Source organism: Myiozetetes cayanensis, unplaced genomic scaffold, assembly GCF_022539395.1.
Source record: "Myiozetetes cayanensis isolate MyiCay16 unplaced genomic scaffold, myiCay2020 scf14, whole genome shotgun sequence".
Lineage (NCBI taxonomy): Eukaryota > Metazoa > Chordata > Aves > Passeriformes > Tyrannidae > Myiozetetes > Myiozetetes cayanensis.
The window spans coordinates 15,437,973-15,582,151 of NW_026087048.1; positions in this window are offsets into that span (position 1 = coordinate 15,437,973).

Here is a 144,179-nt window from a genome sequence, read left to right on the forward strand (position 1 = left end):
TTGCAGATCAAACCAGGAGTAATTTCAGCTCACAGGATGTTACTAGTACTGCCTGTCTTCTAGATCTACTCTATGATCTGCAAAGTGCATTTATTGTAGGACTGGTCTTTTTTAAGGACTTATATTTTTGCTTCACTTTATCCTGAGCCAAACAGGAGCTCCTGAGCTCTTGCACAAAGCAATGAAAACTCTAACTCTTGCTCACTTTTGAATACTAAATGAAACACCTGAGTTTGGAGACCTGGCTGTAGGACAGAGGGACAGTGCCAGGCAGAAAACCACCTCTGAAGATCATTGTGGGAATTTAATTTATTTTCTGGATGTGTTGCTCTTTCTCTATTAGCCCAGAGGACCCAGGGCTAGCAGATTCCCATCCACTTCAGCCCACTGCCTCAGGTTGCATTAAATGAATCCAGACCTCAGATGAGCTGTCGCAAGAATGGGAAAAAAAAAAAATTAAAATCAAAACCATACACTAATATGTCAGTAAAGAAGCAAAGAATTAAAGGCAGAAAAAAGGGATATTTGCCTCAGTACCTGTAGGATAAGAAGTGCAGCTCATTGACTATTTCCATCCTCCAACTGCTCCCTCTGCTGCCTGCAAGACAGTTAGAGGGCAGTGGGAAAGAGACGTGGCCTCCGTGCGGCTGCCCAGGTGGGCTCTGCATCCTTCTTCCTCTCTCTGCTCTCAGCATTAGAGATTCCGACAGTTACTAGATAAAGTTAAAGACTCATGTAGTGATCTTCACACTAATTGGACTGTAATGTATAGCCTCGGTCAAGCAAATCTCTCCCAGCACTCCTCTCCACAGACGGCAATCAAGCCATTTACAGAAGATGCATCGGCTGCTGGGACCCTGGAGTAACCTTAAACTGCACTGGCCTTTTAGCAGAAAACACAATTAATTTTGATACTGAAGGGCAATTAGGACTGGGGTTAAAATAAAAAATCTTCTGAACAGAGAATGTCAAAGACTGGGAAGGAAACTCTTTCCCTGTACGCGGTGTGTGGAAGGTCTGTAAGCACAGCAACTGTCAGCTCACAGTAATTCAGATCACTTTATAAACCCCCTTTTTGCACAGAATAAATGCAAATTCAGATTCACAGGCACAGTGCTCAAACCCCACTAAGAATGATTGCCATTTTCTTCAAGCCTTTGCTACCAGAATGAGCACAGCTTCTTCTCATTCTTGCTCTGTAAACTTCTTTTTAGAGGCACAGAAGATGTTCCCAGTAATGAACGTCTACATGCACCAACACTCCCTGACATATATGCAAGGCAGCCAGAATTTTGGCCTCACCTGTGCAAAAGGCTTGGGTTCACGTCACTCACCATAACTTTACACTGAGGACTGAGGATGATGAGGCACTGGCACAGGCTGCCCAGAGGAGCTGTGGATGCCTCAACCCTGACAGTGTTTGAGGCCAGGATAGATGGGGCATTGAGCAACCTGGTCTAGTGGGAGCTGTCCCTGCCCGTGGCAGGGTTTGGAACTAGATGATCTTTAAAATCCCTTTCAACCCGATCCGTTCTATGAATCTATTCTATGAACTCAAGCAAATGCACTAGGTTTGTTGGTTTTTTCCCTCCCCAGGGCAATGAACTGAGCACTCAGCTGAAGTCACTGAGTGTCATTGGCACAACTCAAGCACCAGAAAAGCCAGGCTAGCACAGAAAGTGTGGCAACGTTCAGTGTGAAAATTTTAATTTCTTATTTTCTTTAAGCGCAATGAATGCTCAAGAGTCATATGTGAAATCCTGATCCAGGAACATCTAATGGGCAAAGATTTTAGTGACATCAGTCAAAAATTGTTGGTGAAGATATTTTGTGGGGTAAATATTGAATGAGACTGGACATTTTTTCAAACTGTACATGAATATTTGATAGTGACAGCCCAAGGAAATGTGGACAGCTTCAACTCAAATAATCTATTAAAAAGTAAAACCAAGCTTCCCACAAATGAGGAAGTAATGAGAGATATTTTAAGAGGCATTTTACCCCAAGATGGTATCCAGGAAAAAAGGTCAGCATAAATCGTGGACTTAACTACTCAGAGTTCATTCCACCATGGCCACTGATGACTGATGTTTGCTGGTCTTTGGTCCTTTTTCTGAATGTATACCTAGGCCAGCCTATCTCAATAAATGGGACTTAGCTACCTCTTCAGGAAAGAAATGTAAAAAGAAATGGTCAGGATAGCAGGGGGGAAGCTGTAAAGATGCTACAGTCTTTCCCACAGATGAATTTACTGACAGCTGGGGCTAGGTCAGCTGCTTTTCTCTGCCCTACACTTCCAGGTGACACAATTTCACTTAAAATGAGAGAAAAAAGATGTTAACTGGGGGCTTATCTTCAAATATCTCTTCCTGATTTGCTCCCTTGCATGAGCTCTACAGGTTTGGTGAAAGATCTTTTTCTCCATGACCTCTAGAGAACTAATACAAATCTGAGACAAGGGAACTCACTGTCATAGTCTTGGTGGGGTTTATTACATTTTGGTTCAATTCATGGTGCTGTCAGTGGGTAATCGTCAGAGTCTGTTTATATGTGAATTTAGCTTTTTAAGAGTTTTTCAGAGAGACCAAAGCTCATGTCTTGTGTTTCTATGCAGCTTGAACAAATCTCAGTCTTTAATAGCAAGAAAATATCTCCAGGTATACCTGTACAGAGTGTTTGGAAATAAGCAGGAGAGAATGAGAAGGAGTCTTCATGTAATTAGAAAAAATCAAGATGCTATTTCCCTTGATCTATCAAAAAGACTTATTTTTCTTTGTGTTTCCAGGTTTTCTTTTCCTTTTACAGGTTCCTGCATTCTGCAGTGAGCTGATTTCACATCTGAGACTCGGTCAGCCATCCCACAAGCTGTAGCTGAGAAACCACTAACTGTTGTTGGATTTACATGGTGGATAGGTTTTGCTTTTGTTAAAAGCAGCATCCTAGGGGAGTCTTTCAGTGGCAAAACTGGCATGAGAAACACTAGCGGCCAATAGAGCAATGGAGTTCACAGGGTTAAATCTGTTGTTTTCAGGGACTGATTCAATCTCTGCTTTGTTGACCAGTTTGAGTTCCAGGGCCCCATTCCCACTAGCAAGGAAGTGTAAGGAGCCCAGAGCAAACTCATTTGGGCCTTTTAAGTACAACATGATTCATATTTGTGTGCAGCCTCTGTCATGGGTTGTGCACAGCCCACTGCCAGAATCCATGTCACCCTCTCAATCTTGCGCCGAAGGGGGCAGGTGGACAAGATAACTTAATAGCTCTTATTCATTTGGAATTTCTCTGGTTATGGGGTAGGTCACCTTGTTCAGCGAGAGAGGGAAAGCATTTAAATCTTCAGCCCAAACTCAAGCTTCAGTGTAAGCAAGTTTCACAGGAGCTGCACTTAACATTTCTTCTCTTGTTATCTTGCAATTTCTTGAGGCATCCCTTCATGAGAGTGATGTGAGTGCTCCAGTGGGGACAAAAATAACAATAATCCACCATGTTCATACAACTGACATGAAACTGAAAATTCTCACCAAGTGACTTGCATGAAGGACGGGAGCAGGTTTAGTGTCTGGAAATATATGACTGTACGATGGAACCAGACTTAACAGGGGTTCCCATGTCCACACAGATGAGAGGTAGGAAGGCAGAGAGCACTGATCTGCATCAAATCATGCAATCAAACTACGTGACTGCTGATTCAGTTCCAGTTGTAGTGAAGTCTGAAAACTGAAAAGGGTAAGATACATGGGGTTTATTATTATTATTATTATTGTTATTGTTATTATCATTATTTATTATTATTTATTATTATTGTCTTCCTGGGTATATTATAATTTCCTTTTCTAGAATTCTGTAAAGCTCTAACCATGGAATTAGAAATGGGAATCTAAATGAAAGAGAAAACAAACCTCTACATTTGAAAGTGGTTAGCATTAAATCTTACAAAGGTATCAAGAAATTCTGAGGCTGTGACATCCTCCTGCCCTGTATTTTTATATCCTGAAGAATGTGAGCATTCAAAGTAATATTTAAATGTTGTGGGATTTTATATGTTTTATTTTTTTCACAGCCCTTCCCATAGTGATCCCTCTCTGTTCTACTTGCTTGCACAGACATCATCATGTAATTCCATGTCAAAATGGAGCAAAAAAAACCCAAAACACTTTCAGATTTTTGAAGCTAAAACTGAATCAAAATAGCTTGGAAAAAAATTATAATAATTTAAAAAATTGCCACGTTGGCATTTTTCAAACAGACAAAAATCACTACATATTTCTTTGCTGCAAAAATTCAGAATTGTGATTTTTGCACAAACTTCATTAATAAACAATACATCTGTCATGATTTTCATCCAAAGAAGTGAAATCACCTAAAAACTCTATTTAATTAACCTTTACAGCCCCCTTGTGAGCTTGGCATTATTATCTCCATTTCACAAATGGGCACATTGAGACACAATGAGCTTAAGTGGCTTCCTTACAAGTAAAACTACACAGCAGGTCAATGGAAGAGCTTGGAATAGATCCCAAATCTCTTGGGCCCTGGTCCCATGTTTTAAGCGCTAAAAACCTTCCTTTCTTAAAACAGGTGAAGTTTCAGATCATTATTTTTTGTTTTATTGAGCCTAAGGTGCTCACATCTGGGATAAAACTCTGGAAAGCATCTAAAAGGTACTGTGCAATTTGAGCACCTAAAAGAGTGTCTGAGAAAGAGAAACAAGCTCTTTCATTTTGTTTAAGGGCTGTACACAAACGTCTCTGGTGGAAAATAAGGAGTCTTTAAGAATGATGTGTGACTTCTAGTGATGGAGCCTGGGTTAGCAAGGGTATTTATTTTTCCCTTCATTAAGAAACAACTTATCATTCCAGTAAAGGAGCTGTTAATGAGTTTGTTCACACTCGCTGAGAAATGACTGCAGGATACTCCTCAGAGAACTTACTCTGAGCGCATACAAAAACCAGCCAGAGCCCCAGGTACAACCAACAACCTGCGGAGGGAAAGGAAGTGCTTTTTGGATTTTTGCTTCTTTGTTTACTTTTCCTCCCCCTCCAGTGCTGTTCAACAGATCTGGGAGGAAACCAGGAGGCTTGGAGCATGCAGGTTGGGATGCACATTCCTGAACTGCCACCAGATTTGCGTAAGGGGCACAGCGTCGGTGGGACATTGCCAGTCGGGCAATGTCTGACAGGGAGGAAGGGAAGAGGATGTACTCTGACTCCAGATCACCCGTGAAGCCAAGATCAGCTGCCCGAATCATCAGGAGACAGAGATGTGCACGTGTCCCATGGCACCCTGTGCTGTGCCCCTTCATCCATGGCCTGGGATGGCTGCCCTCAACAGCGCTCAAGAGCACCCTGCTGCATCCATGAGAAGGCCACTCAGGCCACGTCCTTCCAGCAGTGTGGGGGCACATCTGCTCTCTGACAGAGGAGGAGGTGGGGGGCAGAGATGCTTTCTTCTGTGTGTGCTTTCAGTGTGATCTCAGGCTGCTGGCTTGGAGCCACTGCTGACCTGTGCTGGGCAAAGTTTGGGATTCTCCAGTACTGGAAAACATTTTCCTGGCACCATTTCAGAGACTTACCCTTTGGTGTTACAGGTTTTGAATGTGGGTTAACACATAATTAGCCTGTGCAAGCTGTAAGAGAACTACTGAGCAAACAGGGCAGTTCAGAGATGATCCTCAGATTGCTCCTCATGTCTCCAGACTGTTTCCAACAAAACTGGATGTCTGTGTCTGGGCTATATATGTGAGTGTATATATATAATCTCTCCTCACCATCCACCTATTGTCCTCCTGTTCTTTTTTGTCAGCTGTTTTGAGAAGTATTTCCGACTCAGCAGCATGAATAATTGTTGGGGTTCCTTGTTTGTTTGAAAGAATACGGATAACAAATGGCAGCATTTGCTCTTCAAACTCCAGTCCTACCCCGAGAAGACCCACCCTGACCTCCAAAACGAAATCAGTAACTTCACTCCTCTTCATTTCCTCATCCTGTGTCTAAACCCAGGGGAAGTGGGTTGAGACCTTTTGCACATAATCTGACACACGGCACGCAGGGCCGGAAGGCAGAAAATCATTTCAACAAAAGGCCAGAGCTCTGGATTAGGTAAATTCAGGAAGGAGAGAGATAGGAAATGGCAGTAATGTCGCCAATAGACTAAGAGGATCCTGGCACCAGCCAGAGTGTGAAATATGAGGTTGTGTCTAACAAGGGCTGAATAAAAGAAAGTTGAGCTCTATTTGAAACATATGATACTAAAGACGTTTACAAAGACAGCTTTTGAGAGGAGATGGGAAGACATTTTTTCCTTCAGGGAAGCTGGCCTCCAGGAAAAGAATCTTGTTTGATATCCAAAGGTAGGACAGCAGGTAGGACGGCCAGAGGACTCACCCAGCCACATGGCATGATCCCAAGATGAGTTTTCCTATGTGTATCTTACCCTTTAAACCAGCTAAAGGCCTTCTGGTCACCTTGCAGAGCACCAGATATATCTGTATCTCCCAGCCCTATGTGCAGTGAGGTTTCACCAGATTGCTTCATGCTGTCCTGATATCTCTGTAACCACTGTTACCTGTTACTGGAAGACCTCTGTTAATAGATCTACACATTTTTTTGAGTACTTCCAGGAATGGTGAGTCCACCTCTTCCCTGGACAGCCTGTTCCAATGCTTGACCACCCTTTCAGTGAACAAATTGTTCCTAATATTCAGTCTGAACCTCTCCTGGTGCAGTTTGAGGCTGTTTCCTTTTGTCCTGTCGCTTGTTACCTGAGAGAAAAAACTGACCCCCACCTGTCTACAACTTCCTGAGCTGGAAATAGCTCAACAATATCCTTTGCTAACTACTTTGGCAGCTCCTTGACTGAATCAGGAAGTTCAGAGGTAGACTGAAAGAAAAGGGAAGAAAAAGCAAGCAAAATAACTCACAACAAAACTGGGCTCCAGATATCTTGGTTTTTTTTTTTTTTTCCTGAGACTTTAAAAATTGATATGAGCCTGATACGAGCTTGATTTGTTTTGTCAGTAGAGGGTTAAAGTTTGCACTTTCAAAGAAGTAGGTGGATGTTCTATTAAAAGCAATGACTGTTTTGTTATTAGCACCAATGAAAACAGGATCCAGCTCTTCATCACTCATCTACCTTCCAATAAGCCCACATATCCTGAGAGAACATAGGTTCCTTTTGACTGTTACATGTTTTGCTACACTGTCCTTGGACCCCATCTGCGTCCTCTACCTGAATTAAAATGAACCCTCCTTTCTTTATCCTCCCCCTGACTTCATTCCCACTGACCCTCTATTCAGCTGATCTCATTTAAGACCGAGTGTATTTTATTTCTTTTACGACTTTGTCTTCTGCAAGAAACTCCCAGTCCTTCCAACCTCATGCCACGTGTGACATTCTGTCCCCATCAAAAATCAGATCATTCCTTCAAAATAGGAACTGGCACCAGGTCAAAGTCCTGAAGATGAAAGGAAGGGTTAAGTTTACTTTCAATATTGGAGGAGGGTTCGGAAATAAATGTCGAGGTTAAAAAGTCCAGATGGTAATTCAACTGTATCCCTGCTATAAACATGATTTGATTTATGGGAACCACTAATGGTATCTCAGTTTAGATCTGGAGGCTTTGCTTTCTCTCATCTGTAGCTTGAAATTCATCAGATTTTTTTTCACTCCCACCATGAATCTTTCACTACAAAGAGATACTCCCATCAAGAATTTGGGAGTTCTTTAAAACCCAGCAATTGATAAACGTTAACAATCCTAATCCATGCAAATTACCGTCTGAAACCTTTATTTATAACACCGAGCGGATGTGCTTATTCAAAGCAGTCTAAAAGAGCTGTGACAAGTTCAGTCTCACAGAACTGTATCTCCTATTGCTGTTTTCCCTCTCCTGTCCTTTGGGGATCAAACTGAATCAGTTTTCACTTTTTTTCTGACGTTGCGATTATTAGGTTTCTCAGTTTTGTCAGAAAAATCCATCAGAAATGTTTATCTCATGGGGCAAATAGCAATGGAACAGCATGTTTATCACTTCGAGGGCCATAATCTACAGGCAGCAATGGCCCCAATCTGGTTTGTTTTAAAACACAGAGGCTGAAAAAGAAAAATGCCCATGTCTGAAATGTGTGATGGAGATGTGCAGAACTGCATTAGCCCTGACACCCATTTCTTTATGTCTCTATATTTCGGCTGTCAGTCATTACATATATGTTGCCTGAAGTCCTTACAGTTTACTACTTCCAGCCTTGAAAAAGCGAAACAGTTGGCCTCAACCATTAACACCTAAGAAAGGTAGATTTTCATGGTGGACTTGGCAGAAATCTGTGTTCCCAAAGTAGTTACTCTCAATTGCAGGCTCCTGTGGGAGGTAAAAGTCCAATTTAGAGGAAACGGACATCACAGATGTCTCTGTATGACCACATTCATGTTTTGTCTGGGTACCCAGTCTGTGTTTAAGACACCTAAGCTATAGATAAATGTCCATTTTTACGGCTATCCAAACAAGCAGAATAATAAGTAGATCAATGTTTATATGATACATTTTTTTTCCTTTATGCATGCCATGGAGAAATAACACAGAGCGCAGCACAGAGTGAAAAATGAAGAGTGTCTTAGGAATACCCCAGCCTCATTTGTTGGGTCAAAGCATAATGAAAGAGCAACCAGGTATTCAGGATCTGGGTTTTACAAGGATTTATAGATGCATTGATTGGCTTTGAATTGCTTGTGTCTCCAAAGACCTGCAACACACTTCCACCAAACCATCAGCATTTCTTCTAAACTCCTCAGGTTTGAGGGAATGGGGGAGGAAAAGAGAACAAATAAACCCCAAGGGATAGAAAGCAACTAATTCCCCTTGTGTCATTTACTGGTACTGAAGTGATGTGGTCACTACAAGGAAAAAGGGGAAGGGGGAGGGGAAGGGGAAAGGGAATGGGAAGGGGAAGGGAAGGGGAGGGGAAGGGGAAGGCAAAGGGAAGGGAAGGGGAAGGGAACTACATGATCTTCAGGATCCTTTCCAACCCAAGACATTCTATGATTCTGTGAAAAGAAAAACAATAGATCAGGGACAGGCATAGACATTTCAGCCAAGTTATTCTCAAAGAAACCTCTCCTTAACAGATTGGAAAGAAACCAACACATAAACTGGAGTTTTCAGGCAATCCAAACCTGCTGGTTTTCAAGACTTGTAGTCAAATTTCAGTGGTGGTTCTCTGTAGAAGTCTGCTCTTATCTCCAGCTGTGGCACTGATTTGCTGTGTGGTATTGAGTAAATCATCCAGTTTCATTATAGAGTTGGTCTGCACACAACCTCCCACCAAAATAATAAAAGGTGAGAAGTCAAAATCAATTTCATTAAGCTGGCACAAGTCAATATTTGGATTCTTTATACTGGGAATGGGAGTGGTTCAAAGTCAGCACCTGAAGTGTAGTTTTAAATGGACAAAATAAAAGTCATCAAAATAGGAAAATTGATTTTGGGAAGTTAAATCAATTTGTGTGCCTGTTACAATTTGCACACCTGGCTAAAATGGTTTAAGATATATGCTTACAATCACTAAGTATTGCTATTATGACATGAATGCTTCAAAAAACACTGACTTTCAGCTGAAGGTAAGTGCTGAGGTGTCTGGTCTGAGATTAACTGACACAAGGGCCTTCTCTGCACCCAAAAATATCCTGCTTTCATTTATGTGATGCACAGCTCCATATATCTCTGTGTAGCATTCTTGTTTTACTGTAGCTGAAAACTGTTCTTCACTGACTTATTCTGAACTGGAATGAGCCTGCTTTAACATGCCTTAGGACATCCATTGTGCTTTTGTACTGGTAGATCTAAACTGGTATCAAATTAACACTTTTATTTAAATCAGTGAATTCAGTGTGTGGTCACCAGCAGAACCATTTCAGTGTGTATTGTCTTTAAACGAGCATTTCAAATCTCTTTGGCTGCAATCTGAAGTGTCTACAGGAGCCATCAGGATCAGCTCTGTCCATACGTATCAGCTATATTTTCCATGATACGTGCAGAGTATTTGCAGAAATAAATGGGAAGATGTTTTTCCCATATGTGCATGAACTCTGAACTCCAAGAGTTCAAGTGGGTTCAGTTGTTCTCCTCAAACTGTCATTCTAGTCCTAATTAGTACATGGTGCCGTGAGCAATTTAAATGGAATATATTAATAGAGGAGAATTCAGAGGGGGAAAAAAGGCGCCCTCCCCCATACCCCTGCCTGCAAAAACTTAAATAAACAGGGGATTTCTTAAGGGTGCCTCACACCCTTCCCACCTCCCCCTTTCCCTTAACAATAAAGATTGAGGGTGGGAGACAGAGAAGGTCCGGATGCTGTCGGCCAGGGAGGGTTTCCCACAGGAGGAGATAGCTGTAGACTCCCACTGCTTCCAAGGAGTCATGGGGGATGGGGGGGGATGCTGAAACTGAGCCATGATGGTTCAGGGAAGTGCTGTTTTATTTAAACTCTCAAATGGCTTGACATGCCCCTGGTACTTTCACTGCCTAATTATAAATGAAAGGAAAACGGCAAGAGAATCCCCTCCTGTTGACCATCTCCCACTTAACAAGGCAGCACATGTCGCAGTCTCTACCTTTTTAGCTCTGTCCTTGCTTTTATCCTTCTGCAATTTAATCCTAACTCAATTATATTATTACAGCGTGTCACTTTGAGTCACTTTCCCCCTTATTGGCATATGGCTCTTTTCAGTTTCACTGCTAATTCTTTTCCAGTGGACTTGTTTAAAACGTACTCATTTTCTGTTTAGACTCTGTGTTATTCACGCATCACATTTCTGCAATGCCTGGCTAACTTCCTCGGGAGGAGAACGGGAGCCGGGGATCTTCGCTCTCTGCATACATTTGCTGGAGTTTTCATACCAAATTGTCAAAACACAAACTAGATGGCAGGAAAGGTGAGCAGCCTGCCCCGTCTGTCAGAAATGTGGATAGGAGGCTGCCCTCCGCTGGGTCTGTTCCAAAGCCCTGGGCTGGAGTGATGAGGAGAGCTGGTGAATACTGAAAACTGTTTTCTGTCTCTATTGTTTTTTCCCTTTTCCTTTTTTTTTTTTCTTTTCCCTTTTAATTTTCAAATGCATTCCCTGACTCCTTGTGCTTCCTTTGACTTTCCTCCATGTGTCATCCACAGCACAGGCCCTTCCTAGGAAGATGGTCCTGCAGGTTCTGGTTTCCTGGGGAGTATTTCAATTGCTCATCCATTCCAGTTGTCTTCAAATTTGGATGTGGGCTGCTTGACTGATGGCTAATTAACAAATGGATCAAAGAAGGCACTACTGAAGGTATTTACACGTAAAGAAAAAGAAAGATAACTCTGTGACACTTCACAAACAGAGAAAGAGGGCAGTTTTGAAAATACATGAAGTTTTCCCCTCTCTCGGCTACTAAGAGGAGATGGTAACAGCTGAGACAACCACAGTGCTTCCAAATCCCAAACAACACTTTCCAAAAAGATAAAAAATCTCTTTTAGGTTTTTATATGCTTTGGTTTGGAAGGGACCTTAAAGATCATCTAGTTTGAACCTCCTGACCAGGGCAGGGATACCTTCCACTAGACAAGGCACTGTTTTGCTTCACCTTGTTTACACTTGAAATTGTATTGCAATAGTGATGCTAGAGAATTTAGCTTCTTTTGGTGTAAAATACCCATGTTTCCATTTGCATGCACACTCTTATTCTGGATTGCCTTTTACTGACTGGGTTTGTAGGTGGAATAAGCTAACTAAGGGAAAAGCTTGTTGGTAAACATCCAAATAGATGAGCCCAGAGAGGAATTTCCTGTTTTAGAAAAAGCAAAACCAAACACACAGAACCCTCTGAAGAAACAAACAAACTAAACTAAATAAATAAATAAATTAAGTATAAGTGTCTGGTCTCATTTTTCCAAAATCTCACTTACATGCAGGCAGAGAAACACAAGTAAACCAACCAGGATAAAATTCTGCAAAATCTCTTCACTGCAGAGGCAAAGACAAAATTAAAAGTCAGTTTGTTCAGAGACAGATCCTCTCAGATAAGAAGAGCAAAACCTTCTGTCTCAAGGTGACCTACGGTTTGCCCAACATCTTTCTTGAGTTAAGTAACTTGGTTGAAGGAAGGAGCTACATCCCTGATTTTTTCCACTTCTCTACGTGTAGCTCTGGAAATGAGTGACTTGAATTCAAAGGTCAGGATCTGTTTTCACAGGCAAAATACGTATCTCTGTACTGACTTCTGCAGTTAGATAACTTGCACACTTCAATGCTGAGATAAGGACCAGGTAGGCTGTTTACAAATTCAGGTTGTTGTAAGTTGATAGTGGAGTGCCTGGTACACGACATGGAAAGAGGTATAGAAAATTACACACGATGCTGTCATAAGAACAGCCATACAAGCAAAGCAAGGACATCAATGGGGTTGCTTTTATGTTTCCTTTCTGAGCCAAATCAAATGTAATAGTTATAGAAATTCTGTGAGTTATTAGTTTTCATTTCAAGATGAAATCATGTGAAAAGATGCTCATGATTTCTGATAACAGGTTCCTCAGCCCCAGGTAGTCAAGCACAAGGCATATGAGGACATGATTGCTCTCTTTGTCCTCTAAGTTTTCCTTTCCTTCTGTTTAAACTTGGTAACTACATTGCTAAGCACTGTAATGACTCTGACGTTATAGTTAGCTGTTTAAGATGGTGTTATTATATCAAAAAATAATATGTCCACTTCATAGCTGTTCTGAGTGTCCTGTGTTTTCTGAGTTCATCTGGGATAAGAGACAGCTAATTCTACATCCCCTTTCAGGCCATTGGGTCAGGTTGGCCCTTACTATATCAATTTCCATAAATCCCTCAGTCAACTTGTCTGTCAGAGATAAAATTTGGAGTCTGTTTATTCTAACTCCTCCAGCTCAGCTTCATGTAGAATAACTTCCCTCCACAGTACATTGTAGTCCATGCACCATAAAACTTCCTTGGAGGTTTAATTGACTGATTAGTTTCTAGAAGCATCTTGGGGAAAGAAAGAATCTTTCTAGATTTGGGAAGAAAATGTAAAGACACTTGTTTTTGGAAGAAGCATAAATTATTTTTTGTTCTGGTTTTTAGGGTTTTTGTCCTCTTTTTGCTTTGGTTTTGTTTTTTTTTTTTAATAGAGGTTAAAATAATTAATTGATTTCTTACACCAGACTATCTGTTGTATTGTTCAACACATTTTGTGAGAAACCGTCTTTGAATCAGGTAGTTCTTAATGATGGTTGGGCAAATAAATAGGAAAAAACAACAGCCCTGGAAAGCAATTTATGGAAAGAAAGCATGAAGAGGAGGTGAAACCTAAAAAAAGTTACATCTGAAATGAGTTTTGAAGGAACATATGCTCTCATGCAGCAGATTTTTCAACCTCATAGGAAATATGGTGCTGAAATGAGAATAGGTTGATGAAAGGATGGATTTGTTTTCAGTGCAATTTCCTGTACATTTACATGTGAGTATTTCCCCCCTTTCCCCTGTGAAAGGCTTTGACTTAATGCTTGTAGAGGTGTAGGAGCCAGGACACCTACATTCCCTTCCCATTTTGGAAAGGATTCACATTTATACTGATGACTCCGTTTATCTTCTCGTGCCTCTGATGTTTGTGATAGGTACAATAATGACCATCTTTGCCTTAACAAGGCTCTGCTATGGCTCATCAGATGAGGATATTGTGATAAAATCCCTGAATTAATGCTAAGAGTGGTTATTATTTTGCAAGATGGATAGCCCACAAAATGCCACTTTGCTATTTCTAGTGACTGGCACTTGTTTAGCAACACAGAGCACAATTTAGAGGAGGCTTTCCAATTCCTACTGGATGGGATCAATTTGACAGAAGCATCAGTATCAGGAGATCCTCTGCTAGGAAAAGAACTATCGCTCTCCACTGTCTTTGCCATTTACAGGAAGGATTGGTGCCAGCAATTTGACTTTCATCAGCAATAAAACAGAGAAGGAAAAAAAAAATTAAAAAAAGAGTTGCAAATGATTCTATAATGTCCTTGAAATTAAATTAAAAATAGCCATCACTGCCAAAACTCAGAAAAGGACTCACAGCTTTTTTACAGTACCTACTACAATGTGGATTTATGATTGCCGGAATACTGCTTACTGTATAACAAGTGTAGTATTAAGTGCCATATTGGACTACCATATGGCTACTAACCTCAGAGGTTGGTAGCAACTATCAGTGTAGAAATTAGTGTGCAGAATGAGCCTGAGGATAAAACCAGTTATCACTCAAGCATGCTATATAATTGGCTGTAGCAAGAAACTAAAAAATGTCTCGGAAACCAGATGGATTTGAAATGTTCCATTATTCATAAACACTTCTTCTTTTTTTTTTTTTTTCTTTTTTTTTCTGCAGCAATACTTGTTCCTTTCCCAAATATTCTGTTGTTAAAAAGAATAATTACCATGCAGAAGCGAAAAGTAAGGAGGATAAAAGTCCTTGCTGCTGGGAGGGGGTGGCGTGTGCCTGTGTTTTGGCCTGGGCAGCCCCCCCTGTGCCCACAGTGCCCGGGCTGAGGGCAGATGCTTTGTGCCAGTTTCTGCAGGGACTTTGCTGCTCTCCTCCTGTGGAGAGAGACACTGGTGAGGGTGGTGTGGGTATGTGTGGTGATGTTATTAGCAGCCCTCCACAGCTGTGGAAACTCATCCTTTGCGCAGTGTTTCCCTCCTTTTTGATCACACAAATGACAACCATTGTAATCTCCCTGACAGGAACTGCCTCCCCGGAGGACACCACGTCCCCCCACGCACACACACTCCCTTCCTCTCCCTCCATTTCATCCCACTCCTCCCACCCCTTGCCTTTTCCCACTCCTTCCCCAGCTGGACCCACAGCTGAAGCAGGAAAAGAAAAGAAAAGAAAGAAAATAATAATGAAAAAGACGCCTTTTTCAATATGTGTGTGGAGAGGAAAGGGCGATCACGTCTACATGTAATATCAAGGGGGAACAGAAAACAGAACTTCAATATGCAGGGGATGGACACAGCAAAATCCACCTAAACTCAGATCAGGGCTGGAGAATCTCTGTGTGGGGTGAAGAGCAATCCCTCCCTCTCTTGTCCCACAACAGCCTCTTGCAAATAACTTTTCCTCTCCAGAATAATAAAAGAGACAGTCAAGCTCTTATTTATATGAAATAGAGGACACAGGGACCTCTTCCCATCCTCCAGTTAGCATTCTTTGGATTTAATTCTAATAATCCAGCTATGCTTGGAAGGCCAGTTCCAGCTGAAGAAGTAAGCCAACAAATAGCTTCATCTAACAAAGCAGGCTCAGTGTAGTAGAAAAAAAAATCTCTTGGTTTGGCCTTTCTCTGGGCTGTATGCTAAGATCAAAGACTGAAGATAGGGATACTTTTAGGATTTGATTTATGGCACACATAGATTTTTGGTAAGGAGGAAAATAAAAATTTTTAAAGAATCTCAATAAAACTTAAAAGTTGAATGTTTTCCATGTTTGGGCTTTGGTTGTTTGTCTGGGATTTTGTTACTGTTGTATGGGAAAGCACATCCTGCTTCAAGTGAAAACTATTGAGAAAATGAAAATATTTTATTACTTTTTCAGATTTGAAAATTGTACAATCAAAGTTATGATATAAAGTGTAAGAAAAAAGCAAAATCAATGATACTAAAAAGAAACCACTAACTTGCAAATATTTCATTCTGAAGAGAGAGTATTACAACACTGTTAGACTTCTAACCCAAATCAGGGCCATTTCCTCTTCAAAAAGTATTCAATTCCAATAAAACTGAAATTACCCAAGTATCTTTTTTCACCTATCCAGGAAAGAAGGAGAGAAAACCTCACCATGTAGTGGTTTATATTTCCTGGTCAAAGGACTAGTGGAGCACTGATTTAACTGCTGAGTACAAAGCAGTTATAAAGGATTGACTCAATTGACTATGTTGACCCACTGTAGGTTGTGTTATTGCATAAATACTGATATACATTTTGGGCTGATAATGTATTGAATGCTTCCCATGAAACAAATTGTAAGGATAAATTTGTGACTGTGTATAATAGAGTATCTGCAAGGGCTGCTCAGACTTGGGAAGGATGGAAACCTGCTCTAGGAAGGGGATGATAGGAGATATGGCAGCTGAGATACCTGCAGGCTGTGCGTGCATCCTATCTTCAGGTATGTATATTGACCAAGAACAGTGAGTGGAAAAAGTTTTTTCATAAAATTCATCTCTGGAGGTGCAATACCTCCATTAAAGGCAAAATTACACTCAGAATTAAAGCATGGATATCCCCTTTAGCTCTATACTGGTTTTATTCCTTAGTAAATAATTTATTTTTTCTTCCTCCCTGAACAACAGTTTGGTAAAACTCACCTGAAATGAACAGAATTGCCTTTTGTATTGCACTTGTCCATTGCCAAGGACCCATTGCCTTTTTCTGCTTAAACTTGGTTATGATTTAGACTCATTGTTCATTATAAGATCCAGGATAAAATGTTGATAGATGAAGATCAAGATACTGAGACAAAAGTTAATTAATGAGGGATTTGGGAGATGAATGAATGGATGATAAACAGATACAAAAATCAGGGGTGTCGTGGGGCTGTGGAAGTTTGCTGCATGTGTATCTGTGTAGATCTTTTGTCTTTTCACTGTTATTAAATATGTTTTATTATTGTTTAGCCCAATAATATATTAAATAAACCCTAAGAAACAGCTTACAGAGGTAGGCCCTGTACAGCCAAAGCAATATCTATCCATCTATTAAATCTGTAGATAGTGTTTTAGACTTAAGTTATGGTGTTGCACATAGAGGACGTTTATTTTATGCATTGGCAGCAGTACCGCTGTAGCGTAAAACACTTATTTTATGGTGTACTGGGTTTGGTGGAAAGTTGCATGAATCTACTAATTCCAGGTCAGCAAGAGAATTTAAAAGCTTCCATGATCAGTCTGTGTCTGACCTGAAATATGCTTTTGTCAAGACAAGCTATCTAGAAAATTTAAAAGAGAAAGAAATGTGTCAAGGAAGCATCAAAAATTGGTGGGCAAAAAGGTGGGTTGGAATGAAACACCTCTTACAGACACAGTCCTGCTAGTTTCAGACATTACATACAGTGGTTTTCAAGCATAAAGGCTTTGGTATGGAAGGAACAATCTTACTTTCAAAGTTTCCACTAAGAAAAGTAATTTCATATTAAACTGTTTATTTCTGTATTTCCTTCATCATTCACCTCTTTTAATGATTTTGTTTCTTGAAACCACTGTGGGAGACTATTAGGAGAAATTTCCAAGAGAAGCAGCAGAGCTGAGGGCAGCACACTCTGGTCAGTCCATTGTTTATAGGATGTTAACTACCCCATCCATGGAAAAAGCTGATGTGTTAATTGACTTACGAAACAGAAGAGTAATTTTCCTGTTTAATTCTGAATGCTGGGAACTTTAATCTGAAATTTAAACTAATTAAAGAATGTGAATAAAGGAAGAGGAAAATATCAGTAGGCAGGGACCTTCGTCTCTGGATGTGGAGTGCCAATAACTATAACAAATGTCTGAATCTGGCATCCCGAAGCGTGAGGGTGTTCAAGGGAGAAAGAGTCAAGCCAACCTCTGTGGTGCGTGAAGGTGAAGGAGATGCCCAGGAGGTGAGGGTGAACAGATGGGAGCGAGAGTGCTTAGAGTTTAGGCAATAACTCTGTTGTTTAGATCTACTCCTTTCCTGGCTCTCCTGGAGCCCTCGCTCACACGGTGGCACCGGCTGGCCCGTCACCTGAAATGTCGTGGCTGCTGGCAAAGCCTGCCCACTCTTCCGTGGATGTGCAAGGGGGGACAAAAGCACACAAAAAGTGCTGGAAGGTGAAGAGCTCTCCAAGTCCACACAGTGTGTGCACAGCCCATGACCTGGCTAACCCTTCTGCACCTTCATGGAGCAAGGAGTGGTAGTCTGTGAGCTCCTTCCTGAGGTTATGTCCCCTCTTCCTTCCTTCATGCCCCCTCTTCCAAAATAAGTAAGCTAAGAAACTCAAATTCCTGGTTTATGCCTTCATGGAGTGAGCCGGTTAGAAAGGCCAACCTGAGATTTTTTGGCACTGGAAAAATGTGTTGATATTAATTTGTTTTCAAGATAAGGATTGGTGGTGGGTTTTGTTTTTTTCTTCTCAACAGACACTCTAGAGCTGTGGGATAAAATATCTCATAATTTTGAAAATCATGCATCAAAACAAGGATATTGAAATGTTTTCTATAAGACATCACAGATATAAGTGTCTCAAAATTAGTCTTACATTCTTGATCTCAAGGAAGAGACAAATTAAGTCCATTTGCTCTGTGGAGATCAAAGAATCACTGGATTAAAACACAGATCCCAAGGGCACATCTCAAGCCTGCCTCATGGCATGATGATTTTCAGGTGTACATGAGTCCTGGTGGATATTTGTGCAATCTGCATTTAAAAACCTGATGTCTGATCTCTTATACTGGTCCATATGCACAAACGTTATTCCCCTCTCCCCTCATCCGGGAGTTCACAATCTGTCATGATAGAAGGTTTCTTGTACCTTTGGATGCATGGCCAGACTGTCTCTTTAATATAATATTCATCAGCTTATAGATTGCTGTGGAAAAAAAGGAAGAAAAAAAAAAAAAGTGGATTTGTGGTATAAAAGGGAGAAAAAAATGAAGGGAAAAAGAAAGAAAGAAAAAAAAAAAAGAAAGAATGGCATTCGGAAAAAAAGGACAACCCTGTCAAAACATGACAGCTGATCCACTGCCTGTTTTATGCTATTCATAGAAAATGCCAAATTCTGCAAATAGTAACCACATGTACATCGGCTTCGCAGACTCAATGTTCTGCTGCAAAATGAGACGTTCTGTATTTTAGTGTGTCATCAAAGGCAGTGAAAATATCACTCCAGCCTCCTAGGCTTAACCCTCTGGTCTCTCAACTGTTAAAAGTTTAATTCGATGGCGGTGGGAGAGAACAGCAACACATCCAGCTTTGTGAGCGGTGTTAACGGAGCTGCCTAATGTATGCCAGTTGCACATAAAGTCAATTAACAAATCTGTTACCGCGCCATTTTTATTCATAGCCATGAGACCATTAAAGCGACAAGACTGCATCTGACGTTTATGATCTTGTTCGCATTGCCAGGGGAAGGAGGGGTGGGGGTGGAAACAACTTTGTGGCTCTGTAGCATGAGACAAATAGCACCATTCACAGACATAAGGGCTCTTGAGCAAATGCTGGAGCTTCTGAAGTCTTTTTCTCATCTCAGTCCCGTCCCTCGTCTGTGTCCCCCTCCTTTTTCCTGGTCCCTCCTCCCCTTACCCTACCGCTTGTGCCTTTTCAGGTTTCATTTCAATGCAGAAAGATTGGCTTTTTAGTTCAAAACTATAACGTAATTGTCCTTTTTTGTGGCTGGCTGATATTCCCTTTCACTAACATTTAAAAGAGTACTTATGCTGAATTGAATATGGGATGGGAACAGCTCCTGGCGCTTTTGTGTGCAGTGGGGATGGCTTTGCAAGGCAAGGCTTGAGCTTCAGTTGGCTGTGTCCTTCTCCATGAATGCTTCCAAGATCTTCTGAGTGACCACTAGCTCTGAATAGGGTGTCCTGTTTAATCTTCTCCTCCTCAACAAACAGACTGTGCAACAGCTACAGTAAATTGCTTTCAGCCTGGAGGAGCCAAATCTTGGGAATTATACCATTTCTACCTTGGATTTTCCAAAATTTTCCAAACTCTGCTGGCCTGTGTGCTCTTCTTACATTTTTTTTCTGAATGCCAGGAGTGTGAAGATGAGGAACTGTCAGTAGAGCACTCTGACACATCAGTGTCCACACTTAGCTCAACTGTCAGAACACCTCCAATTTAATCTATATTCCCTGCTAACAAAACTAATTTCTACATATGCCTCCTGTGCTTCACTTTGGTCCTTTTTAAACAGTGGTAAAGGAAAGAAGATTTAGAGATGCTAGGGACAAATTATTTGGTGAAAAATACTTAAGTCATGAAGTGTTCTTCCTTTAAACTCAACCTCACATTGGTAAGAATACAACTGACTGGAATAAGAAAGTTAATGGCCATTTTAGTGGTTTAGCAGGTAGGTAAATAGTTAAGTAAGGAGACCAACAGGTTTTATGGCTGAGTGAACTGATTATGATAGAGAACTGATAAACTGAAATTATTTCTAGTGTGCAGACAGGAAGGTTGGAGGCCAGCTGTCTTGAGAATCTCAGATCACAATATTTGTCTGCTGCAGAGTGCCAAAATTCAGAGGCTGACATCCTGGCTCCATTAAAGTTGCTGGGTAAAACTCCAGCAGATGTTTTACCATTAACTTTAGTTGGATCTGTTTCACCAAGTAACTGCAGGGGCTGTGTGAGATGGCAGGATTCTCTCCAAGATTATAGCAGTGGGAGACATCCTTGAGAATGTTTCACAGTGCTGGACCTCCGGAGGAATTTCTCTCTTGGGGATGCATGTTTGGGAAGAGGCAGGAAAGAGTGTTATCAGGGAGGAATATTGCATTTTGGTTTCTGCAAAATGACAAGGAATAAAAAAAAAAGTGTGAGGAAAAATCAGTTTCATGCTCAGCTAAGACAAGGGAGCTGGGATGGCCAAGGTGGCAAGGCTCATACATTACAAGAAATAACTCTCATGCACCAGCAACACCTTCCAGTTAGATCAGAGTTGTGTTTGGCTTGAACATCACTTTTTTTTTTTCCAAAGAGCAACACAATCTGAAACCATCAATAAAATTCCTCTAAGTCCACAGGCAAAGCAGTAGAGGCAGCAGGAGCATTTATAACAGCTCAATATTAATTTCTTTAGGCATCTGTATTACAATAGATGTGAAGATACTTGTGCTAAAGACAGAAGCTGCCACTCATCTCACCCACAGAGCTTTCACTTGACCCTTTTGAATCACTGCATCAATAGTGCTCCCATTTAACAAGAGTTGAACAAAGAAACATAAAATATTCACACCTATACTCATATATATATATTTTTTATTGTCTGAAGAAAAACATAGTGAAAAAAAAGCACTGCTCCAATGCTTACTCTGAAGTGATATCTGATTCCAAAGGAGTCCCATTGAAGCCACTGGTCACTGGTATGGCTAAAAACTGCTTGCAAAAAGTATTATCTTACTTTGTGAGGGTGGTAAAGTGGATCCTAAGTGTCAGATCTAGCACTTCTTTTGTTGATGGAAGCTTTTCCACTTGATGCTGTGTGTCAAGATCTTTTCCCAGAGGATAAACCCGTTATCCTGCAGTGCTAATGGAAGAACCCAGCCTTCAGCTGTCCACTCCTACCAGGTAGTTACTGGGCTGCTTCTCTCACCCAGAGAGAGATAAGGTTGACCTTACCCATAAGATTTTAGAAACTTAAACAAAGTTCTTATGGTTTAGGTACCTAAATCCCTCTGGAAAGTACTTCTAAGGACGTAGGCCTTAACATTTGTCAACATCATACGAATGACTGATGAAAGATAATAACAAAATTTCAGGGAAAGCCAAGAGAGGCAAAGAAAGGAGCTGCAATTAAGCTTGTTTAACCATTAGAAGTGGAAATAGCTGCAGAGAACTTGCCAAGAGCATCATCCCCATCTTACAGGAGCCATGCACCCCTCTGCAGGACTCAGTGGCACAGCGTCATGTCGTGGGGGGAATGGGTGCTCTGGAAATCAGCCTCAAGCATCTGGGAGAGAATAAATCATGGCCCAGCGAGAGCAGGGAGCCTATGCCAACATTCCTGCACAGAGAAATGGGCAGCAGGCGAGATCCTGCAGCTGGTGTACGCTGAGTACAGAACACCAAGGCCTTGAACTTTTTCCCCCTCCCGAGTCTCTTCCTGCACTCCCCCTCCCTTCTTGCCATCTTTCCCTTGAGCGCCTGGGAGAGGAAGCAAAATTTATACCTCTGTGCCCTTAAAATGCTGACTTTCCATGTTTACAGGGATTGTTTACACAGAAAATTAATCAGTTACGGTTTTAAATTTTAATTAAAGAATGCTTTCCACTGTTATTGCAAAACAGACAAAAGCCCATAAAATGTATATTTGACTGCCGCGCTGTGTTGTCTTTGGATCGGCGAGGCAGCCTTGAGATCAATCATGCGTGGTATTTTTTGAACTTTTTTTTTTCCTAAACACAACACTCTTCACACAAGTTGCACTATTTTTTTTTTTTTTTTAAGAAAATGCCCTTCAAAATAAAAGCCAGACTGAACAACAATATAGAATTCTCCTTCATGCCTTTCTTTTTAAGACCAAAAATGAAATCCTTACTCTCAAGCTGACCGTGGGATATTTTGGCCATTAAAAAACCACAAACAGAATCACAGCTTCCATAGTAAAGGCCTCAGACTCGCTTACTTCAAAGTCAATAGCAAAACTCCCACAAACTTTGATTCAAGTGTTTATTACACGCTGTTTGTTCCCACAGCTGCAGTTCCTAGTTTGAAAATAAAGCGGGGCCATTTCTTTCTCCAGATCTCATGGCCATTAGTAGAGGTTCAAGATCACTTTGGGGTTAGTCAAACCCCCCTTTTCTAAAGGGTTTATCCATGGTGTACAGATGTCTCCTGAAGGCCTATGGAAGAGCATGACTCTAAGAAATGGGATCTAGCCCCAAAATTTTATAGTCATGATAAAAAGCCACAATTAGGTCTGCTATGCTTGTGCCCTCTTAGCAGTATAGCTGAGCACTTTCTGTTCTCTTGAGCAGATATAAATGCAGGTGGATAGATCAGCAAGTGTGAGTGCTTCTGACTTAAGTAAAACAGACTCTTGTTTCTTTAGCAATATTTTATTGGTAGAAGTTAAAGAAATTTTTTTTCTGACCCTTCTTCCCATTTATCCAAATATCCATGAAAATCTAAGAAAACCCTAGCAAAATGAAGTTTAACTGCATCACCATAAATGCTTGATAATCCGAGTCTCAACAGAGTCAAATAGGCAGATGGATATCACCAAGCTTTAAAAGCCACTGTGCTACCCACTGGTCATGGTGGGGACAAATTTGTGTCACACAAGAGACTCCCTGTTACACAGACCTTTCCTGCCCACTATGACACAATGAGGAGAGACTTTCCTAACTCCATGTGGAAGATGACGTACGTATTAGCATGGTATCTAATTTATTTCCAAAGATAAGAACACCCACAGGTCGAGCAGTGACATGAGCATCTGGACCACCAAATGTCAAGCAAAAGCTGCAGGTTGACTGTTGCACCCTGACAGCAAGCACAGGAGAAAAAGGAGCGAAAAAGCCCTTAATAGACAATCTAAGGGAAACAAGAAAGCATGTTAAAAATAATCAGTTAAGGTAAATGATCAGTGAGAAACCTCTCTTTACACTGATGTCTGAGGCAGAAATTACTTTGGGTTTCTAGATTCCATGCAGTTCTGAGGAAACAGGGGAAATAAGAAATTTTGCCCACATGTTTTATCTGTTGCAACAACAGAGGTCACAAATCATCAAGAAGTTCGACTGTGTTCTAGTACTGACAACCAGGCAAACATCTATGAATATTTTATCTGACCTATATCCAAATTATTTTAGCAGCTTTGGTCCATGAAACTTCTCTGGAAGCATTGCCAGAAAGATAACAAGTCGTGGTATGAAGGTCACAGCAAGAACAGAACTTTGAAGGAAGGTGTTTGGACAAGAATAGAAACATCTGTTAGTAGAGATGCCCTAGAACGGTCACTGCAATGTATGGGGTATCAGCTTTCAGCTTGCAGCCTCTGAATGACAGATTCATGGAAGTTAAAAGCAAAAAGACCATTGCAGTTCTCTCTTCTGCTACCTGTGTACCAGAGGTCACAAAATTTCCTTGAATTCTTGTTTTTGCTTCGAGTCCCATGGCTGAGGCTAACCCAGCGTTAACATAGAAGGGAAAGGGAGAGAGATTATTTTAATCTGAAAACTTCATTTAGTAGCAGGCAATGAAAGCTATAACTGGAGTAAAAGTGATTATTCCACTTTAAAATTTAACTTGATTGCGAAGTCTATAGACATATATACTCTCATACCATGTACGTGTGTGTATATATATACACACATATATGTATCGTGTTTCTGGTCTAAATTTGTCTATCTTCACTCTCCAGCCAAAGTAGCAGTATTCAGTACTTGACAAAGTACTTACACCCACTCACTTTTGACTGAGATCAAGTCAATGCTTTATCTTGTCTCCAGCAGCTCCTTCAGAGGCTCTGTCTCAGAAATGTTTTTCAATCTTTTCTTTATTTGTGGGTTGTTCTCTAAACCACCATCACTTCCCCCTTCCCCCCCCCCCCAATTTTTTCATCACCTTCAGGGTGTATTTATGCTACTGGTTTTGTTCAGATCAGGAGGATATTTTCAAAGGAAATCTCATGGTTGTCCTCACTTAGGCTGCTTTAGTTCACACTGTCAGCTATCTCAGGTGGAATTTTCTTTTGGATAAAACTAAGTGAAAAACAGTGCTCTGACCCCAGTGAGCCCCAAATGCTAAGGGGAAACGGGGTGCTCTGCATTCTTTTTGCACTGTGCAGATTCTGCACAGATCCTCTCTGATTGCTGTGAACTAGTTTTTAATGTAGACACAACCTCAGCCGTGGATGCCAAAATCTGGATGTGATATTTCAGGAGTGGCAGCACAAGTGCCAAAGAGAGAGCTATTATAAACACGCTTCTACTCTCTACTCCTTAATCTAGAGGTACACGAGCCTTTACAGTCATAACCAATGAAGGAGGCAATGCCACATGGGAAGAAAATATGTATATAAACAGCTCCCTGCTACTGCAAATTATATGGAGTACTGAGTTTGTATGAACAGAGACCTTCTGTTAGGCAGTTTCAAGTGGGAAGAGAGTTCCCAAAATGGGAAAATACTGTATCATCCCCAATGATTATTTTTTTTCTTTTCAAAATGTTATGCTATTAGGCAGAACTAAGTTTGTTGAAAAGGTTTTTGCTCTTCAGTTGTGTTTTTATAAGCTCCTGCTACCGAAAAGTTGACAATGAATTATTTGACTTCATGTGTAACGAAGTCACCTTTGGGATTCCAGAAGACCTAGGTTAACTTTCCTTGGAAATGTTTATTACTGGGCACTTACAGATATGTCTGATCCTCAATTAATACATGAAATATTGTCTGTTTCTTTTCTTAAATATCTTCTAAGGCATTTCATGGACACATAAAATCTTTGGCTATTATTTTGAGGAGTACCCGAGATAGCAATTGAACTCACTCACTAAGTGCATTTTTGTGCTAATTAAATATTCCAAACTTCTATCAAGATTATTGTCACCTATTTAATGGTTCATTGAGTTTATGGGCCATGCAAGTCTCTCTTTTATATTTGCACCAGGATAGTTATAGCAACTATTCTAGTAATGACAAATTAGGGAACATGCAGAGGAGATGAAAGAACCTCAGTGCAGTAGGCCCAGTTTTTTCCTAACTTATGCCAATTTTATGATGTTGTAATGGCATTGACATTGATGGAATTATTCTTCATTTTCCCTCATGTCAGTGAGTAATAACTAGACCTGCTTAGTTGATATTGAAATATGGTAAACATGGCACTCCATATATTTGACCATTTTGACCTTTTGACCCCTCTCCAAGAGCCTGTAGTAAAGGAACCATCTTTGGACAGATATTTGAATCAGGGATGGGAAGACTGGAATAGTATTGTCCTTCTTTTTATCAATAAGAGTTTTCATCCTTTGGACTATTTACCTGTGGGTCAGTGGGACAAGGCATCCTGCCAAGTTGCAGTCAGAGATGAGAGTAAGTGTAATTCTGTAGGTACAACCATGTAGTGGAATACTTAGGATGAGGTGTAAAAGTGACTTTACTGGAGAAAAACAGGGAATGGCTGATTGGAAAGACTTTTAGAGAAGTCTTGGCTTCACTAGGCATCTTTGAACCAAGCTGAAAATAAAGCACAAGTCAAGGACTTCCTATAAATTAATTATTTTAGTTCAGTACCAATAGGGCTCTGTTCAGATATCAGGAAAGTATAGTGGTGAAATGTTCTACAACAAAGCCCTTCTTTTTGCTTTCTAGTTTTAACTTCCTGAGAGCAAATGCACTATTACTGCTAATAGCAATGCAGTTTGATATAATGAATAATAAGTAAAACATTGTGCTGATATTGTACCTCTCACCTCCAGGTGCAGGATACAGAATTTTCAGAAGAGCCTACATGATTTAAGGTCAGAAATCTGATTGACTGACAAGCCCCTGCCTCACTTAGGGGCTAATGAATGTTGTATTGTGACTGTTTTTCTTAAAAAGTAACATCAAACTACTTTCTATTCATAATAAATTAACACATTTTAGAGACTTCTTAATATTTGCCTCCACAAAGCCATGATTTTTATCTGAACAGACCTGCAAGCACCTGTTGTAGCCAGTTTTAAAAATGAGGTCTTATAGCTTCCAGTTAATACCTCATAGAAATAGCAATGTGATTTCAGTGGCACTGATCTGATTTCTTCTAGTGCAAGACATTCACGTTTTCCCCAAATATCCCATGCATAATTTATATGGGGGCTCTTATTTGATTATTTATAGACCTTCCTATGACACCCCCTCAGTGAATATTTGCACATCTCCGAGATAGCAGGGTGAAACTTTCTCCTGAAGAAAACTTCCAGCTAAAGTCTTAACATGTTAGTACTCTGCACAGGAGAGTATTTCCACCCTTAGCTCCCTCATTCCTGAAGCAGAAGAGCCAGTCCCCACATCACGTGTGTGGAGAAGGTGAGTTGGCTTCTCATAAGTTGTGAGGACAGTTAGTAAGAGTCAAGAAGAGAATCCACGTCTCCCAATTCTCCATGCTCTTCATGACAGGACCTTTCTTTCATCCACAATCAGAAATATAAAATCTTTCTGCCTAGTTAAGTGGATTCTCCACAGTAGGAGCATAGAAAGGAGAACTGAAAAGACACTCAGAGGATGTGTAACCCTTTTCCAGCCAGGGCTAATTATGCCTATATCCTTCAAAACCATGTTTATGCAGATGTTTCTCAAATGCTTGGAAACTGCACAACAATTTGTTCTAGTGTTTGAAATATCTTAATGATGATAAACTTCTACCAACCTACATCTCCTACACAAAAATTCAAACCTGTTATTTCTTTTCCTACTCACAGTGAAAACAGAGAAGTCTTTTATTGTTTGGCTCCCTCCAACAATCCTTATATATTGGAAGACCATATTCAGGACATACTTAAGTCACTTCTTCTCCAGAGTAAACCATCCCAGTCCCTTAAATCCATTCTTGCTCTAAGATCCACCCAAAGTTAACCATCTACTCAAAGAAAAGAGCTGTTCCCCGTCAGGTGGGATAAAGAGCACAGGCTTATGGATAGTTGAGTGTTCCTTGGAGCTTTCTTTCCTAGACACTGCTTTTGCGTTTCCCTCCTCTTACGATCACAGAAGGGAGCAGCAGAAGTCTGTCTGTCTTGCAGCTTCATACAGGATCCATATGTCTGGTGCTCAGCATGCAGTTCTCTGTCTCTCCATTGAACGCCAGCTCTTCCCTGAGCTCCCTGCCCTAAATGTCTCTTGCGTTCCTGTCTTCCCGTGCTCCTTTTCCCTCCTGTGAGATTTTGACGAAAGAGTTTAGAAGACAATATATACGATGAATGTATATGTGTGCGGGTTTTTTTTTTAAAGAGAAAGTCATAGTTACTGATAGAAATGCTCTCAAAAGCCACAATGGAGAGAGTGATGGTGTGAGCCTGAGTTTTGTTCTCGTTCACAGGGATTTTATTCGCATATTTTACTGTCAGTTTCTTGACATTTTTGTCAGATTGGATCCGGAGGCCATAGTTGCCGCCAGCAGGTCCTACCACATTTTTATTCTCCATTGTATTTGCAGGGAATAAATAAAAACAGAACAAGAGTGAAAGCAAGAGAGAGACATGGCGAGAAGGAGTCAGAGGTTACTGGAAGAACTGCTTTATGCATTTTTTTCCCTGCTAAAGAACATCCATCCAACAAAAAACAGCCAAACGACCACAGAGCATTTTGCACTGAGAAATTTCTTTCCTCAGTTACGCAATGCAGACTTCAGGCAACGTGGTTAATATGTTTGCATAAGAAATCTCTCATTCCCTCTCACTCTTTGTCTGTCTTTTCCCTTCTTCTTGTGTTTTTTTCTTATTTTCTTTTTTTTCTTTTTTTTTTTTTTTCTTTTAATTTTCTTTTCTTTCCTATGTGTTTCCGGGCTACTGTGAGATTTTCCTCACAATACATCTATTGTTTCCCAGTCACATCACTGCTGGTTGTAATCAACTCTGATTTCTTTCTTTCTTTTTATTTCTTGCTGTAACCATGAGATTTACACATGCAACAAATAAACATAATCTACCGTAAGGTTATAAACAAGTTGACTATAGAAATGTTTATTCCTCAAGGCTTTAGATGTTGTGAACAAGAAGGAAAAACAAAGACCTTATTTTCACTTATGAACTTATAAATTAAAGTTTGATTCCCTGTGCTTGGTTTCTGTCTCATTAAATCTCTGAACTACAGTGTCTAGAATTGACACTGTTTGTGCATTTCCTGCATATCAGTCATAAGAAGAGACAATAGTAATGCCTCAGGTGTGTCCAAGGTTTAATGCAATCTCAGATAAATGAAAATTTGAGTTTCTTTGGATAGCCCAGCATCCAGACTGATTTGATACTCTTCTTTGCTGATGTTTGATATAGATTTGAGTCAGTGTCTTCACCATCAGCCTTTGTATGGCTAATACAAACTTGTCTCCAGCCTGCTCAGTCTTCTGTGCCACCTTTTTACCCCTGTGCACTACGTCTGGTATGGAGGGGAAATATAAATTTAAAAAAGAACTGGTCATAAAGATAAGATACTCTTCTATCTCTGTGTTCTTCCAGGATCCAATACAGAGCCATTAGTTATGAGAATGAATATCCCACTTTGTGTTGACTTTGGATAAGACTCCATCGTCTCAGCCTCACATTTCAGACTTCCTAATAGCTGTGTCAGCTATTGCAGTGGTTCCTGACATCCACTCAGCCACTAACAATTGCATCACCACCATCAATTTCTTTTCACATATGCAACTTAGCAGCAGCCACAATGGTGTTCAGTCTCTTACGAAGTCGATCAGATCTAAAAATGGTGGCAGGGAGGTTGAAAGGCTCTTTAGTCATCATGCTACTCAAGCAGGTGTTTTCTGAAGTAGAAAGAAAAAGTCAAGTATTAAAAGTCAGTTACTGGGTAAGTGCTGCATCTCTTACTTCAGACAAAGGGAGTTTTGTAGAGTCCCATCATCTACACAAGTGAATTGGGAATTGGATATTAAAGACGAAAAACAAAGAGATATCTGTCCTGTAGCTTGGGGCACCGATCAAAACACAGCGTGGGAGGGCAGCTGAGAGGTTAACCCTTCCTGTAGCCTTCAAACTGCACAAAAAATGGCCTTTGTATGACAGAGAATAAGCTTTACAAACCCCAAACTCATGGGTCATTGTGGTAGGAAAAGATGCCCATTGAAATGGGAAATGGATCATGTTTTTGTTTCTTGCATATAAAATTGTTTTCTGAGACTTTCAAATGACCTTCACATGGGTACTGAACTTTCCATCATTTACCAACATTGAAATGTACAAATGGTTGCCCAAAGGGACAGCCACACATGGCAAAATAGTTTTCATCTATTAATCCCCTTCTCATTGAAACATTGAAAAAGGAGCCAGAAAATGTGGGTGAACATCAGATGCGTTTGAAATATTGTGAAGATCTGAAAAACATATGAATTATGGCTTAAATATCACTCCCTCTTGCCATTTTCACTTCTTGAATAAAATAGGGAACATGGAACAAACCTTGTTGCCACTGATGTCTAAGTGAACTCTTCCTTATTCCACTGGAAATTTTTAACAAGGGCAAGTAGTGACAGAGCAAGGGAGAAGGGCTTTAAACTGAAATGGGGTAGATTTAGATTAGGTGTAAGGAAGAAATGCTTTATTGTGAGGGTGGTGAGGCACTGGCACAGGCTGCCCAGAGAAACCATGGATGCCCCATCCCTTGAAGTGTTCAAGGCCAGATTGGACGTGTCTTGGAACAACCTGGTGTAGTGGAAGGTGTCCCTGTCCATGGCAGAGGGTTGGAACAAGATGGTCTTTAAGGTCCTTTCCAACCCAAACCATTTTATGATTCCATGATTTAGCCCTTCAGTATGTTGACATGAAAATAGAAACCAAGTACTTAATTTGATGGAATTCAGATATCTCATTTAGTCTAATAACCAGTTACAGATTCATAATAGAACAGTAATTAGAACAGACCCTACAAAACAGCTTCAGGATAGAACTGGGAGAGGACCCTGTACAGTTGCTGTGGTTAAATTTAACTCCAGTTCCTGGGTCCAGATTCCATTCAGGTTTCATCTGAATGCCACACAATGCACAGTATCAGGCCTTGGAGTTGGATGGCTGAGGTGGAGGAAGAATGACATGTCAATGGGCTAAGATGGGTTGAAAAGTCAAGTTAAATCTTTCGGAACCAGGACAGGTCAATTTTCGTTTTTTTATTTTTCATTTGTGATTCTTCCTATGCATATTTTTTCTTCAGTTCTTTATTGCTGTCTTTCCTACACAGGCCACAGAAGACTGTCTTCAAGGTAATTTCTAGGTCTTACTTTTAAGCAATGCCCTTGGCTTGGAATCTGGTCTTCTATGAAGGCATCGCTGGCTTGCAAGTACCAGAAAATAAGAAAATGAGCTCAATATTTCCTTTACCCATTATTAAATACAGGTCCAAATCTCTGGACTAGGCACTGAGAGACCAATTACACTGTGGTGGTGCTCCCAGTGCCCGCACTTTGCCTCAAGGTCCTTGAGAACATAAGTGTAGAGGTAAGGCCAGGTATGCAGGGCTCTGACAGCCCACTGGAAGCACCAATGCACCACCTGTGCACCTTGGCACTCCTGTGTGTTTGGAGTCACAAAACGCTCAGGGCTCTCCCTCAGTCTATGGTCAGCTGGCAGCTTTGGTGCAGATGGGGACAAGAGGGTACACTGTGCAGCTGGGCAATCTCTCCAGTATTTCACATCAGTGCTGAACAATGCAATAAAAGTTTGCAGATGAAAATACTACGCTGGCTGCAAGGCAATAATTCATGTTGGGTTTTATGACACTGGTCATTTAAGAGCTGTGGGAGTGTTCTAAGCAGTAACACAGTCAGTTTTCTAGTCGGGGTCTAGCTCCAACTCTACGAGAGCAATGTTTTCTACACACAAGAAGATTTTTGCCCAAGCCTGATAACTTGCCATTGCTGTCTTGGAGGGCTGTGTCTATCTTTGGAAGCTAATGATGGGCAAAGGAAGGTGCCTGGAGGAGTAATGTAACTCCATTATATTGTGTGTGATTTCTGCCTACTGCAAAAACTAGTAGGAGGAAAAGAACACACATACATATACATAAAGTATCCAGTGTATGAAAGGGTGAATTCATAAGGAGTTGCATCTGGGATAGAGTAAGATCTATTCTCCACTCAGTTAGTAATAACAAGACCCAGAAGTCACAAGTGGGGAGGTCATAAAGGGCTTTATAAAAACATTTCATATGCAAGTAAAATGAGGCACAACCCATTATGTAATATTATTTATATACATTTGGTTTAATTTCTTTACCATATCTTTTGATTTAAATGATTCCCCTCTAAGGTGGAAGCTGTTTACATGTGTAGTTCTTAGGGAAACATGACGATAGCCAAGTGTTTGTCTGGCTTTGCTGGTTTGTGATGGGATGGGCGTTTTATGCTTAACATGTGTTCCAGTTCTGCAGAGAAAAACAGTGACACAGAATCTCTCTGATGTGTTTTTCTCAAGCAGGGTTTGGTGAATCAATGTGGAGCTCACCTTGGAGCCATAAAACCATTTTGTTGAATATGCTGGTAGGGCCATGGAGTATTATGGGCTGCTGAGTAACACTGTTCTTATGTTTCTGCCTGCTCCAACACTGGGGACCATGTCATTGAAAAGAGGCCAGGTCTGTTACAGGGTAAAAATTCAACCCAAACATGTCCACACTCTGTTCATGAAACCCTAGTAAAAATGACCTTGAAGGAAGTGGATATTACATGTGAAAGAGTTTGGTGACTGGCATATTTGAGTCCGCCCTCTGAAAAGCTTGCTTGGGATTTAGAAACCAATTCATTACCTATTGATAAAAGCTCAAAAGCAATTTTTTTGTGACTGTTTGCTTCCTTACAGCTCCAAACACATGTGCATTTATATAATTGCAGCATATAAGGCACTGTATTCAGAGATAGGAATCACATGTGGATGAGCACGTAAGGGATATGTAGGTGCACAGGCACACACATGCTAAAATGTAGGAGTGTGGTTTGTTGTTGGGATTGCAAGAATTCTGTAGTGAAATACAAGCAAAACTAATAATTGAAATAATAAAGGGAAAAAAGGCTCTTTCCCACAAAAATCAGACACATGCCAGTGGTACTTTCCCAACCTAACTGAGAGGAAAAGCCCTCTTGGCTAATTCATTGCAAAGCTAATGAAAACCAGACAAGGGATTGAAACCAAAAAAGCTTTATGTTACAGGGAAAACAAAGCTTTCCAATGGAAATTATTCATTAAAAAGAACTGGTTCACTGAAATTAACAAAAAAATATGTGAGAGAAACACCATACTGAATGTGTTTTTGGTGATAACAATCTTACATTTATATATAGCACATTTCAGCCAGATGGACTCCAAAGTGCCTCACAAGCTCTGGTACTTGTACAAACGAAATGTAAAGAATCACTTTTATTCCCCTTCATTGAAATGTATCTTTGCTGGATGAATCACTTCAGTTGCATACAAATGCATTGTGTCACACAATAGTTTATTATATATGTAGGCAGACAAGTTGACAGAACTTAACTATCCAGATTTTTCCTTAGCCAGGGCTGGTCAAAAGGGTTAACACCTCTTGGGGAAAAAAATGTAACGTATTATTAATGCCTAAAGTAGCCAGAGCTCATTTTCTTAAGATGGTGTTATCCTAAGCAAACATGGAGCGATTGTCTCATTAACTGCCCAGTGGGAAGAACACCTTTTCCAGTCATCAATCACAACACAGCACTTCAGGTTTTCATTAGGAATCTCCAAAGTCTCATTGTGTGTAACATACAGGCCCGGATGTGTGCACCCATTAAAGGCATCCTGGCTGTGGTTGCTGTATGTTTAGGAAAAGCCACTCTGCTCTTGTCAAACTCCTTTGACAGCCCTGACACCTGAAGCACGGGGCGGTGCGGGCAGAAGCTTTCACACGGTGACCGGGAGCTCCATCTTGCAGATTTGCTTCCCCTCCCGTTCCTTTATGAAAATGGATTGTCAGAGCAGCTGGTGAGACAGAAGTGTCTGCCTGTATCTCAGTGTGGCTGGTACTGTGATCCACCACCAGTACATGCTGAACCAGGCTCCAAACAGGGAGGGGGAAGGGGGCAGTTTCACTTGCTGCCAAATCCCTTAAGCAGTTGCTTGTTTTGTCTCTCTGTCTGAGCAGATTTTTCTTTGCTTTTCTTCTTACTCCACCTGCAACATTTCCCCCCACTCTGTTTTCTCATAAAGGGGAGGGAGACAAGCAGACACTTATAGAGTGGTTTTATTTTTATTTATTTATTATTTTGGGTGCAGAAGATGCCTGCCAAGAGGAAGCCTGCAGTTACTGAGCTGCGCAGGAGGGCGGAGAGGTTGGCTGCTCTCGGAGGTTCTTGGCGCTCGGAGGCTGATTGGAAACACCATGCGTGACAGTGCACAAAAAAGACACTCAACAGATCGCCAAATTTCACAGTCCCACCTCGGCACCTCCAGAAGAGCTCAGAGCACGTCCTGCCGAGGAGCTTCTTGCTCATTAGTCTGCTATACTATTAGCAGATGTTTTCTAGCCTATATACATATGTGCTGAGCTGTATGTATGATCTGCCCCAAGAGAAGGTCAGGCAGTGCTTGACCACAGGAGCCACTGAGCCTTTTCCCACTAATGGAGCATCCCTAGACAAGCAGTGCCAGGATTGCCTTCAACTCCTCACCCCAAAGAGGTGCAAGGGAACAGCCTAAGACAAGTTCCCCCCATGCTCTGCAAGCTCAATATTAACAAGAGCCATGAGGATAATTATCCTTCATTTGCATTCACAAAACAGGACTGGGGCATCACCGTGTGAATCCAAACAGAGCCATCTGAGCACACGTGGCCAGGAGCAAGCACTCCATGACTTCTGCTGACAAGGTTTATGGCACAGGCAACCCCTTCCTCGGTGTGCTGTTAGAGGCTAATAGTCTGGCCCTATGTCAAATGGAAAAGTTAATAACTGTGGTAATAAAAGAGTAATGCAGGAGAGCAGTGAAAACACATGAAGGATTTTTCTCTCATTGACATGTAAACAAATTCATTGTTGTTAGTGTTTTCAGTGAAAAGAATGGGTTTCTATTGGGAAACAAACTCAGAAAGATTGAAAACTGCCAAAGCAGAGGAGTTTTCAGCCAGATCTATTATTTTTATATACTCACACACCTGTAGGCATGCACAGAACACAATACATTTTAAAAGAGAATTCCACATGGAGAAGTTATTATTAAATCATTTCCCAGTCAATCATCTTCGTTCCAAACTTGGAGACGCAGTTTATCTGATGTTCTGACTAGCAGATGAAAGCTTTGGGTCTTCCAGTGTTTCCAATGCATCATCCCTAGCACTCCTGAAAGAAATCAATAGTGGTAAAAAAAAAAGACTTGAAAAATAGAGAATTTTCCTGGTATGGAGAGAATTAATAAATTCACTTTGTGAGATAAATGGGATGAAAAGGATAATACAGTGTTTCCAATCCATAACGGTCTTGTACCAATTTAAATCATACAAGGTAGGATGCACTGCCACAAAGAATGCTGATTTTAATGCTTTAATGGACTTTTGTAGGAGTTTTGTTCATTTGCTGAGATTACAGCTGTGGGAGGTACACCTGGTTGGTCTGGTCTGAGTTTGAAGAAGGGTACATGTGGCCATGAAGATACACTTACCTCTGTACACTCTAAATGTGTGTTGTATGGATGACCATTTTAATTTGAGGGAAAATCTCACAAGGCAGCTGGGCAATAAACTGACTTTATGTCTTGGATCTCCATGACTTGAGCATCTTTCTGGTTAAGTATGTTTTGTTGATTGTGTTGGTGAGAAAATGTGGCTATAAATCTACAGTACCAAATTCAATCTGTTTAAAATTAACTTTTGAAATGGACTTTTACCTGAGCAACCAGGTATCTGGAGGGTAACTGCTCAATTACATATTAGCTGTCTCCACAGAACCCTGCCTAAGCTCCTAAATATGTTTTCTGGTATCCATGGCCTGCATGAATTTTACACATCTCCTTCTCTGGGACTTTATAAGTCAGCCATAAAAGTTTGTGGTGGGGTGGAACATAGTGATGTCCACAATCCCAGTCTGGAAAAATGGTTTATATAAAGTGTCATTAAAATGGATTTGGCAATTTTTTATTTTTATTTTTTCAGCAACAAGCAAAAAAGAAAAGGGGGAAGGGGGGAAGCATTCAACACTGGCTACATTTTTTTTTACTTCTATGATCAGTAAGAGAAAAGGGAAAGCTTTGATTTCTTTAAGTGTGCAAGACTCTAGAAGTTAAGGGGGGGCTTAGGCCCTTTAGATAGAGCTGAACTGCTCGTGTATTCATATTATTAATGGCTTTTGGTAATGATTTTACTGCACAAATTGTTATGAGACTGTTACAATGCAAACGGGATACCAGTGAGATTTTCTGTCTGAAGACCCCAACCACAGACCACGGATATGGCTGGAAATTCTCCTATTTAATAGATTTTGGATCACTCTCTATGCTCATAACAATGCAGACTACTTATTACTTAGTGGCATTCATTTTGTACCAGGATTAGAGTAGATACTGATGTTGAAAAAGCCTTTTTTTCCCCCCCTTGTAACACTGTCTCCTCAAGAATTGCTGCCGAATGTCCTTGAAGACATAATAGCTTCATAAACCCAGGTATGATTTTTCACAGGTAGTTCACAGGGCTGTCAGTTCCTGTGCTTTTTAATTCATAGTTTGAGGAGTCTGCCTAAAAGCCCATGCACTGGGATGCATGTGATGACAGGAACCCCCCATAAAAGTCTCCAGACATTTCAGGCGAGGACAAAAGCTTGCAGGGATGACCTGGGGACATGCTGAAGGCTGGGGAAAAAAGAGAAAGGAAAAGCTGCAGGCAAACAAAAAGAATATATTGCATATATTGTGGGGTTTTGCTGGAGAAAGGAGTACGTATGAGTAAGCCAAACTCCAAATCATGGAGAATTTAGGGAAGCCAAATGCTTAGATTAGATGCACTTTAGGCCAGGTTTAGAGTATCCTTGCCATCCTGCAAGGGATATCTGGGAGTTTCCTCAGCACCACTTGCACTATGCATGTAATAATCCAGCACTGCAGTCACTGCACTGGGTGAAGGCATTAACACTGAATTTCCTCTTGAGGCACATCTGAGGCAGTGCTTGAAAGTCTCCAGAGCCTGACCTGCTGCAGAAACCTGGAGCAGCTCACCCATCCCAGAGTCAATCCCTGTAAAATTCCTGAGATTTAGCAACAGCTTTGAGAAAGCGGAGGAAGGAAGCAAGTAGCTCTGCAGGTCACAAACTCTCTCAGCCCTGTTTTCTTCCAGATACAATAAACTTGCTCACACAAATGAAAGGTGTAGTTTGTATATGCTCCCATCTATGGTTATCCCTGCATGCTGCAGGTTTGCAGAGGCACGGGATGCGTTGGCAGCAAGTTTCACAACACGGGGCAGTCACTCCAATGCTTGTGCCTGAAGAGAGCTTGAAAGAGTTAAAGGCAATAATTTGCTCAGGAATGGCTTGTTTGCAGCATGGGCTGATATTTTTTTTTTGTCAGCTTTGTGACCTGCAGGCACACACCTGGTCCCAGGGTCAAGTTACAACCAGGATCCCTGGCCCAGGGTCAGGACCTGGCTGATGATAAGAGAGGGAGGCCCTCCTTTGGCAAAAACCATCACTTAAAGAAACAGGAGAATATTAAGGAATATTAGATGTCACTCTGTCTTCCTTTAGGGTTCATTTCCCTTCCTTTAATTATCACAAAAGGTAAACACTAAATATTCCAGGGAGTCATGGTCAGGGGAAACTCCATGAACTGCACATTCATTATGGCTGGTTGTGGATGCACTGGGAAAAAAAAAGAAGAGTTCGTGGGCTGCCCTTATTAAACTTCACTTAGCTACTGTTAATTATGGACCTAGATTGAGACTGAACAGCTCTAGATTGAACATTTCAGCTCTCTGCTACTGCAGCATCATTTAAAAACTGTAAGAAAATGTCAGTGAGAAGAGACCATCTGTTTTCTGAGTGGAAGCCCACAGAAGGAAGAAAGAAAGGAAAAAAGAAGAAACAATGCATGCATAAACCTTCAGCTAATGCTTATCTTTTGGATAGCTGGCTTGTAGGGAGTTGGAGTGAATTTAGGGATATTTATACAAATCATAAATGATAGCTATAGACTATATATATTTTTAGCAATATTGTTTTACTTATTTCACAGGCAGGTAAATGAAAACACACAAAAATTTAAATACTTTATTTGCAGCCATCAAATAACCAGATATTGAATCCTGATGCTCTTTCTTATGTTCTAACCACTAAACAAAACTGCCAGAGATGTCCCAGAGTGCTTAATAAATTGTGCCCAGGGGGTTATTTTACTATGACTGAAATGCAGCTGGACTGAAAGGCTGCTGTCACTCTGCACAGACTTAGCTCTGTAAAATGGGGTGTTGCCAAAGGAACTCATAGGGGAAATTTTCGGTACAGTTGGCAAGGTGTGATTACAGGCCCTGGATTAGTGCCAGGATCTAATGCAGACCTAACACCCTCCTTCCTGGAAAAAGTGTGGGCTCTTTAATAGCCCTTAGTTTTATGTTTCACCTGCACGTAAATGAGTGGCACCAACGGGAGATGGAGGCAGCTACAGCGCTGTGAGCACCATTAAATCTTCCTCAGAGCTGAAGCATTTCATAGTGATCAGTATTAGCCATTGACCTGATTTGTCAGCCTATCAAAAGGGAGTCACGTTCCTGGAATAACCCTTCTTCTCTCTTCATTCCCCAAAAATGGTTCATGGCCAGGATTAGTCTGTAACACACTGGTGCTCGAGTACCCTGGTGCAAATGGAGAAACCTCCACTGGGCATTGCACTTTGTCTTTATATTTAATTTGTGTGGGATTTTACTTCTTCACTTCTTTTTTTTTTTTTGGTCATTGGGTCTGTCTTGGATATCTGAGTTCAGAAAGTTCAACTTCTTAGAAGGCATGAGATGTGTTACTCTCTAGTTAAAACTGTCCACTTTGGAAAGACAGTGTGACTTTAAATCTCTCTTGGCCCTTTGTAATAAATGTTATAGTTTAAGCAAGCAATGTCTTTCCATTAAAACTATAAACTTGACTAGAATAATTAAGACTGATTTAAAGTAAAATTAAGTTTGACATGTGGCAGGTGAAGTGGTGCTATTAATTTCGACTGCATATTTGGTGACAATAGATGAGGGAAAATGGGGGGCATGGGTAAAAAGGGCAGAGCTGTAAGTCCTTTGAGGCTGTTGGTCAAGTTGAGGATGGAGAATGAAGCATATTTCAACTCTCTGTGGGTTATCATTTGCTTTGGAAGTAGGAGATGAGGTTGTGTCAGTTCTTGGCTATTATCTGCAATGGATCGCAGGGAAAGGGGGGAAAAGGTGAAATGAATATTTAGAAAGATGGCCCTCCTTTGGACTTTTCATTTTTACTCTTTATTTATAGCTTCTATATATTTTTCTTACTATTTTTATAATTTCTAAGCTGCCCACCATTGGAATTCCTGTGGAATGAACTTATCTGCTACTCACCAGTTATTTGAGGGGAGGCATTTTTCTGACTGTGATTTTGGATGCAGGCAAAGATGAAAGAACCTCTTCAAAACTGTCTGTGGTAATGAAATTGCATCCTAAGGACCATTCCAGGATCCAATCCATTCTCAGGCTGATTTCTCATTTCATATAAAATCCAGCTGAAACCTAAACCTGAGTAAGACCAGCTTGATCTAGTGCCCAGATCTAGTAGAGACTAGTTTGGGTGTGAGCCTACATTGCATCCTCCACTGAGATTATCAAAAAGGTCTCGTTATTATAGTCATCAACCATCTCATTTCCTGCCAAAGATTATTGGCGTGAACTCTCTCCAGAGTCCATCAGTGCCCTTGATCCTGAGAAATTACTGTTGAGAAATAGAAATAACTATGTTCTCCTCCTCCAACCCAGATGTGGTATCCACATCTTGACAGCTTTTCCTGTCCGACGTCAGCCAAGGGAGTGAAACACTAGTACCCAGGGAAGGATTTCCTTTTTTGAAATCAATAAATTCTAATTGCCAGTCATGCAAATAAATATGCCTTGCTGGAGCAATGTTATAGTCCACCAGGACCGAACCACATTAACTCATTGAGGAAACCTGATTGCAGATTGAAGTGAGTGAAAATGTCTTTTAGGGGACCCTGCCACCCTGGTTCTGATGATTGGATTCTAATTACATACATATTACTTTTACTGTGCTTATTAATGACAAACATATCAACCTTTCTACCGGAAAGTGAACTAAAAATCCAATTTGAATAAAGAATTGCAAATGCCTCATGTAAAAGGCTGCACACAAAACAAACCAGATGTTTCAAGCTGCATTGAGAGAGCTTTACAGAGCAGCTGGGAGAATTTTTTTTTTTTTCCCATCAGCCATTGGTAAAAGATATACATTGCCAGCACGCAAACTGCTTCCATTTTTAATACTCATATAATTGGTTTACTCCTGTAACCAATGCAATATTAAGTGAAAAGGGGTGGGGGCAGGGTGAAAGAAAACAATGATACTGGTCAAAGTTTAGAAAGGTCATGGGGTTTGTGGATGGAGAGGAGAGTGGAGGAGGATAGAGGTTATTTTTCCCCATAAAGCTTTCTTATTTACTGCAAGGTTGTGAAATTTGGAAAAAAATACTAATAAAATTTATTGCCAGGGGTTGTAAGAAGATCATACCTTGGTTCTATTTTCAGCTCCAAACAGATTATAGGACAATGGAGCATAAATGGAAATTAAAACAGATTTAGAACAGACGTTAGGAAGCACTTTTTCACATCGAGGATAATAAATGTGTGGAATGGCCTATCAGGCAAGGTTGTAAAGGCAAAGACACTGGGATCATTCACGCAACAACTTGGGAAATAGCGCACTAAAATGGAATGAGTCTGGATGGTGAGATGGCCTCTGTTTAGATTTCTGGGATGCTCTCAAGTCTGCATGTTCCCTTTCTTTCCTTTCATTTTCCAATGATAATTTAATCTATGATTTGTTGATGTTTCAGGCAGGTTTGTCAATCACTTTTCCTGTGAGGTGGAAGACCACTCTTTATTCCCATGTCACCTGCCTTGATTTCTTAGGACAAGGGAGTGTAGGAGAGGAGAACTTGCTCTAGGAAGCCAGTCCTGCCTCTTACAAGATCCTAAACACTAAGAGGAGACATCTTTTCCCATTTGACAGTGGATAGATCTGCCACCACTTCACATTCTTGGAGGAGCCTTTTTCCCATCAGATCTACCCTTCCCCATGAGGGTGACTCTCATGGCAATCCCAGTAGCATAGCTCATCCCTGCTCATGCTGTGTGCTCTTAGTATAATTTCAAGATACTCCAGGAATCCTTTCATCTAATGGAGAACTTCTGGGAAAGATACATAATCCCCAAGCACTTACATTGTTTTCAGCACAGCCTTTCTAACATGCACAGGTCTATCCTACACTCATCTATACCTAAACCACATAATTTTAGGCTAAAAGGACAGAGTGGCTTTGCATGAGTGCCTCATTTCAAAGCATCTCCCTGCTTTACCTCACTATTCGTGCTCTCCACAATGGTCTCAGAGTACAAGTGTGGATGTGGTGGGAAGGAGAAGAGAGATATTGAATCACAGACCAATCACTTAGTGTGCACCTTCCTGTTTTTCACTCCTAGGGCCATCCTGTTTTTTACTCCTAGGGCCATCTGCATCTGCACCTGGCACACTTTCCAATCACACAAGGTACAGTAGCCAACACCAAACTTCACAGTGTTCACCTGCTTAGGTGACACCAAGCAAACCCTCCTGCACTCAAAGACAGGAGGAGCTCTGTTCCACCAAGATGTCTTGAATGTTCCTAAAGCTGAGACTCTCTCTCTGCCTTTCTCAGAGAGACCTGAGATTTGACCAAGAGCCAACAAAGTTCAAAAGCTTTGAGGGATTCATCTAAGACAATGATGGTGAAGTCCTTTGAGGTCTGTGTATATGCAGAGAGGTGAATTCTGGAGCTTAAAATTTGACCAATATCTACCAAAATGACCTACAATCTTGCCATTTTCCAGACATAAGTGGACACGTCACCTGGCATGTTCTGCAATGCTCTCAATCTGGGCAATAAATGGAACTCCTGGTATAAAATTACAGCTCATAAACACAAACCTTCTAGGCCACCCTTCCTGCACAAACAGATTGAGACTTTGGGGCAACTTACCTTGAGTGAAGATGTGGGAACCCAAAGCAAGGGAGCACTGAAAACTCCTGAAAGTTCACCAAACCCCACCACGAAGAAGTCAGAGAACAGCTGCAGGTTTCAGTTTTAAAAGCCTCACCTTGAACACCATGATAAGTCAGTGTAGATGCAGTCTCTCTGTGAATACCAGTGTTCTCCAGAAGCAACACAACAACAGATTGTTGCAGTTTCCTTGGGCCAGATTATTAGCCATATTTAAGATATTTCTTCAGGGATAAACTCAGACATTGTAGCCTCACAGGACAGCACAAGGAACTCACCAAATATAAAGTTATGAACTGTTGTCTGGGACACTCATGTCCTTTATTGTGTGTATGTACTCTAATAGTATATTCTAGCCAAGGATTTCAACGTGCTTTAAAACATAAATTATCTTGACAAAGCTTCTCTGAAGGAGATAAGACTTACACGAGAAGAAGGTCAGAGCCAGAGAGACTGAGGGATTTGCTCAGGGTCACAGCACTGGTGAGTCAGTCAGTTGTGGAGCAATTATAGGAATCCTCCTCTGCAGCCTGTGCACTAAACACCGTCATCACAAATAAGGTAGGAAAAAAATGCATTCCTTCCCACTGCATGCACTGCAATGTAATCATATGTGTGATATTATTTTATTTCTTTAGGATAGGGTAGAGCATGAATCCAACTGAAGAAGACATACTTCTGCAGAAGAACTTGAAAAAATACATATTGGTAGCTTCTCTATTCAAATAAGCAAGGATACCACTAGAAATACAGAAAAGAATGAGCTTTCAGTAGTGATGGTAATCAAAGTGGAAAGTGTCTCTCCCCATGGTAGGGGGGTTGTAATTAGATGATCTTTAAGGTCCCTTCCAACTCAAATCAAACTATGATTCTATGATTCTATGAAAGGCCTATAAGAAAAAAATTGGGACAAATTGGTCTAATGACAACTCAGCTGTCCCAGAAGTATGACACCACCAAACTTTATTCAAAGGCACAGAGTGTGTTTATAGGAGATTTATGACAACATTGGAATCAGAAACAATTTTATTGATCACACCAGAACCAGAGAAATTGTATTGTTGTATTGATGACAGGTTTAAGAGAAATAGGCTGACTTATCTAATGCCTGTATCTTGCTGGGAAAAGCTCTCTCTGATAAATCAAATCTTAGTATACACATCTTTTGCTGGCTTGATCAATAGAGTATTTACATGCATCAGTAAAGCTCAAGGATTTTAGTCTCAAAATCATAACTTGTTTTACGTGCAGGACTGGGATTCCGGAAAGTGGCAGATCGTAGTATCCTGTGTCACTATTATATTTCAAGAGGTTGCTGGAAGGGTAATCCCAGCAAGCACTTCCCTCATAAGTTGCTTATCTCAGGTAACAAGCAGAACTGTAACCAGCCAACATCCACCCAGCTCCAACAGCCATCCTGCAACAGCCACAGGACTCGAGGGGCTCACTAGCATGTGAGGGTTGCCCATGCCAAGCTCTTTTTGATCTGAGGTGCCAGGAGCAGAATTCAAACCACCCAGCTACTGAACAGAGACTGTGCCTGATCAAAATGCACAGTCGGTTGCCAGGGATGATGATGTCCCTTGTGTTGAGGGGACATTTGGCCTGAGTGAGCAAAACAAAGTGGGATGCTCAGAGCTGGTTACAAACCTGCCTCCTCATGCCATGATGGCAACAGGGCAAAATGTTCTTTTTTTTTTTTTTTCCCCTCAAGAAATCAGGCCTAAAATAATCCCACATGTGTTTCTTGTTTTCAACCCCCACCCCTTAAAGCCAGATTTATTTATTTTTTCAATAAAGCCATCCCCTGGGTTTAATAGTAGCTATTCTAGAGTCTGAAGTTAGATTAATCACATCCCACTAGCAGCGTTTTAGCTGAATGCAAGGGAGGCCTTTTTGCAGAGCATCTCCTGTGCTGAGCCCAACTCCCCCTGTATCATTAGAGTCGGGGCTGGTGCCCCGTGTTTACGGCAGAGGAATGCCGATGAGGGGCTGGAAGTCCTCATTGTCAGCCTGCCACTGACTCTCTGTGTGACTTTGGAATTAAACACAATTTCCCCATGGCTCGCTGTGTCCCTTTTTGTCAAAGCTGAGCCACACTGACAGAGGGTGATGTGTGGGGGAGGTTTACACTACCACTGCAATTTCATGTGCTATCCGTATCCTGTGGACAAATAAATACATTCACTTCTAAGGACAGTCAGTCCGTGCCATCCATCATCACTATAGACACATAGAGGGGAAAAATGATTGTGAAATATGCCCAGAATTTGAACTGGTTTTGATACCAGTGGATGAGATGCCATTTCTTGGTGCAAAAGAGCTGAATGAAAGGCTCAAAACTGTGTGTAATAATTATAAGAGTAACAAACAGGGTTTCTCTTTCAAGACCATTTACACATTTACTATGTTATCATTTCTAATTCATATTAATCAGAGGGTTCATGAACTTGTAACTGAGAGCCATTTGTAGCATAAATAACTTTATCTGGCCTCTAAAAATACACATATTAAATATGAGACAATAGGGTTAAATATAAGCAATATGTTTAGGTAATTAACCTGCTGTTTCCACAGATTAATTTAGTCTATACAGGTGGTAAAAGAGCACCCATCACTGTGGCATGAAAGCACCATTCAGAATTTAGGAGGCCAAAGAAGAAAATGAAGCTCTATAAATCGTGTTTCTTTCCCTGCCTGGTAGGTAGTTATTAAAAAGGAATAACCTCTGGATAATTGCGCTGCAATAGCATGGTAACTACAGCATATTTACAGTCAATCTCTACTAACAGATAACCCACATAGTTTTTCTCCCAGTGATTTGCCAAGTGGAAGCAAACTCAATTTGAATCCTGCTTTTGCAGCTCGGTGCAGTCTCTTTGCCCCATTATTACTCTGCCGCTAACAGCGGCCTCGGACTGTCAATATCTTCCCTGCCACGGTTTACACTGGTAGTTGTTATTATATCAGACCATGAAAATTGATGGTGATAACACTCTCTCTAGGAAGGCTCTATACATGTCAGTTATTCAAAATATGTCTCGTTAAATAAATATTTACAAGACTTTTGTTATTTAGCTTATAAACTGTTTGGACTGAGGCAGCTTTTGAGCGGTTGAAGAGCGTTCCAAAGAGTTACTGCAGATTAATCCATGTAAACCACACCAGTGTGCTAAAAATTGCTATGGTGGTTCCTAACTGCCAAGTCTATATCCTTCCAGTCTAAGAAATACAGGACATATTTTCCTTTGTAATAAAATCTCTCGATAAAAGCAATAAAAAAATACTAGTCCAGAACATGTGATTATCCTGGGGGGTGTGAAGGGGAATCATACCCATGGGATGACAGGGAAGTTGGCTCATTCTTGCAGCTGGGAGAATGGATAAGGGTTCGGATTATCTGAGCTACAGAAATAGGGGAAACCTTAAAACAGAAAGAGGGAAGAAGAAAGCTGTTCAGTTAACAGTTTAGTAATAATAACTATTCTGTTAATAGCATAGTAATAATTACAGAATAATCAGTGATCCCCAAAGCAGGCTTAATTTTGTCCTGGACAAAGCCAAAGGACACTAACAATGAAGCAAAAGTAGGCAGGAAAAAAAAAAAAAAAAAAAAAGGAGTCTGTCCTGTTTCTTAGCTTCAGATGTCTCTGCCTTTTCAAGACCCCCAGATCTGTGCTGTACAAGGATTTCAAAATAGCCAAACTAATGAGGCTACACCAGGCAATAATGATGAGGCTCTGGGAGGGCAGACGCTTTTCACTCCTAAAGATTTCTGCTCAGCAAGCCAAGTTTCCTGGCGTATAACCCAGAGAGCAGGGATGTTTTCCGTGCTTGCAGGGTCAGGCTTGTGAGTGTGTGTGTGTGAGTGTCTCTAGGTTTCACACTGTGCCTCAAGCAGAGTCATCCAAGAAACGGCAATGCTTTCCGCTGCGCTGGATGGCTTTGGGATGCTGGTTTTCCACGAGAGGGAGCAACTCACCAGCACAAAAACCCCCTTTTCCCAGACCAACCACCAAATTCACTTGGAGCTCTCAATTTACACAGCTGACAGCAACCTTGATTTTTATCAGTTCTACTAGATTTGAGAATCATATACCCATTACTGATTCTTCATGCCTAAAGTCACACTGGCTGTGTGTGTATTTATGCATATCAGGGGAGAGTTAAAATGGACATCACTCATTTAGAGAAGTGATCCCTTCAATAAAAAGGAAACATTCATGTTTCCAGATTTGCAACAGCTGCTGGGCTAATTATTAGGATGCAAAAATGATGGATTTACCAAAGCAATCAACTGAAGGCTTATTCTCCTGGTGCTGAGTGAGGGGGCCTCAGCCCGTTGGGGAATTGAAGCCAAGAGAGAGGTAATTCTAGATTTGCCTGAAGTGTGCTACCCGTGGAAGGTACTGGCTGCTATTCAAGCTTCCTTTCCCTGCAGCCACCCCTTTTCCTCCCTAACAGGAGAGACGGGAAGCAAAAACAGCTGTCAAAAAGAGTTCAATGTTATTGATAAGCCCTTTGTGTCAACTGAAGCCCCTCCACTGGCAAGTCCAAACAAAACAGCTCAAAATCTGCGTGTCGGTGGAAAAACATGTTGGGCTGCATGTGGAATAAAGCAACAAGAAGAAAGTGTGAGTGTAACAGTCACAGTCGATTTTTACAAATGACTGTGCAATCCACGGAGGAAATCCCTGGAGGGACTCAAAGTTGTAGTCCTGATCCCTTCCCCTCCCCACGCCCCCTCCTCCCTCTTCCAGCAGCCACTGCAGCTCCTCTCCTGTTTACAGCTCAGCTCTGCCACGGCTGGCTTTTCCAGCGTTTCCCCTGTTTTTTTTTGTCCTTGCATCAGGAAAGATGTTTCTCTGACTTCTTTCTGACTGTTGCACTTTGAACATGTATATTGAACTGCAGGAGAAAGGGAAGCAGTTCCTTCCCCACTGCCCGTTTCCCATTTACAGGGCACTGGGCACAGCTGAAGTAAGGTGTGGTCCCAAGTGTTGATTCCTGTGAAGAGTTTCATTCCCCTTCCTGGCCTGATGCGCTCAGGTTTGGGAGTCACAGCTAAGCCCTGTGCTGGATTCCAGAAACCTGGCTTGCATTTGCACCTCTGCTGTTTATTTTTTATCAGAGAGATGATTACCTTGTTCCTCCTGTGGCTTTCTGTTGTCTTACCTCCAAGGTAGGAGAGGGCTGAAGTGACACAGAGCCAAACAAAAGCAGATTTCTTTGTTATAGGGAAAAATGGGCCAGTTAATAGTACCAGTGTGCTTGGGACTTTATGCACAGGACATATCCAGCACAAATGGATTTGATACAGGCTTCTACAAATCCAGTCTTTCTCCACAAAATGAATGGAAGCTGCACTGAGTTGGAAAAGGTAACTTTCCCCTGCAAGTAATATGAATTTTTATATAATCTCACCCTGACCCAACCTGTAGTCAATGCAAATGTCAAAATACATAAGAAAGTGTATTAGAACATTTACTTAAAGAAGAATAGCTCTGTTGTCTTCCAAGAAACACTGGAATTGGGAAACTCTGGGTCTTGTTTTGCATATGATATTTGCTCAAACTGTTGCTTTCGGGGAAGCAGAGTTGTGATGTTTAAACCAATACCCAAACTATGTGTTAATTTGAAATTTATTTTACATCCTTTGGACTTAATAGCTACCTTTCACCATTCATAATTCCAGCCTGGAAAGTCCTAACAGGCATCTGGGGACAAGCCCAGCCCTGTGTGCGTGTCTGTGCATTAGGGGTCACAAGGCATGTCCAATACATTAAGACCGTGACTGTTACAGCCCAGCTATGTAGGTGTGACTCCAGTTCAAACAACAACAACAGCAGTTCTGGAAGTCTGGAGTTTAATCACTGGTGTGTCAGCTAGGATGGCAGATGTCACCTTGCCAGCAGTGGAAATCATGTGTCCCTTTTATTCTGTCGCTTATTTTTACCCTTCTTTCAGCATTGCAGTATTTGGCAGCACAGTACATTTGCAGTGCAAATTCTGGTCTGTGGTGAGCAGACTGATGCAATCCAAATGCATTTGACACCTTTTATCCTGCACAGTGTCAAATCCCAATGAGATTTGTCACACACAAAGCCATTTATGAATCTTCCTTTTTAATTTATATATCAAGAACCATTCATAAGAATTATACTACGCTATGAGCTTCACTGGGTTCCACCCAGCATGGATCAGGATCTAAAATAAGTGATGGAAATGTGTGGCTTTTGGCTTGTGTTGAAATGAAATGGCTCATCAATTTTTTTAGTAGTAGCAATTCCCCTTCCAAAACAGAGACCCCCAAAGAAGGGCCAGAAGAAGAGAATTTATGAATAGAAATACTGGACTCTTTAATGTAGAAAATTTAATTTGAGAGGTTGTACATTTGATCAAGGAACTGTGACAGGAGCTCCACCGAGGTTCTTCTAAGACCTAAAGAACCTAAGTACTGTAGGAGTAGTCCATAAGCTAGAGTAGTTGAAACTACTCTTGTTGCCTGATTCACCATCATTCACACCAAGGACTGCTACAAGAACCATAATAGGAAACTATGTTTGGCTCCCATGTCATTGAAGTCATCCTGGTGGTTTTAGGGAGAAAAGAGTGGAAAGCTGAGGGGACTGTATCTGAAAAAATGTTCAGTGTCAAAAAAACACCAATACATTCTGTAAGTATAAGAAGTCAACTTCTGAAATATTTGCAACAACCACAGCTCCAGTTTCCTCAGGAGGGTGATGTACCCCCCACTGTCAGCAACAAAACAACTTTCAGGGCAAGCTCTATAATCTTCAAGACCTCACCACTTGCCCTTGGAGATCAGCAAGCACAGTTTGCCCCTTTCACAGACAGCACTAGCGTGTGACTTGTTCACAGCCACAGAGGACATCAATACAAAGATGAGACTCTGGCTTATGGACTCCTCCTACAGTACTTAGAAGAACCTCGGTGGAGCTCCTGTCACAGTTCCTTGATCAAGTGTCCAACCTCTCAAATTAAATTTTCTACATTAAAGGGCCCAGCACTTCTATTCATCATAGGTGAAGCTGATTCTGTTGTCTCTTCAAAAGCAGCCGCAGCATCTGTTCCAGCAAGAAGAAAAAATTCACTCTTTATCTTATGAAATATGAAGGTCATCTGAGAAAACTCTGAATTTACCCTCAGGAAGAAGCCACCACCACAAATCTGGCCAGACATTGTGAGATGCTTGAGAGAAGAAAAGGATTTATTTTGCTTTGTCTCACTCCACAGTTCCTACCTGCTCCAAGCCCCAGGAGTGCCCTGCTCCCAGCCCAAGCCTACAGCCAATAGAAACTAATACTAAAACAGCTGCACAGGTCAGGCTGATGATCCGTATCAGGAAAAGGCACAGCTTTAAGACATCCCTGAAAGAAACTAATGACATGATAACCTATTTTCACATGTGGACTTGCCCCATTTTTGTAGTATTTCCAACGATCACTGTCAGACACAAGGTACTGGACACATGGTCTTACTGGTAGAGCTCTTCTTAGACTATGAGGAATTGTATAGAGAAGAAGTGGCCTTATTTATGCTCCAAACTAATTTTTAAAATTTTTGAAAATTCATCTAGAAAAAACCCCAAACCAATAGGAGATATTTGTATTGCCAATAGGCAATTTGTAGTGCCAAGCAAAAAAAAAAAAAAAAACTTCCTTTTTAATTTTTTTTCCTCCCCTTTCTCACTTTCTCTCCACTGAAAAGTTGAATATGCTTTAGCTCTATACTGTGCACTGGGTGTAAGCGTTATATCAGAGCTTTTTGGATTTGGAAATAAATGTGCTGAAATCAATAATGATAATAATAACTCAAATGCAGTGTTACTCAATAATGTTATCTAGCTCAGAGAGAATAAGGCCATTCATTCCCTGGTAAGCACAAAGGAATAGCTGGTTGTAGGCATATACCTGTGGGTGCCTGGCACATTATCCCAGAAATGTAATAAGAACAAGCTCATTCAGGAGTTATATTCTGAGTTAAGTTTGCACATTTGTAATGTGTGATGTTTATGTACACGTGCCTAATCTGGAAAAGCTGATCCATATCACCCAGTTTAGAAAAAAAATAAAAGCAAAATATGACCTTGAGTACAAGGAAATCACTCATTTTTAATGTTTGGGGATGTTCCTACTTAAGGAAGAGGAAAAAAAAGAGACTAACAGAATGTGCTAACAGCTGACATTACCTAAAGGTTGAAATTATTAAACTGACAAAGGAATGGGTAGTTATCGCAAAGGTCGGAATAATGTATTTAACGTAATTAATCTCCCCATGTCTTGATAGAGCCAGGGCAGGGGCCCTAAATCAATGTTATGTTTGAGGTGTGATGTAACACAAAGGTACAAAAAGTTAAGGATGGAATGTCAGCCTTAACTTTAAACATCCTTTTATTTGTTGGACTGTATAACATAACATGAACCTTACTAAAACATTGTATTTGGTGCGTTACATAAAACCGTGGTGTGTAAAAGGAGGTAACTGAGTAACATTCAATCAAGCCACACAAACAAAGACGACTTTCTTGCAGTCTTTGAAAGGGCTTTTGGACATGGCTTTGTTAAATGCCAGTAGCAAGGATTCAAGATTGGTCTACCTGTATTAATTAGTTCCCCGTGCCCAGACCCTTCCACTGCCAGCCTGATTACATTTCGGATAAGCAACTGCTTTCCTCATTTGTGGCTCAAAAACCTTACAGATTTCTCAGCCTGCAAAAGCTGCTTGTAGCAATAAGGTTTAATAGAGTTCCCTTTTCACACAGTCTAGGAAGAAGGAAAGGACAGGTCCCAGCAGCCCTTTTCTCAGGCTCATTTGCATGTTGGGTTAGGCTACTTAATAGTCTCATTAGCACCATCTGTTGGGAACCCGCTAATAATGCACTTCAGCAGGTAACTGGAGATGTGAGAAATCACAAGGATAGTCCAGTAACATGTTTGTTTCCAGACCAGTAATGGTCCAGACAGCACTGGTTTGACTGTACAGTGGCCTTCCGAGCTCCATGGCCAGTTACAATTCACAGCGCTTTGCTGGTTCTGTTCTCACCAAGGTACACGAGCCTGCCACAGGACTTTGATTCACCGAACCCATGGCAAGACAGAAAACTGCTCCATTCCTTACAGGAGCTGCCCAGCACCTCATGACATGGGTTTTGGAAGAATAGTCCTAGACCGGGAATATGTTAAAAGAAACCTCATGATGTGGAGCAGCTTCCCAAACCCGGTGGCTCCTCACAGCACGTGTGTGGGTCTCTTCTGGAGCAGCTACCTCACACACACAGCACCAGTGTCGGCACATGGTTTAGCAAACTGGAAGGGCAGAAGTGCTGAGGAACCTTTCAGTGAGTAAAACTAAGCATCTCTTACAGTAACGGCAAATACATAAGCTGGGAGACCTCTGAAAAGGTTGACTTTGCCAAATTACTGTTGGAGCCCAAATCAAAATGCCACTGCTTGGTTTGTTTTTACAGTTGGCCAACCTCAGGATTGAGATATAAATGCCAAAGGTAAGGCTGGCTCCTCAGCCTGATGTAAACTGGACTTTACCCACCGACAGCTGAGGCAGTGGGGAGTGCCCCCACCAGAGCATACATTGTGCTGGTGGAGGTCACTGGGATGGTCTTCCTATTCACCCTTCCCCTTCCAGCTCTCTTTGAGCCCTATATCCTACCCAGTTCCATATCCTACAGTATTAAGTTACATAGGACAATTGCTGAAAATATTTCGCATTCATTCTTTCAATACAGGTGGTTATACTATTAAATGGAAATTAATTCAAATTAATATGAAGCAGATGATTTCCTTCCTTTCATTCTGGATTCTTTCCTTTCTAGACCTCTTCTGTCCCCGAATGCCACATATATTTCTGTTATTTTTAGATATTGTGCTTGTAGGTAAATTTGGAATCCAAAACCTACCCCTGGGGTATTTACTTTTCTGGATCAGTTTCATTTTCTGCTAAATAATATACCAGCTCCATTTCTGCTTGCACAACCAGCCTGAGCTAAGGTGTGTCAGGAGTGAGAGCTGAACTTCTGCTTCCAGTGCTGGATTTAAAACACACATATTATTGCCTAATAAAAAATGTGGGGGTTTTTTTCCACTTTTTTTTTTTTTTTTTTTTTTTTTTTTTTTTTTGGCAAAATGTTTAGTGGTTTCTAAATTAATCTGAGCATGATGTTCAGTTCCAGGGCCCATTGTTGACTTCTTTCCCAGCCTCTCTTTTTCTGGAATTCTCCTTTTTAGGCGAGAACAGCTGTGCTCTTATATCTCTGCAATGTGGCCGTGTTACAAAGGTGAATACTTGTGCATTTGTTCCATCACTTTCTGTTTAATTCAAAACTAATTGCTGATACATTTTTTTTTGTAGGGCTTCTGGGGCTTAGAAATTATGGGATGAGGTTAGCACAGTAGTTCTGTTTTGTTCATAAAAGAATGTAGAATGTATTTGTTTAAAAAGTTATCTGAATTACTCACAGAAGGTTCAGTACAGGCTATTTAAGGCCTCCATCCTTTAATAGGATTCATTTGCATTATGGCAAGGACTAAACAGTTCTAATCTAGACTGATGCCCCTCTCTTCATATACATGTGCAAAGACATAAAAAGATACTCCCTGCCACGCAACTTTTTCGGTCTAAATATATGACAGAAGTAGAAGAAACTGAGACACAGAGGGGTGAAATGGCTGGTGCAGCAAGTTAATGGAAGTTGTGCTGCTTGCTGGTTCCTGGTGTTGTCCTGGATTAGCTTGGATCAGAGGAGAATGTTATGTGCACAGTGGTACCTTTGTGATGCTTCCTGGGAGCAGGAAACAAGAAGGAAACCGTAATCCTTCACATGCCCTGCAAGTGATGTGGCCCTTCTTGGAGAAAACTGTCTTGGTTGTCCAAAGGGAGCAAGCAAATCCAAAGATTCCCAGTGCTACGGCCAAAGTTCCATGGCCCACAGTTGTTATTTCTTCGTATTCAAAGAAATGTGAAGCAAAATAGACTTCCATGAGGACTATATATGCATGTGAGTGAATTACAGGTCCTTTCACTGAGTGGAAAACCTGAAAACGCAGGGCAAATTCCATTTTTGGTCAAAACAACAGGAAAATGTTATTCAGAAAATCTGAATCAGTGATCAAAAGCACTTTCAGAAGGGAATGGTGAAAGGAGGATAGATGGAAAAGGACTTAAATAAACGTTCTCAACTTTTTTTCTCCATCTCTCTCCCCATACATACATATGCTTGACTTTTTCCCATAAGCATGGGAAAATGGACAGATAGTCAAATATTTTATCTCTAGATATATAAAAGCGCTTCAACATTTTAATTCTGCCTTTCCATTTTTTTATTTTCTCAGCCAAAGTCATTTATGAAATACGCCCTAAACTTGTTTTTAGCATTAGTGTCCCTGGAACTTAATAATCCACTGAAAACTCCTTGCCCCACTTGATGTCCATTGGCAAATTCCCAGCCAATTTCCACAGAGGAGGAAGGATTCTGAAATAAATTTTTGTTCTCTTCTTGGAAATAAACCTTTTTTTTTTTTTAAATTTAATGTGCCTTACTGCTTAATAACATATTTATAAGAGCTCCCCTACCTGTCTCTTTCTGGTATTATAAAACACACCTACCCACCTGCAGTCTGCCATACCGGTATTTACAAGCTTATATAGGGATTGCAATATTTTCCCTACAAGTTTGTTCTGTATTTTTCATTTCCAGCTGATAATAGCTCATAGAAAGTAGAAGATCTGGAGCTAAAGGTGTGACTTAATCACCTGCTATAAAACACTGAAAGTCCCCACTGTACTTTAATGTAAAGGAAATTCACTTTTCCCCAGGCACTTTTGTTTATTATATCTGCATATGCTCTAGAGCTCTGGTGACTCTGTTTAGGTGACAAAACAGAGTTAGTGACACTGTTAGAAACTGTTGGAATCAAATGCTGCACGTTTACTTATCATTGTAACACAACCTTGAATGTCTTTGAACAATTTGTTTTCTGTCCTTTTCTTTTTCCTTAGTTTTCAGAAGTGTCCGTTTAAACTAATTATTTAATATTAAATGAGCAAAGAGAAAGTACTTGACTGAATAAAAAGATAGTGGAGGGTGAAGAACAGGCAGATCTTTCCCCAGAAATGAAAGTTGATAGGATGGATTTCCCCACTGGAAATTTGTAAAATTTTACTCAGCTCTGAAATGGATAACTCATTAGCAGAATACAGCATAGGGATTTATCTATTCCATTAATATGAGACAGACTAGCAGTTTTACTTCATATTTCTAGCATACTCAAGTTGATGAAGTTCAGTAGAGAAATTTCATTGGATTTTTTGTCAAAATTTTTTTAAAAATTCAAAAATTTCTCATGATGCTTTGTCAGAGGAAGCTCTTAAGCACACTGGATTTGTCCTACATGATGTAGCAGCCATTCCTTTCCCTGTGAGAGTTGTTAGTCAGGAAGCCAGGACAGGCTCTGTCACATCCCAGGTCTGACTGGTAGCTCTGATCGCTGTTCTTGTCCTGGTGAGTCCATCCATGAGAGCCTCCAACAATCTCCATTTCACTCCAGCATGGAATATGAACTTCTTTTTTAATCACAAATGTAATTGCCTGAAAGCAAGATTGTCTTCATTACTGTTCTGTTTGGGAAATATTACCCTGAATAAAATGAGTAGAAGTTAGTCCAGTATAATGAAAGAGAGCCTGCCTGAACTCTGTAATTTAAGGATATAAAATTTTCAGGAGAACCATTGCTAGACATTTAGGCAAAACATTTAAGCACTTCAACTTAAGCATATTCTTCATATTCTTAGAATGAATATGTTCCTTGAACATCAGAGAAATCTCATTAAAAGAAATTTCTCATTAAAGAAAAAAAAATCTTCCTAATTCCCATGAGGCATTTAGGCATCTATGTGTGTTTTAAATGAGGATGTATATATATATATATATATATAGTTAAGTATAAGGACAAATACCAGCTGATAAAACAGCAACTTCAAGATAGAATGAACCTGTTCTGCTGCATATTAAAAAGAAAAAAGAAGGTTACTCTCATTTCTGCAGGTGTATATCTTGGGGAGCTCAGCCGGCTTCCAGGAGAGCAGAGCTTCCAATTCTCTTGGTATTTTATGTGTTCTAGTTTCACTGGTCCTTCATAATTCGTATTAGAGCAGGTCATTATCACCCCCTTCTAATGCTTCAATGTTTTGATGTGTTTCACATGATTTACAGTGTCGGGGTTTTTTTTTCCTTTCTTATGTATCAATAGTTTCTAGTTTAGTAGGTGGTATTTTTGTGCCCTTTTAAGATGATCACGTTTCCACATTAATTTCCAATAAATCTTCCAGTTTTCTTGATCATATTTTCAACCTTTATTTCTCATGTTAGGGGAGAGGATGTAGTAGACTTCACAGATTTTTTTTTCTTTGGGCATGTATAATATAATATTTATATATTATTTAGTCCATCTGACTCTCAAACAGAATTGCTTTTAAAGGAAGTCATGGATTTTTTTCTAGGTCATGGCAACATGCAACCATCAATGATGGTTTAAATTTTTTTTCAGATCCTTGATGTTCTATAGCAGCTATAGTAATGCTGTTTCCTCTCATCACAGTTTTTCCTATTTTCTTTTCCTTTTAATACTGAATCTTCTTAAAAGTTGGATTGGACCTGTACTAAGTTTTTCTTTGGATATGCTTTTGTACATTAAAATCAATGCATTGCACCTTTTTTTCATCCACTTAAAAAGTCCAGTGCTTGCTGATAGCCTCAGGTCTATAAAAATGGAATGTCCTTTCTGATAAGGTTAATTAACAGCTCTGCTTGAGTGGCTTAATTGAGTATAAATTTCCTATTATTCTTACACAGCTCCAAAGGATTCAATTTCTTATTCTTTTCTTCTGGGGGGAGAGTTGTCTTACATTTTTGTCTTTTTTTTTTTTTTTCCTCTTTCCTTTTCATTTTGTCCTTCCCAATTTGTTTGAAATCTGACTTAAAGAATAGGGCAACAGCATGGGTCTTACAGAATGGTTGCCTATTGATACCATACAGGATAAATCTACATTTTTGGTTTGAACTCCAAAATATCAAACACTATTGTGCTTGATAAAAAAATATATAATTTGGTTCATTGGTACCACATTTAGACCAACACTAGACCTACAGACTTTACTCCTACTGTGACCATCATGGTCATAATGACATTTATGTGAAGAGAGCAAGATATATCTAGTAGGTTCAAATATCAGTTCAACTCCTTCATATTCTCAGAAACTCAGTTTTGCTTCTGATGGTGTTGCTCAAACCACTGGTTGATGACATAAGAGTGGGATTCTGTTTCCTTTTTTTTTTCTTTTACCATCATCTATAAGCATCTTCTTTCTAGTTATTTACAACTCTTCTGGGGTTTGCCTAGCAAAATGTGACTTCTTGTCTCATGTGGAAATGTGTTAATATTTTGTGTTCATTTTGCATTCTCAGCACTTAAAATCAGTTACTATGGTCTGGGATGGGACTGCTGTATGGACATCATTCAACCAAGTTAGAAGAATTGGATGACTTCTTGGAAATTGAAGCTAGTCTCTTTGAGGGGGGACGATTCCTGTCCCCAAAGTCTGTCACCAAGTTGTGTAAAACAAACATGCATAAGAATGTGGTCCCTAACTCACTGAAATCCTTAGTTACCTTTCCAACAAGTTGATGGTATTCTGATTTTCTTCCCTTTCTTTCTCTTTCCATCTTTTCAGCTGTTTCATAGAATCATAGAATGGTTTGGGTTTGAAGGGACCTTAAAGATCATCTAGCTCCAAACCCCCAGCCATGGGCAGGAGCAACTTCCACCAGCGCGGGAAAAATCTAAACGTTATTGATAATAAAGATAAATGGACAGTAGGAACTATTTTTGCCTCCTTTCCCTTCTAAAATCAAACTTAGAGACTGCAGAAGTAGAAAAACAGGTAACTAAAGGGCTCACTCCGGCTTGCTTCACATCCAAATGCAAACCTGTCACAAGCTGAGCCAAAACTGATCTTGTGGATGACTACCACCATTTCAGATGAACATGATCTGAGACAGAAGGATGGCTGCTTCTGAAACAAATTTCACCATCCATTGTTCAGAGACAGAAATGTAATAATCCATGCAGTCTTGGAATAACCCTCAAAATACCTCTTCATGTAGCCAAGGATTTTAAACCCATGTGCTTGATTGTAGCTATCTCAACTTCCAATGATCCCTTTGAGCTTAGATGGCCTAAGCAGGTTTACAAGGAAGCAAATGGCAGCTTAGAGAATTAACTTTCAGGTTAACAATTTTAATTCTGAGCCATCCTTTTGCTTTATCCTTTGCTTTATCCTTTCCTCACAATGTGCAGAACCAAGCTCTAGTCTCCCCTAAAGCTGTTTTCTCCATGCATGTACCAGACTAAAGAAAAATGCACCCAACTGGTACAGAAGCAGCATTTTTCTTCAGGGTTTCTTGGTGCAAGTATCAGGTACAAGAATGAAGCTGAAACAGTTTTCACATGTCACCCGACTCAGAGATGAAAGCGCATCCTTATCAATATGCACAGTTTGGGTGTATTTTATTTTTCATGATGTGGCAGTGTAAACAAAAAGCCCACAAACATGCACCAGTAATGTCAATTGGAACATTTGTATTCACTGATTTTCATAACTGACTTGCTTTCAGGAGGCATTTGTATTAATATATGTTTGATGTTTAGCAAATCTTCCTCTCTGTTCTTCTGATGAAATATTAAATCTTGGTTCTTTTGAAGACATTTTAGCTGCAGTCTAGTATCTGGCATTCTTTGCAAGCATTTGCAGCCCAAAGCATAATGCATAGATAACATCAGTTCTAGTGTTGCTCCAGGAAAAAGGGTAGCAAAGCTCCCTTCTATTCCATGGGAGCAGGACCTGGATCTTACAGGGAAATGTATTCAGCATATACACTCTTCTGCTTCTCTCAGCTCTTTGCAAAAGATGTGAGTTATGTTCTGCAAATTCATAGAGGCATTTAACTCATGAGGGAATAGTTCCACTGCAAAACACTGGAATTATTGGCCTGGGTAGCATGTATAACCCAAATAATTTTATTAAAATTTTCAACTGATCCTGAAGATACACCAGTTTACAGGAGGAAGAGATCTGATATAGTTTTGTTTAATTCAACTTTATCCTGTGCAAAGAACCAGTATATAAAGTTGGAAGGAGTTCTGTCACTGCCATAGACTGAGGGAGCTATGAGAAAAGGAAAAAAAAAAAAAAAGATACTGAAAAAAATTGAGTTGGTCCAGAAAATCAGCTCAGAAGACCTGGCATCAACCCTGACCTGGAGTAAAATCCACTGAGCACAATGGCCTAAAATCAGCCCAGAAACAATAATCATGACCTGAGCCAGTAGTAGATTTCATCGGGCATGACATTCTAGCAAAGGGGTAAGTGGATTTAGATCATGTCTCTGACCCAAACTTTCCGAATTAGTAACCATGGGGATTTAGTTTATTTCCTTGCTGTTTTGCATTGCTGAGAATTTGCACTTCATTTTCCAAACAAATCTATAGTTTAACCAGAGCCCCATCTTTAGCTTATTATAGAAGGAGGGTTGTGTTCTCAAAAGAGAAAATGAAGTTGAAAAGACAGACCAGAGAGGCTGCCCTGCACACATGAACATTTTCCACTCCTGAACAGCAGCTCTCAATCCTGGTGGCCTGGCTTCATCTAAGTTAAATATTAAACTACACTTGTTAGTTTAATGACTGGAGATTTGTCTCCTTAGCATCTTTCTCTCCTTTTTTTATTTTTTTTAATTGTTGTTACTCTGCTTTGCCTGAAAGCTGCAGCATCTCACTGTTTATTATTCCCACTTCAGTCAAACCCTGTCCAAAATTAACACGTTGCGTTCTGCAGCTGCTTTCCAGATCCAGTTATGCCAAAATGCAAGGAAATGTAAAATAAACACATGGAAGCTCTTTCAATTAGCACAGAATCTGATCCTGCAAAAGAAATTAAGCAGATAGGCAGTTTTACCCTGATGAGTAAGCCCAACTGAACATTTATGAAGTTAATCATCTGTTTAAAGTGAGTGCAGGATCAGGTCCGAGGCAAAAATGGGAAAGCTCCAGTAACAAGTGTATTTATGTTCTGTATTCCTTCTGGACTTTTATTAAGATCAAAGAGCTCTCTGAAAAGCAGAAAAGCAAATAGGTTGCAGATGAATGAACAAAAAAAGTTTCTAAGCAATTACTGATTTAAAGCATCATTTTTCTTTAAAACTGCTAGTTCATGGCTGGCACAAACAAATAACAGCATAAAACTCAACTCTCCCTCCTAATTCCTCAAAATTCGTAATAAAAATGAATCAGTAATTGAAAGTCAATGGGAGTTAGGCACCTTTTGTGCCTCTGAAAATCTCCCCCAAAGCCTTTTCATCTATGCCTTGCTGTTCTCTGCCTGTTTTTTATGAGGGTTTATTAAGAAGTAGCCATTTGAGACTCCAAACACAAAGCAAAAAAAAGAAAAAAAAAGAAAAGAAAAGGCAAAAGTCAATAAAACCAGAAAACTAGTTGGTCTGATCAGTGTCAAGTTACATTGTTTTCAACTTGAATTAACTGTAGCCATCAATAAAACTATAGAAATGGGGAAGTTGCTGTTATAAATTAATGATTATTTGCCGTGAGCTTTAACAGGGCTGTGTGCGCCACATTTTATTGTGATGGTTTATTCTTATTTGGTACAACAGTAATTGGGTCTTAAACATGATAAAGCATCCTAAAGGCCGCATTGGTAGCAGAGCTGTCTGCAGCAGGTTTTTAACTCTAGTTAAAGAAGGTTAATCAAAGCTAATGAATCTGTTTTATCCATTGCCACAAGTATATCAAAAAAATGTACCACCAGGTGAAGGAGCTAAAATATGAATTGTTCGACTGTGAACATAGATTTTCAGCATGGTAATTCTGCCAGCCCCTCGTTATATATTGGATATCTTAATAGTTTGCTGCTCTTCTACATTTGCCACTGGCAGAGGAGGGAAGAGGGCTGGCACTTGCAGAGAGATAGGGAGAGCTGTCTTGCAGCCTTCACTGTTAGAACTGCAGTGAAACTGTTGATTTCCCATGCTCAGAGCAGCCTGGTGGTTTATATGACAGTTATAAGGAGGCCTCAAATAGGCCCAGCTCATTTGACAACACTCTCCTTACAAAACCCGTGGTCCCCAGCCACACACAGCAAGTGATGGAAGGTGCCTCTGCTACCACTGCAGTGTGAAAACCCTGTTCAACTTCTCCTTTCACCCATTCCTCCTTTCCGTCTTCCCAAGCACGTCGTAGCATTTCTTCTGTAGTTTTGCAGATCTGGGGAAGGAGTCAAGAGGAAAAGGACCAGGACAGCAGATTTGTGTATCAGTGTGTTTGCATGTGTGGAGAAAGGAAAAATTTCTGTACTAACCACAGTACAAGACTAGAGAAAATTAATTAGAGCAAGATTGCTAGTATCCCACCCTTTCAAGATATCCTTCCACTCTTAGTAGCCCCATCGATTTCGTGTGTAAGTAAGGCAGCAAAGTCTGGCCCTTAGTGATGCTGAGTCATTGCACTGAGGGGAGGAATTTTCCCGGGTGCCCTCCAGGCCATCTTTGCCAAAGTGCAAACACTGCCGCCTGAATTTTGAAGCCAGCAGCAAAAGACAAGCAAGCCCAGTCTCAGCCAACCCCTTATTTTTCCTGAGATTCCTGCACAGGAATAGACCGGGAGAGAAGTACCCAGCACAGACACACAGATCCTGGTCTGGTACCGAGGCATGAAGTGGTGGAAGTAGGAGGCATTCGCCCTGCCTCTGGAATCCTGTAATCTCTGCAACTGACACTGCACATTGCAAATCCTTGCTTTTTTGCTTTTCCTCCTTTTTTTTTTTTTTCTCCTTTGAATGAATTTTCACCTCAGATTGGGACAAACGGTCAGAGCTTCTCAGCCAGGTCAGGCGGGCTGAGCTGATGGAGCCTAATTAAAAGGAAAAACAAACAAACAAACAAACAAACAAAAAACCCCAACCAAACCAAAACAATAAAAAAGGCAGATTTCTCCATTCTCATCTGTCCCTGACCAGTATCTTCCCAGTTTCAAGATCTGAGGGTGGAGGAGAAGTTAGAAAAGGGCGGCTGATATAAAGGAAGGGGCAGCTCGCTGGAAACACTAAGGGAGGGGAGGCCCGAGGACTAATTGTAGCCTTGATGAGGTAGAGGTCCAGCACAGGTTTCAGCATAACACCCCTCTGAGCAGCCCCCCTCACTCTGACAAGCTACAGCACCTCATCTCCCCATGTTTGATTTAAAAAGAGAAAAAAAAAAAAAAAGAAAAAAAAAGAGGGAGGAAAAAAACCCCAAACAAAACCCCCAAAATTAGTTGCAAAATTCAGGGCCTGTTAGGCTTCAGCTAATTAGAAAAAATGAGTTTCTTCCCCCACCCCATCCTGCTCCCCCTCTTCCCTTTCTTTCTTCAGCACCTTTTCTTTCAAACATTTAGTCTCAGGAGGGGGAATCCAGCCTCTTGGCTGGGCTGTTTTCAAAACACGCCTTTGAATGCTTCTCCCTAATTCACGTCTTTTGTTTTTCCTCTTTTGTGTTTGCCAGTTTGACCATATAACGTTATACATCTGGTGTATAGCTTGTTGGGGGCTTTCTTTCTCCCAGGGATCCTATGCATTCCCTATAGGACCCTCCTGGGCTTCCATTCGAGCTATCGTGTAACATAAAGGGGGATAAAGCAGGGCCAAGGGGATGAAAGCGGGGAGGAGGGGAGCGAGGGGGGGACAGCCAGTGAAGAGTGCGCCCGACACACACCACACACACAAAATAAAATAAGGCGAGGGAGGGGGTTTGGAGGCGGGGGTGGAGAGAGGAATAAAAAGAGCTGAAAAGAATTCTTTCGCTCTTTCCTTTTCTTCTCGCGCTGTTTCGGCCGGACCCTGCGTCAGGCAGGCACTGGCCCTCTGTGGGAAAGTGAGGCGGCCACAGAATAGATAACTCATTTGAATTCCAGCGACATATTCGTAAATAAAGCAAAAGTGGCGAAGGGGAGAGGGGCTGGAGCCGGGGGAGTGGGGAGGGAGGGACAGGGAGCCGGAGGCTGTGCCTGGTGAGAGATGCAACACTGCCCCAGCGCCTGTGGCTTGGGACCCCTGTCCCATCCTGTCCCGTCCCCCAAGCCCTCAGACCAGCAGCCCCGACTCCAGCCTGGCCTTTCTCACCCCGTCCCTTTCTGCTGAGGAAACAAGAGTTGGCTGAGCAAGTTGGATTCTTGCTGGTTTTTGGCGGCATCCTCTATCGCAGCCGCTGCAGCTGCTTGTGTTTATTGTTGTGGCTGATGCTCCTCATGGAGATGGTCATGGTGGGGTGCAGGAGCCATGGCCAGCCCACAGCCACCCTCCTCACTGCACCAACACATCCCCTCCCCTGCAGGGATGACAAAAGGGGAGCATGGCAGCCCTCCAGGACCCCCAGATATTCACCCTTCAGGAGCTCCGCTGCTATTCCGGTGCCCATTTCAGGGATGGGGAAACTGAGGACTGAGTGAGGTTAAATGGCTCAGCCAAAGTCCCATCCCAGAGATGCTGTTTTGAGCTTCAAGTGACAGGCAGGGCTTCCTCCCAGCAAGCTATCCATGCCTTCTTAAAAAAAAAAAAAAAAAAAAAAAGAGAGAGAGAGAAAGAGAAAGAGAAAAGGTAAACTTTTGGGCTAAAGGGACTTAAAATCTAGGGTGCAGCTCAGCTTTCCTTTGTGCCCTCTTTAAACACTTGTCTTTGATCCTGGTGGAAAGTGGGGTATATTGTGTTAAAATCTGAAGTGTATGCAGTTCTTATATACTTTTTATTTATTATATACATATCAGATGGTCGCAATTTATGGGGCATTTTAGAATTCAATTGCATACATAATTGCCTATAATAAATTTATAGGCAGCTGGACAGGTGCAACCAGTCATACTGTAAACAATAATTGTATATATAAATATATACATGCACACTTGTAAATATGCATGTGTGCACATACATACATATATAAAGCTAAATTATGGATTGAGCATGTTTTTCTCATCTTCTGCACTGTTGCTGTTGTGACTTGTGCAAAAAGTTTTAAATGGCATTTATTTTCCTATGCGTTGACCAGGCATACATAGGACAGAAGCATATGTTGTCCTCTACAATGACACTGGGATTCCTCCAAAAAACCTAATTAGGTAATCAAGAATAAAAGTTCTAGCTATGTACATCAAAACAAAAGTATTTTCAATTTTTTTTTTTTTTGCTAGATTTCTTTATTTTCCCCTCTTCTTTTCAAATAATTTTAGACAATTGAAAAAGTCACCCTGACATAAAGCATCTGTAAACTGCACAGAGGCTGGATAGGTTACAGAAATTACAGTGGGGAAAGCTTTCTGCCAAAATGAAGTCTGCTTCTGTCACATCACTGTGCGAAACCACAACACTCCAAAATGGAAATTAGCAGAGATTTAGAGAGATTCCCCTAAGCCAGCATCACTGATGTTCATAAGGGTAGGGTTTGGCCCCGAGTGAAAAATCTGATTTATTGAGTCAGTGTGACTGAGGAACTTGCAAGCAACTGAAAAGCGTTTCCCTTTAGGGACCACAAACCCAGGCCTCCTTTTGCCTTCCACCTCTGCATTAAGAACAGTTTCAAAGGCCGTTTTCCTTCCCTAAAATTTTGTGAGCATTCCAGACTAAATACAGCCCATCCAAACAAGCCTCCAGCAGCCTCAGGAGAGGGCTCCCATCCCTCCTGCCTGGGCAGGGGCAGCAGCTCCTCTCTCAGGAGCACAGGGGTCCCCTCAGCAGGAGATCCACAACCTCCACCTCCTCCAAACGTTTGCAGCTCTCAGGAGCAGCGGCAGCAGGTGAGAACATGGTGGCTGCTTAGAAAAATAGCGCTTTGCCAATTGAACAACACCCTTTAAAATTTCAGCTATTAACAAGTCTTTACAGAAACAGGAACTGCCAGTAACAAACTTGATTTCTAATGTCCCCTAGGTAATAATAACTCTCTAATTTGACTGTGTCCCAACTGGCCTTGTACTTCAGTTATTGCTTGAAGGGTTTGGAAGGGATTTTTTTTGTGTTGCTGCCTTTTTTTTTTTTTCCCTTCTTCTTTTTTTTCGTTTTATTTTTAAGTTGTGTTTTGTTTTCCAGCAAAGCAAACCTTTTTTTTTTTTTTTTTTTTTCAAAAAATAGGGAGGGAAGGAGGGAATGGAGGGCAGCAGGGGGGGATACACATGCGGAAACTTAATGTGAGAGCTGCTGGTTGGAATGAAGATGTTGGGTTTGGCATGAAGATTGCAATCAGCTGGTTGCTTTGACACTGCTCGAGCCTTTCAGTGACTAAGACAAGCCCGAAGGATTAGGATGTCAAGCCTGTCCTGTCATCTTCGGGGAGCAGGGGAATGGAAGGAGTTGCCTTTTTTGGTTACGCCTTCACAAGGCCCAGAGGACAGAAACCTCGCTGCTTAATTAAGCCCAACCTCAGCCCGTCACTGATCAACAAAGTCCTGCTTTTTAGGACAAGCGGTGCAGCGGGGGCTCCTCAGCTGATCACCCTGCACGGGGATGGATTCATCTCCGCAGGGTCTCCTGTGCCGCCCCCCGTGCCAGCTGAACGGATGGCTGCACACTTTGGGAAAGTCAGCGGCCTCCTCCCAGGCAGCTGTCAGGCAAAGCAAAAGGACCTGGGATAAGCTGAATTAAGCAAACCGTATTTGAGAGGCTAAAGGTAACACCAGGAGCGCGTTTCTCCGGCGTTGTTGGTGATGATGGGAAATATTGGTGCTTATCAAGCAACACTTCTGCTGGTAAAAGGGTGATGTGGGTTATGTTTTGAGATGCTCTGATGCATCAGGAGTTTGAAAATTAAGAACTGCTGCATCAACCAGATGTAAATAGCTTTAACCGGGCTTATTTGTATGAAAAAAACCCTAAAATTAGGCACACTTGATGCAAACTGGCTATAAGGAAATCCAAGAGTGGAACCTACAACTCTTGCTCACAGACAACCAACATCCATGTGATGTATCCACACTGAATCATTTCCATTTCCCAAATGAATGACCTTTGTCAGGAGGATATAACACAGTTTCCCAGAGAACAGGCTCACATGCAAAAAAGCTGTTCCTGAGTGGGAACACAAATACTGGGACAGGAGTGAACTTTATATAAACACTGAGAGCACAACTTTGCTGGTCTGAACAGCCAGGAAAAAGAAGGCAGTGGTAGAAAATGAGATTCACTGGAGTAATTTGTATGAATATTCAGTGAGCCTTCCCACATACAGATTTCTTCCACCTTCCTTCATAGTAAACTTAATATCTAAATAATCCAGACTTGCCAATTCTTAAAATAGCTCCTAAAGTCCCAGCTCCTGGAATTGTGTGATTATGTGGGAAATTATCTTCCATTTATAAAAAAAATACACCTCTAAACCTTACAAATTCAGGGGAAAAATGGGAACATGTTTTCCAAGGGTTCAAAATGCAAAACGTAGATTAAAAGGATTTCAGTGCCTGCAGCCTCATAAAAATAATGTAATATTCAAAACTTTACTACTCAAGTGTTACAACACAGCTCAGAAGGTGGCATCATGCAACATATGGAAACTTTTTCATCTTATTTATTTTAAGGCTTAAATTTGACAGCAGAAAGGCCACTGTAGTATGTCTCACCTTTGATTGTACTGGGGGAAAAAAACCCCAAAACCAAAAAACCCGTTCTCACCCTTACTATTTCTTTTTGTTACCATTACCTGCTGTGCCTGAAGTAACCCCTAGAAACAATCAAAGATGGAAGTGGTATTATTTTGCAAACCTTCCTGTTGGTGTTACAGCAAATATTCTTTTTCTTCAGTTTCTGTTGCCCTTATTTCTATATACTAGATCTCACTGTGTCATGAAAAAAAAAATAAAAGAAAGCAAAATGTGTAGCCTTGCAACAAATGAGGTGAACTACAGAAGCCTCCTGTTCAGGAAGGGAAATCGCTTCCAGTTAAACAAAGAAATTTAAGGTCTTCTCCTTTTCATGAAAATACCATACATATGGCCTTTGAAATTTGTTACTGAAGAGTGTTTAGCTCTACAGGAAAATTCAGCACTTTATAGCATTTCAGCTGCAAGACTCGTGCTTTTTTTCTTTTTTTCTCTCTCTCCTTTTTTTTTGGCCTGCAGCCCAATGTGAATGTATGATCACTAGCACAATAGTTAAACATCTGAGTCGTTTTGAAGTGCCTTCAACATTGCAGTGATGTGATAGGGTTTTTTTTCCTGTCAACTAGGCAATTTATGGAAGAAAATCCAGTCTCCCCCCTAGTGGTGGCAAGGAAAATCCAGCAGGAGCTGCCTGATCGATCCCTGAAAAACAACTTTACTGCAAGTGTGGTGCCTGGAGATACCCATCTCTGCAACCATTTCTGGTTATTGCAAGGAATTGGAAGGTTTGTGGCACTTTTTTTTTAATGTGTGACTAAGTTATTTAAATAATTTTTCCATAAAGACAAAGATAAAAATAATAATAAAAAAAACCCCAACCAAATAAATACATAAGATTAACTACCCCTTAAAAAAAAATGCAAAACATCAATAAAAAATAAACATCATACCGGGTTGTGATGAGACCCTGTGTCCCCACACAGTGAATGGTTTCTGACTGTAACCTTTCACACGTGGATTTTCAGATGTTAAAGGGCTTAGGGGCACAAAGATCTATCCTGCATGTCAGTCTATCCACAAATATTTCTGCTGCAAATGTATGATGGGCAGTAGTGTGTTTCCTTGGGACTGCAGCACCTCCAGCATGAGACAGAGATCAGATGCATTTCAGGCAGTAAATGACAGAGCCACCCTGAAATCACAAACCACCCAGGCACTGAGAAGCAAAGCTTCAGCAGAACGAGGCAAGTAAAGGGCTTCCACGAAAGGCACCTGGATTTTGGGTGGGTGTCTTGACCCCTGGCAACTCCTTCACCTGAACTCTCATCTCGCCTTCCCTGTTCACTCATTAAAAACCTCTAAAAGCCTCTTGATTCTTCCCAGGCTAGAACAGGAAAATGCTGGAATTGCTAACATTTTCATGGGCTGAGAAAGATATTTCCCACTGAACTCCACCCAGATGTGCAGCCCTTTGCTCTGCGGGGCTGACTAAAGCTCAGTGAAACCACTAGGAAGATTCCCACTGGCTGTAAATGGCTTTGCCCTCCCCAAAATGTGGCACCATTTTTATTTATCATCGGCTGCATCCTTTTGTAATTATCTTTGTGAGAGGCGTAACCTATACCCCAGAGGGCAGGACGGAAAAGCCAGTCATTCCTCAAGCAGCAGGACCTAATGAAGCCTTGCCTCAGGGACATTCCTCTGCCCTGATTCTCTGATGTCTAATAGAGTTTGTGCTCACGAGACAACCCTCTCCTCCCATTAACAGCACTTCTGTCCTGTGCCTGGTGCCTTATCCTCACAATGCTTATAGCTTGGAGGCCACTTCTACACCCTGCCAGATACAGCTGAAGGCAGACAGAGGTTTCAGAAATGATTGGAGATGTTTAAAATAGAAAGGCAGCAATGAAAACACCCAAAAGAGTACGGCCACACAGATGCCCATTCCTAGGAAATGAGACTAAATAAAGGGGAAGAAAGATTTTTCCCCTTAAGCTGTGGTCTGAATTTTTAATTCTCTTGCTGTCAGCCAGCCTTTCAGCACCTAGAAAAGGCTGGTGGGACGATGGATGAATGTACCAAACCCTGTGGTCTTGAGCCTCTGGGTGAAATGTCCCTTCACACTGGGAAAAAGGGATCACAGCCTCTTGTCCTTGGCGAGCCAAACCTGAGTGGGCAGAGTCGCCTCTGACTGTCCTCATGCTGCAGGAGACGGAGCAGATGAAAAAGAGCCTCCTCCAGCTCGTAGGATAGTACCAAACTTCTCTGCTTTGTGAAGTTCAGTCCTGCTGCTGCCAGCTGGACCGTGCTACCGTGCAGCTCCGCTCTACAGATTGAAAACATGTTTGCAGGAAAGGCTGCGGTAAACACGAGGGCCATATGCAGAGTGTCAGATCGTTCCTCTGTCACTGTGGTGGTGATGATGTTTGGAGGCAACTGGAGCTGGGTCGGAGCCCTACAAAATCCACCTGCCTCGCTGTCGTTAAGTTGTGAGGAGAGATGTGAAGTTTTCTTAGGCTTACTTTTGATGCCCAGTCTTTGCCATGTGTTTGTCTGAGTCCTGCTGGTATGGCACGGAAGACGTGGTGGAGTATTTTTCCCTCTGGAATTTCTGTCTGGATTCAAGGCTCACTGGGTGCCATCAGCACTACTTGAAACTTTCAGCTTCCCTTATCTTTTTATATAAATAAACCTCTATTCCATATATATCTATACACACACACACATATATATACACACATATACCCTAGATCCAAAGGTAGGCTAGCAATAAATACAACTATTTTTTTTTAAAAAAGGTATTTTATATGCATATGTATAAATATATATACACACACATATACATATATATACTTCAGATCAAAAAGGTATGAGCTGGTAATAAATACTGCTATATTTTTCAAAGAAGGTATATTAAATTGATTTGATTACAATAGAGCTGACACATACTGTGCAAAAAGAACAAGCATTGGGAAAATTCATTTACTAGCTATTATAAATGAATTTCCCCGCCTGTTGTTCTTTTTGTGCAGTATGTGTCAGCTCTATGGTAATCAAATCAATTTAAAATATCATCTTTAAAAAACATATAGTGTACATAAGACTTATGTTCTCCATAAGCCAAGAAAAATACCCTGGCCTTAATCAGAGCTCTTCCTTTTTTGTCCAGCTATCTTTCAACTGCTCTGTCTCAAAAAATTACCTGACTAGTTTCAAGGTTGGAAAGGACCCTCATAATGTTGGTGGTAGAGCCAAAGGGGAATCATGGACCCTTTTCACCCATATTTCATTCCAGAGGTGTTTTTTCCCATAAGTGCTTCAATGTGACATTACATTTGCCATCTCACAGACCTTGACACAGGAGATGGAGCAAAATGACACCAGCAAGTGCAGCCACAGCCTGACACGCAGAAGATTGGAGAGATGGATCCAAACAGAACCTTGATCCATACTCTCTGCTGATGGAGTTGGATAAAGCAAATTCTGGCCCACAATATTAAGTGGCCTGCAGCTCACATTTTTCCCTTTCCCATAGAATCTGGTCTGTGTTAGTTATTCAGAGGAGCTTATGGGTGACCTGTGGAATCCACACAATAATTCCCCCCACGTCTCCTCCAAGGTGGTGCAAAGTAGGGTTAATATTTCAGTAACCCTCCTTGGATTGCAGTTAAATATACAGCATATTAATCCTAGATGTTATCACTTCTTCCTCCTCGTTAATTTCTTATCTTCTTCCTTTCTTTTTTCTGGTCTTTGTCTTTTCAGATGATTTTATAGTTTGTTTGAGGCTTTTAAGTCTGCTTAGTATGTCATGAGTCATCCAAAGGAGTGTTTCTAGCAATACATTTCACATGTTAAATATAACCAGAAGGGATGATCTGGTGATTAAAGAATAAAAAGTCTGGCTTCTTTTCTTAGCACTATCATTAGACTAATTGTCTGTGATCTCGGGCAGGTCATTTCACCTCCCTGCTTTAGTTTTTCCACCTTTGAAATGGCAGCAAACCCATATAGAACATTTTTGTCATATTTAATATGTTCAGGTTTAGCTTTTCAAGACAGAAGCTTTGGGTTTGTTTTTTGGGGGGGTTTTCTGCCTTCTGAAAGACATTTAGTCTACTGGAAAGAAGAGAGGGTTTTTATATTTTAATTTGGTTTTTTAGTTGGTCTTTTTTATGAGAATCCAGCCTGGAATCAGCTGCAGAAAGGAGCAAATGAGATTAATATCTTGCAGTCCTACAGTCCCACAAATGGTCTAACAAAAACCAAAACTAACTACCAAGATTCTTCCAATGCCCTTTTCTACCAAACAGAAATGCAAAGGGCAAATGTCTTTGCTCCTTGCCATGACGTTTCAGTACAGCTCATGTGTTACCATGTAATGAAAGAATTCCTGAAAATAATGCTTCAGAATAGCCACTCATATTCCCATGGCATAGATAATCAAGATAATACTGTTGCAAGAGATGATTAACCACTGTAAATCTTTTTGGCAACCCCTTCTCAGAAACCCCTTTCTGATATATGTTTGGTGAAAAATGACACCATGGACAGTCCTTCTGTCCATCTAATCAATTAGATCAGGGGAGAGGCGTTTTTATTTATTCTGTTGCCCATTGTTTCATGGCTGGAATCTGATGCCAGAGTTTTCATGGTTTAAAAACACCCGTCTTATAACTTCCTGCTTCTCAGCCATATTCCCCGTTTTTCCCCTCTATGCATTGTTCTCTAGGTAGACAGCATTCCCTTTGCCTACATCCTTCACCTGATTAACTACCTCCATCTGCTGCAGATCCCTGTTATTAGCCATGTGTCTTTCCCTTCTTTTTTTTACCCTTTGGGCAGACGATTTCCGATTTCCATGTATAGGACAACATATGTTCCTTAGCTTTGCTACCTCTTGTCAGCCATGGTCACTGCCAAGAATGCCTGATGTGCCCTTCTCCAACTTCTTCATTGCTTATTCAGCCTAGAGAGATACTGTGCCAGAGCTGGATATAAGACTGTTAACATGTGTTTACAGGGCCATTAAAGAGCCATTCCACACTGTTATAAACCCCCAGTGTATTTGACCTGGAAAAAGTGACTGCCATGCATTTAGCTGTTTCCAGCTGAATGAAGCTTTATCTCAATGACCAAGAAAACAAAGAGGGGATGGGAGAAATGGGGAGTGAGGCAGGGAAGAGGAACACACACGCATGCACACAGGCACTCACCCCTCTATTTGTACCGTTTAACTGCAGAGGAAGAAATGCAGAAAACACCTCTCAAGTCAGGAGAATACTCCAGCCAGCCAGGGTGTTATAAATTAGAGCCTGTCAGTATTACAATGTATATTAATAGTCACACCTCTTTTTAATGAGTTTGGCATTGGCAGCTGAGAGGAAATACAAGTCATCATGGCTCTGCTCATGCACACCCCGACAAAGGAATCCGTAATAAATCTTCCTAGAACAGCACTCACCATAAATATGTATCACATAAGGCATCTGTTTTACATTCTGCATATAAATCAGCATAGCGCTGAATAGCAATGAATCAGCTTCTCAATGCCTGATTTGATAACAAATCGACTTGGATCTTAGGAGAGAGAATTTACAGCCCTCACCCTGAAGACAGATAGTCAATACTTAAGACGAGTGCCAAGTTAACTTCTCTTCAGCAAGCAAGTTTACACAATGAGACGCTTTGGCATTGAGGGGGAGGGGAAGGGTGTGAGCAAGGGGGTGAGAGCAAGATATTTTTGAAGGTTTTTTAATTAGTGCTTGAAGGACATTGAGGGCTCCGTGACTGTGCTTTAACCACAAGCCGATGCTTTGTTCCATGCTCTGCCCTCCAAGTCCTGCAGGTAGCACTTCCAGAAAGCTCTGCTTCATGAGGTTGAGCTCCTTGGAGCTCACCAGTGACCGTGGGATGGAAAATCCAGAGGACAAGAAGAGACGTCCCTCACCTGCCTGCTGTAGCCCGTCAGGGCTCTCCAGCGCCGGCGAGGAAACAAGGATCTGACCCCTTTTCTCAGAGTCATTGATAATAACTTCCTGGAAAGGCCTTTCATTCCAGGTCTGCAAACCAGCTTTGAGTATTTATGGCGCATTTCCAGTATTGCATCGCTGATGGGATCAGGTCACAGGGGGAAGAAAGGTGTAACCGAGGTTTTCCTTGTCAAAGCAATGGCTCGCATGGAAATGTCCCCAGTCATAGGAACAAGCATTTCAAGATCCTATTCTCAGTAAGCTACAATGTCTGCAGTCAGCTGAAGAGGACTCTAAGTCAGCTCCACTATTTTTCAAAGCTGGACAAAATTCCTCAACAGAAATATTTTCACAGCAAAATGTAGGTTTTCCAGGGAAAAAGGAAATCAACCTTTTTACATCTTTCTGATGGGAAAATGCCAAAACTGGATGAAAATTTCTAATTTTCTGATGGGAAAATTCAAAAGGAAATGTTTTATTTTCAACTGACATTTTGACATTTCTACTTTTGGAAGTGTTGAAAAATCTCTAAAATGTCGACATTTTGAAATGTCCGAAATGTCGACATTTTGAAAAGAAGCATTATGTTTTCTTATTTGACATTTCCAGGCAAAGAGTTTAGTTTTGATTGAAAATGTCAAAAACATTCGTATCCTGGCTACATTTTCCTCCTTGAAGACTTTTTTTCCTTCATATTTCAACTTTTCATCCCATTTTAGAATAAAAACAAACATCCTGACTTCCCATGGAATCGAGATTGCATTTTTCAAACAAATGGTCATATGTACTCTGAAATCAGCTCTCTGCTGACAGGATTGCTTAGCTCAAGGCTGGACTATCTTTTGGGAAATTTTTTTGAGGGCAGTGGGTGATGAGCAATGAGACTGCAGTAGGTGTGTTTCTCTTGTCTTCTCCATAGAATTATATTTCAATTTCATTATGCTTCCGACACGATTATTTAGCTCAACAAACAATCATTTGGCTGATTGCCCAGAGAAATCGTGGAAAATAAGGTGGGAAGGGGCCTCCAGAAGTCATCTAGTACATCCCTCTGCCCAAAAGAACAATCAGCTGCATTTATATCATTCCTTACACATTCTTGTCCAACCCCTTCTTAAAGACCTCCATCGATGGAGATTCCACAATCTCTCTGGGAAATTTATTACTGTTCTTACTGTGAGAATTCTTTTCTGGTGTAAATTCAACCTACAACACTATACCATGGTATAATTCTCCCATGTTCTTTCCTCTTTAGAGCTGTCTTGTGTCTGAAGATGCTTTTTCTAGATAAGGGCTTCTTCCAGTGCCTTCTCATAAGTTTTTGTTGCTTTTCACTCAACATTATTTATTTCTTTTCATGACACAGCCATACCTCCTTACTGATATAATTTTTTTCTTTCCTTGGGTCACAGTATGTAGAACAATTTGCTTTCAGAATCAGATTACTGCATTAAATGAGCTATTAGTCTCTTCTAGACCTTCCACTAGTTGACAGCATTCAGTGGTGATTAGTCCTGTCTGGCTGGTAACAGCAGGATCCTACTCAGGCCCCAGTAAGAACAGAAAATGCTCAGAAATGTAAATCACACACTGGGACACTCAGGATGTGTGACCCAAAGTGTCACTTTCACCTCTACATGTGCAGCTGGAAAGATCAGCTGGAGTTTATGTATATTTGAACACAACAGCCTTACCCACAAGCCAGAGACAACCTAATAAGGAACAAAGGAGGAACAGTGCTTGTGAAACAGCCTTCATGGCAGAGTAGCCTTTCCAGGATGGAAAAATTACATGTACCATGACATCTTTGTCTGACCCTCACTGGGGCTGGGACTTGCAATCCTGCAGGAAGAGCTGCACACATGAAGTGAAGGACTGATTCCCATCCCTCATCTGCCCCAACAATGCCCCAGTAGGTACGATGGGGCAGGTATGATGTCCCAGGTGGGTACTGAGCTAACTCAGCTGTGCTGCTCTGGGAGCTAGAACCTGCTTGGACTCATCTTCTCACTACTGCAGTGCCTGGATGTATCCCTTCTGCCCCTGTGACCTGGCACAGGGGGAGTGTATAAAGCACTTGGACAGCAGCTACCCTACCATGGAGCATGTAGCTACCTGAATATCTGAAGGCACTGTTGAGACTGTAAAATATCTATGGGAAAAGCAGGAAGAAGATTGCAGAGAGATCCAAGGCAGAGTTTCTTAATATATCACTATTATTGTCTGCCAAAGCTGGGGCGTCTCTGTTCAAGCCTGGAGATATGATTTGTTACCTCTCCAAGAGAAAAAAAATAAAAATAATAATTACGAGAATTGCAGTAGACAAATGTAACACCAAACTTTAAAACAGAGTTAAAAAAAAAAAAAAAAAAAAAGAAAAAAAAGACCCAACAACAATAATAATAATAATGGTCAATCATAAACTGATATAGTGCCGGCTTTCCCTCCCTTTTCGCCACCTTACAGGATATCCCGTCTAGCAGCAGGAACAAAACGTGGAAATGAATCAGTCAACAGAGCATTTTCTCCCATTAAAGCTGTTGGCAATTTTGACCCGTGCAGGGGAAGTTGCACATTAAGATGGATATTCCTAATCTGTAGGGACAACTGTCCTCACTGTGGGATGTAGCTTTTTTTTTCTCTCTCTTTTTTTTCCTTTTTTTTTGCCAAAGGATGTCATAGGTGAATGCATTTCTGCTGTGCACAGTGCGAACACACACACAGCAGAAAGGCCTGAAAATTGTTAACCCCTTCTTATTTTATCTGCCTATGCTCTTTTTCTTTCTCTTTTCCCCTCTTTTTTTTTTTTTTTTTTCATTCAGTGTGCAAGAATCTACTACTTCTCTGGCCTACTGCTATTTACCTTAATAATGCTCTGTAAATCTATTATTTTCCAGCCTTGAGAAACTTTGGCTTTTATTTTCTCTTATAATCCTATAGCTGATACTCAGCGACAGCAGGAGAATATTAAGGTGCTGGAAGAGATTCACTTTCCTTATTAACATTCACAGGCCTTCTACATTTGCAAGGTGGGAGAAAGTGAGTTTTGTGTCTGAAAAAGGACCAGGAACCAGAACTGAGGTTTTTCTTTGCTGCTCTAGTAGTGAATGGAAATAGATATAGGTCATCACTCACATTTGTGCCTTCATTTCCTTAAATCACCCCTATAAGTGCCACATAGTAAAAGGGCCACCCAACCCCTAAAAAAAAAAAACCCAAAACCACAGTCCCTGTTCATGAATAAGAAAATAAAAGTCTTGCTTTCGCTCTCTGGGGACCAAAGCAATGAGAAATTCAGTGGTTTCCCTATGGTTGTATAGAAAATCTGTGGAAGAGCAAGGCCCTGAGACCAGCACTGCCTGGTATCTCGCTTACATTTTATACCCTGGTTGATTTTTCATTACTGCAGTAGTTACCTCCTAATCTAATGACAGTTACTCCACTCACCAGGGGCGTGTAAAGACCAATTCATTCCAGATTGGAAAGTTCTTTGAGAAACCCTGAATGGAAGGTGCTATAGAAGTGCAATGTGTTATTAATAATCTCTCCTATCTGCATAAATCTCCATTGAATCCTCCCGGTATCATTAAAAGTAAAATAATCCCTCAGCACAGCTGAAGAGCTCAAACCTTCTTTTCCCTTTGTAGGTGTCTGGCTGTTTGCTAAATGGAAAAAAAAAAAGGCCACACAAAAAGCTGACATCTTTTTGTGACCCTCGCAGAGCTACGTAGAGCTAATGAGTTTGTTTTCACTTCTGTAGATGAAATTTCCAGGGGCGGAGGGAATCCGGGGTGGTGCTGGGAAACCGCGGCGCAGCTCCCCGGGAACTTGGCTGAGACCACCATACTTGTTTCATGTGTGGCCTCCCTTTTTGCCTCATTGGACCAGAATTATTTAATGAGCCTTCTGAGAAACCCAGCTCTGGTCCCTGAAGATGGAAAAGGATCGTGTGGAGCTTCGCTACCAGGCCACACAGTTTTCAGGCTCCGTTCTTTGCGAGAGGCTGCAACCGCTCCTTCCCTTTCAGCAGCTGATGGTGAAAGTGGGGAGAAAGAGAACAATAACAAAACAAAATTGCTTCCCACAGCTGAGAAAATCACCCTCCCTTTATTATTTTTTTTCCCCTTTAGGAAAGAAATAAATAAAAGGGAAAGAACCCAAATGGGATCTCTCCCTCTTCAAACATACAAATGATCTTATGTTAGCAGTTGGGATTAAACATCTGTCTGGTGGTTATGTGATCATAACAGATGCTGTGTGCAAACGTTTCCTGCTAGCTTTGTTTTGGTTAATATTGTTTGTGTAGCACATTGGGTTGTATTCAGCTGAAGGGATACAGAATCTGTTTTTGTTTCCCCCCCCCCCAAACTTCTGCTGAACTTCAAGCAGCTTCATCATCTTTTTAAAAAGAAATTCTAGGCGGGGGTGGAGGGGAAGAGGGTCATTGACTGATGTCATGTGGAAAGTGATGTCACACAGCACTGATGAAATGGCAATCCACCCGGGTTTTTAGCTGCTTTGATGTTATGTTAGGCCTTTTTCCTCTCTGTTAGGTTGCCCTTGGGTCCACTTGGCCATGCAGCTGGAAATAAATACAGGGATATCATAATGAGTTTTGCTGTGCAACTGGAGGACCCCGGAGCTCAACTGCTCAGGATTTCCATTGTTCTTTCTGAGAAGCTGTGTTTCCAAATGGGGCCAGATGGATGCTGACACTGCACTCTTTGAAGGCACTAAGGCTTTTCTTTCTTCAGGGTATTTTTTTTATTCCTTCTACAGCTGGGGAAACTGAGGCACTGAGCGGTGTCTTGAACTGTCCTGGTCAGTGAAAACATCTGCAGCAGGACAAGAAGCTACAAGCTTCTCATACCTTGTCTTAACCTCTGCCCCATTAAGTCTTACATACAGGCGTGAGACTGACCCACTTATTTCTTCCTGGGTAAGGAAGAGACACTATATTTCCACAATTCTATCTTATCCCTTTCCTGCAGTGTAATACAGGTGGACAATCTTCCTCTGCAAAGTTCCCTCAGCTGGTTTGAGGCGCAGCTGTGGCTCAGCCCAAAGACCCTCCTTCTGCAAAGCGATGCACCTCACTGCCCAGGTGCCACCCACAGCAGCACCCTCCTGCTGAAACACTCCAGCTCAGCCCGTAAAAAAAGCAGTCTCAGGAGGTCTGTATGCTTCAACCAAAAAAAAAAAAAAATCACTATTAATTCATGTCACTGAGAATAAATGTCCCGTTTCTACTATCACCATAACCTTGCAAAGCCCTGCTGAAGCAGTGGCACTGGGCAGACACAGTTGAGTGTCCAAGGACGGGGGTTGTGGGAGATCTCGCTAATGTGCAAGGGGAAAGGACCCACATTGCAAGGACTACTTCATCTTACAAGTGGATGGGCTTGTAGTTGGTGGCAGGTAGGACAGATGAGTGGATATTGAAACCTGCTTAGCCTGAGGACTGGCATCTACTGCTTGGGCTCTATCCTTTTCCCAACTGCTTCATTTTATTGTCTCTCCAATTGTCTGGTTGTGGTTGTTTCTGTGTTAACATTTACCAATCATTTCTAGCCAAAAGAAAAAAAAAAAGAGATTAAAATGATTCATGTTAAATAGCTTCTGGGCAGCCTTTTGCAACAGTGAGGGATTTGGGGTCTTTTCACTATAATTACTTTGAAATGTGACTTCCTTTTCCTGGAAAGGAGGGCTGGTCCAGTGAATGAAATACCCAGCTGGAGGCTGTAAAAGTTTTTGTTCTGTGAATGTTTCAACCACAAACCATTCCATATAAAATCAAGAAATTTATTTTAATTCCCTTGTGCCTCAGTTTCCCCAGCCCTAATTGTTCATGATTGCCTTTTTTAATAAATAATTTTGATGAAACAACATTCCTCGGTGGAAATTGTTCATTTAAACATCCTTCTTTCACCTCTTTGGAGCGCTCACAGAATGGTGCTGTACTTCATGCACTTTTTTTAGGAGAAGTGATTCAATTAATCACAATGAGTTGCTCAAATATCATGGTGATGGGGGTCACATGAGGGTAGGTAGCACTATATTAGAACCAATTTTGTTCGTGGGGAGGACAGTAGCCTTCCAGGGACTAAATTTAAGAGTGCAAAGTTTTTCGGATGAGAGAGTACAAAGAGTCCCATAGCCACCTTTTAGTACTAAATAAGACAATAAATTGTATGAATGCTACATTTATGAGCTCCAGCTTATCTCATGTGTGATGGGAGTCAGTTGGAAATTAAAATTCATCCAACTGACTGTGACCACACACATAGTCCATTGGAGAGGAAAAGTATGTTTGTGCAATTGTGTTTCCATCTCCAAAACAGCCTTAGCCTTGTGGGGCCGCCAAGGTCAAGAATATCCACAGGCGTCTCCTTCTAGTCAGTGGGGAAGGAGGTGGAGGCTCTTGGGGATCTCCCACACTGCTAAATTTGCCTCCCCACTTCCAGCACATTGCAACTCAGATAAGGAGGCACAGCACTGAGACCAGAGCTGGGACTGGGCTGTGTTTTTAAGTGCAGTTGTGTGCAGTATTAGGGAGAAAGAGAGAAAACACCTTGGCAGAGCAGCATGGGGGTAAATTGCCCCTCCAGGACTCAGGACTGCAGATCTGTGACCAACCAGTGACCCCCTGCATCAAGAGCAGTGCCTTGACCAGTGTTAAATCTACTGAGAAATGGTTTTAGCTAAGTCACCTGCAACAACATAGCAGCCAGGATATCCTCACAACTGGCTATTTCTCGTGTCACCAAGCATATAAAATTATTCCACATGTTGGCATCCACTAATTCAATAATCTAGTAATATAAATTTAGGTAATAGACATTAATACCACATTTCAAAATACACCCACAACATTTGTTTCTCTCTCAAGAAAGAAAAAAAAAGAAGCACACATAGAGAGGGCTCTCCTGATGAAATAATAAAACCCATTCTCATCTAGAAAAAAGAATCATTATAGGAGGATGGTAATTTACTTTATATGACCTTCAATTGATTATTCTGGGCCTGCTACACAAATATCACAGGAGCTATTGATCGTAAAACCTACCAAATAGATCTCTAATAGCTTTTACTGAGGAAAAATAATTATGCCAGCGCTGTGGTCAAACACACATAAACCAATGTGGAGGTATTAATGTATAGTATTATTACCCATCTGTCTGAGAAGTATGGGGAAGATGCTTCGCCGTAACATGCTCTGTCTAAGCACCATGAAGGCTCAATATCTGGCTAACAATTACAGCCAGTTATACTGAAAAATTGATTACTGTAAGTAAAAGCTAAAACTGGAAAGCGGAGGCTGGAGCTTGCTTAATAAAAGTAAAATAATAACAACCATCCTAATTGTGGGGGAGTTCTGCCATCTTATATAGTTGGAGTTGAAAATTGAATTCTGCTCTGGTGCCTTCGGCAGGGCATCATTTCAGAAGCAAAGGTGCCCACCTCGGCTGGCCCCGAGATGGGTGATCGATGCCCGTAAAAGGGCAGGTTGTCTCAGCCAAGAACAGACTTTCTGGAAGGGAAAACAGCACAAAGAGCCAGGAACTCACCACCCCTGCCTCCAAACCCCACATCAGGAGCTGCACCTCTGTGAAAATTTTGGGTGTCTGGCAGGGAGGAGTGTTGTGGTGGGTGCAGACTGTGGCGGGGATTGTTGCTGCTGTTACTTCTAAAGGAGCCGATTCCCTCGTGGGAATCTGGCGGCAGTTTTGCAACTGATTTCATTGGCAGAAGGATCAAACCCTAAATGCTGTCTCTGTGCCATGATGAAAACTTTAGATTTTCTCTCTCTCTTCTGCCATATGTATAGATTTTAAGGCATGTCAACTTAAAAATTAGATTGATTTTATATAAATCTTATTAAAATGTAAGTAAAGTTATTATAGCTCAAGGGAATTAGAAGGAAAAGTATATTTTGCTCTATTTTTTGAAGTTTGGTTCCCTTGTGTTTTATGTAGCTCAATCTACTGTTTCTGTTACAGCAACTTAGTTCTACTTTCCCTTACTTCTCTGGGACTCCTTTCTCAGCATAGGGAATTTAAACAAAAAAAACTGTCACAGAAATTTTTTTTTCTTAATAAGGTAATGAAAATGCAAATTTTTGAATAAGGCTTTATGATTTGGTGTTTTATGTACAGTGCTTTTAATGTATTAAAAATTACCCACTTTTGAGTTGGTAATGTCCCTTAGAAATTACTGTTAAATAATATTCTACTATTCAGAGGTAATGCCTGAAAGACAATTTATAATCAGACTACTAAAGCAATTGATCAAATATTTATTTATCTGGGAAGCAAGTAATAATTAGTGGAAGGCTAGCGTCGAAAGCCCATTCCCTTTTTTAATAAAGAAATGCCCATGCAATCAAAAATGTAGAATGCAGGGATGCTAAACTCAAGGGATCCATACTAAAGAAGAAAAAAATGCTAATTGAAAGAAGTGCTGAGACAGAGAGACAGAGGAATGTTTCTCCTTCCCAATTTTGGTTGAAAAGCAGACAGATTGCATAGTATCATCCTCTGAGCAGGGCTCTTAGACTGAACGGGGGGGACCAGAGTTCACCAGTACCTCATCCTGCGCCAGGACTGACATCACGAAGGCATAGCCAAGGCTCGCAAGGGCTCTCCCAGCCCTTCAGAAACAATATGGTTCAAATGTTAATTTCTCTTCCTTTTGGTTTGTACCAGTTTGTGCTGTTAACAAAGTAACACTCAAAGGCTGGAGTCACTACTATCTTTGTGAATGATTTATGATTTGCACTCTAGAGATAAGCAATTTCCATGCCAAAAAAGGGATTTTTTTTTTCTTTTTTTTTTTTTTTTTTCTTAGAAGCAGACTGTCATTGCTATAGGGAGGGAAGAAAATCATTAGTGAGACCTCTGCCTCTTAATGGGGTTGTTTCCCTTTTGCTTTTGCCTGGATGCAGGTGAAGGAGGGTTGATGTGACCAACTCTCTGGATTTACATCAGTAATGATTTTGGGCCAGAGTGCACGTATATCCCAGTCCTGGAAAGCATTGTCTAGACCTTCTTTGACCTTGAAACTACTATTGATTTAAAATCAATAGCATAGCTTAGGTAAGCTGGTGCTCACCAAAAGCAGTAGGTCCTCTGCAGGGACACAAATGTCATCATTTCAGTCAGACAAGGAATGCTTCCAGCTTATCCCCTTCTCCCCCTCCTCAAAATCCTGTTTGTGTCAAGCTTTTTTGTACACTGCCCAATTTCTGCCTAAAAGAACAGCCATTTCTTAGGTATGATTAGAGATAAGGAATACAGTCAGCTGCCTTTCCTGGAAAGGAAGGTGCAGAACAATGTGGTTTATCTGCACTCAAGACATACTTTTCTCCTATCTCCAAGATGTTTTCTTGGTTTTGTACTATTTTTGTCCCAAAGAGTACAAAAGCAGTGCATCTAGAAATCTCAGTTGCACCTCATAGTTGTGTATGTTCTTTCTCCAAAAGACTTGGACAGTTTTTTAAACTAATAAATTATTCAGTAGATGCATATTAAAGGTACATATATTTGAAGTTTCACTGGAAAACTAATTACTAGTCAACTGGCAGCATATATCTCAGTCACTGACTTTTTTTTCCTTCAAAATGCCTTGAAGAATTACAACAAACCATGTAACAAAAACATCTCTAGTATTATAATTAATTTTTTTAAAAAGAAATCATTTACAATTTACATATGCACAAAATGGCTCATTTTGCCACTGTATTAATTAAAACCAGCTAAGGTTGTTCAAAACTTTAATTCAGCTCCAAACACAACTACGTCCTGTCCTGGCACATCACAATCTGCAGAACACTTAATGACAAAATCACAGATGCTCTTCCTACATTGCAGCTGAAGGGCAAGCCTCATCAGGAGCTGTAAATAGCAGCTTTAAAAAAAAACTCCTTAAAAAAAAAAAAGAATACCTGTCATGTTTAGAAGGAAAAGACAAGACTCTTCAGGAAAGCCCAAGAAGTTTCACTTGTGGAGAATTAATATTCCGGATATCATTAACAATTGACTTTTGCGGGTTTTATTGAGCTATTTACAATGGTCCCTATAATTTAAAAAGAGGAATGAGACACCTTAGGTAGCAAATTTATGGGCTTAGCCCTGAGCTCAGTGTGTCGATGGGTGTCTTTCCATCGACTTCCCTGTCTCCCTGACCGCAAGCGTGGCTGCTACAGGAAGAAACAGTGTCAGTGATGGTGTCCTGCCACACCTGGGCTAAATGGACAGGCACTGAAAGAAAATGGCAGCATTTGAGAGAGGAATTTAAGTCCAGAGATCGAGAAAAGGGGATGGTACAAACATGAAAGTGCAGAAGGGATGAGACTGAAGAAGACAGGTATTAGGTAGGGGCAGGGAAGGCAGGGGCACAGAGGTAGGGGTGTTTTAATGGTCATGTCTATACTGCCTATGGTAGGAGGAAAGGTCCTCAGATAAAGGCTCATCGGCATAGCTGCCAGTCAAACCATTTTAACCATTAGATACCATTAACCAGGTCATTCTTTGGTAATAATTTTGTCACAAAAACATTTTGCTGGCTCTGAGATAGGTTTGGTTTAGAAAAGGCAACACGTGATGACCAAGGTGAATTCAATTCACAAACAGAAAATTGTATCACACCCTTAGCTTTTTCTACAACACGGGCTGCATTTCAGCCATGGATTTCCACACTATCTCAGAAACAATGACAGAATGAGAGAGAGAGAGAAAAACCGCGACCTCCCAAAATCACAAAAGCAATACCTGTCCGTTCCTGACTTTAATATGTTTGGCTGATTACAAGGACACTGTTAATGGTGTTATTCTTACTCAGCAACGAGAAGGGGGGGGAAAGGAAGAGAGCGCACCGGTGCCAGGTCAGGGTGCAAGGCTTTCCTGCCGGCCCGCGTCCCACCTGCCCTGGCTGATTGGTAATGCTGGCTGTCGGAGCCGACGCGCGCGCGGCGGGAGGATTTGGGGATGATTAATTGCCCTGTCTTCTGAGCGGAGAGTTCGGAGCAGCAGGGTTCTTCGTGTATGTAAATACACGTGGGCTCGGCGCTGCACCGGCACCGGCTGAAATGAATAAAAGGACTTAACAAAAGGACTCGACTCTGAATGTTTAGATGTTGAAGATTAGTTTCTATTATGTCCCAGTGGGGGAAAGGAATATGTCATATGGGAAACTGGATAGGCTTCATGTTGCAGAGCGGGGAGAGAGCCCGCTTCCCGAGCGTGGCTCGGCTTGTGCTACCACTGGAGTCGGCTCACAGACCCCCAGAAAGCCCAGGTGCTTCCACTGGTGATAAAATATAACTCTGCCAATCTGTGAGTTAAACTGTGATTGCTGCTGTGAGCAGCGCACAGCGTATTAAAAATAAAATAAAATAAAATAAAACCTTCAGAATTCAGGCACGTACTTAAATAGTCAGTTTCTGCTTTTCTTACTTATATCCTACTCCAATGGGCACAGCTGTTGTTATATTGTATGGCATTAAAATCATAATAAGCCTTTTTTTGTGTGTAGAAATGTCGGCTCGGAACCCAGCAAGCAAGGAAGTGCCCCTTAAACGGCAAGTGGCAAAAATAAGAAAAGTTTGGGGGTTTTGGTGAATAATATGAAATGAAACATTCCTCTAGCATACTGCTTCCCCACAAAGATTATGATTTTTCTGATTTCTTTTAATGTGCATTTTTGCATTTACTTTTGCATTGTAAAACATTTCTTAGTAAATCTTCCTTAGTATTGTCTTAACTTCTGTATGTTTAAAAATCACCTGCAATTTGCTACATGAAATATTTTCTGTGGCACTGTGACAAAGGAGGGAGACCAGATGTTTTCAGAAAATTCATTTTTTAAACAGTTTAGGCTTTGGTGGTTTTTGGTTTTTTTTTCCTTTGCACACTTGTAGAACAAGCTGTAAAAACAATGCTTGAAGAATGAACTGATTTTTAAAAAAATAGAGAGGCAAAGAATTTGTAATAGGAAAGATTTTATTTTGGATATCCTTTCACCAGAGGAGATTATTATTTATAGGCTGCATTATATATCTTGCTTGGTAATCAGCAGTAATGTATGTCTAGCAATAGCAGAAAAATGAATTTCAGTAGTATCTTGTAGTTTAGAAAAAATAAATTATGAAACACTTAAGAAAAAATGAAATAAAACTAGTGATGAATCTGCAGCCTCAGAAAATCAGATAAACAAAATGTTCCAGTTAGTTATTGCCACACTCAATAGCAGTACATGAAATTGTATTACAGGCTGTGAAATGAAATAATCCCACCCTGTGACAAGCTGACAGAATTTCCCTGAAACTCCTCAGCCTTTTAGCAGACTTTGATCCCTCCAGGGACTGGGGTTTGGGGTTTGTGCTGAGTCACAGAGGCAGGAGGTTCACTACCTAATCTGGAGATAACGGAGAGGTGGTGGCTGAACCCAGAGGATCAAGGGTGTGGACTGAGCCATTCAAAGCTGAAACTTAATTACAGCTTAGGGTAGATGAATCGTTGCTCTGAACCTGCCATTGTTTTGTTGTTAATGTCTGCTTTAAAACCTCCAAATTTCAGTCAGGGCAAAGTTGGGTCACTAACATCTGAATGATGCTTGCACCTGAGAACTGTAGGGTTAAAAATTGCAAAGTCACTACAAGGGTAGGAAATGTTTATTTAGCTTTACCCTCAAACAGCCTTTCTCTCTAGATTGAAAATTTGCATTGCTTTTCTAAACCAAGAAGTATCATTTAAAAATGTATTCATGTTTTCTTGCACCTTTTTACAAGCGCTCCAGCACCCAGTAAATAAAAGTAGCAGCCTGTGTCCCTTTTAGCAAAAGCCATATATCTGCTCAGACTTGTAATTTGCTCCGTTTATATCCTTTGCCCTTGAACTCTGGTTATTAACGCAATGTTTCTCCAAATGATGCCATATAACTCTGCTCCAAGCACATTCCTACTGACACCACGCAAACAACAAAGCCAGCTGAAAATCGTGGGGGAAAAAAAAAAAAGAAAGGAAGGTGAATTGCGTGTGATGGAGAACATTACTCAGAATGATATAAGTTACAGAGTTTCCCATGTTACTGGGGTAGAATGTGGGTTAGAGACCTCGCCTGCCTGTGACCAGCACATCTCCAAAAATCTTCTACCTGGCCTTCAGCAGCCAGCTCTCTGTATTCAGAGATAACCCCTTTATGCTGAGCAGAGATCCTGCTAAGGGGCTGCTGCTGTGCTGGAGACAGACAGACTGTCAGGCTGGTAAAAGCTCCCACCTTGTTACGTCGGGATTATGGATCAGGGTAAGGAACTTGCAACACGCTGCTGAAAACAGAAATGAACCAGAGGACAGAAAAATAAAATAGAAATGAGTATCAACAAGTGGCTGGTGAAAAACGTTCTTCCAGGAAGAAGTTAAGTATCTGTGGCAATATTTGGTCTGTCATAAAGCAACGTAGAAATCTGAGGGGCAATTAGTGCTGTTCAAAATACTTTGGCTTAAGTGTTATCAGGCAGTGAAAAAAATGCTCCTTCCCTCAGTGCTTCCCTCTTAATCTTCATAAAGGAAGGATTCTGCTGAAATACAGATCTTTAGATGTATTGCAACTACTTTCCTCCTCAGTTTCATTAAATAATAAGATACTATGGCACCATCTAAATATTGACTGACTTTTATTAGTCTTTCCATATCTGTTTGGCGAGCTGACAGTAAGGCCTCAGGCACAGAGCTGGGCTTACTTTGGTGCCAAGGAGTTCTTTAAGAGCATGGACAAATCATTATCCCTTAATGTGATTCCATTTCTCTTCTTACCTTGTCTGATCTGTTTAGATAGCAAGGTCTTCTCAACAACAAATGTAGTGCTAGTGTTTGTAGGACTTTGGCTGGGATCTGAATGTCCTACTGGTGCAAAGAACTGGAGGTAAAGGGCATGACAAGGTTAAGACAATGTGTGGGAAAAGTAAAAGGTATAAACTATTCTGCTGACACACAGATTTCAAGAACAGGTTTAAAAGGACCCAATTCCCTGTAGATTTTGAAAATGCAGGAAAGCATGGAATCATAGGGTGGTTTTGTTTGGAAGGGACCTTAAAGATCATCTTGTTCCAACCCCTCTGCTGTGGGCAGGGACAACTTTCTGCAAATCTTTCAAGGAAGGGCATGCTTGTGAAAATTGCAGCTTCATTTTTTTAGGATTTGTTTTATGATCAATCTCAGGTAAGCCTTTAATCTGCTGAACACACAGTAAAGAACACAAGCCCGTCCATTCTCTGCTTCCTGTTCTCGTGGCCATTTGGCAAGACTTCTGAGATCACAGATTGCATAGCGTGGCTTCCATGAAATATTCCTTTTCCAGCTTAAAAACAGACCACTGTTCTGGGTTGGTTTCAGTTTTCTGGGGTTTTGTTGGTTTTCTTTTTGAGGAGGAAGGGTTCTGTAAGAAAGCTCTGATCCCACTGCTGGACAAACACTGGATTTCTCAGAATTGGATGTTTTTTATGACAGTTTCCTGGTGGCTCAGTTTTAACAGTATAGAGAGATTGATCACTGAAGCACAAGAAGCAACATCCACAGCAGAGCAAATACCAGAGAAGACAAAATGTTCAAATGAAGCTCTATGAAGATATATTCAGTTTTAAATACATTTGCTTTGAATGTATTTTCTCCCCTTCTGCTTCCAGGAACCAAGTTCAGTGTCAGGAATACTCATAGACCAGTATGGGTATTTTATTTTATTTTATTCTTTTAGTTACCTTAAAGAGAAGAGTAGAGAAGATTCCCAGAAAACTAATTCTGACATAATAAATATTTGAATCGGAAGCTAAATTCTCAGAGACACTTCAGCAGTAAAGAGCAGAACCTGACCAGCTGGTATCTCTTCTCAGAATTAACCAAGTCAAGGCTGAACTCATTTCTAGTACTGATTCAGCTACAGAATAACGTTACATTTTAAATATTTAATGCCATGATTATTAAATTAATATTTAATATAATAATTATTTTGCAAGCTATCAATGCATACAGCAAACCATTTCTTGCAGTTCACTCCTGTGAAAGTTTGTAAATAACTTTTTAAAATAATTGTTGCTAAAATAAAACAGTATTAGAGTTGCTATAACAGTAGGAAAAACACATTTCCCTCTTACTGCTCTACCTGGCTCTTTCCATTCCTCTTCTGTTGCAGCCACTTCCCTTTTGCATGATAGCACTGGCTTGACTCTGGGCCTTCATTTTTAGGAAAACAGTAAAATTCAATTTTGCCTGTACTTCTGAGGAGCTGTGAGCCAGATCATGCTGTTTCTTTTTGCATTTGGATGAATTTTCCATTTTGAACTCTCTGCGTGTGAGAGAAGAAAGTGGAAGCAGATAGCTCAGCATAGTTATGATCTAAAAAAGAAATCATCAGATTTTAGACCAAGCTGGTAAGCTCGACAAAAGCTCAGTGCAGTGCATTTCCACGTTAGCCAGGTCAATACAAGATGACAGATTGAAATACTGTGCGTGACTCATGGAAGACATTTTTGGGTAAACTGTTATCCTCGGATGAAATTAAATTAAAAGACACCTCACACTGGGTCATATCTTTCTTTTCTTTCTTTCTTTCCTTTCCTTTCCTTCTCTTCCTTTCTTTTCTTTTCGTTCCTTTTTTAAACTGGATTGTTATCTCATTTTCAGAAGACTATCACTTTTATCCTGACTTGTCAAACAGCTATTACCATCAAGATGATGAGCTTGATATGCTGCAAGTACTGATTAAGGGGATAGTGCAATTGCTCTTGCTCTACCTTGAAGGAGTAATTTTCCTGTCTGTCTAGTAAGTGGAGTAAAAAAAGTCCGATTTCTCCTTATCTGTGGAAGAAGGAGGTTGTCTCATCTGTCTCTGAGCTCTTGTGAGCAGTCAGATCTGGTCAATACCCAGTTTCCAGAACTTCTCCAATGGGATGCAGATGTTCAAGCTTCAAATGCTACAAGCAAGAGGTAGCAGATTGAAGGAGTGACAGTCCTTAGAATCACTGAATTGCACCTAAAGAGAAATTTTAATGGCTTTGTGTGGTAGGAGTAGATAACTTTTGACCATGAAGTAAAACAGCTTGCAGGTGCTAATGACCTATGGAACTTTTTTCAGGATAAAGATTTGGAGGATAAAACTTATTCACTGACAAAAATTCTCCCTGGTGATCACTATCAGACACACCACATTTCAGACCTGGGCCTGGCTTACTGTGAAGTGTTTCTGTCCTTCATCACACAGTTGTTTTGTTTCATCCCAAAATGGCAACACTTCTGTGTTGTGGCAGAGATGATTCCTTTGGAGTTGAGGCAACTCCAGCTCAGACAAAACTCATGAGGATTTGAATCATAGGGAGCTGCATCTGTTGGTGTATTTGGACAGAACACTTTGGTTGCTTTTGAATGAATAAAGATCACTGTAATTCTGACTCAAAATAAATTAGAACAAAATGCAAAGTATGCCCAGGTCCATGGGTTCAAAGCAGATCATACATCTTAGTAAAGGTCCTGGAAAAACACGTATTTGTATGTATGCATAATCTAAATATACACGTGCTTCTCTCTCTTTGTGCCTCTATGTCTTTCTCTCTTTCCATATATATGTGCATTTGTACATATATATATTTATCTTCCTCAAATTTGACAACCTTATAAGTTTTTTGGAACTTTTACTGCCTGATATTTAGAAATACAGCTAAAGCTACAAAAACACATGAAAATCTTAGCATAAAATGAAAGACAAAAGCTCCTCATTGCACCCAAGTTTTGTCATCTCAGGGAGAGGAGAGCTACCAGTCGATTGCCAACTTTTTGAGTTTGGGCAAAATATCCAGGAGGAATGTCAGAGCTTATTAAAACTGTTTTGGCTGCAATGGTTATGTGGAATTGCAGATGGAACATCTCTCCCCCAGCTGCCTGTCCCTCCTGGTCACCCGTGACTTTGTGCTGGGAATTTCTCCCCTATTTCACCGGGACTGTGGCTGGTTGGTGGCAGTTGGCTGCATGAAAGCAGGGCAGGGAGGCTCACAACATTTTGGTTGGGGGGTGTATGAATCTGTGAAGGAGGGAAAGAGGGTGAAAAAGATTGACAAATCTTCAGTGAATGTTCTTTTTGAATTCTTATGCTGATCAACCAGCTAAGGGAGTGTATATTCTGCATAATCCAACCCAGATTCACCTACAGATGCCTGTGAGTGCCTTCTCCATGTTTTACCATCAATAAAACAAAGACCCAGCCCATTTTGCCTGTCAGGGAAGAGTTCCAAGTCACTGTCATCTGGAAATAAAGGAACCGCAGAAAGATGCCTGCAAAAGCCCTTAAAAAAAAGGCAGAACTATCACCTACAAAATAAATTATCTGAGAAACTAGATTTTTTTTTTTTTTTTTTTTTTTTTTTTTTTTTTTAAATTCTAAAGGATGCACTAAGAGCCCTCAATTGTGGAATATCCATCTCAACGTGGTAAATAGATGCGTTAGACACAGAGTGACATATGGGCAGATAAATACAGCCATAACTGGTAGGCAAAGTAAGTGCACGCGGCATGTGTCAGTATTGTCTGGTAATTCAGAGCTGTCATAAAACTGTCCCACTTATGATGTTACAGCATTTTTAAGAAACATGAATTTGCAATTTAAACTCTGCTAAATGAAGGCAGGAAGTTACAGGTTACAGAGCTGCATGCAAACAGCGGAACCAAGAGCGTTTTTTTTTTCTCGAATCTGTCTCAAGCAGGTACAAGCTGTGAGGATGTCCTGAATACTTCAGTGCTGCCAGGGACATTGTGTGTATGGGGGTGATCTGCCTGGAAAGCAAATAAGAGCACTTTAAATCTAATAAATGTTTTGGAAACATAATCCTAGTTCTCCTAACAGGAATTTTGACATATATAAAAATCCTGTTATTAAAACTGGGATAGTAACCCTCCTTCTAAATCCCTGGGAAATGTTCCTTGCCCTTTCTTCCCTTCATTTTTTTTTTATCTCATTTGAGGAACATGTGCCCTGTAACACATGACAAAATGGTTTTTGTTGTTTTGGATTTGTTAGTTTCGGGCAGGATTTTTTTTTTTTACCTCTACAGAAGTTTCTTTGGCAAAATGTTTTAAAAACGTCTTTGGTTCCAGAGCCATGCTGCAGAGTAAGACTGCTAGCTTTATCTCATACACTGTCTCCCCGGGAGTCTGAACTAAATGCATAATTTAAAGAGCCCTTAATCTGCAATGTCATTCCCATTTGGTCGGAGGCAGCCTTCACTTTATGATGTTAACTTTCTCAGCAAAGGGCAATGGCAGTTTTTCCGAGGATGCACTTAGAGGCAACATCTCATGTAAACCGTTTATTCAAGGTGTCCTGACATCCCAGTATAACACTGGGTGACAATGGATAACCTTCATCAAGTTCTCCCATGGGAGAGAGGCATTCATGGCAGTGAAAGTGCTGCACAAAGCCAACAGTAATATATATAAAGGGTTGTTGAGGAGGGGTGGGAGGTAGGAGCAGGAAAATGGCAAATAGAGCTTTAAGCCACATTATATTTCATTCTGCTTGTTTTACGTGATCCAGGTGAGCATCTCCCGCTGGAGGTAGGTCCAGGAGTCAGGTCCCAGTGATAGGTGGCATGCACTGGCCATGTGTTCCAGCCTCCTAGTCCTGCCTGAGAAGAGCTGGACCACTCATGCAGTCTGCTGCTCTCTCTTATTAACATGCACCGTGTGTTGATTTCAGCCCCGAGTTCTTTTTGTAATTTAAGGGGTGCAAACCGACCTTTAAATGGGGAGGGCTGTTTCCTTTTTAATTAAATCTCCAGCCAAGCAATTTGCCTTTCCCATCCTATTGAGTTTTTCATCAATTGTTTTTCTTCCTCCTGTGCTGTAGCAAACCACAAGTGCCTTATTACAGTTACTACCACACTGGTCCTGTGCTCTCTCACCCTCAAGGTTTCTTTTAAAGTGCAAACACCCTTCCAAAGATATGTAACAAGCTAATACCCCAGGACATATTAAGAACTGTTTTGTCTTAGTTTAGTTGCAGGATGATAACACAGAATAAGGGATATGGAGATATAAGGTGATTCAGAATGGCATTATGTGTGATAGATGCAATTGTAGGAAACTTTGTGCATATCCCTGGTCAAACCATTCATTCCTCTTTCTCAGTCCTTATTTTAATATATCTATCACCAGATACATCTTCATGAAAACAAGTTTAAGAAGCTTTTACCCTTTAGAAACACCAATACAGCAAATGCCCAGCAGCTGGCTGGGGACAGAAAGGTCCTTCCACTGCAGGGTGTACCCCTTGTCCTTCATCTGTGTCCCTGTGATGTCCCTGTGCTATAGGACAGCTCATTGTGCAGCAGAACTGACCAAACTTCCTATGGATGACTGATTGTGATCTCCAGGATCATGAGAGCTCATATTGAAATTCCTACCAGAGCCAGGGCAGTACTGAGCAAAGGGGATGATAAGAAGTATTTGATCCCTTCATGTTTTCTGGTGTCTTATGATGTATGAGCCCAGGGTCAGACTTTTCCCATAATCAGGATCCATGGGGTCTCCATCCTTTATCCAACTGCCTAGCTCCATGCAGCTCTTAGGAACCTAATTGCTCATGAGTTGTAAGCTAAAAATAAACCTCACATCATATATATCAGTACTTACATGAGAATCCTTCTAATATACATAAAAGGAGAACTGCCAGTTTGGCTCAGGAGAGTCCCAAATTCAAGAACATTTTATTTCTAACACTGCCACTGATCTCCTGAGGCAAGTTAGAGATGTCTCTAACCATCTTTATGGTTCTTGTTCCTATTGCATTGTCTACTAAATCCATTTAGATTGTAAATTACATTTTGTAAGGAGCTTCCTTGTCAATATGCCTTCATGATGATCAGTTAAATATGGCCATTCCTACTGGAGCTTTTGTAGGAAAGAGGAGCAGGAGACTGGGTGCACATTTCTGTTGAGCATTTCTGTTTTATGGATCTTGGGATATTTGTGTTCGTTTGTGTGTCCATGAACTCTCAGTCCTCATGAGCTACGATGTCAGGATCTTGGGAAGGTCAGTGTACGGTACAGAGGAGCCCAGATTGACTCTCTTTTTTTTTTTTAATTTTTTTTTCTTGTTTTGCCCTCTTCCCTTGTTTAGCTTTGGCCTTTGGAGGGCGACAGGTCCTGCTTCAGCTCCTGCCTGCTGCTCCCCCCCACGCTGGCAGCCACTAGATGGGGAGCTCGCCTAATGGGTCCAGCCCTGCTCAGAGCCTGGTCACCATCTGGCAGACAAAAATCAGAGGGAGGGGACTCCTCTGCAGCCTCAAAGTAGGCCGCCCCGTCTTCAGATTGAGGATAAGAACAAGTGATGGAGTCTCCGGCCACAGCTTGAAAGCAACCCATCAATGTCATCTTGAGTTAAGTACCTGATGCTGGCACTTTGCTGCAGTTCTTGGGGGGATAAGGGCTCTGACAGGGTCATTGTTTCAAGTGGAGTTCAGTCTTTTGTTTGCCATAAACGAAGAAGACAGGAAGTCAGCTGTGAGGTTTAGGAATAATATTTAGATAATTGTGAGATATCTCATCTTAAAGTTCAAACTGATTGAACCTGAGCTGAGTTTTGAGTCAAACTTTGTTTACAGGCCCATCATCTTTGTGGCTGACACTTGCAAAGAGGAAGAGAGAGAGAGAGAGAGAGGCAACAAGGGGGGAAGAGTGGAAGGGAACGAACCAGGACTTACGGTTTCTTTCTGACCTTGGCAAGAGCGAAAAATCCATACGGAAAACAAAACAATAAATAATAATAAATAATAACACCAACAGCGGTGCCAAAACTCCAGGAGCCGGAAAATAAAAATAACACTCCATTGTGCCCACATTCTTAATAACTCTGCATATAACTATCTAAACCTGAGCTTCTGCAAAAATCAGCCAGGAAGATGCTTACACCAAACGCAGCATGAGCCTTGCATTTAATCGGTTACTGTAATAAACATATAAAAAAAGATTTTTTTTTTCCATGAGAGGACAGAGCAGTGGCTACATAAAAGGACATCAAATGACACATCCTCCATCTCCCAGCAAATAAAAAAGCCATCAGCTCATAACAAGGCGGTGATAAAAGGTGCTGAGGCCAGTAAGATTAAGACTTTGTAATAAGGTTCGGGCGCCAAAACTGACAGCCATTTTCTTTTATATTTATCATGTCTTCACATTGGGGTGAGAAGCCAGGAGTCTGTCCCATTGCTGGCTAGAATTTATAGCAGCTCCATTATTAGGAGATTGCACTGAAATGGGGCAGAGGTATGGTTTTCTGAGAACGCTACAATAGCCTCCTACATTATACACTTGACAGGTTTGTCAGCGCTTAGTAACAAGCCTTGTAAAGTACTTTAATATCATTAGCACTATTTTCTTAATGTGTCTGCTCTCCTAGCAGCCTGAAAATATCATATATCATGGTCTGGAGGAAGGCATACATAGCTATCTCTCTCATTCTCCCTCTCTTTCTTTCTTTTTTTTACCTCCCCCCTGAAATTTGATTTTATTGCCACACATTTGGTTGATGTTTTAATCAAAATAATGTAGCCATTTTCCTTTATTGATTAACAAGTAAATATGTATAAATATGTAGTTAGGGGTGGGCAACCCTTTTAGAGGATATTGGAAACAACATAATTAATGGCTTCCTCATCTAATTACAGTGCACGTGTTACATCTCCCCATTGTTTTTTCTGGTATTCTTTTTTTCTTCTCTGCCCCTCCAACAAGAGAGGTCTGTTGCCAGAACGTCTGTGGATTTGATAGAAAGGGGAAGGGGCCATGAGCCGGAAAGCAAAACAAACCCAAGCACTTTGTCACTTTTCTGAAAATATTTGTGATAATTGCTGCAGTTTCAACTGACTGCACGCCCTGTCACCCCAAAATTCATCATTCTCTGCAGGTAATGGTGGCCTGAAGCTTTGTATGCTAACTTTAATTTCTTTTAAATATCCAAGACATGCCTCTGTGTGTTTATTTATTTAGAGCTTTTCCTTGAACCCACTGAGATATGAGTTAAGGCATCATTTGCAAGCCAGGGTGTCACAAAGCAAGGGTTTGCCCTCTGCAGACAGGGCTGGAGGTCAAACTACCTCTCAAAGAGGCATATCTTGCTTAATGGATATCTCCTGTGCTAATGTCAAGAGATGTGAAGTCAATGTCCTACCGCAACAATGCAAGAATTGTTTATAATTGTATTTGAAAATAAACATTTATTAAGTGCTCTACAAATGCATGACATTATAAGCAGGGCTTGGATCTCATTTGGGAACAGGATATGCTTCTTAAATAGGAGTTGTGTTTATTCCTGATGTTGTAAATATTCTCATGTATGACCTTAATCATAAAAATTCCAGCATTGTAAACAACTCCACTAAATCTATACAAAAAAATGGGCTCAGGCAAGGAAAACAAATATGTAAATGAACCTCATCAAAGTGAGTTTTATTATCTTAAGTATGACCTCAGTCAAATGGCTTTATATCTGGGAAGATTGTTAAAGTCAAGTACACAATCTACTTCCGTACTGACGCTAAAACATCAGGGCTTTTTCACCCGCGTATGACTGACTTAACTGCAAAGCTTCAAAAATCAAATGTTCTCCAAGTGTCATGTGCTCTTGCTTTTACTGATCTGAAGAGGGAAGGGGCAGACAAAAATCACGTTTTTGAGGGCAGGAAGGGAAGTGAAGGTGTATTAAACCCCAAGGCCACTGCAGAGACAACTGCACGCTGGCTCACCAGAGTTCCGCACATCCCCTGCCAGCCTGCACACCTCTCACAGTGCTGGTGGGGACACTGACCCCCATACTGGAGATCACATCATGATCCACACGTTGTAAAGATCAGCAGAGCTCACAGCTAGAGATTAGGAATGATCAGTGCTCGGGGGAGGCAGAGGGATGGGGAGAATGGCGATTCCGGACTTGTTTCTGACCGTGCAGGCATACGGATTTAAAGTGGAGCTACTCCTGATTGCTCTGGTTAGAACAGAGGAAATGGATTGCAGAACCCACCTTTGCTTCCTTGGAAGCTCACTCATGATAAAACAAGGAAATGAATGAATAAGCAGCTCCTTGCCATTGCACTCTTATTTGAGCATTTGGACAACACTCTCAGGCACGGGGTGGGATTCTTGGCGCTGTCATGAGCAGAACCAGGAGCTGGACTTGAATGATCCTTATGGGTCCCTTCCAGTTCAGGTTATTCTATGATTATATGATCACATGAAGGGCTGCAATATGCAGCAGTATCTTTTAGGCTCTGTTTAGGGATCCAACAACAGCTTATTTCAAGAAATGTTGGAATAGATACTTTTTGCATAAAATTATCTGACCACATTCTTTAATAGATTTTCCTCAGGAATAATTGTTCCACTTTAGAAATATACATTTCAAAATTTGGATCAACTTAGCACCAATTTGACCTAGGTGAAAAGCAAATTTGTAATGGACACTTTCAAATTAAAACCATAGCACACTTACGTAAAGCATCACCTATAGCAAAAATAATAATCTAGACAGTTAATATTAGTTTTTAAAAAACCCTTCAAAATATACTTTGAAATATTTCAACTAGGTCTGCATAATGTCAGTAGATAGACTAACTTCACTTTCTGGGTGCCTGTCGAGACATAAAATAAAACTTTTCTACTCACATTTTGAACAACAAAAAAATTTTCAGTTTGCCTGATATCAGGATGTTTTCCAACACAGTGACTTTGCTGGTATGTTTTACAAATTATTAAGGAAAGGCTCAAAATAAATTAATCTTATATGGAAAGATTTGTACTATCTCTATTACTTATTGCACACTAAAAAGAGGTGCAATAAGGTAAGCAGTAGATTACACAGATATATTGTCTCTGGCATATGCCATATGTTTTACATTACCAGCTATGGGTGAAGAGTCTACTTGAACTGAAATTGTTAAGACTTTTTCTAAGATCTTCATGGGAATTGCATCTTCGAGTTTCTCAGCATTGCATAATGGCAGTAAATACAGAATGAAACTCCAAAGAATCAATCACATGTATTTCAACACGCTCATCACCAAATAAACACAGGGTCGATTCACATAACTCAGCTTATATTTTCCGAGAGCTAATATAAATCCAGATTAGTGCTCAAGTATAATGTGTAATATCTCTATCCATGGAACAAAATGTAAGCCAAATGCGATGACAGTGTCCTTTTAACTGCTAACCAGACATGCTTTGTGAATGGCTGCCATGGATTTCGTTTGCATCGAAAATGTCCATCACGGCGAGTACCCCGCAGTTGTAATTAGTGAAGATGCAGAATGTTATCGAATATCACAACATTTTGACTGTCAGATTGCTCTAGCTGAGGAAAGTTACTCTGTAAAATGAGAGGCTGATGTTGCAGTTGTATTGACTTTTGTGTCATGTTTGTTTCAGTTTACTAGTCAAAACAACTTTCAGAGCTCTTCCTTGTCCAGAAGGTTCAGGCTGCCTTATGAAAATGAAGCTGTCTTGTTTTCTGCTTCATAAATCATTGTCAAGCTGAGCCAGATAACAGAAACAAGTTCAGATTCCAAAATGATTATTCTTAGAGATGATGTATTAAGTATACAGAATACAACTTGATTTTCATAAGCTGTGTTGACTTTGCAGAACTGAGACTAGAGAGGAAAAAATTAATGAGTAATTGGAGGTATGAGAGCCTGCAAAAATCCCAGGAGAGAGGGAACAGAGTGGGTGGGGAGAATTCCCTTCCTGAGAAGCTCTTGAAGTCATTTCAAAGCTGCCATTTCCCCCTCATCTCTGCCCTTGTGCTATTTCACTGTTACAGATAACCCATTTGGAGCGTCCTCTAGACCTATTTTACTGTACCTGCTAATGCGGTTTTATAACCTTTGCTGGGTTTTGTATCCAGGCTGTGGACTAAGAGCCTATCAGAAATTATGCCCCTCATGAGCACCAATGAAGGGAGACAGTGGCACTGGAAATTTCTCTCCCTCTCACTTCTCTCCCTTCTTCATACCATGCCCATTTCTTGATGACTCTGAAATCCTTTCCTTGCTTTCTGGGTCTCTTTTTTATAATATAGAGAAATAGAAAATACATGAATGATCCCTCTGTCATTGGATTAAAAGAGTCACAACAGAAATAGTATTTTGGAGACAAGGTGAATTCTTGAAATACAGTTGCAAGATGCAGCCCTGCATGGGAAAATATGAAGAGGGCAATGCCCAAGCCTCTTGTTCCTCTATAGGAATCCTTTCAGAGAAAAGGAGTGAGTAGGAGGGATAAACCGGGGTGATAACAGCAATTTGAAAGTGAAAAGAAGGATCTCACTTAGCAGAACTTTTTATTTATGTGTTATTATCATATGATATGGGAAAAGGCCATGGATGGTGGATCTGAACTGTGAAACAAGGTCTAAGGTTGTCAAGGTCTGGAGAAGATGAGATTTAACACCAGCAGCAGCTGTGCACTTGAGGGTGAAAATTGTGAAAGAAACACAGGTAGGTGGACTTGCTTTCAAGCTGACCAAGGCAACCTGGCCCTTCTCTCATGTGCCTCAAACACATGGGTTTTACATACTTTTGTTTTTCTTTTAGCCACCTGCAAAACAAATACCACAGTATTAGACACTGCAACACCAGAATCCCCTGCAAAGGTTTGACTAAGGCCCTTCAGTAAAGTCTGTGGCAGATGAAGACCTTGGACCAAGGTCCACCACATGCTGGATGACCAGTTTCTTGTCTCAAAACACGTGTCCTGTCTCTGGCTGCATCACCTCCCCAGAAGTTCGTCTTTAACACTAAACATCGTAAAAGAAAAAACAAACATAGGAAATTTCAGCTGTGGCTGTGAAAAGAAATCATGCTCAGGGCACCCCTCAAACATGTTTCTTCATTCTTTTAACCGAGAAAAGGAAATTAAAATCAAACAAACCTGTGTTTAAGGAATGTGAAGGCTGTGAAACAAACCAACAAAAGCCAGGAAATGTTCAAGTTAAGGCTGTGACACTCTGTCCTTCACTCAAGCTGTTCTGACTTATTTTTTCTAAACAGAGGGGGTTGAAATCAGCATGTCACCCTCAGATTTGAATTTCCTGTTGTGAACTGGTATGTGCCTGTGCCTTATTAATGTTATTAGATATTGTTTATTGCATTTGTGAATGTGATGCAAGTGCCCACATCTAAATTTAAATACACCCACATCTCTATGCATTATATCAGTGAGGAGCACTGTAACTATCAGAGCTTTTTGCAAGTGCTAAGATTTTTCTCCTTAACAACAATCAACCCAGAAAGTGTCTGTACTTTAACGAGCCGATAGCCACCTTGGAAAGTCATGCCTGTCATCATAGTGCACAGAACAGACTTTAGAAATGTCATAGTGGTTGTAGGGATAGCGATCAAATCCACATGCTTCAAAGTCACTCAAGCAAGAGGAGACTTTAATTTAGGCAGTGCTGAGCTCCACAAACCTGGACATGAGCTTCTGCTCCCACTCAGTAGAGGGCAGCAGCAGGAGGAGATGGGGGGTGTTCAGATTTTCTCAGCAAATGTCTATCAGAAAAAATCAGATTTTTCCTGGATATGACGAAAAACAACAGACCAAAAAACCCAAGCTAAGCAAGTTGGCAGCCACGTAGATGAGTACATGAGTGAATAGATGGTTCCCATGCAGCTCAGGAACCGTTTGTACCATCCCCGCACTCCCACCACATCTGGGATTTCACAAGTCACTGGAAGCTCAGTGGGAAGTGGGTGTGTGGATCATATGCTATTCTTCCTCCGGACACATGAGGGAATTGGCGCAAGTCAGAGGCAGGATACCAGACTAGATAGACCAAATGTCTGGGCCGCTATTGTGAGAATAATGTCAATTTAATGTTAGTCTATCATCACCTATTTTGAACTAACCTTTGTCACTGGCTCACTTCTGATCTCGTTTGGAGTCTGAGCACTCTGGCACTGCAGCAGCCAACGCTGGCTTCCCCCAGAACAGCTTTAGCACTGTGAACAATAGATTTTAACCTTTGCCACTTTCATTTTTTTTTGGTTTTATTATCAGTCTGTGCTTCCACTACAAACTAAGCGCACAGGGCTTTGAGCTAATTACATTCTGTACATCTGAGCCAACTCTCAGTGCTTCATGCTGACACTCGGATACATCTGGGCCTGATAACAATTACAAATACTCTGGGCATACTTTAAAAAAGAGCTTATGTTACAATGTGAAACAGCATGTTTTACAGTGCTCATAATGGTCAGATAAATACAATAGCTTCAAATCCCCTTTCTGAGGCTTTAAAAAAAAGTGCCTCACAATAATTCATTTAGATCAGGAACCCGTAAGGAAAGAACCCTTCCCCTTTTCTCCCTGGGTGAGACAGAGCAAAATACTTGAAACTGAGAACAGGCCAAAATTTTTGTCACAAGCAGGGAAAAGAAATGGTAAAGAGAGGGAGGTGATGGTGGGTTTCTGGTTCAGTGACAGCAGATAGCAAGGCCTGGGTTCATCCCAGCTAGAAGAGACCCTGAGGGATGGTTTGTCCCTTCTGAACATCCTTCTCATTCTCTCCATTGACTACAGAGGAAGAATAGAATGATTTGGGTCATAACTTAAGTGCTTTGGGTATCTGAACTAAAGCAGGATGAAGTGGGGCTTGAATTCCCTCCTGAGTAAATGTCTGCAGAGGTGGAGATGGGGAGAAGGCAGCACCTGCCTACACAGCTCTCCCATCCTCACCTCCTTCTCTCTCCAGCTTTCCAGCCCCAGTTTAGGGACCCACTCTGGGAAGCAGCAAGGAACACTGCTGAAGGCTGTCTCACATTGCAGTTCTGGCGTTGTAACCCCACTAAGGATAAAGAAAGTATTATATGCTCTAAACCTGGAACTACTTTTCTTAGTCATGGAGATGAATCAGATGAGAGAGGCACATGTGCTGCATTGACTCCTCTTTTGGGTTCCTTCAAACCCATTTCAGGACAACCCAGTGGCAGCTTTGCACATCTCCAGGGAGATACAGGAACACCACCTTCCCTGCTAAGAGCTGTTAGCAGCAGAATTGGAGCTGAGAACTATTATAAAAGTATTTCATTGTGTTTTCTCCAAGACTTAGGCAGGGAAGGGCTGCCTAAACCTGGGACTTACATAGCCCAGACAGGGGAGAGGCTTTAAAAAATTTATTCTTGGAAGAACCAAACCCAATAACCCTGTAAGAAGAAGAAAGAATGATTTAAACTTCTTTAGTGACTGTCTCATGGGAGTGATACAAAACACTCAGGATGCTTTGCCAGTTTGCTTTTCTAAAAGAATTGTTAATGCTTGGGAATGATGGACAGAGAAGAATTAAAAGAAAAACAACTCCCCAGGCCAGGTTTTTGCATAGGGCTGTAACAATTGTCAGTCACAAAGAGCTCCCAAGCAAGCCCTTATGATAACACACAGAGTATATCAGCCATCATCTGTCTTTTCTCAGTAAACAGTTGTATAGTAATAAAACAGAGTGATACAGCTGACTCTAACCTGGCAAATTTCCCTGCACCTAGTGTTTACATCTCTTTAAGTGTATCTTTGTCATATGGTTACAAGGCTATTTCATGCTCTCAAGTTTAATTCTTTGTAAATATAGCTCTCTTTGTGCGTGTGAGGCGCATGTGTTAATAAATGTTCCATTCGCAGCCGTTCCTCTTGCTCAAATGGAAAATTAAGAGTCCTTGATTGAGCGGCTTTAGAGATTGCTGGAAGTCTCCGTTCCCATCTCGGTGGAGTTGTGATGATTGCTTGGGAAGTTTCACACTTTCAAATACTTGTGTGAAGGCTAAATCCTGCCTTCTGCTAAGTTGTGGGGAGACGCTTTTTTCTTTTTTTCCTTGTTTTTTCTTTTTTTTTTTTTTTTTTCCCCCTGCTAAAAAATAAGTTTTTCTGGAAAGCCCGCTCCCCTCGTTCTCATGGGTTATAAAAATGGGAATCATTTTTATTGGCAATCCACTGGAATAGTGCTGAGACAAATGGAAACTTGAAGATAAGGATCCTCGGAGGTGAAAACATACAGCTGTTGGGAATTGCGAAAGAATCTGGCCAATAAAGGAAGTCACTATTTTTCCAGGCCTGAAGTGAGTTATAGGCCGAGACGGGTGTTGTATATTTATGTAAGGCTGCGGCGGGGAGCTCGAGCGGCCGTATATTGCTGAAAGAGCATCATTCACATTCAACCTGAGACAAAAGGTGGAAATGAAGTAACATCCTGACCGAAGAAGGGCTCACGACAGAATAATAACATTTGGGAGAGGGGGGCCGGCACGGCGGCCCGTGGGCAGGGCTGCGGGCGAGGAAATGGTGGAGGTGCCTTGTCAGCCCACAGAAAACACACACACACGCACACACACGTGGCCTGGCCGGTGTCCTTGGAAAGGGGCATTTGTCTTCCACAGAAACACAGGCATTTAGTGGATGGACATGGATGGGTGTGCTATGACAGCTCGGGTTGCAGGATGTGTTTGTCAGGATGCCTTTTCTGCCTCGTCAAACCAATAGTGAACCCAATTTAAAAAAAAAAAAAAAAAAAAAGCACTTGAGGGGTTGAAGCTTTTGGAACTGCTCGCTTGTTTTTATAAGAAAATCCTCAACTTTTCTCACTCTCTCCCCTGTCGTTATTTTGGCAATGTCTAGTTTTGAATTGGCAGCATCAAAGCCAAGTCACATTTCTCTCAGGAGGGCTGAGGAAGCAAAGAAAAGACAGGAGTCCCTCACCACTTATAAACAGGTATTGCCGTGCAAACAGGTATTGCCGTAAATAGATGTCCAAATATAACACAAAGCCAAATAACCAGTGTTTTCATGAGTTTAGAGGTAGGGAAACTAAGGCACACAAAGGGTTAATGGGCTTTTTGAAATATTGACACACATTTGGTGGCTCAAACTGGGAGGGAAATTGCATCCTAATCTGGAGTGCAATGACAAAACCACAACTTTGCATTAACCATACCTTTTCTTTCCAGAATATTTGCACATGTGTCATGACTTGTTTTACTTTTTAACTCTATTTCCATCACTTTGGTTCAAACTGAAATTTAGTTTAGGAATAAACCTTCTGTACATTTTAAGGGAACTGAACTGGCTTTTTAGGTGATCTGAAATGCTGGTTTCCCTTTCTAAAAACAGAGTGGCTCAGAAATCTGGAGCTGAACCTACTCTAAGGTTGTTTTGGAATTTTTGGAATTATGATGGACCTTGAAAACATCAGGCTTCATCCAGGGCTCATTTTGGTGACAGGATAAATTATACCAACTGACTTATAGACCAGAACTTCTGTGGCCCAGATGTTGCTGTCTAAATGTAGGTGTTTAATTTGGAACAAGCAGGACAACTGGACAACGATGATCACAAACACCTCATAAGTCCCCACATCAGCCTGGGTGTGACCCATGACCCTCCTCCACCATGGCAGGAGCCCCCTGTGCAGTCACTGAAGAGTTGCATTTTGCCTGCACTGTTTAGAAACCTTAGCTCAGATTGGATTTTTTTTTTATTGTTGTTCTTAAAGAGCTAAAATATTGAAACTAACACAGAAACAGATCAATTTAGATTGAAATATTTTACACCCTCAAAAAGTGGTTCAACGCTGGTCCCATCTCTTAAATCCTGGGGTATTTTAGAGAATACATTCTGCACTTGTGCCCTGAATCTGTGTGCAGGTGTTTTTCTCACCCACAGGACAGATAAAATGTGTTTGGAGCCCTTATAAAATACCTAGTGACTATTTTCTTTCTTTTAATAAGCATACAGAAGGCTCTGAGCCACATCAAAACAAACAAAGCCTGTCATTCCCAGACAAATGTCCAACTTGCTCTGCCCTGTGGAATTTGGACCCTGCTTAAAGCTCTACTGGCAAAGACGACACTAAACTGAAAAAAGTACACCTGGGCTTGGAAGAACATTTTCCAAAGCCATTAAACTTCTGAGTAATACTATAATAACTGATGTGAAAATGAGAGTGTCTTTTTTTTGTATTTTAATTATTCCTAAGTGATAGTCATAAAAATATATTAGCTTGTAAGGAAACTGCTGGAGAATATCATAGGGATGAAACTGCTGGCTTCCACAGGACTTTAAAGCATTTCTCTAGAAGTACACCTGAACAGCTTCAGAGAATGAATGTTTTCCTGAAGATATGGTTTAAGCAACTAGTAGAATTCTCTACTTTGGATTAAAATAGTAGACTATTAAATAGAGTTCAAAATTCAAAAGGCAATTCCTTCCTCCTAAATCTGTAGAGATTTTAAATAACAGAGAAAACACCCTAAAGACTGAAATCTATTGTTCTGTAGTTCAAATAAAGTTAATGAATCACAGACTCTTCCAATTTTTATTATTATTTATTATTATTATTAATAATAATATTTTGCCTAATGCCATAAAACATTCACTGATATCAATCAAGCTGAGTTTAGGCACTCGTAGATGCAGAAAGAACACACTCACAGAGGCTTTATAATGCAAAACCTTATTATTACTGAAGGGAAAAAACACACTGTTTTGTGATTTATCCATTTAAATGCTTAAACTTAAAAATAAGATACCCCAATCACATGCAGGTAGGCCACGTAGCCTTCTTGTTAAAATGCCCTTCCATTTAAACATAGATTTTAACCTTTTCACCTTCGCCGCTTACATTTTTCTTTCGTTTTGTTCAAAGCATTTAGGTAAATTAGGATGAGGTCCCTCCATAAAAATGCAAGGGGATCAGTGAAACTTTCATCTCTAATTTATTCATGAAGGAGAGAGGTCTTTTCTGGTCATGCTGTGCATCATCCTGTCAGAATGACTTTCCTTCTTCTCGAGAAGGGATAAAGGAAGATAGAAAAATCAGGGGTTTGGTCTTTCCTACTAATAATCACTGAAAGAGAGAAAACTGCACTGCTTTATTCAGTGGTTATTGTACTGGAGCTGAATTTAATATTACATATTACAAGGCCAAGTTTCAATATTAAGGGGACTGAAGTTACTAATGAGTGAAAACATAAATTATTTATGTAAGATAACTAGATCGTCTTTTCATACGAAGTTCACACATAACTTTAAAAATATGAATTGGTGGGTTCTCCTGCCACCTCGAGCAGGTACAATAGATAGCTGTCGGCCTGGATGACAGCAGAAGGGTCTGTGGGCTTGGGGACAGTGTTGCAGGCACAGCACACCTCACCTGTGTCTCTTAGCACAGATCCTGCCAACTCTAAGCTGCACACAAAAATACTCGCTTTTGAATTCAGCTCTGGAAATGCACTACAGCTGAATAAAGTTTTAATGAAAATTATAATAGAAAATAGATTTAATATTCATCATACTGGCTAGTATTCCCCATCCCTTCCAAAATCTTCAGTTTTCGGATTGATTTCTTTCACTTATCGTTTTTATAATAACATCCCGTTTTGCATCCTGATCTGTTGGAGGGGCAAAAAGATTTTTAATACAAATAGCCTTTATCCCAGCTGATGAATGAACTCTTCTGTGTTTCCCCAGCTTACAAAAATTATCATCTTTTATACATGCTTTAAAAAGAAAAGGGTGGGGGCTAGGGAAGCAAAGCAGGATCTGGTATTAGTCCTTTTAGTCGTCAGGAAATTACAAAATGTACACTTGCGGAGTAAGCAATTTTCGCAGTCTGCTGGCACATCCATCTTTTTAATGAGCCTTGTTTATAACCTGACGCCATGTTTCTAGTCACCTACCCTGTTTACATCTTTGGCCCCTTTAATTAAGAGAAGAACCAGTTAAAAGAAAGTAAGAAGAAATATTAATATGATCTGATTAATTCAGCTAGCGGGAGGTTATGGGGTACCAAGGTTATTATAACCTATAAAGGCAACACGAGCAAAGCTGTGTTCATTTGTAATTTTATTAGGCAGAGCAAATTAGTGAGCCCACATGGCAATGACAAAAGACCCCTTCCTATTCTCTCTTACCCCCCACCGAAAGGGCCAGGCGCCTAAAGTTAGGCTCCATATTAGGCAAATGAGAGCTGATAAATCTCAGCCAACAACTAATGAGAATCTCCAGAGTTGGAGCTGTGCTAATTTGAAAACATTAGCTGGGATTTCTTCTTCTTTTGTAGGTACAAAGTCCAGCTAACACAACCCTTCTTTTGTCATGGGGAGCACTGGGGTGTAGGTGGTCAGGCAGGAGGGGGAGAGAAATTTGCAAGGGGTTAAAGATAAAACGTGGAGTAAACATAGGAGGGGGCTAAGAGGAAGTGCTGATAATATGTACATCATTAGGAAGAGCATATATCATTGATAATACAAGGAGGGATATAATTGCATATAATTACATGACACTTGTTCAGGAGCCCCTCCCAGCTCCCCAGATAAGAAAGCCCAGATCTTTTCCTTGCACTTTTATCTTGCAGTGTCTATGCTGCAACACTGACATCATGGCAGCATCAAGCCCCTTTTGAGGCTTTGCAGTGCTGCATCTCTCATGATATGACTTCAACAAGTTCAGGTAAAACTCCTGATAAAAACACAGGTGGATCCCAGCCCTGGTGCAAACCACAAAAAATCACTGTCAGATGAAGTGGTTAATCAGAGATGTGGCAAATTTACTACACTGTCTCAATGGCACACAGATAATAAAACCCAAAAAAGCTTTCCAGCTCCTCAGAAGAAAGACCTGATCTAACGAAGTCCATTTTTCCCAGTGATTGGGGTGTGAAGGGAAAATTCACAGCACTTCTGAAAAGTTTCATCTGTAAGAGACTGCTGCATGTTACAGTTAACAGAGGAACAGCCCTTCTCCCAAAATACAAGTGGGGAAACTGAGGTACTTCAAGATTAGAGAAAAGAATCACAAGCTTTCTGCTGCATTCATATTTTTGGTTTGTTTCCACTGATTTATTTTTTGTGGGGCTCAGTCAAACTGAAGGATTAAAAATTCATGAAGAGTCCAGAAAATACGGCTGAAAAGAAGACTGAAATCACACAACCCCTGAGGCTGAGCTGTCACAAAAATATCTTAGAACGTGGCCTTATGCTTCAGCCACTCACTATGACTGTGACCTATTGCTGTATCTTTGCTACCTGTGTTGTTCAATTCTACTGATATTCCAAAATTACATTTTTTGTAAAAGACACCCACTCGGCTGTGAGACAACTGAGGGAGCAGATGGGCTCCAGACCAGGGGAACTTCCTGTTTAATGTACAGCATGCAAAACAGACAAAATAACAAGGTCCCTGAGAGCAGTAAGAGAGTTAAAATAGCCATAGGAGGGGAGGAGAGGGGGTGCTAGTCCAATTTTTTAAATTCCTCTGTTGATGAAACTAAAGTTGAGGGACTTACAAAGAGATAAAAAATAAGGAATGAAATATGTAAAAGTTGCTAAAGAATTGCACTACAAAAAGTGGGAGCTTTTAACACAGAGACCATCTTACCAAAAAATCAATTTTAAGAACATTATATTTCACACTTCATTGTTATCTCAGTTAAGATACCAAGCCTAATTATACTGAAAACTGTTTTTATGTGTATCTAAATTATCCAGCCCACCTTTCTTTTTTTTTTTTTTTCTCACCTAATCACCAAATGATTTAATTAACACACAAGATTCTACAGTCCAGTAAGTCACCTGTGGTGGGACTGAAATTCTCACAGTGGTCCCCCTCTATTGCACATACAGTTAAGTTGCTCTTTTCACTCCTGTGACAAATTTCATTGACTCTGTTAGTCCCATTTTTACTGAAATGTATTGAAGTAAAAAATTTCATTACCAAACCCTAGCGAGTGGCAGGGAAGTTTAAAGCATTTCAGTTTAGGTAGATTTATTAATTTATTTTTTTCTTTCACACATGACCTTGGATTTTGAGAGTTGGTACCTCCAAGACCCCTGCTAAGCCACAGCCCATGGCTTTAAGATACTTCTAAGGATTGTGACTGACAGGTTTAAATCTCTCTTTCAAAGTAGTGCCTATAAAAACCAAAAGGCCACAAGAATTCAAGGATATATTTATTGTTCAATTTACATACTCTTATACACATTTTAGCAAGTGTTATTAGGTGATATTTTCGATTGCTGATGTTATTGGTGATTTCCCAGTGAGGACCAAAGAACTGCTTTGGGTCTTGCAAAATAGTATCAAAAGAAACATTGCTTCAAACCAAATCAGAACCCCCCTCTGGAAAAGCAGCATCACTGTGAGTTCCAGCTTTCTGGAGATAAGGTTTGAAAACCATTGCATTCATTTTTTATTTTGTCTCCTGTTTCTCCACGCCATCAAAATCTGGGTAAGACTAGAAAACATCAACATGCCAAAATGATAAATATAATTTAAAACAATCTGACACTTCAGTGCTGGGCCCCATGCCATTTTAACACAGGCTGGGACGTATACTTGAAAATGCAGCAGAAAATTAGTTCTTGGGATATCTTCAATTCCTATTTTGCACTTGCAAGATGAAAGACAGGACTTTATAGAGGAGTCTAAACAATTTCAGGCTCCAGATTTTAGCAGCTTTCAGTGGACCCAACCTTTCAGATAGGGATGCCAGCTGTCATCCTCAATGCAAGGCAATTCTTTCGTAGTGTAAACCTCCCATCCACCTACTCTCACTTGCCTCCCTTCCCTCTCCTTATCACAGTGTGAGATTAAAAACACACAGTGGTGGTGCTGCAGTGTGATGGTCTTCTGGGCTGTCCTTTCAGTGCAATAAGAGTCATTCTACAGCTGTTGTGGGTTGTCATGTCTTTGCCCAGCTCTGTCTTCTGGTGGTCACCTTTCGTTGATGGCACAATTTGTTTTCCTTAGAAAAGGACCCTCCATGTTCCCCAGTGCCTTCTTTTCAGCCATCAGGGACTAGAAAGCTGGCAGAGTACTTCAAGAGCAGCCTGATATTAAAGAATATAAACACAGGATCAAAATCCAGGAAGGATGTTGAATGCCTCTCAAAGAGAAATTATTCCTCTCTCATTCTTCTCCAATAAGTCTCAAAGTGGATTGATGAAATATAATCTGAACTGCATGAAAATCTCTGTGATGTGTGAACTTTCATATGGAAATAGGTTTGTGGCTATTCATTACCTGTTTATATTTGCAAGGTTAAAAAGTTTAATTGATCGTTCAATAAATTATCACTTTACAGATCAGGTTGGGCTCTTAAACAAACCACGAATCACCATGTTAACATGCAGATATAAATGAGTCTTTCTCAATAGGATAAACACTGTCCCCCATGTATGGTAGGTGTGGCAATTAGATTATTGATTTTAGGTAAATGTCTTGTTAATTATGCAGGAGGCTTCACTACTCGTGTTAATTAACTTACTGCTCCTTTGAATCAATACACTGTGGCCTCAGGAGAAAAAGCTTTCTCCCCCTGGTCTTTGGGGCAAAAAAAGAGAAAAGTTTTGTTCGCCTCCTTTCTTCTCTTTATCTCTGAAATAGTTCTACGACTTCTCAATTTAAGTGAGAAAAAAAATAAACAAGTGGAGAGTAAGAAGGTGTTGAGAGAACACCAGGTACTTCAGCCAATGGAAATGAAATCCAGACACTTCTCAATGAAAGATGAAAATAATGTTCCTGTAAGGACTTCACCTCAAACTTCCCTCACCTATTACCTCTATTTTTTGATCTTTAGTTCAGATCTGACTATCTTAAATATATCTTAAACAGTCAGCACAGGTTTAGATCAAATTACAGACCAGTCTTGAGAAGGAAAAATCAGATTCATCCAGTGGAGGTCTACTTTATAGACCTGTGTAAGTGAAATTTTTCCATTTTTGTTGTTTGCCTATTTTTTCAGTAAGCTACTTTGATCCCATATTATCTAACATAGATCTTAAGTCAGGAAATCCCATATAGAATTCTCCCAAAATTTTTAATGTTACTGTTGGAATTTCTGATCTCAGAGGAACACAGGTTTTGTCCAGATTAACACTCAGGGTTACAAAGATGACTGTAAGTATGAATTTGCACAGGATCACAGCCCAGATCTGTATCAAAGCTCCCTGGAAGCAGGTGGATCTGAATGTCTGGGCAAAAGGTCAGTCATTTCCTTCTCATCTGCAACAAATGAAATAAACTGAAACCAGTTTCCTACTTGGCTTTTGGTTGTTTTCATATTTTCTCCTCTTCTTTCGGTGAATTTGCAGTTCAAATCCTGTTTATGGTTTAGGGGTTGTTTGTTTGTTTGTTTTTGGTTTTGTTTTTTTTCCCCCTAAGAATATTTTGTTTGTGCTTTCTTTGGTGAAGAATAGAGATAAATGATTAGTACCATAACCCTGAAGATACTTCAGCATAACTTTATTCCTATCAGCAGGCTCGATACAGTCAATGGAGCTTTTACATGAGCAAAGTTCCTCACATGACTTAAGTGCTTGCAGGATCAGGACCTTAATCTTGTGTTTTATGCTATTCATTGACCTTGGTCATGTACACGTTTATTACTGGTATGAAAAAGTACAAGGTAGAGTGAGTGACATGCCTGATGCAGAGAGAGATTTAACAGGGGAAAAAGAAATGTGAGTGGTTTTTTAGCTGTTCTAAAAATAAACTGAAAGAAATCTTGGTAAAAGTTTGAGACTAGCTCGCACTGATGTTTACATGAAGCCTGTTATACATAATTTTCTGAAGCTGTTTTCAATCATGCAAATGATTTTTTCCTTTGCAATATGCTAATGCAATCTGATTTATTTCAGTTGTAAAAGTTAATTACAATGTGTTTGTGAGTCCCTAAAGATGATGTATTAAATGTTTATAACCAGGATTATTAAAATGTCCTGTCTCGATTACAGTGCTTCTCTTTCAAACACTAGAACTAATTGTAGCCTTAAATCACAACAACCTCACCGTTAAAATTAACACAAGGGCAACATTGCATAATTTTAATTAATTTTAATTTGGTCAAAGCAAATTAATTTTTGTTTTCTAGAAGGACAGCTAAACTCTTTTCCAGCCAGCTTCTGTTAGACACGGAGTTCATAAACTTCTCTCTTTTTTTTCCAGCATTTGTATCTCTTTAATGATTGCACGGCTGCATATTTACACTTTAAAATGCTCTTTGTTTTCTCATGCTCTTTCTATTTTCATTGAAATGACCATATTCATGTCTGAAGTACTTATTAATGGGCACCCAAAAGAAAAGGAAATAATGGTGCAATATCCAGTATTTCACTGTTTGTTCATGCCTGTGTGTAGAACTGAATTATTCTCTAAAAAAAAAGCAACTCAGAGCTCCTGAAAGCTTTTGGACTTTCAGCTTTTCTCTCTTGAACATCCCTGAAAGAGTTCCTGGTGCCTGATGACAAAATGTCCTTACCAAAACAATCCAAAATACCTAGAGAAATAATTAACTTGCACACTCACACTCTCTTTGCTTTGGTGTTGCACTAAGGATTTTTTCAGGAAAAATGGGTTTCTACTTCTTCTTTCTATGCCCAGGTGGCATAAATCGTCTTGCTTATGAATTCCCCAGCTGCAGCTTGAAGCCCTCATGCTGTGTGACATCAGAGCTGGCTGATGGGGTACCACATGACATCCCAGAGTAGATTTCTTTGAGGTGAGTTTGAAATTAAAAATAAGAGAAAATGAGGACATTAGTATTCTTATGCTTTTTATTGTTACCATTTTTATAAGCATAACCCAAACTATCAGACTCGCATCTAGAGGTCGTCCTGATGCAGCATTTGAAAAATCCCCTTTTCCCTTATGAAATACCAAATCCCTATAATGGTAAGTGTGGGATTTGGCTGTACACAAGTAATTTGTTGCCAGGGAAAGGAAGCAAAGTTTCAATTCAGGGAGTTTCCAGAGCTTTTTTCCAGAGGGAGCTGTGGTTTGCCTCTCCCACCCACAGAAGCAGCTGTGGGAGCAAGGGATGGGTAGGGAAGGGCTTGCCCTTCCTTATGTGCTGGGAGCTGGAACAGAACAAGCTCACCTCCTTGTATGAATAGAAAGGAATCTCTTGTCCCTGTGCAGCACTTAGGAAAGAGCAAATGTGCATTTTTTTTAATGACAGACAGGAACTGCATTCATAAAAGGATGGCCACACTGAAGCAAACAAGAAGTCAATCAGGATCCTATCTTGATCTATGACAAGAGCAGTTGCTTAGCCAGAAGTATAAAAATAGGTCAAGCATACCACATCATCCACCCATGCCTTGTGATTTCTAAGTATTTATTAAGGTTCTTCCATGAATTTGACCAGTCTTCCTTGACTTGAATGAAAACATTCACCACATCCGCTCAGTTCAGCTCTTCAGTAACTGTTCAGCATAGTTTATTCCTAATTATCCAAAGACTTTGAAACAATTATAAAAGGTATGTAAAGTTTATTCTCTGGTTTTTCTCTAGGGAGAAGCTGAGGTAGAACAAGTCTGAGTTCTCTGTCACCATCTTCATGAATCCACACCATGCCAAAAGGGTCACTCAGTGGTTAGACTTAAGACTTCAAGCAGTCCACAGGTCTTTGAAATAGCTGAATTCCTCTTTCATGTCTTTCTGGGAAAAAAATGACATCTATGTAAGCCCTGTGCTGTAATCCTGTGTTGCCTTAACTTTTCTCTGGAAAAAAGGAATCAAATTTAAGTGCACACAGATTTCAAACTGAAGCTGATGAGGCCTCTGTTGCTCATGCCTCTTTCCATAATAACCTGATGAAGCTGATGCTTAAAAGAAGGAACAAAACATGAATTTGTGGGGGGACTCAGCTCACCTACATGAAGACCATTTAGTAGTGCCTGCAATTCTGTGCCAAATGATTCAGTCACAGTCCTGGCACAAGTGTTAGATCAGAGCTGCAGCTGCTCTGAAATTGGAATGTAACCTGACTTAGCTCAGTCGTTTAAAACTTGGTTGAAGTCATGGGTTCAAACCTCTGTATGGGCCATTCCCTTAAGAATTGAACTCAATGATCCCTGTGGGTCCCCTTCAACTCAGGATATTCGGTATGATTCTTATGAGACCCAAGCATTTTTTAACAAAGGCAAGGAGAGACTTTTAAATCTTTCTCTGCTTCTCAGCTGCATATGTGACAACTGGCCTTCTGCAATGCAGCAGCAGCTTTTTAGTCACATTGGTCACATCTTGGCTCTGAGGAAAGTGTCACCTGAATGTCCTAATCAGCTATTTTCACTTAAATCCCATGTTCATTTGCTCTCCTTACCTCCCCACCTCACGCCAGACATCATGCTCAGACTCTTCCTGGAAAAGAAAACCTTCAAGAAGGATGCAGCTGCATTTGGTTCAGATTCCCATTGATGGAGATATAAATCTTACCATAGGCAAACATGTCAAATTGTGAAACTGCTGTCTTTAAACACTGTCGGTCTGCAGCTGCCATCTTCATCCTTCTGGTGGACAAATGGCTGCTGTAGTCTCACAATTCAGAGAGGGAGAGAAACACAGGGCAAGGTGATCTGTCTTCTCAGTGGATCATCTCCTCTCTTGCAAGAAGAAGAACATTTGCTTTGGGTTTGATTTACATGACATTGGCTATCTTTAGCATCCTGCTGATTTCCAAGGATCTCTCTCAACACAGACATTAACTTCTCAAATAGAGCCAGACAGTGGCTGGGCAGGAACCTACTGCATGGCAGCTGAAAGGGACAGTGTTACAGACTGGGCTGTGCCACACACACTGAAGAAAGAGAATATGAGGTTGTGTGTGTCTGCATGTTTATACTCAGCCAGACTACAGGTGAGAATCACCACAATGGGAAAATGACAGAATCACCTCAACCGTTCTGTGATTCTGTGATTATCCTTTTGTGATGATATTTCCTACTGACATGGTAGGAAATAACCCTTCAATTAATTTTTCTCCTGTGCCTTCCTTCAGTAAGTTGCAGATGAAGCATGGACAGAAGGGAGCAAAGACCCAGATAACTAAGCAGTTCTCATTTCTTGGGTAAAGATCAACCCAAGCATCTCAAAACAGGTTTTCAGAGTTGCTGAACAGCTACAGATATCACAGATAGGTGCTTAACAGCTATTAAAACAGGACTTAGCTGTTTGGAGAGTGTTTCAGCCTATGGGCTGTCTTTCACAGCGCAGCAGTCACAGATTCTTTTGCTGGAAAGGCAGGAATATGAAGGAAAGTGGTAATTGAATTTCCTTCAGTCCTTTTTTTAAGTGAAGGTGCACAGGCAAATAGGAGGTCCTTTGCTGGCTGGGCATTTTCCAAAGCCCATAAAATATAGTGCAAGTTTACAGTAGATTTACCCAACCAGATTTAATCCTGAGCCTTGTCTGTCTGCACTGTTTTAACATGTCCTACAAAAGCAGTGTCAGACTTCTGTAGCAATACTAAATGACACTTGTCCCATCCAAACAGATCTTCACCTTCTCCTTCAGCAGCTGAAGGCACTGAGACTGCAGTGAACTTCTGTCACCCACAGTGTTAATGACTGAAAGCCAGCATCAAAGTTAGAAGCATAACTAGGAATTCTTTAATTATAATGAGTGGCACATTAACCTCTGCATGAATCTGTCATGACTTTTCAAAATGGCACACATGTGGTTCTGTGCTTGAGCTAATGCCCTGGGCTTTTCACTTGTTCACTTAAGATCTGTGTTTGCTTTTCAGACCAGGATGGCTCTTATCCAGCTTACTTCAGTCATGGTGAGATGCATCTGTGTCCAGCAATAAAGAAGAACCCTGAGAAATATTGACAGTAAAGAAATTTGCTCTCTGCTGGCTGTTGTCTTTCTTGTTATGGGGATAAATAAACTTGTTAACTCCCAAGAAATAGGATTAGGCATTTATCACTAGAGTTACATCCACATACAAGAGGCCAGATTCTCTGTAAGTCATCAAAGCTGAAGTCCATGAAATGATGCCAATCGTTACCAGCTGAGACCCTGGCCAAAAGACTGTGAAAACCCACAAATATACTGCTTTCCATGAAACAGAAAACACAACTGTTATATCGTGATGGAAATGGTTTCATAAAGCATGCTGCTATTAATGGTCCTTAGATATACTAAAAATATGGTTGCTGTTTAAAATACACGGTAGAGCAACCAGTTTATGAACAAACCCCGATGGTACCTGCTGTGCTGCTTTCCAGGTGCCAAAGGCAGAGTGATAAACATTGCCATCTGTGAGAACTGCAGATCTGTCCTCAGACCATGGAGGTCTGGATACAGTTTGATAGTCTTCCAAGCCCAGGCGTGCTTCTCCCAACTGTGGCTTTGAGGATCGCATGTCATCCTATGTCAGAGCCACACAGAAATGAGTTATGGTGGGATTATGTGAAGTAAAGCTAAGGGTCAGATAACTTTTCACACCCCTGTAGAGTGCTGACAAAGAGACAGAAAGAAATCTCCCATCTTGCCATCTGGGTTTCACTAAGTTCTTAACAACTTTGGAAAGTCCTGTGGTGTTTTCACAAGTCAGACATCATAACCACCAGAATGGCCCAAATGCCCTGTGGCAAGGGCTTTGACTGACCCACTGTTTATGAGTTTTCTTGTTTGTTGCCCAAATACCTACAAGTTTTCCTTTGTGTGCCTCAATATTTTGCCCACAGCTGTGTGCCAGGAAATGGTTGATTCTGTGCTTGGCCTGAGGGGACTGTGGTTTCTTTCTCCTAAGTGTGTATCAGCTGTACAACTTTTATAGGCACAACCCCTTCACACAGCGCTGTGGCAGGCCTATGATTCAGCTCAGAGTCTCAGCTTTCTCTCAAGCAATTGACCTGGCCCAGCACTCTGACTTTTGGCTAGCTGGCTGTTCCTCTGCTCTCCTTGTTTACGGCATCATTAACCTGTAGGGAAAGGGTGAGGTTACCCAACACTGGAAATACAGAATATAGTAAAAGTCAAAGTGATATAATGACACCACTCTCCACCTGCAGGCAGACACAATTGACTCAGCCAAGTGAACTGCTCAGGTCCAAGACTTGATGGTTCTCCAACTGTTTATTTTCCACAGCCCAATACCTATGCCCCATGCTGCCACAGATTCCGAAGTCAATGATGAGCTGGGTGTGTTTATCCTGATTTCTTCTCTCTCATCCTGACCAGAAGTAAACAAGACTTTAAAAAGCAATTTGTCTCCTTCCTGCATTTATCTCCAGGATTCTGCTCAGTGAAGAGCCCTGGAGCTTTATTCAGTATATTAGTGCACCTCACACATCAGTATTTATCATTACTGTTTAATGATGGGGAGGCTGAGGACAGGTAAGAAAATTGGCTCACCATAAACTAAGAACTGTTCTAAATTAAACACAGTGGATGGATTAGAGGCAAATACCAAATCTTCTGGAAAATATTAAAAGGAATTTTTTTCCTATGCCTATTTTTGTTTTGTTGCTGGTTGTAAATTATTGCAGGGATGTGCACTTCCTAATGATGGCCACAGACAGCAAGGGGAAATTCCATACAGGCAGGGGAAGAAAATAAAATTAATTTCACTATATTCCCAGCATAAATTAATCAAAAGAAAGACCTACAGTTCATTAGAATTTCTTTTTTCACATTTTCAGCTCCTTGTCAATTATCTAGGTTATATGTAGACTAGAATGGAAAGCCCAGAATTTCAAATAACCCCAGAGCTGAAATACTGTGGAGCCCCAAAGTTCAGAACCAACCCCACTTAGGGTAGATCCACAGAAGCTTTCACTAAAAGTTAACAGTCCCCATGTTTTTTTCTATGAGCCAAGCCTCAGAGCTTTTTTCTCCAGCTGCTCAGCCTCAGTCTGGTGTTACTTCTGGCCAGAAAAATAGATCCAGAAATTTTATGCGTTGGGGTGTCATCAGCAGAGAAAATCATGTCATCTGTAGGGATCTTGAATCAACTTGCACTTCTGGCCTGATTTCTTGAATGCAAAGGATTTCATAGAAGACTCTTCATTGCTTCAAAAAATAAAATTGCACCCAAAAAAAGAGAAAGAAAAACAAAAAATAACTCTGAACAGAAACACCTGAGCCACATGCTCATTCTGGCTCTCAGATCTCTCAGAATCTGATTTCAGATCCTCTTCATGCTCAAAGTTGGGTTTGAGCAAAACTAAAGGTGTTCTTCATCAAGCCCTTCCAAACCCCAGCCCTGGTTTGGAGCAAATACACATAAAGCCCATCTCTGGCAGCTTTCTGTTGGGTTTTCTTTTCATCACAAAATTGTTTCTTTCTCCACTCAGTGGGCAATGAACCTTTCAACATTTACCCCCATGGCTGTAACAGCTTCATTTATCTTCATCTTTGAAAGCTACTCTATAATTATATCTTGCATTGTTCTCTGCAAGTCGCTCGCCAGTTAAGAAAAATATGTAATCAGCCGCCTTCCTTTCTAGGCAAAGGTACGTGTGACCAGTGAGACCTTTCCAAACTAGGACTGTAAAAGAAGTTAGATGTTAGATAAGGACTATTCTCCAAAAGAGAAATATATGCAAAACGGAGAAGATAGACATCTTGCCAGAGAGTAGCATTTCTAGATAAACACTTCTGGTTATAGATGATTTCAGATCACGTATCTGTTTTCCTGTGTTCCTTTGATTATTACTGCTTGTCACTGACACTAAAATTGGAATTCATGGCTGACCCTCATTCCCTATTGGCAAATGACCCTGAAAGGGTTATCAAGGCCTTATACCCAGTTTTTTCCTTTTCCCGTGGCTTTAATTGTACTGGCAATCTCATACAGCCTGTGAATTGTGAGAAGAGAGGGAGGGGGGAAAATTGCAGAAGAAGTTGGGTTGAAACCCATGGAATTATGTCATAAACACAAAGTTTCTCATAGGAAAGTCTCTGTCTCAACTATGCAGGATGGGGCAGGGGGTGGGAAGGAGAAGGGAATTCTGCAGGAAACTCGGAAAGAAATAGACCTCTCCTCTTGTCTCTCACGTTTTGCAAAGTAAAAGCTTGGCATTAAAGAAGCCATGGGCTCCCTTGTCAGGATGAATCATCCCCTTGGAATCCACACAGAGCATAGGATGAAGAGGCGGTATATTGCAAAATGCCAAATGCATGTGCTGGAATCACAGCCCGCTGCTTCCAGCACAGCCCTGCAAACCCAGCCGTGCTCACTCCCATTCCCATCCCTGGTTTGTGTCTTGTCACTTAAAACATAAACAAAGCCAAGGAGCTCAAGAAGAGAAATGAGGGGGTGGAGGAATGAGGTGGAGGGAGGATGAGGCGAGGTTTCCAGCAAGACCCAGCTCTTCCTTTTGCTGCCCACAAGAATGAGAACATTCCTCTTGCACTGCCTGGTGCATGGACCCCATCCACACCCCTCCTCAGTGGCAGAAACCTGCTGCTGGAGCACAGCATCCCTGGGATGCTCCTGGATATTTTTTCCAGCATTGTGTACAGGGGTTGTGTTTTATTGCTCTGGCAATATTAGGCACTCTCAGAACAAGACACTTCAAGAACACATGGAGCAAAGACAACAGCCTCCCAGTGAGTGCAGCCAAACTATCAAGATACTACAATGAAACTGTGTATATGTAACATTTACCATAAGGTAATTCACTTCAAGCCTGAGCTAAAAAAGCACCTAGGCCAGAGAACCTTTTCAAAAGGACTGTGTTTATTTACTCCACACCATTTCCTTTGAAGTAGAAAATAATGGTAATAATGGTAGGGAATTACAGGTGAAATAAAATAGGCATGAAAAGCTTCTGAAGTGCTCCCCCTTAAAATTTTAAATTCAAAGACCACAGTATTTCCCCTTTTTTCTGAGTATCTTATTGTGGAATTGCCTTGCTGACATCAATGTACAAAAGGTAACACAGCAGGATACAGTGGTACTCCAGGGAAGCTGCAGAAAAGGGTCCATTTCCATGGTTCCCACTGTTTTAATAAATACAACTATTTTATTCCCACCACCTCCTCTTTCCCACATATCTCTGACAGTTGGCAATAATAGAGTTGCTGAATTCATATGGAAAGAAGGAAATGAAATATTAAAATAACAAGACAAAGATAAGATTTGCATTTGTACTTATACCACTGGCTTTTAAGAGAGTTTCCCCTATTAATATTAGATTTTGACAGAGGGAAGGGGAGGCCAAGTTTCTGTGCATTTCAAATGCTGACCATCGTCCTGCTGTCATTAGTAACGTGTTTCTGAGCTAAGTGATCATTCAGCAGTAACATCTTAATTCAGATTGGGCAGATACACACAGCTCCATCTCTGTCGAACTAACCAGGCTGTACAACATGGAGTTTATGCCAGATTTACACTGGATGTGTCTAGACAGACCATATCTGATCTGGCTTAAAGTTAAGAGTGGCATGAACTGACAATATCTGTGCTGGCAAAAAGCCTGGCAGGACAGAGTTAAACTGTGACATCTTTTTTTTTTTTTTAAAGAAACTGAAGTCAGTGAGAGGAAAATTTATGTAAGAGTAGTATTTAATATTATATACTCACACAGCTTTTCATTTGGTACTGGGTGTCCTAATGCTGGACTATCACTGAAATGCAGCTGTAGCCTGTTTACACCCAAGGTGTAAGCTCTGCAATTTCCTTGTGTTTGATTCAGTGTCAGCACAGCTCTTCAGTGAGGTTGGGAGCTCATGGAGCCCATGCAAGGACTTGTTACAACAAGGTGAAGTTCTTTCTGAAGACTGAGAGTTTGAATAGCAAAGCATTAAAAGTTCTGACCATATTTGGCCCTGGATTAAATGTTCTCACTTATTCTACCAGTCTGCCAATCTTTGATTTATAGTGTCTTTAAAACTCCTTTTTTTTTTTTTTTTGACTGCCAGAGACCCTTCCTGCCACAAATGACATCTCCCTTACTTGACTGTATCAAGAGGTTTGACCACACAACCATTTTGTGCCTCCATGGTGCATTTGCAGCCTGTTTTCCAACCAAACCTTGCTTTCCATGGGTCCTTTGGTAAGCCTGGCAGAATTGCCACAAACATATTAGGAGAGTCCTGATTCACATGTCAGCTGCAAAAAATGTGCAAGACATACACTGAACAAGTCCAGCCACCGGATGGGAGGACTCAACTAATTGGTGGAGTTGGCTCAAGTACTTGGCCACCAGCTGGCTGATACAGCAGCCTCCAGCCCCAGGGAGTTGAATGTTCCACCCAGAATCAAAGCTGGGTCTCTTTAGTGGCAGAGCAGAGCAATAACCTCTCAAACCATGTGTCTCAGACCATTTTTTAATTATTATTCTATTATTAATTTTGAAATACGAAAATAGCATAAACTCCTTTACCAAAATTTAATTTGCATTTTAAAAAGAAGAAAAAAAGAATGAAGGCATATGGTATCAATCATATTTTACAATACTTGTAACTGCAGTTCGGAAACATGTGTTTCCTAACTGCTCATTCAGCAGTATCTGCATAATTCTTTTTAAGCAAAAAACAACCCTCTAAACAAAGCATTTAAACTAACCAGCATTGCATGATATTGTACTTAGCTGAAATGAACCATTTTATTTGGGTGTAAGCTGAACAGAACCAGTGGTTACTGTTGCCCCTGTTACTATTTCAGAAACCTTCTTTCAACTTAAATTAGATTCAGGAAGAAAGGAAGAAAAATACCATTCCTTCAAGTATCACTGCAATTGGTACTCCTGTTATGGCAAACACTCAAAGTGGAGTGTATCTTGTTCATGCTGTTGCCAAAGCACTTTAAGAAACAACAGAGGATCTGCCTTAATGGAACAAAGCAATGGCTCATCAAAACAGGCTCCTTGTCTCAGCAGTAGTCTTTTAACTGACGCTTCCAAAAAATCCCCAGGATCTGCCTCGTTCATTTAGCCAATTGATGCTGAGAGGGGAAAGTACTTCATCTTGATCTCCTGTGATCATTAATTAATATTTGGATCATCTTTCTTTCTCTTATCATTAAACACAGCTTAAAAAGCAAGGTCATATATTGCTATGAGGGCCTTGGGATGCCCAACATATAAACTTCATAAATTTGACTCATATATTTAATAACCCTTCAGAGATCCATCTCACATCAACATGGAGGAATAACAAGACTTGGTTCCAGTCGCCTATGCCTCAAACCAAACGCAACACTTTTTTTCTCAGATCAGATGAGTGCTCAGTTTCTCCCCCCTCTCCACCCACCACCCCTCCGATATCATCATCCTGTCAAAATCCATTTTCTCTGCTGAAAGCCACCGGGTGATTTTTAGCAGATAAATGCACCACCTTCAAAATTCAACTCTATCACATTTTGTTTGTTTGTCTGTCTCACTGCTGCGTTCTGTGCACCTTCTTGCAACAGAGTGATAATATAGTTATTGCCAGAAAAAAATGGATGGACATCCCTCTTCCTCTCTCAGTCACACTGACATCCATTCATTTTACACTGAAATAACTCCATTGACTTTATTGTACTTGTTCTGACTTGGTATTGGTACAAGCAAGAAAAGAACAAGGTTCTATTTTTATTTTTCATTTCCTATGTGCAGCTGATGTCTGAGACCCTGCAGCACGCAGGCCTTCCCAAAGAAACTTGACAAAAATCCACCCTCCTCTCTGAAGATGAAACAGGGGTTTATCAGCAAGAAATTAGCAAAGCAATCAACATGCAAGAGGATCCTCATTTAATAAGTGCTAACTTTTATTTTCCTAATAGGCATTAAAAACAATAACACCACGTCCATGATACAATTTGATTAAATTGGCTCCGATGGCTTTGGGAGCAGTAATATGATTAAATGTCTAACACAGAACATGTACTTGGTGGCTGATCGGCAGAGTGCCTGGCTTTTATTCCACATACACTGCATCTCTTGGTGTTGATGGCATTAACCATTTCCTACTCAATCCTGACAGAAAAATCCAAGTGCTTTCCATCAGGAAGACTTGAGAGACACCCTGGGGCAATGCTGTGAAAAACTGGGAATGATTTCCAAATATTCTTTCCCCACCTCCTTTTTGTATTTTACATCCAGCTCTTTGGTCATTTCTTGACCTGTGAGCAGAAAACGTGTTCCTACCATCTATTTTGAAACACAACAACCAAAGCAATGATCTGGACACAACCCCCAGCCTGAGCTGCACCACATGTCAGAGGCTCCTCTCTCCTTCATGCACACAACACAAATGGAAGTATTCATTCCACATTTCGAAAATCACCACGTCTCCCATGGCCAGACTGTGTAATCACTCCTTTCTGACCTGTTTCATGGCTAAAATAACTGAAAGAAATTTAATACCTAAAACAAGAGAGATTTCTATGTTGTGCAACGAGTTGTGACTTAAATATGATTCCCCTCTGCAACCAAGTGCTAATACATCTGCTACCTTTATGACAATTTGTTTAACGGGAAGAAATGATGAGGAAATCCTATTGAAATCAAGCAGCTTACGAGAGTCCTGCTCATACACTTGGGATTCAGGATGTGAATAAGTGTTTGATGCACTGGAACCAATGGCCTCCGCACAGACCAATGTCTGCCTCAGTCCAGCTTGGTTCCAAGGGGATTTGCCAAGATTCCAATAACACAGCTTCCCAATATTACCTAAAATAAAGTATACAAACCTGTCAGCATCATGATTTTTACAAAGACAGCAGTTTATATACCCCATCACATGGCTAACAGATCAGACATTGTAACAAATCCTTCTTTCTCATCTCAGTGACCTACACAAAAGGCCCCTGGCAGCAGGACACCAAGAAATAAAACCAATCAAGCTCAAGAGGCAAAATATCTGAACAGATTTATGTTGCTCCATTTCCCCAGTATATTCTATAGACTGGTTAAAACAAACACAGAAAAAGCCCAGGTGGATTTGTCAACATATTTGTACTGGACAGACTGGAACAAAGTGTCTCCAGTGCTTCAGAACAGAACAATTCCAGGTGCACAGCATCATTCAGTATCTAACACTGTTGAATACAGAGTTCAGTACTAAGACAAAAGGAAATAATCATTTCAGCTCCTTTTATTAGACCCCACATGTGCTTGCATTTGTTCCAAACCCAGGACAGACCTCACTGTTTATTTTTTTGTATTTCTGAGAGGTTTTAGTCATATGCAGAAATATGTTGTAATAGTTATTGTGTATGGAGATGTCTCTTCACACAGCATTTGATCCTGAAGTTAAAGAGGGGAAGAGGGAAGCCTCATATCCAGCTTTTTTTTTTTTTTTTTAACAGATGTGGAGAGAAGGCAGAGCAAAGCCAAGCAGCTTCTGCAAAGGATGCCCTACAAGCTCATGTCCTGAGTTCAGTACCTACATTTCTAATTCAGGAAAAGTCATCTGTCTGCTTGTTTTTCCTGGCAAAAATCACTGTCTAATAGAAAAATAGGAAAGTTTAGCTACTTTGGGATTTAAATAATTTACAGTGCAGCAGGAGAACAAATCTTTTTTTTAATTAATCAAATTCTATAAAATCTGATAATTTATCAGAAACTGAAGTAACAATGATGATGTAATGACATATTCTGAGAGACAGCCCTATACATTTTCCCTCTCTTTTCCTCTAAATCAGTAATTACTAACATAATGCTAAATAAGAAAAGACTTAGTCTCCAGTCATGGAGCCTTTGATGTAGCGCACGGCTTTTTTGTTCTAATTCCCTATAGATAAAATAGCCACAGATTACTCCTTTTGTACCCTAACAGCTTTCTCACCATGCCTTCCCGCAGCACAACTTCTTGTTCAGTCAGGCTGGCAATATCTGTAGTGACTTGCGCTGCTTATTTTTTGTTTTCATGCCTGCAGAAGTTCACACAGCCAGGGGAAGGCTCATTTCTGAAGAGGAATAATGCACTGAGAAGCCTCCTGGACCTTGTTCATGGTCCTTTCCAGGAGAACTAATTGCCAAAACTAATTAAGACTGAAACTGATGGGGTTCTCTCCCACATAGACTTTACAGGATTAGGAACAATACTAGTTAGCTGTAAACACGGTCTCTTAAAAAAACTACAGATTCTCTTTGCCGAAGGCTTAGAGTGGGCGGGGATCAGAAGCTTTTTGATATGTAAGTATACCCAGCAGTAATAAAAGTCTTACACCAGGTTAACTACACAATTTGCTAATAACATTTGCTGACACAATCCATGAAAATCACTCTGGCAGCCTGATTTCTGGCAAGTGTACAAACGTTTTTATTGAACACATGCTGCCTATGAAACATGGTCTATGAAAACATGGCCCCCCTATTCGCAAACGGGCAGCTGAGTAACATGTGAACAAATACCTGCTCTCCATTCCTCCTGGCTTGTAGCAGGCAGGAAACCTCCAATTCTCTTGCACACATTTTGGAGGGAAAAACAGGAAAAGTTTCTCAGCTAACTTTAGTGTTGAAGAGCAAAATCTCTGTGCAGTATGGCCCATAGCTTTCCTCACCAGCGAGTGTCACTCAAGGCAGGCATCCCACGTAAAAGGAATTGCTATTTTCACACTGTTTCGAGTTGAAACATGGTCTGCTTGTATTCTTCCACTCCGAGTGGAGCTTTGCTGAATTCAGTGATGCATATTATAAGCCAAAGTTTTTCAGGGACACAAGCCTGTCTAGCCTCCCTGGGAACTGAATGCAAGACTCTCAAGGCAGCATTTTGCCTCAAGATTGGCCCTGGCTGCACAGGAGGAAGTCCTAGGGAACATGTGTGACTAGATGCATAAAATATGTATCCAGACTGACCTACCCATTCATTTACAAAGCATCAGTTCTAAAGGCAGGCACTGAAGCACTGTCAGCCACTATCGTGATGCTGGAGTAGAGTGATGCACTTCAACACAGACTTTGCACTTGCTGGTAAATCAAAGGCACGTGCAGTGGTCCCAAGATAAACTGCATTCCCTCTTCACCACCACCATCTCTAAAACATCCTATGAAATGGGACAACATGAAACTCTGTATTACTGACAGTCTACTCAAGGGCAGCTGTTACAGGTAAAAGGATATAAATTTATGCTTCAGGTGAATGGTTGTCAAACTTCTGGGGCAATAATTGAGACCAGTCAATAATACAGTAATTTTTTTCTTTCACTACTGGCAAATTTATTTCTCTGTTATGATGGTATGCCAGTAGCATTTGTTTCTAACATCTCTTGCAGCAACTCTCAGAAGTGGCTAGAAATAGGAAAAGTCACCAAAACCCCTCAGTTACTCGGCACCAACATAGTGTCTGATAAATGGCAGATGTTGTGTAAGGTTCTTCCATTTTTGTCCATATAAAAAAAAATTATGCAATTCTATCCCAGAAGTAAATTCCATTGTTTCTAATATTTTATTTTAATCTCAAGATTTTGATTTTTTTGTATTCTTACACACAAATTTGGAGAAATAGACACCTCTGACACAGAGAAAATAAAGACAAGGAAAACAAAAAACCTGAGAGGAAAATGGAGAAAGAAATATTGGTTTCACCACAATATTCAGTAGAATAATAGAAATTTCTTAGCATAGCTGTTAATGATAGATCATATCTGGTCATGTTGATTTATCAGGTATGAATTTCAATCCAAGTACACACATATTAGGGAGAAGAATTCACAAAATACATTGTGCAAGCCTTTCCCCAAATCTGGGCCATGTTGTGAGAGAGCCTGGCCTAATTTATAACTTTAAGAGGTAATTGTAAGTCAGAAAGCCTGATTCCAAAGGGTTCATATACAGCAAAATATTCTTAGAGGTGCTGTGAATACTCACCCGCTCTCTCCTTGATGTTTCAGGAATTATTTACTAGGAGGGAGAGACAGTTCTGCACAGAATGACTGCCTGATTTTGTACAACCCTTCTTGCACAGCAATTGACATGTTTGCAAAGGTGATAGTAATAACAGTGAGGTATTTTTATGCCAGGGAGGAGCCTTCTACTTAGAGACTATTAGCATCGTATTGAATTTTTGGCTTTAGAGACGATGCCTGTCAAGTTTAACAATGAGAACTGTAAACTTCTCCCTCTGAGGAGATGTGTGATGTTCAAGCAGCATTGTTTCCCATCTTCCCTAGAGCTGTTTCTTTATTTTAGTGTGGCTCAGACCCAAACCCAGTACTTTTGGAGTGGCTGGCCTGTGCCAATCTAGTAGCCTGAGTTAATGGTTTCTTATTGTTGCCATTGTCTTGCTGACCAGAGTCCTCCACTTTGGCCCAAGGAGGGTGGCTTCTGTTGCTCTGCAGATGATTAACTGTATGACTTTGATATGTTCAAAATTGCACAGGCATGGCATTTAGGAGGATTTCCTTTATTGGCTTCTAATAACAACATAGAAAAGGAAATCAACACAAAACTGCAGAAGTAATGCCACAATAAATTTATCTTTCCAGTCATTATGTCCACAAGTGTGAAACAGTCTGAGGGATGCCAGATTCTTCCTCTACAAGAAATGTTGAATTCTGATAACCATTGAGTGATCCCTCATTTCTTCATGTGCAAAGCTGTGAAACCCCAAGGGTTATTTTTTCCCTTTCATTTCTCTGCTGACAAGTGGCATGGGAAGTGTAGAAAGAGTTTAAAAATTTAGCTTTGAGAAAACATATTCCCAATGGGGCCTACTTTATACACTGATTTCAATGGAAAACTATTTTCCTAAAGGGTTTTTTTTTCATCCCCTTTTCCAGCTTGCTTCATGAAACCAAATGTTTTACATAATATTGGAAATCAACTCCCACCCCTCACTTACTCCCTCCCTCTCTCTGTCTGTCTCTCTGTGGAATAGGCAAATCAATGGAGAAGTGTTCAAGCTTTTGTTAAAATGAAAGAATGGAAAATTAAAGGAGGTTGTTCAGAGTAACAGTCACATAAAAATGTACAGCCTGTGGTTCTTGACTCCCTTTGACCGTGGAACTGTTGCTCGTTTCTCTCCAGCTGCCTGTGATAAAGGTGCATATGCAGTCTGTATATAATTATATGAGGGTGTGCAGGCAAACCCCTGCACAGCCAGGATGATGTGAGGTTTCTCTATACACCCATTATGTTCCTGGACTTTCAGATTTTTGTAGACAAAATAAGATTTCTTTCATTAAAATGGGATTTATTTGTGGTTCAATAGCCTGAGGCTGTAGAAATACAGGGCATTTCACCATTGTGTCATTGAACAAGGAGCTTTTGCCTTTTAATTATATAGGTTTCTGACACCCAACTAGATTTCTTTTTTTTTTTTCTCCTCCCTTCAAGGGAGATGATGTAATTGTGACATAGCCAGGCCTCAAATAAGAAATTCCTAACCCAGATGGACACAGTATAAACATTCAGATGCATAGACACTCTGTTTAGTACTGGGGTGGGGGGGACCTGGTTGATTTGAACCACACTTTTCAGAGAACCTTGCTCGCCCCCAAATGAGAAATTATTGATCCAAAAAGAGTAACATAAGGACTCTGTCATGCAGGGAGAGCTACGTGAAGTCTTCTCACAGGCAGATGGACCAGTTGAATAGTCAGTGCTTTCCCTGGTGAGAAATGAAACTAGAGCAGCTTTTTCTTTTTTTTTGTTCTTTTTTTTTTTTTCCCTAGTTCATGTGAATTCTTACTCATTGGTATCTGAATATGAGGTATTTCTCATCTCAAAGTGAAGAAACTAAAATGTTCTGAATTATGCAAAGGTAATTTGGCCTGAGGAACAGGTCAAATAAAAAAGAAACATAATCCAGTTTCACATAGATGAAGAAAATCTTCAATCTGAAAACAAAAAGTGCTCAACTCTCCCAACTCCTATGAAAATTCAGTTTGTTTTACTGGTTTTTAATGCTTCGTGGTCTCAGGCCATCTCGATTCTTTCACATGTATGATCCAGGCTTCCCAAAGGTCAAAAAGGTCTGATAGTATAGATCTAACACCCATGTCTGAACATCACAAAGTCAGACTCAGCCCTGAAAAAGCAAGAAGATCCTTGGAGTCTGCCTGGTCCAGAGCCTGACACCTTCAGTAACCTATTTCACATGGCAGTGAATAGTTAGAATTTACAGTTAAGAAAGGAACTGTATGAAACTATGAAGTGAAAATGTAGGAAAAGTGTATATATATCCATACATACACACACACACACACATATATATATATATAATCCTTTTTTTTAAATTTTCCTTCCTGATTCAATGTCCCTATTCTGGGGGGAGAAATGCAGAAATAAAAAATACTCCTTAAATATTAATACCTCACTACAATTCTGTTTGATAAAAAAAATGTAATTTCACTGACATTACATTTGCAATGAAGTTTATAAAATTATATACAGTAGAACATCAACTTTTTCAGGCACAATTTCACAACGGTGTTCTGATGCAAAAGGCTCTAGAAAAAATATTTGCTGTTTGATTCTTCTAGTATTCAGATCCATACCATGCCATCCTCACAGAAAGATAAAGAATTAGCCATACCTTGTTTCAGTGTGCATTCTTGGTAATATTTTTTACTATGGTATTATATCCCATTGGGCAAAATTATCTGAAACAGTCTTAGAAAGAATTCAAATAAAAAGATGCAAAGCACCACAGTAGATGATGATTTAATCCAATTGAAAGTCAAGGCTGGACACCTACTATTCAGTTACCAGGTTTTCTTCACATGTCACTATTATCACTCAACAATTTGGTGAATTAATTTTTTGCAACCAAGAGAAGGCCTTGCATCTCCCTTGGACCTGGTTCAATATTTCCCATGAGATTAGGAAGTCTTTTTTTAAGCTTTATCACTTTCTCAAAGCAGACTTGCAAACTCGAACTTGGGAGGAAAATGATCAGTTAAATGGAATAGTCATTTGAATGACTGCCTAAAACTTTTTGGTGCTATCCAGATGATGCTAAAGAATTTCCCTGCTACCTCAAGGTCTCTAAACACAATTAGATACAAACCCTAAGCACTACCCAGCCAGGAATGCCCAGTTATGATCTCCCATTGGCAGTATTATAGACCTTCACAAAAGCTTTCCCACACACATAGCAAGCGGTGCAAGAGGGTGTTAATGATGAAGACTCAGGAATTCTGAATGGAATCTCCTGATGTGTTATGAACCATCCCCATGGTTCCCTAAAAATCATAATGTAATTTTGGCAATGCAAACAGGCATGAGGAGAGAGAAGGAGAATCTGGAGGTGTTCTCTCTATTGCTTGCCTATACATATTTCTGTGGGATGGAAGCACATCATGAAAACCGGCCACAGCTCTTTGTATTGAGTGTGTTTTGGATGGGGCTGGCAGAAAATAAGAGGGTTTATGCATTTCCAGGTGACCTAAAGGTATTATTATATGAAGCCAACGAAAGCTCAGGATAAGAGGGCAGAAGGGAACTTGACCAGCTCTACAGAGGAAGAGTTGAACGGTCCCCACACCGGACTCTTTGTCCTTTGTGTTATTTTTCTCTAACATCTTCTCCATGTCACTGGAAAATATCAGGAGCAGCAATTGAGTTAAACCTTGGCTGAATTATCCCTTTCATAAGCCTGTGTCTTCAGGTTTTTTAAAGTAAAGGTTTCCTTTATTAATTTTACCCAGCTAGCATTCACTTAGCATTTGCTTTGAGGGATAATTGACAGGTAGAGGCGACACTCACCAGAATGAGAGCCATAAATCAGAAATAATTTCCAAAATTGGCTGAAGGGCTGATATGTTAAATAGGCAAATACAGGTAAAAATCTCTCTATTACGCCTGACAGGAGCAGCAAATGTCAAGCAAGTGCTCCTTAATGCACCAGATTTGATTAATTTCTGGTTCCTTCTTTGGGTGATTTTGTCTTTGGAATGCTACTGTGATCTGACAATGTTACCAGACTACTCTCCTGGAGGGGGGAGTTTCTGTTTTCATCTTAAATGAGAGGTAACCAAAAGTGCTGTAGAAAAAACGATTTTTAATTCTAACTTGTCTTTAAAGTCCCTTTCATAGTCCCATATGTAAAGTAAAAAACAAAAACAAAAACAAAAACAAAAAAGCTTAAAAAAATCCCTGACCCCCAGAAGCTTAAAGCCATAAGGAAGTGGGAATTGCTTGGTCATCTGAGACAACTTGGAGTCCACTATTGAAGTCCATTGCAAAATTCTCTCCGTTGAATGGCATGGGATGGTTATAAAGGAGGTAGATGGCCTGGCAGAGAATTAACTTCCAATAGTTGTTTTCACTCAGTGCTTTTCTCTCAAGGTTATCAAGACATTTCTCCAAAAGTAGTGCAGTTAGTAATAGATAACTCTTACAAGGAAGAGGTAACTATAATGTTATTTGATAAATACAGGGCTTTGCTTGTGGTGATGTCAAAGATAGTGATTAGACACTGATGAGTCCAATATCAAGTTTTCAAGTTTAATGCTTTTCACAACCAGGCAGCAAGAGTCAAAATAATCATATTTGTGAAAACTAAAGTGGTTTTGGTTGTTTTGTCCAAATCTTTTTCATTACCTTCTGTTAAATAAGAGGTGTGCTTCCTCCAGGCCTTCTGAATGCAGGCACACACATAAAAAACATATATACTGCAAAAATGGCCAAAATTCAGTCCCAGAATAAAACTGTGAAAATTCACAGTTTCTTCCTCTGAGCAATTATTTCAGTTTTCGCCAACAGGAATGGTGAGATTTTAGCATCAGGTTTTTTTGTTTGCAACATAAATACTTGTAAAGCAAAAAACTGGTAGCTTTGCAAACTCTAGATGTATTTAAGGATCTTCTGTGAAATATGATGGATGAGGGGGAAGAAAAGAACAGCTCTTGCCATGGGAAGCCAGTAAGAGAAAAGTTCTCTGGGTACCCCGAGACTCAAGACCTTCAGTGATAACAGGGTCGGGGTCATGATACAAGATGGATTGCAGCCAATAGTGATGGCTGAAGCACACAGAGAAGTGTGGGCTGGTAATCAGGCTGACAGGTCGCAGTATTTCCCACTAGTCCAAATTTACTTCTTCCTTAAAGTCATAAGCAGGTCAGCTTCTCCATCCCTCCGCCTCAGATTTTATGTTTTTGTACAACTCACTGTACCAGAGTGAAGGATGAAGTTCAGTGCTGGGCTCCACCCAAGCTTGATTACAAAATCTCGCCCCATAAAACAACCTGTGCATCTGTTCTATATTTTCAGAGGCTGGAAAGCAGACTGGCTGCTTCCTCGAGACAGCACATTTACACCCACTGTGAGGGACTTAAGATGTTGTGTGGGGACAACTCTTTCTATTTACTTCAAATCCTCCTGGAGAGACAACCTCCCAAGAGGACTAAGGGGATATGGCTTGTTTAATCTAGCAAAATGCTGCCTGAGAAGGGGTATAATCACCCTATAAATGCACCAGGAAGAATCTGATACGAGCGCAGGGAGTTCTATAACTAAAGAGACAACACTGGCCCAGTAACAAGCCTGTAGACTAACCATGTCTACCCTCAGGCTGGAAATTATAAGAAAGTTCTTGAAACAGATTTCTAATAAGGGAGTAGAGGGGAAAACTACTAAATCAGCTACGAAAAAAATACCCCTGATAATTTCATGACTTTTTTTATTATGCATGAAGGTTGCCTGTTGTCACTGTGAGTTAGACTTGACCCACAACACCCGTTGTACAATCACGTTTCTGGTGTAGAAAAGAAGGAAAACAAGTCTCTAGGTTAATTTATTTATGTTAGGAAAGGAGAGGGGATGACACTTATTTCTCACAACTGCTTTCTTTTGACTTGGAAAAGATATTTCAGCAGCTCAAATTGAAGGCAAAAGAACAGGGAAGAAAATGACTGGATCTGTACAAGGCAAGTTGGGGGCAAAAGTCTTATTAATTATTTTATTTTGTTGCATTATTTTATTTTATGAAAATATACAAGTAGAAGCAGCTACATATTTATCTTAGACTTCAATTCCCTCCACTTAGATGAACGACCCCTTCTTGAAAATCTCATCACACTGAGGACTGTGAGTGAAGGTTACATCAAATCTGGTACTAATAAAACTAGACTAAGGACAAGGATCAGAAGTAGACTCACCTAGGAGTACATTTCCTATCACAGGCACCTACGGTTTGATGGGCCACATACATTGAATATAGCTCAGAGCCAGCAAAGCTCTCCAGGCTTGAGATCTGACTACCCTTTCCTACAAAAAAATTTCTCAGATGTGGGAAAAGACTTATTGGAAAACTTCCCACCCTAGGGAGGCTTTTCCCCTCATTCCTTCTCAAATGAGAGGAGTATCTAATAATACAGTAGCCATAACTATTTGAGTTTGGTCTGCTCCAGTCTGAACACCCACAGTGTATATTTCTAAACCATTTGCCCTTCCCTAATTCTTACAAACCACTTTACAACTCAAGTCTAATCAATAACAACTGTGTGAAACAGCACTCAGACAGTAAAGAAGTTGGAATTCCCCTTAATAGCCCTTTAAAGGAGTTTTAATTAATTCCATGTGCTTCTGTAGGATTATCAACTTTACAGTACAACTGCATGTGAAAGCTTTAAGACATTTCACTTATGTCTGCAGGATGTTGTGTTAAAAAAACTGGTTTTCATGGCTTGTCACTGCTCCCTATTAGGTTCTTGATTAATCCTAAAATCCTGCTTCTTCTTGCCTCTCTACTTTAACTAGCCATCTCTGCAGTTTCTCCTATCGGCCCCTCTTACATCCCTTCTCCTAGAGCTTGATCCAGCTCCTACTAAAGGAAATGGAAAGACTTTCACAGTTGGTAATGGAAGCTTGATAGGATCATTCCCTTCCTTTTCCTTACTGCTCAGAGAAGCCATTTAGCTAATCTCATGCAACAGTTCCATTGCAAAGCACCGATTAGAAGCCAGCAATTCTTAACTATTACCAACATGCTTGAATTTTTTCATATTCGTCAGTTTCCCATGGGTATTTCTTTTCTTTCATCTCCTCCAGGTTCCTATCAATTCCTGCTCCTCTTCTCACTCCTTTTATTGTCTTTAGTCCTTTTTTGATTTCCTTCCACTTCCTAACTTATGTTCTCTTTCCAGGATCTCTTAGTTCTTGCCTTCCTGCACCTTTCCCCCTTGTGCCACTGATCCTTGCCTCCTTCCAGTTCTTAGTACCATTGAGCCATTTATCTCATTTCCATTAATCACACAAGACTTGTGCTAATTATTGTTCAGCCAAGAAGATCTGAAATAGCATCAGCAATGAAAGAGAACAAGAAATAGACTAGGGGAGGAAAGAGTTTCTTTTTTCCCACCATCATATTTACAGCCAGTGACTTTTCCTAATGAGCTTAGGAAAGTAAGGCAAGTGATGTGAGTGCAGGGAAGGCTGAGTGCAGTGTGCAGTTGGAGGCTAGAGTTCATGAGCTGTCCTGAGCATGTTTTATCAGGTCACCGAGTCAGACACACCATAGGGCAATTTCTCTTTCTCAGCATTAACCCTCAACTCCGAGTCTCTGCTGGAAAGGCCTCCCCCTTCACAAACACTCCAGGATAAGATGATAAGAAGATTACAAGTAAAGCCTCTCTTTAGCAATTCCACATCTCCTGTCAGACACAGCAAGTTAAATTACAGTGCAGGCTGCAAATGCATTGATCATCCACTCAGCTCCTACAACCCAGGGGTGAAAAGATCCATGCCGAGGATAAGTGAAGTAATCTCAGGAAAGTTTATTTTAGCTGGGAGGGGTTAAACAAGTTCAATGAGGCAAGGCTTCAGGAGGGCGCTGGAGCCAAGTTCAGCAATGTCTTGTTTGTTCAGGTACAGGCTGCAGGTTGTACACGCCACAGCTGTTCAGGTCTTCTCCAGCACACACACACAGTGCCCTGCGATGCCTCAGGGATGGCCACGGGGAAGCATTCCAGTCATTCCAAGAAAAGCCTCCACCCATTTACCACAAGCAGAGACCCATCGATACACTAACTACCTCTTTATTGCCGTAACTTCATGCTGCTGAGACAGAAGAGGACTTTTTATATTCACAAGAGCTCCCCTTTTTAAATAGGTGGCAATAGCATTCGTTTTACCTATAAAATCTATACTGTGTTTTATGACAGAGGAAATAAACCTCCCTAAGCAGTTTTGACAGAGAAGGCAGGATTGTCCATTTTAAACATAAAAAAAAAAAAAAAAGGAGATTATAAATCATTAGGAGTGCTTATGAATTCTATTCATGACTGCCTTCTTTATTAAAAAGACCCATTGTAAAATGGAAAGTTCAGAAGGCTTGGTGGTGAGCGAAAATGAATTATAATGACATCACTGGGTCATGAACTAGGCCCACTGGCTACCTTCCAGAATAAAATTGACTGGAAAGATCAGATGAGCCCATTTGTACTGAGAGACATCTGGGTGGCAGCCAGAGAATGTGGGTTCAAGCTCCCTATTTACAGAACACGCTTCCCTTTCCCCTTTCATTATGAGGAGCAATCTGGATTTCCCAGGCATGATGTGTGGGATAGTGATGTCACTTGGTTCAGATTCCAGCAGGATTTTCCCTAGAAAAGTTCCTCATACTCCTCACTCGGTGAAGGACCCTGTGAAGAGCATGAACGTGTCCACATCCAGCTGACATGTACAGCACGTTCTCACTGCACTGCTGATGGGAAGCATTTTACCTTCAAATATTCATAATTCATCAAACTTTTTTGTTGCTTTTTCCTCATCATCTCAGATAATAAACAGTGTATGAATCCCAAGCAAGCCTCATTTCTGCTAAGAGGTCAGTTGTAAGCCTTTAAGGGCGTTCACTGAAAAGATGAGGAGATACCATTTCCCCGCTTTTTGTCTTAACTTTTTCAGTTGTCTTCCTAAATGCAAAATGACATCTCATTTGAAGCTTTCCAATGTCATCTTCATCTTTCCTGTTCTACAATTTATGCATCTTTGATATTGCTTGAGACTTCAAGGAAGCTTTTACCTAATACTGTAATACCTATTATCTGAAACATTTAGGTGCACATACACTTGCCAAAGAGCAATAATGCAGATCAATTGGATGTCAGCAGTCCAATAAGGTGGAATAGTATATTTTCTGGGGGAGAAAAGATGTCTAACCATCTGACCTTAGCACTGGCACCATCTCAATATTAATATATTTTATGCATGCATGTGATAACGTTTTACCTTCCTTATGGTCCTGCAGGGAAGTTTCCCTTCTCTCTACTGAGGATTATTACCTATTCAGAGGCGGTTATGATTATAGATACTTACTAAGACAAGAATAATTGACCATAAAAAACCTTTTATATTCCCACAATTATTTTTGCATTGACTAAAAGTGTCGAGAAAATCTAATTTTATTAGCAGGTCCCTAATTTTGCTTTCATTTAACTTCTGACTAGGTTTCCTTCCCCACCCAAAGTATGTTTTTGCTTCGAGGCAATTGGCAATGTTGTGAAAGAACAATTTGCCACAAAATTCCTACTAGGAACACATGGATCAAATATCAAAGTAAATATGATACATCTACAGGAGAAGGAGCAGGCTTGAGGAGGTATTGAGACAGTGTGCACATGGAGGAGTGTCAGAAGACATCTGTGTGTAGGTTCCAGCAGTCATAAACAAGTCCATGTACAACCAATAATCTGACAGAGATTGAGATAGAGCCAAAAACACATTTAATGACAGTTTTGGAGGAACTGAAAATCCATTTCTGCTCACAAATGTGAGATTCAGGCCATTCTTCAGTAAAATTTGAGCCCTATAAGGTTACCCGAGAAGATGAGCTAACTAAAACAACATAAACAGGGGCCATCCATGAGATACAAGTAGTTAATAACATAGATGAGAAGAGTGACAGCAGAGTGACAGATTCTCAAACACAAGGTCTGTTAACTGTAGGTGAATGAACAGCTTTCTTCTAGCAGGTCTTTGCTTCAAAAAATCAAAAAGAAAACTCAAACAGAACACGTTCTAATTGCATTCAATCAGAGATGGTAAAACTGAAACCCAGGAACCCCATCCTTGTTTGAGGGAGTGTGCTGGCATTCAGTCAAAGGACAAGGAGACTTGACAGGCCTTCATATTGCAGTTATTATTACAAGAACTTTATTCTTCATTTCAGCCTGAATGTTTTCTGAAATCCAAATTTCCAAGGATGGGGTTTTCAAAGGGGCTCACAAATCTCTGAAGAAGTGTGGTTCACTTAGATACCTTTGAAAATCCAGCCCAAGTAGGTTTACAGGGCTCTTTTCTGAAAATGCCTTCTCTATTGCACAGATTTGACTCTGGCCCAAAGCACATTATATGAAGGTCCTCACAAATTCATCAGTGCCCAGATCCAAGTTGGATCTGGATAAATAACAGGCCTTACTTCTGTAAAGCGCTATGGAGGCTCTGAGAGCAATCTGTGTAAGCATTTGCACACCAAGGGCAGGAAAGAAATAGATGACATGGCACAGTAAAGCAAGAATGGCTTTCTCCTGATCCAGGCTTGAGCTTTGTTCCAGGTACTTCTCTTCATCTGATGACTATTGAGTTCACTGCACAAGCTGTTCTACATTTCATTGCTCTTTTTACCTGAAAAAAGGTTCTCAGGACTTGGTCTGATGTTAATAACAAGGCTAACTGGAAATGTTTCAGTAAAATATGCTATTTCTAAGATTAAATGATTTGTGGAACTATTTCAGCTTCCACAGAGACTTTATTTACAGGACTTCTCAGAGAAGTGTGGCAACTGTCCCTGCCTTGAAATTTGGTTTACTTTCTGCTTCCTCTATGGGTTTTAAGTGTCATCCAGGTCAAACTCCTTTACTATCTCTACACTTTGTCAGCTCTTTCCTTCAGAATTTACTGTCCTCAAAGATAAAGCATTCAAATTTTTTAAGTTTTGGATATTTTATGAGTCATTGCAGAAGGCACTTTTAAGTGCAGGATGCTCCATGGACCAGCATAAGACTGAAGCTGACTTCAGCTGCTGTGCTTGTTCAGTATGATGGCACACATACCCTCTAAAGAACACCCTTGACTCTTCCTGAGGCTGTCTGAATATTTGTCAATAGTCTGGAAAACCAGGTGAGTCTTGAAGTTACCCTTGGATGGGTCCTTGAGATAAAGAACAGGTGTACCCTGGCCCTTTGCAAAACAGAGATAAATATCCCTTCCATTTCCAAGAAATGTTGCTCTCAGCTAAGAAAATGCAGCTGCCGGAGTTGCCACAAAAAGGAACTGCTGCCTTCTCCTGTGTAGGGACAGGGTGTAGGTTAATCTTGAGAACTGCTGTCCTACGGTATTTTATTTCCCTAAAAGATTTGTAAAGCTAATCTGAAATATTTTCTTCATCAAGAGTATTTAAAAAAAAAAAAAAAAAAAAAAGAAACATGACAGAAGAATTCCTTCCTATTAGATTATATCCATGAATGAAAGTTTAATTGTTTAGTTTAAAACTGTTTAAGGAAACCTGCACATGAATAGGAAGTCAGGCTTTTAAGAAAGGCAGCCATAAATATAAACAAAAAAGTGATGCCAAACAGCAATTAGTGCTTTGTTCCTTTTTTGAATGACAGCATGCCCTAAACTCATTCATTTCCAGTTCTGACTTGCTCCAATGTGTAAAAATACTACTGTAAATTCACTAAATAAACTTTGTCTTTTTCTCTTGGGGTTCTTTGGCTTTTGCTGACTTTCTATGCAACGTTTTCCCTTTATTGTGCAAGACACAAAGGTCTCCATCTCTTTTTTTTTTTAACTTCGTTTGGAACAGCAATTATTCATAACTGACTTACCTGGAAATGTTTCAGTGATACAGGCAGAGATTGTGCTCACCAGTGGGAGTGCTAACAAACCGACTGCCAGGATTTTAAATGCCGTGGCATGTAGAGTCAGTGCAGATCTAGATGGTTCTAATTGCTTGCAGTTGTTGAGTGACTGTCAAAACCATTTATTCTTACCACTGATGTTAAATTTTTCGGGGAAATGTCACCATAGACAAGAAGGTAGGTTTTTCAAAGGCGCAAATGGTAGTCAGGCACCTCGCTGCCATTTGCTCTATTGAAAAACCTGCCCAACTCTTTAGACAAGTTGCCTGGCAAACAGATGTGTAAGGATAGATTGGACATTTAGGTATCAACACCATCTTTGAACTCCTTGGATGAGGAGTCTGCCAACATTTTTTTTTTTGGCCTTTCCTCTAACACTTAATGTCTTCTAAGATGAAACACTAGCAAGTTCTTTAAGCCCATGTTATTTTAAATACAGGCCAAGACCTTTAACGAATTTGCTTAGTGGTGGCAGAGGAGGAAGAAAGATTTGGTCCTAAGTGTTGTTCAATAGCATGTCTTGGGTTTCTCTGGATGCTAGCCAGGACTGATATTTAAGAGGTGTTTTGCTGATGGACTATCCTACCTCAGTGACAATAACAGAGTAGCACAGTCCCCAGCAGCCTATCCATCTAGCTAAATCTAAGAATAGATTCATAAAATCAGAGAAAATTCACAGAAGAGCCTGCAAGGATTTAACTCACCATTATCAAAAGAGAAAGGAATATAATCCTCTTCTAGAGCACTGGTTCTCACACTTTGGGGGCAAACAGAGCATTGTCAGCACTCCAAATTCGTCATGAACCACCAAGCATAGTTAATCAAACATTTAATTGAAAAAACACTGAAAAGATAATAGAACTTTGACCACAATGATAATAGGACTTTGAAGACAACCTGCCAGAATCTCACAGACCACTGATTGCCCTCAGACTAAAATCTGAAAGCTGTTTTTTATGAAGTTTCTTAAATAATCTGCACAGCACCCTAAATAAAAAGTGTTAAGAATTAGTGAAATAACAGCAAAAAACCCTCAATGACTCTTTAATTTATAGTGGTTTGGATGCCTTAGCTTTAAAAGTGTGTATGCAGTAAGGAAAATGTTTTCCTATATCTTTTCTCAACAGAAGCCCAGAATTGGCATTGGGAGCTTACAGAGATATCTAAAAGGAAAGGAAAGAAACAGAGAAACTACCCAAACAGTTGTGAATTAATGCTTCAGTACTATAAATGTGACATGGAGATCAGCCTATTAGGAAACTGCTCAGGATAGAAAATTTAAATTCATTCATAATTTTATTTCATTAACTACGTGTTGAATTTTGAGGATTAAGTAACTAAGATCTTGTACACAAAAAAGCTGATTGCTATCTCTTACTCTAAATTTTCTTCAGATTGAAATAACACTTTTTTCCCCCTGCAACATAAACATTTGAATTTTTAGTGTGAATTTCAGAATATATGATAAAAGTTTTGCTAATCACTGGTGAATTTTCTGTGATCACAAAGGAAACCTTCCCACTTTACTACAAATTAAAATGACCACCCATGAATCAAAAAGTTTCTGTTATTTTCGGTGTTTCTCTTTAAAAAAAAGCCACAAACAAATCTCTGAAAGCTTGATGGAGAAAGAGTCAGTCTTAGATTTAGGAAGACAGTTGGAATCTTGAAACATCTTTAAAGTATTAACAGTGTTCAAGAACCCTTTTATTTTGTTTTTTGCTGCCTTTAACTGTGAAATGGTGTTGAGACACTGATGAACATGCTGAGAACATGACATAGGTAGCATGCAGGGCTTAACACACTTCTGTCCAGATCAGAAGACTTTGATTTGGAGTCTACAGCTGGAAACATCTCTAAATTAATTAAATTACTGCAACGAGCATCTGCCTAAGTCTGTAACACCAAAGATCCAAAATTCTGTAGCTGACAAGCAAATCAGTGTTATCAATGTGTGGGTTCCCCAGCACCTTTTGAGTTCTGAAGATAAATAAACAGACTGATAGATGAATAAATAAAGTTGATGTCTCAGGATAAACTGTGAAAATCAATGAGAACATGAAAGCACAGAAAGAATTCTGGTGGGACTTTCAAAATTTGCTTTGAAACTCAAAGTCCTGGACTTTGGAAGAGATCTTAATTTTTACCAACTTTAAACCTTCTAACAAGATACGTAATTTCAGCATTGAGACAAAAAAAAAAGTGAGGAAAGCTTGACCTACAATTACTCCTCTAATAAAATCCAGAGCCCTATTCTTAAGAAGCTGAGATAGCCAAATTTTATCTGCAATAAGCATCTGAACTTCTGGGACGACCTCCAAACCTTTTATGATATGTCTAAAATACGCCCTTTTTTAACAGTCCATATGCTCCTTGCCAGTCTTCTACCTCCAAATACAGGCACTTTGCAGCCAACTCTGAATGTATGTGAAATCCCCTGGTAGACACTCTTACTCAGAAATAAAGTGCCCTTGATCTGCTGTAGCTTTACTCTCCCAGTTTAGTCTCTCAAATGTGAGAGTTCAACAGTGCTTATATGAAGATTTCATAAGTGTAACAGAGCAATAACTTATGGTCTGATTTCTGCACTTTTTCTCCATTTCCCTTAACTCCCCTATGTGTCCCCATAAAGAAAAACCTCACGGGGGAAAAAGGGACTTACAGTGCCCTGAACTGTAGGTTCAGGGCTGCAAGAGACCTTTTGCCTCTGTCTCTGCCCTCCTATGTTTTATATGCTGCTCCATTCCCTTTCATGTAATTAATCTGACAAGTTTTTGAACAGCTGTCTAACTTTTTCCCTGAGCCTCGGGTAGAAAATTTTTATCTTCGCTAAGAACAGCATGGAAAACTTCTCCAAGTCAGTTAACAGTTTGTCTCACTGTGGGTTTTTAAAGTCTGAGTACAGATTTACAGCATGTTTTATGTATATTTTTTTAGTCCCAAGGTCCCTTCTCTTCACAGATACATACACAACGTGTCATGTAGAAAATATAAATTGTTGATTGTACAGGCACTTTCCTCCTTTTTAAACCTTTCCAAAGGTCTTTTTGTTAAATACACCCAGACACCGTTTGACAGATGAGGGGCTAATTGCTCTGTGAATTACCTCTATCGATTCCTGTTTCATGTTGAGCCAAACAAACAAAAGATATTAATGCTTCGAAAAAAATGAATGATGACCTTTCTCTGCAAACACAGCTTGCGGCCTCTGATTATTGGTGATTCCAAAGAGCAGCGGTCAATCGCAATAGCTGTAACGCTATGATCACTATAATAAGCTTGCCTGACCTTCTCTGCCATGTTAAGTGGTTTAAATTTATTTGCCCAACAACACTGGAGCTTTCATTTAAAGTCATAGAACATTCAATTCTATCTAAAGATTCAGGCTATTTTTTTTTTTTAAGCTTTACCTTTTTTTTTTTTTTTCTTAAACCAAAAAAAAACAAAAAAAGCGTGCCTCACTTGGAAGTGATAATAACACTGGATACAAGGCATAGCCAAGGAGTTATTTTAACCTGGATAATCAAGAGTCCTTGTTGTGGCTGTAATAGTGCGGATTTTTCTTGAGCATTTTGCCTGTCCACTGCTCCCCTCAGATTAGAAGTGTAATTTATTTTGCTCTCTCTCTTCAACAGAGTTGTAGTTGGGCACTATCTTTGCAGTTATCCCGGCTGGACTAAAAGAAAATCATTATCATTGAATGCAAATGTGGTCCTAAAATCCAGTCCCTGTAAACAAGATTTCCAGAGAAGTGGTCGATAGGAGAATTTGGCTACAAGCAAAACTCCTGCAAGCCCTTCATCAACGATCTCTCTTTTCATTCTCCCTGCTTGGGGTTAGTGTGAGGAGAAAAAGGTAAAAATCAGTGTAAGGCAAACCACAGAAATTGAAGTGCTTATCTTTTTGCTAGAAGCAGTCTTCAAATTTCCTGGAATATTCTTTATCTTGAGATTTCCACCTCCCTCCTTGGTTTCCTATGGACAAGAAATAAGTGCGAGACAATCCTTCGTCTTGATGTCCACGGTAATATGACACTGTATCCATAAAATGGGAATAATAATCCTTAGTCTCCTCTTCAAAGTGCTTTTCTAAGTGTTAGATACAGCAACCTCAGTAAAGTCCTTGGGAATTCAACATTCATTTTGATCAGTGTTATAAGCCACTGTAGTCTGGTATCAAATGAAGGCTGAAATACAGCAGCAGGAAAATATGGTCTAAATTTCTTAGAGACAAAAATACAGGATCAGAAATGATTCCTGAGGGAAACCAAAGCCAGCAGAAAGCTATTCACTTCTCCCAGCCTCATTTTTAAAATTCTATTTACCTTCCCCTCTGCAAGGAAGCAAAACCACTACTTCTGGGGAAATTCCCTCTCCTTCCACACATACTACCTATCAGCTTGGGGTCAGGGCTCAGCCCAGCTACAAACTATGCACAAGGTCTCATTCACCCTCCTGGTCCTCCACCCTGACTGCTTAGCCTGCCCAGAGCTTCTTTGGGTGATGGCCTGTGGATTCAGCCAGCATCAACTCTGTGAGCCCCACTTGCAGCCTGATTGCTCATTCCTCTCTCTATTCCTGAAAAAAATATGAGTGAACCTGAGGAGAAGCAACAAACAGTCATCAAAGGGACTCTGCTAGGAATCCAAGGCAGAATTAAGAATGGAAAGGAAGCTCAGATGTGCTGGCAAGCTGGTGGCATCCTTAAAGGCAGATTTGAGCAGTGATGTAGACAAGCTTAGCTTGAGGAAAACTTGGAAGTGCAATAAAGCTGAGTCAAGTGCAGGAGGGTAGTTCCTGCCAAAAGTGGTGAACCAGGTAGTCAAACCATAGAAAACAATACAGGAAGCAGAAATGTGGGGAAAGTACCCTAAAATTTTCTCTGTGGATATATTGGCACAGAGCACGTCTGTAGGGAGTGTTTGTGTCTGTGAAAGAAACTTCTTCCCTAAATGAATTTATTATCAAAATGCCCCTGAGGCTGGAATTTAATTTCAAATAGAGCTTAAGTAATCAGACATCTATGTCTTGGAGCTGTGAAAGGCTGAGGCCTGTTGTGCTCTGAGAGACAGATATATCTTTTAACATCAAAAATTAAAGTTCTGAGAAAAGTGTGTTTCAGGCTTAACAAAATTCTGATGCATTTATATACCCATATCAGAGTTGCACCCAAGGAAGGAACAGTCGTTTAAACCTTTATGTGCCGAATATCCTGGAGTCAGGAGAGTGGTGGAAAGGATGAAATCTCAGTGCCCAGACCAAGGAAGAAACTGCCCTTTCTCCCCATCTTGGCAGTCACACCCTCATGCAGATACTGCCCAGTTTGTCCATGATGGAGAAGGAAAGTTCTTTACTTGGAAATTGTAGTGTAGGATAAAGCACCACTGTGCATCAGTAGATCACTGTCCAAACCACACTCCGTTTTTATACAAGGGGAAACTGAGGAACAGAGGTGGAGAGAGGCACACAAGCAAGGAAGAAAAGGAAGAAACCTGCCCATCTGATCCTGAAGTTTCACTTTCAGGGTTCAAAAGCAGGATGGTGATAAGGAACTTTCACTAATTCTTCCTGCTGCATCTTTTTGCACGTTTTAAACACAATATATCCAATATATTAAGCAAGCAGGTGAGTATTCACAAACCTTGAAATAAAGAGGCATCTGGCTAAGGACTGAACAGGTGTTGGAAATATGTTCTCACAGTTGTCAGGGTATTTTGATATACCAATATTCTGGAGACACTGGAGTTTTTTTGTTTGTTTGTGGTTGGGTTTTTTTAAGGGAAGATGATTTTAATATTAATTCCTTTTATGTTTTCAAAGGGTATTCCTGACCCCAAAAAGTAGATATTGTGTGAGCTTTCCCCAGCCTATCAGCCCCTGGGATTTCAAATGGCATCACTGTGTTTGGGCAGAGCACAGTATATTCTGGCCTGGAGACTGGTTTCGTAGGCTCCACCAGCATATCAAGCACTGGGTCTGGTTTCTCACAAGAGCAGCTCTTCTGAAACACCATTCCACACCAGCTGGGGATCTGCTCCTTAAGAACAAAGGAAGCAAATTACAACAAGTCCCTAAGGACAAAGAGCTGGCATTTCCTCCCACTTGTGCCTCCACCAAGTCAAAAATAGCTTCAGTTTGGGAGACATCGCACACAGATGAGGATTCAAACTGCTCTCGAATTGAGGATGCTGCTCTGCCACTGCTTCTCCAAGAACAACAGTAGGCCACATTTCTGGCTCTCCAATAGGCTGGATGTGATAATACATGGATCTCCAAGTACTTTGGATTTTATAGGACACCTCCCAGTGGACTGTCTGCATTTGTTAGCTCAAGGGATGAAAAGCTTGTGTTCCCACAGCCAGATGGGATATAGGACTTTCTCCCTCAGCTGAGAACCTTGCATTTCAAATCCTGTCTAGGTAAATTACCTTTCCAGGGCTGGGTATTTCCTTTTTGGATATTCCTTGGATGTAACCTTCAGGGAATTGAGTAACTTCTTAATAGCTTGGTCAGACAAGAAGGAAGGAAACTTGCACTGGTCCAGTGGGAGGCACCACTTCAGGCAGTCAGCATCCTGCAATTCTTCCAGGTCGGTGAATCATAGCAGTTTAACTCTCTTTCAAGGGCAAACTTCTTCCTTTCAGATAGGGCCAAGGTAGCAAAGGCAGGGCCTAAAATAGTTTTAGCCAGTATTTGGCTTTGAAAACAGTTTCAAAGAGTCACTGATGACTGCTAGGAAGAAGTCTAGCCTTGATCTAGAAGAAGTGGAAAAAGAATATCTCTTTGAGTCTAAAGTCTGAAAAACAAGGACCTATTCAAAAAATAAAAATCATTCATTAGGTTTGCTTAGTATCTCCATGTAGCATTCCAAGGAAATGCACAAGTAACAATGCTTGCCTTTTCTTGTGCTTGCTGGAGATTAGAAATAATCAGATATCTGCCTAATTCCATTACATTATATTATGTTATATTATATTATGTTATATTATATTACATCAGTATTAAAAGCAGCTACAGACCTTGCTACAGAGAAAGTTCAAAGTAGCACCTTCATCTCTTTACTGTAAACAGGACCATTGCTCCAGGAGCTATTGTGTGCTTTTCTTTACAAAACATTGCTTCACCTCCTCACTCAGTTGGGTTTACATTTACATTTCTCTGGAGGTTCTAATCCCAGTTCAGAGCTGTGCTTTTCCAAGATAACTATAGCCTCCAGACTTTTTGAGAAGCTAATGTCTAGTGGCTAGACATTCACAATAAGTTAGAGTATTGTATTCATCAGGAGCTGGATCTTGTATAATAAATGAAAAAAATAGGTGGGTAAACAATTCAGTGCTTCTTCAAGCTCCTTGAGGTGGGCTTGAATATGATAATGGGTCAAACATATTTCCATAGATAATAACTCATATCTAATGGGGAAAAAAAGGTCGGGTGGTTGGAGCTTAGAGCTGCAATTCAGATGCCAGAACTAGAAAGAGGTGTCCATTTAGTTTGACCTCCTCATAAAAGGGTCTTTCTAAGTCTAACTCTGATGTCTCTTGGTGTGGTGATGACATGTTAGAGACAAAGAAACAAATGAGAAGAGTCTTTTGCACAGTCCTTAGACAGATATTTTGGATTTGTTATCAGAATCATATCAACAATTCACCTAATACAGAATCCAGATTCATCTCTTCTTGACTAGTTACATCTGCTGATAAAGTTCTGCAAAAGGTTTTTCTTTCTTCCCCAGACTCCAGTAACAGTGATAATTGATTAATTGATTCAATACAAAAAAGCTGGGTTGTATTCCTGGCAGAATTCACTGTGAACCAAAAACCCTTTATACAAATAGATGTTTAAAAATGAATTAGATAAAAAGATCAGGAATGAATGATCTCTTTCTTTAAAAAATAAAATAAAATATTGAGTTAAAACTCAGATGTTTAAACCAATTTCCTTGAAGATGCTTTAGGTAATATCAGTTAACAAAATCAAAAGGTCTTTAAGAGTCAAATATACTTCCTTACATTTATGTGGTTTGTATAACCTTTTGCAACTTAGCCCATCTCAGCAGAAAAAGAAGGTTTTGCTACAAAACTGAACCATCCAGGACCTACCCCACTGTTTAATAGGCTGCAAAATTATGCAGATAAGTTATGCCTTAAAAGAAAATACAAGAATGGTCAACATTAGAAACATTTCTCTATAGCAATGTTCATATGAAATTGAAATAACTATTCAAGATAAATGGCTAACCTTCACACATATGGCCCATGCAAGAATTAAAATTTAT